Here is a 144,179-nt window from a genome sequence, read left to right as displayed (position 1 = left end):
TATGGTAAATTGCCAGCTTTGGAAAAGACCTCTGCCCTCCACCCTTGCCCTAGAGAATTTAGCTGATGGATTTCAAAACCCTATCACAGGCTCACACAACAAGGATGTCATTCGTGGTCACTGACACCAGAAATTCAGATTCTGATGTGACCGTAGGAGGAGGAGGAGAAGGAGCCATAAGACATTCATGGATACAATTTCCCATCGGCTCATGAAGTGGGATTCTGGGTTCAGCATGCCCTTGATATAAAATAAATGTTAAAATTCTATTTAGTGTATCCCTTAGTTATGAGGAAACCTAACTCATACCTATTAACATACATGAGACAAAATTTCAGAGAGCAGTTTATATTTTATCATTTCAGCTGGATTCTCCCAAAAGCCTGTTGAGTTCATGGCCCTAGCCAGCCTTTACATACATGTATTCTGTGTGTACAACACAATAAAAAAGAAAGAAAATACGGAAGATAATAATCCACTTGCAATTCCTCCCAGAAAATAAATCAAAGTATGCATTTTACTGATGGTGGTAATCACTAGAATCGTTTACAAATCCATAATAAGCATAATAAAAGCTAGAGGCGGTTCCCTTTCATGGACTATGTTCTTGAATCCTCAATCAGCCTCGCAAGGTTGTCTAAGGAGAACGCGCAGAAAATTTTTCAGGCATATAAATAGTTTTATTACAATGTATGGCTTTGACCGCAAAGTTTTCTTTGGTCTTCTGAACAGGTATAAATGGCGAGGAACGCTTTCTATTTTAGCACTTCCCCTGTGGCATTATAGTCGTGGGTCCAGCGTTCAATTCCACCTCTAGACTGTGCTTTCTTGGGTGACCAGCACCATATCCTGTACATATTTGCTTCCCTGGCACTGAGTATAAACATTCCGTGTATGTATAGTAGTTAATTTAATTGCAATTTTATGAAGTTGAAATGCCCCACCTGACTAGCGATAAAGGTACCTGGTTTTCCTCACATCTCTACCAACTAATTAGCCTTGGGCAGAACATTCAAGCTTTCAAATCTAAGGTGAATTGTATAAAGAAGTCTTGGAGGACTGACATTTAAGGCTATTTTGAAGTTTCCTCCAAGAAATTTGTTTTATTTTGTTAACATCTTTTGAGAATTTGAAGACTACTATCATACCTCTTTTAAATTATTTTTCTGCCAGGTTTTCCCCAGTTAGATTGTTGGGTCATTGCTGCTGTTGAGTGCCTTAAGTCTTAGGAAACTAAAGGTTGTTTGAATTAGCATCTCCATATGATTGTATCTCAAGCAACAAATTCTCTGAGGGGAAAAAAATGCCTTGAACTAAAACAGTCTGGCCTCAGAAAGCATATAAGGTTAATTGAAGTTGTCTGTTTGCTTTAGTTATTTGGTTTTCCTTTCCATTTAGTGTACTTAAAAGCTGAGGCCTGGTTCTATTTTGGGTCAGGGTGTCCATTTGTACTTTGGAGTGGATTATACCGCCCTCTAGCTTAAAGGAGGGTCATGACTTTTATCTTTCTGGCCCTGCAGAAAGGTTGGGCATGGGGGGGACGTGGGGGGAGGAGGAGGGACACTGTCTGTCTTAACAAGGCGACAGGGTCCAAAGTGCACCAAAAGTACCAGGAAGTTGCAGCTCACTTGCCTGGAGGGGAAAGAAAAAAGGAGCGTCCTACTGAGGTTTACCAGGGAGAAAAGTTGGAGCCCAGAATATATGTCCCTGTGCCACCCGTGTGATGCTTTCTCTGATGAAGAATCTAACCAGGAAGTGCATTTTAGAGAGAAGGCACTCTTTTCTTTAAAATAAAACCTCAACGAAGAGAAGGGAAAGGAAGATAATGGCAAGCAAAAATGTCTTATTTTCCTTCCTATTTACCATGGACCCAAGAATGTTTTCCCTATTATCTTATTAAAGAACACTCACAACCAAGAGGCCACAGAGCTTACTATTATAATATTTAATGTGTGAATACTATGAAGTTTAGACTTACGTATGATAACCTAAACCGCTTACATTTTGTATTGTTTCTTAATATACAACTGGAAAAAAATGTAGAACCTTAAAAGAAATTGCCGAGTGTGGGATTACATTAATAGAAAATGACCCAAGCCATTTATGTTTTGCATTGTTGTCTTTCAGTTAGACTTTCGGTGTATAATTGGAAAAAAATACTTGTGAAATTTTAATAGAAAATGGCAAGGGGGTGCTTTAAATAAATATCCCCTTACCTGATTTGAAAATACCTTTTCTCTACTTGAGAAGAAAGATGCATAAGATTCATCAGCAATGAAAATGGATACTTTATTGCATGTTTTTCACTACTAACTGAAGCTGCCTATGGATAAAAGAAACTAGCTGATCTGTTACCATTTATAAGTTATTACTATTTTATTTTCTACTGAAAATTGAAGTTTTCATTGTTGCCATGGTTTGGTTTCAAAGGATGAATAATCTAATTTGCAGATGGTAGGTCTATAGATCTAAATTTTATTTTATATTTTAAATAATTACTGGTGAACATGAATATAAAATAAAAGAACAGGTGACACAGATAGCCCTAAATTTATTCCACCTGTGATGGAATACAAGGACACTGTCTACTTTTTCTATGCTGAGAGTGAAGATGAATTGTCATGTTTAGAGTTTTGAAGGATCATATTTCTGACCTTCAATGGTACCTAATCTCAAATGATAATGAATGGTTTCATTCCTATTGAATCCGTTTCCTTAGAGGCCCTTTGCCATTATGTTGGGTTTTGATTTGAAAACAGTATGGCAAAATACTCAACAAATACAGTAATTATAAGGGGAAAAAAATCACTCAAGCGATATAACAACATTCCCCAGACGGTCACACTCTGCTTTGTAGTTGAGATTCTAAAGTTATTATTTTCTCAACTATGAAGTTCCCAGGTGGAATTCAGGAGAGACTAGATAAAGTACTTTATGGATGCTTATAAACTGAGATGATGTAGTGTGTATGTAGTGGAAGATGATGCTGTACTTTTGCTCTTAAATAAAATTAACATATATATATATATATGTATACATATACGTGTATATATATGTGTATATATGTGTAAATATATGTATATATATATATATGTATATATACACATATATAATGTCTTGGTGTTTTCTTCTGTGGGAAAAAGCAAAATAACTATAAATCATTTCAAAGTATTGAACTTTCAGATCTCATTATTCTGTAGATGCTTCCAAGTATCCTGATACTTAGCTCTGTGGATAAGGAAACACCCAGAGTTTAGGTTGCCATAGCAATTCTGCTGTACTCCATGAATCCCAGTGAAAGCCAGAGACCACGAAAAAGAAACAATAAAACAGTCAGATAACTTGGAAGATAAATTGGAAGTTGCTACCTCATGAAAGTTGGAAAAGATTAAGAACTGCATTAAATCTGATGCAAAACAACACATGCAAAGAGTCATTTTGCCAATAACAACAGAATACTATTCTGTGTCAAATAGCTACCATGAGTTGTGCACTATGCTATGCACTAAGTATAATTTCATTAGCTATGACAACAGTTCTCTGAGGTTAGTGTTTATAATCTCTTTTTTATGGAGAATGGAAACAGGCTTCCAGAGATTAAGATTTCTGATGAATGTACAACTAGTAAATGGGAACACTGAGATTCATGTAATAAGTCTGTTAGGCCCCCAGATCTGTGCTCTTTTAACAAAGGAAAACATACAGATTTATTATTCCCACATAAATGCTCCTGGTCTCAGTTTATCACAGACAGCAGTCTCATAGGGCGATTTTTCCCAAGATGGACTCAGGATTCCCATCCCACTCACTTTGAGTGCCCTGCTAACAGCAGACAAGGAAAGACTTCTACCTGTGGACTCTGATAGTTGAGGTCGGTTAAGTTCTTTCTCTTGTTTCTTATGGCATAAAAAGCAAAAAAACTGTGAATTCCCTACATACTTAAACAGATCACAGATTTAGAAAGATGTGTATTTTCCTAGGGTCAGAATAGCTAATAGTGATTAGATAAATAGTAGCATATTTTTCGGTTTTAATGTCTAAAGAAGTTCGTTAAGATTCTTACAGTTCTGGGGTGCCTGGGTAGCTCAGTCGGTTGAGGGTCCAACTTTGGCTCAGGTCATGATCTCACAGCTGCTGTGTTCAAGCCCCAAGCCCCGCATCGGGGGCTCTGTGCTGACAGCTCAGAGCCTGGAGCCTGCTTCAGATTCTGTGTCTCCTTCTCTCTGCCCCTTCCCCCCTCATGCTCTGTCTCTCTCTGTCTCTCAAAGATGAATAAATGTTTTAAAAAAATTTTTTTAAAGACTCTTACAGTTCGTAACAGATCCTGAATGATTTTAAAAATTTCATTAAAAACTAAGGCTAGATTAAAAAATGTCAACAGAAATGAAACCTAATTAATCAAATACTTATATGCTGACATTTCTGTTAGGCTTATTTTAATGTTATATACCCTGCATAAATGTTAATTCGAAAATTGAACAATAAGGGATTTATTAAAGAATTCTATAATTATGTAACACATATGACAAAAAAAAAAAGAAAAGAAGATCTAATTTTGATTTAGTTACCCAAACAAGTCCAGCTTTTAGAATCAAGAAGTTTAAACAAATGTACATCGACAAATGAATGGACAAAGATGTGATATATATTATATGTGTGTGTGTGTGCACAATATATATATAATGGAATATTATTCAGTCATGAAATCTTTCCATTTGCAAGGACATAGATGGAACTAGAGAGTATAAATGCTAAGTGACATAAGTCAGGCAGGGAAAGACAAATACCATATGATTTCATTCATATGTGGAATTTAAGAAACAAAACAAATGAGCAAAAGGAGAAAGAGAGAGAGAAAACAAGAAACAGACTCTTAGCCATAAAGAACAAAGTAGTAGTTACGGGGGTGGATGGGGGATGGTGAAATAGGTGACGGGGATTAAGGAGTATACTTGTGGTGAGCACGGGGTGCTGTTGGAAGTGTTGAATCACTAAATTGTACCCCTGAAACTAGTATCACTGTATACTAACTGGAATTTAAATAAAAATTAAAAAAAAAAAAAGAAGTTTAAACAGTAACACTATTACCTGGGAACAGTTAACTAACTGAACTGTTAACTAGTTAACTGTTAACAGTTAACTAAACTTCAAGTCTAACAATTTAGTTAAAAATGTGTGTATCCTCGGGATACTTGGGTGTCTCAGTTGGTTAAGCATGTGACTCTTGATTTCAGCTCAGGTCATGATCTTACAGTTTGTGAGTTTGAGCCCCGCGTCGGGATCTGTGCTGACTGTGTGGAGCCTGCTGCGAATCCTCTCTATCTCTCCCTCTCTCTACCCCTGCCCTGCTTGTGGGCGTGCATGCGTGCTGTCTCTTGCTCTCTCTCAAAATAAATAAATAAACTTAAAATATAAATGTGTGTATCCTTATGTGGGCCAACCCTGTAAACATAAATCTATATTTGTAAACTGATTTATTGTGTTATTTTGGATTAACTTGACATTAGTGTGATTTCAGAAAAAGAATCTTGATTTTGAAATCTGCAAAGTTAATACAAAATAGGAGAAATAGTTAAATAAAACATTTTTTAGTAGATATTTGGCTTTTTTATTTTTATTTTTTAGTGTTTATTTATTTTGAGAGAGAGAGAGAGAGAGAGAGAATCCCAAGCAGACTGTGCACTGACAGTCCCACGAACCGTGAGATCATGACCTGCGCTGAAATTAAGAATCAGATGCTTAACTGACTGAGCCAACTAGGCACCCCAATATTTAGCTTTTTATTTACTGCGTTTATTGTTTCATCAAATTATTCTTATGTTACAAGTTTCTAAATCCTTACTCCTCAGGATTGTGAATGTAGTGGATGCAAATGTAGCCAGAATAATGGCTAACATTTATCAAATGCTCACATTGTGTCAGGAACCACCTAAAGCACTTTAAGCAGGCTAATTCATTCTTCAAAATACCCCCCAGAAGGTAGGAAAACTCTAGTTTGCAGATAAGAAAACTGAGTCAGGAAAAGAAAAAGTAGCTTGAACAGGACCCCATAGTCACGGGGTAGAGCTGGGATCTGAGAGAGCCTGACTCCACAGACTGGGCTTTTGAAACTACCCTATTTTCAAATAAAACATGGAGAGAGAAACAGAGGTAGAGACAGAGACAGAGGGAGACCAAGGTGGAAGGCCGGAAAGGGAGGCAGAGGACGATGAAGAGGGAAATAGGGAGAGAAACTAGGCTGAGTTTTAAGCGGGATGTTTAGCAAAGGCTCCTGAGGAGGTGACATTGGGTATAACCCTGAAAATCAGCGGCAGAGCTGTGAGAAGATTGGAGACAAGGCTGCTGAAGGTAGAACAGTTGTAGGAGAATATGGTTTTCTGAGCTCCTCAAGAGCAACACCTTCTACCCCCTTATTCCAGAATCCAAGCCTTAGGGATCTAGTATTTTCCCTCATTTTTAACCAGTTCCCCATGTCTTTGCATCATAGAATGAAAAAATTATCAAAAATCAGACTGACTTTTTTTTTTCATGAATATTAATTATCTCTTTATTTCTTAACGTGAAACTATTGGTTTTTATTTCCTGGTGGGTGTGCGTGTGTTTTGCAGGTAATTTTTACCATTAATCTGTCTGCTTTCTCTTTCAACCTTGAGACCACTGGCATAGCTTCCAAATGACCAACACCCCAGAGTTCAATGCCCTTTTAAGTGCCCTTCTCAAAACAGGGGCTTAATTGTGCAAGAAAGTCCCTGAGTGTTTCAGCTAAGAGGTTACCCATACACTGATCAAAGAGAAATTTAGTGCTAATTTTAGATAGCTGAGTACATTCTAAATTTTTAAAATATTTTCAATTTTACTGTTCTTGAATTTTGTATAAATGGAATTTTACAGTATATATTCCTCTGTGTCTGCCCTCTTCCATTCACTATAATTTGGGGGAGGAAATATTTCTTTTTATTGCTACGTAGTTTCTCATTCTATCAATACACCACCGTGTATTCATTTTCGTATGGATGGGAGTTGACTTGGGTGGTATTCTTTTTTCTTCATCTTTCTTAGTAGAAAGCAGCAATATAAAAGATTTTGTTTAATGTTTATTTGTTTTTGAGAGAGAGAACACGAGGAGGGAGGGGCAGAGAGAGAGAGAGAGAGAGACAGAGAGTCCAAAGTGGACTCCATGTTGACAGCAGAGAGCCTAATGAAGGCCTTGAACTAATAAACCCTGAGATTCTGAGCTGAGCTGAAGTCGGATGCTTAACTGACTGAGCCACCCAGGTGCCCCTAAAAGACTTTTTAAACATATTTTTTGAATTTGAATGCTAATTAGTGTTATATATACATATATATATATATATATAATTTTTATAATTTATTGTCAAATTGGTTTTCATACAACACCCAGTGCTCATCCCAACAGGTGCCCTCCACCATGCCCATCACCCGCTTTCCCCTCTCCCCCACCCCCCATCAACCCTCAGTTTGTTCTCAGTATTTAAGAGTCTCTCATGGTAATTTTTAATATGGTTTGGATACATACCTGGGAACAGAATCACTAGATCATAAATTATGTCCCACTTAATAAAAGCCATCACGTTTTGCCAAAGTGAATTTTCACACCCCTCCAGAAATGCGTGAGACCCAGCTGCTCTCACATCTGCTCCATTGCTTCTAATGTTAGCCTTTCCAATTTTAGCCATTCTAGTGAGTGTGTGATAGTAGCTTTTTGTGGTTTTGATTTGCATTTTCCCTAATATGTAAGGGTGTGGAGAATATTTCAAGGTGACTTTTGTCCATTAGCCTATCTGTTTAGTGTCTGTCCCGTCTCTTACCCTTTCTTAATTGTTATATCTTAATTATTGACTTGTAATTTGCAATAAGTCTTTTTTCAGACATATGTGAACATTTGTTTCTCCCTGCCTGTGGCTTTCATTTCATTTTCTAATACTCCTTATTGAAAAAAAATTTTTTTGCTCTTGAGGACTAGCTCATGAAAATTTTGTACACGTAGTTCTTTTTGCTTTGTAAAAAATTCCTGTCTACTTCAAAGAAAGAAACATTTCTTCTAAGGATTTTATGGTTTTAGCTTTCACATAGAAATCTGCAATCTAATTTGAAGTGATTTTGGTATATAATATGGCATATTGGTCAATGTATTTTCTTCTAGGAATTTTATAATTTAAAGTTCAGATTTAGATCTGCAATCCAATGCAAATTAATTCTTATATGGTGTGAGGTAGAGGTCAATGTTCACATTTATTTTTATTTTTTTTCATTTGGATATTCAGTTATTCCAATATGGTGGATGATATTCAAGAACTTTTGATAACAGAAATATTAGAAGAGAAAACTAAAAATTGTTTGTCTGGCTAACTATATTTGTGAGGACCACTCTTGAATTATGCCCAGTTGTGTAATATAGTAGCAATTTACATGTCATTAACTGTGGCATCTTAACATCACTGGAGGTTTTCTTTTATTATAATTTAAAACTCTCCACCACAAATACAATCTTTATTGTGTGCTGTTCTTGCAGTCTCCTTACCCACAACAAATGTCCTGAATGATGGAATTTTAAGGTTTTACAGAGGCTCAAATTTATATTTAAAATTATTGTGTAGTATCATTATCTACAATGTGTTTTCATCTCCCATCAGTCATCACAGATTTCTTTTTTTTTTTAATGTTTATCTTTATTTTTGAGACAGAGAGACAGAGCATGAGTGGGGGAGAGTCAGAGAGAGAGGGAGACACAGAATCCAAAGCAGGCTCTAGACAGACTTCGTGCTGTCAGCCCAGAGCCCGATGCGGGGCTCGAACTCACAAACTGCAAAATCATGACCTGAGCCGAAGTCGGACGCTCAACCGACTGAACCACCCAGGCGCCCTGAAGTCACCACAGATTTCTTGACTACAACTTCATCTCTAAGTCTTCCCTTTTATGACATAAGAATTCTCACTGCTTCTGTCTCCTTCTCTTCGTTTTTGTTCATCCCAATCTGTTGTTCCACACCAAAGATGAAACTACCCCACTTCTTTTCTTCATTTTTTGTTCATTTATTTCAAAAGATCTTTGCATCATTTCTTGGGGTGCCTGGATGGCTTAGTCCATTAAACATCCAACTCTGGATGTCGGCTCAGGTCATGATCACACGGTTTGTGGGTCTAAGCCCCACAAATCTGGGATTCTCTCTATACTTTTTTCTCTTCCCCTTCCCCATGATTGCACTCTTTCTCTCTCTCTTCCTCTCTCCCTCCAAAAATTAATAAATAAATTAAAAAAAAGACCTTTATATCATTTCTTGTTTTCAGGCTATTTAGAAGTATATTCAATCAATTGGTAAATATTCATTATTGAATATGTGTCAGATGTTGACAATTAAATAGTTCAAGATTTTATTAGAATGTAAATGATAAAGAATAAAAATATTTGAAGGTTAAGAACCAATGTCTAAAAACCTAAGACTCAACCAATCTAAATAGTTGTCTGGCTTCCTAATGGTCAAAAAAGTCTAAAGTGGGTGTTGGCTCACACATACAGAATTTTCATATTTTTCAATATTTCAAAATAATCACATTTTCAATCTCTAGATGATACCACATCATGTACAGGACCAAAAGGAATTTTGAAGACAAATGAGGTTTTCACCAAGCAGTGAGCATCCTTTATTGAGTGGAGAACTATTGGAGTTAAGTGCACTTAAAGCACCATGGATTGTAGAGGAACGAAACAAGAGGCACAGGATGTTCAATGGTGATGCTCTAGAAGCAAAAATCATAGAGTCTTCTATAACAAATAGTTGTTAGCCACAATGACCTCAATGACCGTTACCACCACAGGGACAGCCATACACACAGCCATACCAGGAGGTCTATTTCATCTCTCACACACATTCCTGTAGTAATTGAACCAGAAGGCATCAGGAGATGAGGATTCAACTGGGTGACAAAAGAAAATCTCTTGGGTTTCAGCATCATGTCCTACCTCGGAACCTTTCTATATAATCAGAAGTTTACAGAATTCATATCATACCTTGCCTTCTTGTCCCACAACATACATATATATATATATATATATATATATATATAAAAACTTAAATATATATTGTTGCTTTTATTGTATGTCAGAAAAAGCCATCTCATTTTATGGGTTTGTGCTCAGTTCGCCCAAATCAATTATACACTTTCAGAAATAACTTGTGTACCCTATAGACATGTTCCCAGTGAGTCCCAAATATATATTCCTCAAATGTCATGGTGCAGAATAACATGCTGCTTTTCTCTTCACTAATCTACAATTATGTCTTGCACTAAAGCTGGAGCTATGTTAAATTTCTTGATATATCTCCTAATCCAATAGTTGGCCATTTGCCTCTTCATTATTCATTTCCTACTCTCAGTTGATTTCAAGGCAATTTACTTACGAAATAAGAGTCAGACGTTCAACCTGACCCTGTTCCATGTGCACTCCTCACATAATCACGCCTTCCCCCACCGCCCTCTTCCCTTTTTCAAATCAGCATTTCTCAGCACCAGCACATTTTCAACCTGTACCATTCCTCAGTGTGTTTTTTCTTTCATTTTCATAACCCCGTAGGTTCAAAGGCCTTTACATCATTTCTAGTTCGCAGATGCTGTGCTATATCAATTGTCACTGACATCTCTCTGGACTGGAGTCTGCGAACTCACCCACCCACCAATGCCCCCCAAGGAAGTGAATACTATTTTTCCAGAACCCCACGGGGAGAATTTCCACAAGCTGTCCTGGAGGTTTGTCCTTTTGTTCTTACCCCCCATGTGTGTTACACCAAAACAGAACCCTTGAGCCCTAATCTCAGCAACTCTTCACCTACTCCACACAGCTTCCTCCCACAAAATGACCCAACTTTACAACCAATATATACTGTAGTTTTCTTCTTATATCCATGAGACCACCACTTCCATGAATATTTCAACTATTTGATATAAATGGGGCAATCTATCCTCCTAAAAGGACACAAGCTGCATCGTATTTCTTGTCAAAGTTACCAGATGCCAACCTAAGCCATCTGTACCAATCAGATGGGTTTCAGAATGGCAGAGGCAGAGAAAATCAAGAGAGCTCTCAAGGTTTTTTCTTTTTTTTTTTTCTTTTGAAAGAAATATGCCTTCATAGACAATTTAAATATGGAATTGGTGGTCTGGAATTTAATTGCCAAAAAAAAAAAAAAGGTGAATTCATATTGACAAAAAAAAAAGGGAAATAAAAAAAAAAGAATTTCTCCCTTTCTCTATTCTCTTTTCAGCTTCTCTATGTAACCACTACCATATTTAGAGTAGACAGAATTTCTCTTTGACTGCTACAAATAGCTGTTTAACAGAAAATTATGTCTTTCTCTCTCCCTCTCTCTCAGCCCCTCCCCTGCTCTCTCTCTCTTAAAATAAATAAACTTTAAAAAAATTTTGAAGGAGAAAATTATCTCTTAAACCTTATCTGGAATAGGAATGTAAGTAGGGACTTAAGTTTTGAAGGACCCATTTGTAGGTTAAGATTACCAGATAAAATCCAGGGATACCCAATTTGAACTATTTTAGTATAAGGCTGTCCCACGCAGTATTGGGGACATCCTTATATTAAAATAGCATTCTCTGTTTACCTAAAACCGAAATTTAACTGCGTGTCCCATATTTCTTTTTACTAAATCTGACAATCCAACATATGAGTAAATGAACTCATGAGATGTCCTCAGTATTGTCAGCCATATTCTTCCTATATAGAAGCCACATTAAGTGTTCACGCACATGATCTGAAAGAACTAGAATTAAACCATCAGTTGCTATTATTAATAGCTAGTAACAATAAAGGCCACTTTTATAGATTTTATACATTTGATTCTGCGAGAGCCACTGAAAAGAAATGATCTCATCAGTGAGTTCTCCACAAAGAAATGATCTCATCAGTGAGTCCCTCGCATCTTCCCATGGTCTCCATACTGGGACAAGCACTCTCAGGCCACCTCTTAGACTGGAAGCACAAGCTCATGACATTTGTTCGTGTTCTGAAGCTATGGGTTATGGAGCATTTACACGGCATTTACACGGCATTTACAAACCATTTTACAAAGCATCATGCGAGGGAGTAATTTTGACGATTTCATTGGGCCAACATTTGGGTTACTGCTTTATATTCCAGTCCAAATAAAACACTTCAATGTCTAATGGTAGCATGCTATGCTTTTTAAAGTGTCTATTTCAGGCAATGGCAAATACAAATGTGATATTACATGTGCTTTTATTTATTTTTTTTTAATGTTTATTTTCGAGAGAGAGAGAGAGAGAGAGACAGAGCATGAGTGGGGGAGGGTCAGAAAGAGAGGGAGACACAGAATCCGAAGGAGTCTCCAGCCTCTGGGCTGTCAGCACAGAGCCAGATGTGGGGCTCGAACTCACGAACTGTGAGATCATGACCTGAGCCAAAGTCGCATGCTTCACTGACTGAGCTACCCAGGCTCCCCTACATGTGCTATTAAAAGTTAAGTCAAGGGGCGCCTGGGTGGCTCAGTCGGTTGAGCATCCGACTTCCGCTCAGGTCATGATCTCGCGTTCCGTGAGTTGGAGCCCCGCGTCAGGCTCTGGGCTGACAGCTCAGAGCCTGGAGCCTACTTCCGATTCTGTGTCTCCCTCTCTCTCTGACCCTCCCCTGTTCATGCTCTGTCTCTCTCTGTCTCAAAAATAAATAAACGTTAAAAAAACAAAAAAAAAAGTTAAGTCGATTATATTACCACCTTATGTCCATCCTGGCAAATACATGTGAGAAGGACGTATTAGCCTCTTTAGCTCTGTGTGATCCTATGATTTTCAAACAAAGAACTAATGAGAACTATTTTTTTTTTCAGAAAAATTAAGTCAGAAAGAAATATGTGTATACAAATACACAGTTCCTAAAAGGCCTGAAAGCAAAAGTAATAAAATTACAGTAGTAATTTTCTCTGGTTAGTGTAATTATGGTTTAATTTCTCTTTTTAAATTTTCTGAGTTTATAAAGGTAATACAGTGATAAAGCATTACTTTTGTAATCAGAAAAATAAACATCATAACTTTTCTTCATTAAATCAAATAAAAATAATATTAATGGAAGTGATAAACCCCTTTTACGTATTCTCATTATTAACATTTCCGTGCCATTTCTTCACCTTATGGCCATTTTAGGAAAATAATATCAACTGATTAAATAAGAGAAAGAAAAAAAAACCTATTTTGGCTATATATCCAGCATTTTATACTAGGTTTCTGTATTAGCTTGCTAGGGCCACCATAACAAAGTGCCACCAATTGGGTGGCTTAAACCTCAAAAACTGAGTGTCTTACAGTTCCACAAGCTAGAAGTCTGACCTCAAGCTGTCAGCCGGCCTGGCTCTTCTGAAGGCTGTGAAGGAGAATCTGTTCCAAGTCTCCTGGTGGCTTCTGGGAGCCTCAAGTGTTTTCTTGGTTTGTACATTATGTTCCCCCTGTGTCTTCACATCGTCTTCCCTCTGTGAGTGTCTGTGTCTAGGTTTAAGTTTCCCCTTCTTATATGGACACATCTACATTGGGATCAACCCACCCTAAAGACCACATCTTGGCTCGTTATCTACAAAAACCCTACATCCAGATAAGGTCGTACGAACAGGTACTTCGTGTTAGGACTTCAACATCTTGGGCAGGAGACACAATTCAACCCATAACGTTTACATAATGTGCCTTGACTGGAAAAACATTTTGCGATGAGTAATAAAAGACATGTCAAAATGTACTCACAATGGACTAAGGAGGATGTCTCATTTATTGTGCTATGGGAGACTACAGTGTTTGTAGTATGCAGTGTGTCTGCTTTCTCCATCAATTTGCAAATGTCATAGACCCCTATACTCAGAATTATTTGCACGGAGCACTTTGCTTGGGGGGTTTGATGTCCACACAGACTCCATTAAATGTCTATGAAAACTTAGTTGCAGACGTATATGGCTTCCAAATGATGGGTGGTCCCAGTGTTCCCTGGAAGAAATAAGCACTGGACAGTGGTAATGGGAAGGTTCTGCTCATTAATCACAATAGCACATTTAAAGCCGGAAAAAACACACTTGTTAGGAAACCTATTTCTTGATCTTTCTTCGTCATCTAACTACTAAGTTGCCTCTAATTAGAATGTTTGTGCATTGTGGGGGAATGTAAAATGTTGTAGGTGCTGTGGAAAAAAACATGGAGGGTGTGCCTGGGTGACTCAGTCGGTTAAGCCTCTGACTCTTGATCTCAGCTCAGGTCACGATCTCACGGTTCACGAGTTCGAGCCTGGTGTCAGGCTCTGAGCTAACAGCATGAAGGCTGCTTGGCATTCTCTCTCTCTCTCCTGCTCTCTCTGCCCCTCCCCTGTTTGCAATCTTTCCATCAAAATAAATACATAAACATTACAAAAATTTTAAAGCATGAATGTTCTTCAAAAAATTAAAAATAGAATTACCACAGAATCCAGCAATCCCACTTCTGGGTATTTATCCACATGAAATGAAATCAGGATCCTGAAGAGGCACCTGCACACCATGTTCATTGCAGCATTACTCACAACAGCCAAGAGGCAAATCAACCTCCATGTGCATCCATGGATGAATGGATAAAGAAAATGTGGTATGTGCACAAAATGAAATAGTATTCAGCCTTAAAAAAACAGAAAGGAAGTCTGGCTTTTTGACAACATGTGTAAACCTGGAAGACATTATGCTGAGTGAAATAAACCAGTCACAGAAGGACAAGTACTGAATGATTCCACTTAGGTCAAGTATCGAGAGTCATCAAACTCCTAGATATGGAGAGTACAATGGTGGTAGCCAGGGGCTGGACGGAGGAAGAATGGGGAGTTGCTTGTTCAACAGATACAACGCTTCTTCAATAGTACAAGACAAGGAAATTCCAGCCATCTGCTGCACAACAGTGTACCCGTAGTTAACAGTACTGTATTGTTCACTTACAAATTTAAGAGTGTAGACCTTATGTTAAGTGTTCTTACCATAGTAAAAAATGAAATAAAATAAAATGCTACGGGGAAGAAGAACAAAAACAGAAACCTTGGCCCCAAATGGCTTTCTTGTAGTCAGCTACACTGGTCCTCCTTTCTGTCATTAAAATCTGTCAGCTTTGTGGGCCCTACTTGAATCCCAGCTATGCTACTTTTTGAAGCATCTTTCCTTGTCAGTCACATGTTTTAGGGGACATGGAGTCCACGGGTATATAGAGACAGTAAAATAGAGAAAGAAAGACCATGAGGCATGTAAAACCTCCCCAGATGTTCCCTCTGGATCTCACAGGTTTTCTTTACAGATGAATTACAGATACACAGCCATTATGAATCATGAAGATAGGTTGTAGTTGATCTTTCACACTGGACATGTTATGTTCTATGTAAATACAGCAAATCTGACATTGAGTCTAAATTATATCTCAGGAAAATGAATTCCTTCCTTATAGTCGTGTGCATTGTATATACACACGGTATATATACGGTATATTTTTACCAGTCATAAAAAAATCTAGCAGGTTATCATGACAAAGTGAGAGTGATTACTATGGTCAAACAATATTATTATAACATAAATTTGGTACATTTTAGATTCATATGATCTATCATCTGGCCATGCAGTGTTGTGACCACAGTAACATGACCCATGTGTCATTTTGTAGACATTCCTCAAAATGGATGTGCAATGGTAATTAGCATTCGACTAAGTTTAGAAATGATGTCATGAAATGATATGGAAATCAAATATCTTAGTCAGCTCAGGCTGCCATAGCAAAATACCATAGACTGGGTGCCTCAGACAAATTTATTTCCTCACAGCTGTGGAGACTGGGAGTCCAAGATCAAGGTGACAACAGGGTATGTTTCTGGTGATGGCTCTCTCTTGGGTTGTAGATGGATGAGAGATGAGAGTTTAAAGAGAGAGACAGATATGGTGGGAGGGTGTGCCTAGCTCTCTTCTTCCCATTATGAGGGTCCCATCCTCATGACCTAACATTAAGTACCTTCCAAGGGCCCTTGTCCACATGCCATCACATTGAAGGTTAAAACAGGCTCCAACATGTGAATTTGATGGGGGGTGGGGGGGGGGGTGGAGTCAGTAACACCAACTCTAAGCCTATCAGTCTGATTGGAGTTACAAAAAGCACTTAAGTTACAAGCAGTGACAGGAATGGCCATTTATAAAGAACAGCCAGAGGTCAGCTGCCAGAGGTAGCATCACAGCCATATCCATGGGCACAGCCTAGACCAGAGCTGTATGATCAGATCACAAGAGAGCTCCCCAGGGGCCTGCAACGCCAAGTGTCAGCAGGTGTGTGGGGCAGGCCTGCCTCTAACCTGGACAGCTGAGAGTGGGTGGGGCTTACCGCAGGCTCCTCCTTACCACTTCGCTCCTCACAATGCTCCTAGCAAATGTGGCAGATTTTGCTGTGCTGTCCTCCCATCCAGAGAGGATTTTATGTGCAAGACCTTATCTGCTGCTACAAAAGTATTTTGCCTCATCAATCACCCAGGAAACGATTGTTGTCATAGGCCTAATAGATATCCCCTATTCATTGTATTCATGCCATGTTTTGTTTAGTTAAAAGCCTCTACTTATGTGTGTTTGAACATTGTGGGAGATCGGAATCTTGACATGGCAAGTCAATTTCTATTACCACTTATCCAAAAACTAAACAAAATCACAAACAAGAAAACGTGTTTTGAAGATGCACCCTTTTCTCTTTATGTGAGGGCCAAATTTAGAACTAATGGTTCAGCTTTTCCTTCCCCATAAATCCCATCCTATATTTTTCCCTTTATTATTTTTACTATAATATTGTTAGTTTATTGAGGCACATCTACATAAACAGCCCATTCCCAAATCAGCAAACTTGAAAAATATAACTTAGGAAATAAGCATGTCACATCTGATTGTTTACCTGCTTGTTCTAAAGGAACCCCAAAGAAATTGACTGATTTGTACATTCATAAATAGTATTAATATCGGCTCTTCTGATGGTTAAGCAATCTCTTTTCTCAATGGTTGCCTTCCCAGCTGAAATATCTTGGCCTTGGACTGCATATTCTCTAAGGCTGCCTTTTTCAGTTCATGAAAACACTGTGCAAAAAAATGTTTCCCTATTTATGACAGAAAGCATGACTCTATCCTTCAGACTTCCTCTGAGACACAGTTTATAGTTTCCAGACAACATGGCTTCTATACTTTTTTAACTAAACCTCATCCAAACCTAGTTATTCTTCCCAGAGAATTGAAACATAGGGGCAACGGCATCAAGAAGTTTATGATCACAAGTTGGTATCACTCTTCACACTTATTTCTGCAACTTCAAATCTGGCAAGTACAATTACATTCGTCATAATATCTGTAACTGTCTACTCAATGAATATCTTACTCAATATGAAACTAAGAAAGAAAATTTGTATGGAGCCACAAAAGATCCCGAATAGCCAAAGCAATCTTGAAAAAGAGAAGCAAAGCTGGAGGCATTACAATTCCAGACTTTAAGCTATATTACAAAGCTGTAGCCATCAAGACAGTATGGTACTGGCACAAAAACAGACACATAGAACAATCGAACAGAATAGAAAACCCAGAAATGGACCCACAACTATATGGTCAACTAATCTTTGACAAAGCAGGAAAGCATATCCAATGGAAAAAAAGACAGTCTCTTCAACAAATGATGCTGGGAAAACTGGACAGTGACTTGCAGAAGAATGAAACTAGACTACTTTCCTACACCATACACAAAAAGAAATTCAAGAAGGATGAAAGACCTTAATGTGAAACAGGAAACCACCAAAATCCTTTTGCTAAATCTGAACACAACACCAACCTCTTTGACTATGGCCATAGAAATTTCTTACTAGACACGTCTCTGTAGGCAAAGGAAACAAAGCAAAAATGAAGTATTGGGACTTCATCAAGATAAAAAGAAGCTTCTGCACAGCAAAGGAAACATTCAACAAAACTAAAGGCAACCTTTGCAATGGGGGAAGATATTTGTAAACAGCATATCTGATAAAGGTTTAGTATCCAAAATCTATAAAAAGCTTATCAAACTCAATATCCAAAAACAAATAATCCAGTTAAGAAATGGGCAGAAGACATGAATAAACATTCTTCCAAGGAAGACATACAAATGGCTAACAGACACATGAAAAGAAGCACAATTCCACTCATTATCAGGGAAATATCACTCAAAACCACAATGAGATACCATCTCACACCTGTCAGAATGGCTAAAAATGAGAACACAAGAAACAGGTGTTGGTGAGGATGCAGGGAAATGGGAACCCTTTTATGGTGTTGATGGGAATGAAAACTGGTGCAGCTACTCTGGAAAATAGCATGGAGATTCATCAAAAAGTTAAGAATAGAACTATCCTATGGCCCAGCAATTACACTACTAGATATTTATTCAAAGGATACAAAAATATAGCTTCGAAGGGGCACATGCGCCCCGATGTTTATAGCAGCATTATCAACAATAGCCAATTATTAAAAGAGCTTAAATGTCCATTGACTGATGAATGGATAAAGAAGATATGGTATATATACACAATGGAATATTACTCAGCCATAAAAAAGAATGGAATCTTGCCATCTACAACAATGTGGATGGAGCTAGAATGTATTATGCTAAGTGAAATAAGTCAGTCGGAGAAAGACAAATACCATATGATTCCACTTATATGTGGAATTTAAGAAACAAAATAGATAAACATTCAGGAAGGAAAAAAGAGAGAGGGAAGCAAACCATAAGAGACTTTCTATAGAGAACAAACAGGTTTACTGGAGGGGAGGTGGGCAGGGGATGAGATAAATACATGACAGGTAATAAAGGAGGGCATTTGCTGTGATGAGCACTGGGTATTATATGTAAGTAATGAACCACTAAATTCTACTCCTGAAACCATTATTACACTATATGTTAACTAACTAGAATTTAAATAAAAACTTGAAATAAAAAAAAAGAGTAGGAAATTTATTGTACTTTATATAAAGCGAAGTTTACTACTACTATTTATCAGGGCAATTGTACCATCCTATAGTCATTTCAATTTACATCCATCTCAACAGCTATAAAACACACTTATATTGCTCAGTACATTCTCGCCTGTTTTATAGGGAATGGGTGGGAATTCTTGACATACATTCTGGAGTCATTAACTAGTAGGTATGAAATGGGAGATATTTAGAACAACCGTGTTATAATCAAAGAGCATTCCAGGAGAGGTCAACATTTGGTTGCTAAGCTATGCGTCACTCAACAGAAGATGGTGACGATGGTAGAAAAACTATCTTATTGTTCTTGCCCATTTCTGATACTCACAGAAAAGCCAATTTGACAATATAGGGTTTTCCAAAAATAAGCAACTCTGGCAAAAACAACTTTTTTTTTTAATTTTTTTTTCAACGTTTATTTATTTTTGGGACAGAGAGAGACAGAGCATGAACGGGGGAGGGGCAGAGAGAGAGGGAGACACAGAATCGGAAACAGGCTCCAGGCTCTGAGCCATAAGCCCAGAGCCTGACGCGGGGCTCGAACTCCCGGACCGCGAGATCGTGACCTGGCTGAAGTCGGACGCTTAACCGACTGCGCCACCCAGGCGCCCCAAAAACAACTTTTTTTAATTGCTGTACTGAGAGGGAAAAATATACAGTAGAACCTTGGTTTATGAGTATAATTCATTCCAAAAAACATGCTTGTGATCCAAAGCACTTGTATATCAAGGTGAATTTCACCATAAGAAATGATGGAAACTCAGATGATTCATTCCACAACCCCAAAATACTCATATAAAAATGATTACACTACTGTAATAGAATGTACAATAATAAAGAATATACAAAACATAAAGAAAAATAATCAAGTTAACCTGCACTTACTTATGAAAACCTTCGTGACTGGTATGAGGGAGACAAGAGAGAGGAGGAGGGTTATTGTGTAGGATGACTTTCATTATCACTAACAGAATCACTGCTATCTATTGGCTCAACGGAATCTTTTTCTTTTCAGGCAACTTTTCGACATCTTCCAGAACATGTGGCTGTTGCTTTGATACTCTTTTGGCTCCTTTTGCTGCTTCTGACTCCCTTATTTCTCCCTCCTTCTTTAACATTGTGCAAATGATCAGTGTGAACTTATAAAATCTTGCAATTTCGGACACTTGCATATCTAGTTCATACTTCTTGGTGATTTCCTTCTTAACTTCCACCATAATCATCTCCTTCTTCTTATCATCTTTCTTTTCAACCTTTTTCTGCATGGGATCCATTGTATATACTCACATAGATGTTGGCTACAGGACAGTATTAACAAACTCTTGCCATATACTGTGTTTAATGTAACTGGCAATAAGCCAGCAGAGGAAAGGGTCTCTATCTGCAGGCAGCCTGACCTAGAATGAAGCAAAACATTCCTAGGCTTACTCTTGTCTGGAAAAGCAAAAGACTGTCCATGTGCTTTGAAGTGACAAAAAAAATACTAGTGCCAGTTGTGGGCACCTTCCAACGTCCTGAAAAATCACTGATTTCTGCCCAATACTGCAGCCTGAGACCGAGCATCCAAGCACAGGAAATGATCACCCACAATCCCACAATGAGAGAGAGAGAAGAACCACTGACTCACTTGTGATCCTGTGACATGTGGCATCACGTACTACTCCTCTTGCAAGACATCACTCATTTATGAAGTTAAAATTTATCAGAAATGTTTGCTCATCTCATGAAACACTCACAGGATAAGTTACTCACAATCCAAGGTTTTACTGTATATAATCTCTGAACATTTTTTTGCTTTGCACATACTAAGTATTGAAAGGGAAAAAAAAGCCTTTAGACTCTTACCTTTTCCATTTTATAACAGCTCATGGAAATAAACCAATGTAAACTAAATCGAGCCTCTGTGTCTCCTTCAACTAAAACCCACGTCTTTTGGTTCAACGCCAACTGCATTCTTGAGACATCATGATGAAGATTAGGGTAAACAGAGTTGATTGTACCGGGTACCTTGTGACCAGGGTTGTATTCAACTCTGGTGATGTGACTGTTATAGCCACAAATAACTCTTTCATTAACCCCAACAAGAATGATTCAACCAATGCAAATTCAATGGTTCTATCAAGGCTGAGATTGCAAAACTCATAGTGAATGGGAAGCCTAACCCTTCTTCTAGGAGAGAGACACAAGCAATATTAAACAGGCTGATGCCAATGCTGGATATGTGGTGGAGTGCACTGTATCTTTCTTTTTGACAGTCTGAGATAAAATTGATATACAAAGAACTGCACATATTTCATGTGTATAATTTGATCAGGTTGGACCCAAACAAACATCACCATGCCAAGGTAATAAACATACCCAACACCCTGCAAAGTGTTCTTGTCTTAACCACCTTAAAAAATGTTGGGCCTCATTTTAAGAGTGAAGCCAAGGGATGCCTGGGTGGCTCAGTTGGTTGGACCTCCAACTTTGGCTCAGATCATGATCTCACGGTTCATGGGTTCGAGCCCTGCGTCTGGCTCTGTGCTGACAGCTCGGAGCCTGAAGCCTGCTTCAGATTCTGTGTCTCCTTCCCTCTATGCCCCTTGCCCACTCACTCTCTCTCTCTCTCTCTCTCTGAAAAATAAACATTAAAAAATAAATAAATTTTAAAAATAAAGAAAAAGTTTAAAAAAAGAGTGAAGCCAAAAAGTCATGCTCCTCTTTCTGCTAATGCCTGTTTTTAAAATGAGACTAACTCATGACAAGTGACAAGTCTCTCAAGACTGTGACAAAAAGTGACAGCCCCTAAAGTCTTGTACTGCACCAAGTGCTTGGCTCCTGTAACCAAGGTCATCCCTGACAAGTCTGGCATTGTGAAGAGAATAACAAAAGTCTAATGATCACCATCCATGACATCACTGTTACTCAGAAGACCAAAGATAGTCCTCTGGCTGTGGTACCATGGCCATGGTGCTGCCTGGACCATTGTCCATGCATTCACTGGCATAGCCCACACTGTGGGCAGAGTCATTCCAGAGCTGGCTGGGAGGCTGGCTAGAATGTCTTCCACATCCCCACACTCAACCTGTCCATGTTGAATCTGACCTACTGCCTAGAGAAAACTCCTGAATTATTTTCTTAGGGTTTCTCAATAAGTTACCACAAATTGACTAAAGACAACAGGAATGTATTCTTCACAGTTCAAGATACCAGAAGTCCAAAATCAAGGTGTTAGCAGGGTTTGTTGCTTCTTGGAGTTTCAGAGGGAGAATCTGCTCCATGCCTCTCTCCTTGCTTCTGATGGTTCCTGGCTTCTACACACATTTTCCAATCTCTGCCTGTCTTCACATGGTTTTCTTCCTGTGTATCTTCTCATCATTTCCCTATATCATATCTCTGTCCAGATTTCCCTTTTCTTTTAAATAAGGATACCAATCATTGGATTAGGGCCCCACCTTAATGTATTATTACCTCATTTTAACTTGATTATATCTGCAAGCACCTCATTTCCAAATAAGATCACATTCTGAGGTTCTGGTTTGACATGAATTTGTGAGGCCAGGGGAGGAGAGAACCATTTAACTCCATAGAGCTACCAATATGATGTCAAGAGGGCTATGAAGCAGACATTGAGGGACCTCTAAAGATTATCCTGGGCTGGATGAAAGATCTTTCATGTTGAGACTGGGTTGCCCTTAATGAATATTTTGTGAAGCTCATCTCCTGGTGTGAGAATTAATATGACTATAGCAACCATGTGTGTGACCTCATGGTCTACACAGCCTCCAAACAGTACAAGTCCTTGCCAACCCAACAGGAACATGAGAAAGAAAATCCCTCAGCTGCAGGAAAATAACTCCCTGTCACCCAAAACATTGAGAATCTCTCATCCTCTATAGAATTCCATCTTAGATTCCTTGAGAAAGCTCAGAGCTGTGGGAATCCCTACCTTGTCAGGGGCCATCAGTAATATCATAGTCTACAACTATACTCAGGAAGGAATGGGTGGGGGAAAGGTAAATTGAAAAATATGCATTCAATTCAATTAGTGTCTATTTAGAGCTTCTGGAAGAAGAAAAAAAAAACAGAACATGACACTAGACACTGCTGAATATAAAAAGATGAGTAAGACCCAGGCTTTCAATGAACCCCCAGCTTAGTAAGGGTGGAAAGCACATATACAATCAAATTGCAAGCTGATTGGGTGAGCTACTGGATATAGGAAGGGACACAGGAGTAGAGAAAAAAGGAGAAATCACATGACCCAGGTCTCAAAACACTCCAACCATAGGCCCATTCAGAGCTCTCATCTTTGCTGTCATTCTGCCTGAAACTTTTATTTCATATATCTATGCAACTTAGACCCTCATCACCCCCAGGTCTTATTCAAGTTCACCGTCCTGTAGAGGCCTTCGCCAAACTTCCTTATTTATTACTTCTACCTTCCACATATCTGCCTCCCCTACTTAATATTTCTTCCTAGCCTTTATCACCATATAATCACTTATATTGTCCTTGCTTCTTTTGTTTATTGTCTGTTCTTCTCACTAAAACACAGACTCTGCAAGGACAGTGATTTATTTTTCTCTTTTCTTCCCCTTGAGGGAGATAAAAACAGAAAAAAAGAGTCTGATATACTGAGCTCAAATAATACAGCTATTTGAATATCAAGGGTTTGGGCGCCTGGGTGGCTCAGTCAGTTAAGCATCCGACTTCAGCTCAGGTCATGATCTCGTGGTTCGTGAGTTTGAGCCCCATGTTGGGCTCTGTGCTGACAGTTTGGAGCCTGGAGCCTGCTTTGGAATCTGTGACTCCCCCTCTCTCTTTGTCCCCTCCCCAGCTCATGCTCTGTCTCTGTCTCTCAAAAAATAAATAAACGTTAAAAAAAATTTTGTTTGAATATCAAGGGAAGAGGATTGGAATTTCTTCCACAGGTAATGGCGAACAAGAGAAAGTTTTGAGCAAATGAATGACATAATCAGATCGGTATTTCGAGATACAGCAATTATTACTCTTTGTCCGGGTCATTTAGCCATGTCCTATTTCTTTGAAACCATTATTTGCTAAATCACTCTTGAGCAAAAACCTTTCTTTGAGTATTAGCCCTGATCATAATGGATTCATGGCAGTTTACGTAAGCAGTACCCTCCAGCTCTGTTTCCAGGAGCACTGGGTCTGGCAGGTATTAAAAGGTGTTCCAAGAACCAGAGTTTCCAGCATGAAAAATACACTGTCAAATGCTATAAAATCAAGTCCTTTTCACAATATTCCCAATTTCCAGTTATTCTTTAAATTTTACTTGAGCACCTCCTACGTGCCAGGGACTGATAGGAATACCAAGTGAAATACAGCTGGGAACAGTTTTGGGTCCTCCAGAGAACCACTGTGTAAAGAGAACCAGTCTGACATTGTTCAGCAAACAAACATATCTGTGCCATAAAAACAACTACTAAGCTGAGAATAACTTGCTAAGGTCTTTTGAAAGGTGCTATCTTAGGATACGTTAGAATACGAGAATCTGAAGACAGTACAACTTCCTCAAGGGAAGTATCCGCATTTCTACATGGCACCTGGGAACAGGTCACATTAAATCATAAAGGTTACTTTTTTAAATACATAACATAACAACATAATGCAAGCTGACATAACATAACATAATAATGTAACGTAACGGTTAACATAACATAACATAACATAAGGGGCACTTTTTCCTGGATTAAACTGAATGTTTCCAAAATAAACTTTTGATTGGGCCAAATCAACTTTTTACCAAATTAGTATCAATTTAACCTCAATATGGTATTTATTTGACCATGAGAGTTGAAACCCTTGTTTCAGATGAGGAATGAGGAGGGCTGAGTTTTAGTCAGACGATCTGAAGAAAGTTGAAATTTGCTACTTTACTTTTTTTAAAGATTTATTTATTGTTGAAAGAGAGCAAGCAGGAAAGGGGCAGAAAGAGACATCTGAAGCAGGCTCTGCACTGACAGCAGTGAGCCCCACACGGGGCCCGAACCCATGCGCCATGAGATCATGACCTGAGTTGAAGTCAGGTGCTCAACCGACTGAGCCACCCAGGTGCCCCTGGTACTTTATTTGAACCACTTTTTGCTGCAAAAAAATCTGTATAACATATTATGTGTTTGTTTCTTTGTTTGGATAACTGTCTTATGTTACTGATTGTAACGTGCGTAAGGCTTTTAAAATCGAGAGCCTCACTCTTATTTCTAGCTTTTGTTTGACTTTGTTCTGTGCATTCTACACTCTAGCAACCATCTTGCCTTGTGCAATGCCTTAAGAACGCTAGGACCGCAGTATATGTTTGTTTTGTGGATTTATTCTGTTCTTTGGTTTTATTCACTTGGTACGTGTTCCTTTTCAGATTTTGGACTTTCCTGTAGCTGTAAGGAATTGTGGCTGTTATTTTTCCCCAACCCAAAATGCTCAGTTGTCCTGGAAAGTATTTCCTTACCATGTGAAAATTCATCTTAGTCTTCTGGAAATTTCTTGCTACTTAATCTCCCAATTATTGATAATATATTATTATGCCATTACCTTGAATTCTTTATTATTTATGTGAAACATTTACTACAACGTAGTTTATCTTTCTCAAAGTCTCCTTTTCATTTTTGTACAGTGCTCTTATGTTACTTACAATTACTGTAAATAAATTTTCACACTTGCAAACTTTCATTTGTAAAACACACCCGTTTCTTTTACCACAGCAGCCCTCTCCATAAAACCTCTAACGAATTCCCAAAATGTGCGATGGTAAAACTAAGCTTTATAGTCGTCCTCGAGCTATTTTCCGCTTCTTACCAAATATACTATTGATCCTTCAAACCAATTTTTCTTTCTTGAGTTCATGCTTTTGTTCTTCACCTGGAACATCATCAAATCTGGAACTCTCCATTTGTTTCCCCTTCTGAAAATTGCTTAACTCCCACGTTCTCTAATCTCCAATGAAAATTTCTCCAACGTGGGGGAAACAAAGTGTGAATATTAACTTTCATCCATTCACAAACAAAAAAAATTAAATGGAAAATGGAAAATGAGCAATTTATTATCCCACTAGATACTTGGTAATTTATATTTATTAGATTGAATGTATCCAGTTCTATCGAACAGCCACATAAAAATCCAATGCCATCGTAATATTAATGGAAATTCCTTTAGTTCAAAGTCAGCGTTCATTAAATGTGTACTTTAAAATGCACATATAATTATAGTAGATTACATCACGGGCAAGAAATATTTAATAATTATAGATTTATGTAAATAAATACATTTAATTTTAAAAGAGGATGATTGCATTGAAAATAAATCATATCTCCTTTGCATTTCTCTTCCATCTCAGGATGAGCTCGTTTTTTCTCCCCTATAGTCCTTACCCATCCATCAGTGTAGCATCCTACTTCGCTTCTACTTTTATTTCCTTCTGGCTCTTTGTCTGTCTCTTCAATTCCACCCTCTGCTGATTACTCCTCTCTCAGAGATTTTTAGTGCTTGTGTGTTGTTCTGTTTTGTTTTGTTGACAAGCCAGTGACCTGTTCCCATTGTGATATTTCTAACCCTCAGCTGTATTCCCCACCATTTATCACCTTTTTCAAACCCTTTTCAATACCATCCTCATTCTCTTCCTACTACTCTCCCTCTCAAAGCTTTTCTTCATTCACAACTCTGCCTTCATGCTAACTGCTAACTCAACTGCGGGGAATCTTCCAAGATGCAATTCCTTGACCTTACTCCCTCCTTCTCTTCCTCTGAATTCTCTCATTAAATACCATTTTGCACTCCTAACACAGTCCTGACTCACAGAAGGTGTTCAATTAAAACTTAAAGGATAAATATGCATTTGAATAAATATTTTCCCCCAGGTGGACAGCTTTCAACAACAAACTCATACTAGTCACTTCCAAATTGGTAAGTCATGTACTCTCTCCTCAAATCTACAAATCTCAGCTAGAAAATTCCCTTCTTGGATGTTATCATAACCTCAGATCTGTGTTTCTAAAACCAGACACTTCTTTGCAACAACACTGACTTCTGAAAATATTTCTACCTGTTAGTAGCCCTACCTCTCCTGATGATTACCCAGGTGCAATATAAAATGCCATCTTCATATTTGTGTCACTAAACCTAATCCTCTCCCACTGGGCATGTCACTCTCTTATTGCAACCAGTCCCAGTCTCCTCACTCATGGATCTCCCAGTGGAACTTGTGGCTCCAGGCACTGAGGCCATCTTGCATTTCCCCACTCCCTTCTATCCTATGCATTGTTACTAATTAATATTTCCTATCACTGATTTCTTCTGCTTAAGGCTCTGGATTTCATACTGTGCTAATTCCAAATCTTCTGCCTAGATTACAGATCTTTCATAATATACCTCTTCAGCAACCATTCTAAACCTGTTCACCTCTCCAGGTCATGGTACTCATTGAATTATTTATTATATCCATACATACACAAGACACCAGTCATTTTCCAGCCCAGACAACTAATTTAATGCCCATTTTCATCTCTGCCTGGGTCCCCAGGTGGTTGCCCCATCTTGCATGTTTCCTTCTTCTCTAATATATCAGACCAGTTATTCAAGACCAGTGCAAGTTTCCCCTTCTACAGAATCTTCCCGTGATTACCAGAAGCCTCTGAACACCTGCCAACCTTCTTGTGTGTGTCACATAGCTGTGCCACTAATGCACTTGTTTGATTGCATTTGTTTGAGAGCCTGAGTTTCTGAAAATGTGGTTCATGGACCAGCAGCATCAACATCACTGGAGAACTTGTTAAAAATAAAAATTTCCAAACTCTACCCCAGACCTACTAAATTAGAAACTCTTATGGGTGGGTCTCAAAAATCTATGTTTCTCAAGCCCTCTGAGTGATTACGATACACGCTGTCATTTGAGAACTAGTGCTGTGGATCAATCATCGAGTTGCCAGAGCAACATTTCTAGATAAAATAGCAGTGAGTGACACAAATGATTAATTTACCAAGCTTTTATTTTTGAGAACATTCTGACCTGCTTAAAACAAGGCAAACGGTGATTAGCAATGTACTTTTTATGATTCACAAAGCTCTAAATGATAATGGAAACAGTGCAATCATTCTTCTAAATCTAAAAGGTTTTGCAGTGAAGGTTAGTATTCCATGTTTCTTTTAACTTTTGCCTTGTTCTCCCCCAAAACTAGCTTTATCATGAAGCTCAAATTGGAACCTAAAGTATGAAAGTTATTGTTGAAAACTCAGTCTGGCTTCCACATACTTCAGAATATTTGGAAAGGTTTTAAGACCTGAACACTACATTTCAGTTAGCCCATCCACCACCCCTTAAGGATAACCTCATCTTTGGGGCTCTGAATAGGGGTGAGATCCAGAACAGAGACTGCAGATACTGAAGCCAAAGACACCAGAGAGGCCATTACATGCTCAGAAGGTTTTATGGGTAATTTAGGGAACTCAGTGTTGATCGGGAATCTGCCCAAGGGTCAAAATTGTACAAAGGGAAGCCATGAATCCCAGAGACTAAGCAGTTAATTTCATTTACACTTACTTGATGGTATATTGGTCCTGGTTCTTCAGAGAAATAGAAACAATAGGAGATAGATAGGTAAGTAAGTAGGTAGGTAGGTAGATGATGTATATAGGCTATAATAGGGGGTATAAATGATATATACACAATAGAAGAGATATACAGATGTATATATGAGATATAATAGGAGATATATACAGTATACGTAGGATACAGTAGGAGGTCTAAGAGACAGATTTGTTTTAAGTAATTGATCACATGATTTGGGGGCTGTCAAGAGCTTTGATGAAATCATCAAAGCAGACTGGAGACACAGGGAAGAGTTCATGCTGAAGTTTGAGTCCAAAGACAGTCTAGAAAATCGTCTCTTCCTGTGGTGGACTTCAGTCTCTTATGGCCTTCAACTGATTGGATGAGGCCCATTCACATTATGGAAGGTAATCAGCTTTACTCAAAGTCTAGTAATTTAAATGTTAATCTCATCTAAAAAATACATTCCCAGAAATGTCTAGACTGGTGTTTAACTGAACATCTGGGCTCCATAGCCTAGCCAAAGGGACCCATAAAATTAACCAGTGTAGATGGTAAAATGCCTGAGTCCTCAGCAGTTGTTGTAGGGTAATTCAGGTTCTCTACATACATTTAACAACAGAGGGACTCTTTTGAATTTAACCTCAATCAAATGGAAAACATGTATTTCCAGGTGGCAATAAGAAAAAAAAAAAAAAAGATCTGGCTTTTTGGGGGGAAGTTCTCAATTCCTGGTCTGAGGCACAATTTTTCTCCAGCAGGCTTTGAGGTAATAGGGAAGCTTTTTTCAATTATGAAGGTGGACTAAATTTCCTGGGGAAGCTTTTATAACATGCCAACAGTCTCACTTCAGACCAATTAAATAAAAATCTCAGGGATGGGGTCCAGACATTTGCGTTTAACAAAAGCTCTCTAGGTAAGCATGATGTGCATTCAGATTTGAGAATCATTTACCTAAACAAAAACTTCCTATGCCTGTCCTATGTAAGCAATCATCAGGTGAATCTGATATCTTAATACTTGAGAAAAATGCCCAGTAAATAAAGGGTACAGGGGAGTGTGGTCGGAGCACGGAGTGGGAGGCCTAGGATAATATTATGAATTCATATGATCAGTTTAAAGGAGATAAAATGAAATTATATTAATTGATCTGAGAAAGATACTTGATAAAATTCAACACCCATTCATAATGAGAAAGTTATTGATAAAACTGGTGAAGAATATCTTTTTCAAAACAGGTTTTAGTTGGAGAGTATTTATCTTTCTTTAAACAAATTTTGACATCAAATCTGTTGTTGAAGCCCTAAAAAATTCCCACAAATGAGTAAACAAGACATTGGTGTCCAAAATCACCACTGTTTCTTTTAGCATTACTAGGTAATAAAGGGAAATAATGAATGAGAACTAATACAATCTACAGATGAGTTGGCTATTGAGTCAGAAGCCACTCAAAAATATTGTAAATAAATATGAGCTTATCAAAAGAGTCCATTATAAATAAATAAATCCAAATAAATACCAATGAAATCTGGTAGAAAATATACTAAAAATAGGGTGAAGTAAGGAGACCGAGGGTCACCCACTTCCTTTATGCCAGGAGTTCCCAAACTTTAGTCTGTATAATGATCTCCTGGAGAGCTTGCTACAAGGTTGCTGGACCCCAACTGCAGGAAGGCTGATTCAATAGATCTGGGTGGGGCTTGAAAATTGCGTTTCTAACAATTTCCCAGGTGATTCGAACACTACTGCTTTCATTTTATCTCCTTTAAACTAATCATATGAATTCATAATATTATCCTAGCAATCCAAGAAAGAATACCACTTAGTCAAGGGGCTTATAAAATGCAGTTGTAATTGTATTTGTTAATATTCTACATTTTTGCCTCAATAGTGAAAATACTATTTTTGTATTCTAGTTGACAAATTTTGAAACTTTCCTACCTTTTTCTATGATCTATAGATTATTCTAACTCTCAAAATTGTCTCTTCCTGAAAATCTTGTGTGGCTGTCTTTGCTGTCTGGTAACTCTAAGGAGTGGATGTTGCACAATTTCCTCAAGAATTCCATAGATATTAAACTACAAAGCTCCTATTTTAGCAATATTCAGAAATTCTAATAAGAAAATAATAGATTGTCTTCCAGATCTATTTTTTTCAATGTTTATTTATTTTGAGAGAGAGAGAGCATGAGCAGGGAAGGGGCAGAGAGAAAGCAGGAGAGAAAGAATCCTAAGCAGGCTCTGCACTGTCGGCACAGAGCCCGACCCGAGGCTCAATCTTACGAACCATGCGATCGTGACCTGAGCTGATATCAAGAGTCTGATGCTTAACCAACTGAGCTACCCAGGTGCCCCACATATCATTTTTTATTCAGTCCTCAGTTGACTGATCTACATCTTAAAGTAATTTTATTTTGTTTTGCTTTGCTTCTATCAAAGATACATTAATGATCTCCTTTCTGAATCTTTGTATATTTGAAAATCACTTCCTAATATCTTGATGCATGGGACAATATTGGAGGAGGGAGTAAATTCTTGGCTTAGCAACTCTTTTCCTCAACATATTGTAATCAGTGTTCTACTTCCTTCTGGTATCCCAGCTGTGGAAGAGACATTGAAGAACAGAAATTGTTTTTGTTCTCTTCAGACAACATTTCTTCCGCCCAGTCCCATGTAGAAATCTAGGTTTATACTTGAAGTTTATTAATTCCCACCAGTTATGCCTTGTTACTACCACATTTCCTTCATTTTGATGGGCACCTGCAGTGCTTTTTATCAATAGATTTTATTTCTTTGGCTTACTGAAGTTTCATTTACTTTGGATACTTTTCTTTCTTATTTTGAATTGTTTTGTTTAGAAATACCACTTCAGGGGCGCCTGGGTGGCTCAGTCGGTAGAGCGTCCGACTTCGGCTCAGGTCACAATCTCACGGTCTGTGGGTTCGAGCCCCGCGTGGGGCTCTGTGCTGACAGCTCCTGGAGCCTGCTTCAAATCCTGTGTCTTCCTCTCTCTCTGCCCCTCCCCCACTCTCACTTTGTCTCACTCTGTCTCTCAAAAATAAATAAATGTAAAAAAAAAAGAAAAAAAAGAAAAGAAAGGAAAAGAAAAGAAAAGAAAAGAAAAGAAAAGAAAAGAAAAGAAATACCGCTTCAGTTGATCTTGGAAAGCATCATCTCCTGGATAACATTTAATTGGACAGGTATCATCTTCTGATCACTTTCCTCCCCATGGTTTTTATTTTGGATTCCATATATTTTTCCATGGCTGGCCTCTGTCACTGACATGGTTTTACTCCATATTAGTTATGTTTTTTACTTCGTTCATAGTTCTTTTAAAGATCTTTATTGATATTATTTCTTCCCTCTCTTTCCTATCTCTGCCAATATCTTTCCTTATCTCAATATAGTAACAGTTAATCTTTTATTGAGTTAGTGTTCCTAAGATTTTTTAAAGTGTTAAGCAGTACACTTTGTTTTCTAGTATAAATCTTCAGAAATATTACTTCATGTACCTTTCCAGTAAGACATTCATCACCTGTGTTTTCACAAAATATTGACCCCAGTCCCATGCTGCTGTGTGCTTTTTAATCTCTTCAGAGAAAATTCATTCAAGGCTGTTATCTTTCATTAAGTCTCTGTTGTTTACCTGACGATATTCAAATACTTTCACCTTCCTGTTTGGTTTGAAGTCTGCAATTCCACCACCATCTTGCACTGAATACTTTTCCTTTCTTTCAGCGCTTTGAAGTATTTCCAAATACACTAAAGACATATGTGGAAAAGTCTAGTGGTATTATGTGCAAAAGTTGAATTTTTAAATTAATGGAGAAACTCAGGAACCTTGTCAGAAACCACAAGCATATAAATATCTGGTCGAGGCAATTTGGTAGACCTCTGAGGGCAAATAACTCAAGTGATATCGCCACTGCAATCCTGCTCCCTCACCATACCAAATGTGTATGAGCTATTATCTCTTATCACAAAGGCTGCCAACATAAAATTCACAGCACAACAAATGAAAAGATCCACTGTTTCCCCTTGCAAAACCTACTGCGCATAGAGGTGCATGCATGCTGATTTTTAAGTGTCAAGAATTAAACAAAACTTGGGTTTGAAATGTTCGAAAATCAAAGTTTACTTTGACATAAACCAAATAAGCAATACCACAGTAGCTTGGTTTATAAAAAAGAACACAAAGATTATAGCAAATAACTTAGATCTGATGCAGATTTTAAAATAATTTCCTGGGGCACCTCGGTGGCTCCATCTGTTAAGCATCCAACTTCAGCTCAGGTCACCATCTCACAGTTTGTAAGTTCGAGCCCCGTGTCAGATTGTGCTGACAGCTCAGAGCCTGGAGCCTGCTTCAGATTTGGTGTGTGTCTCTCTCTCTCTGCCCCTCGTTCTCTCTCTCTCAAAAATAAATAAACATTTTTTAAAAATTTTAAAAATAAAACAAATAAAACAGACTTCCTATGGCAAAGAAAGCTGGTTTAAGAAACTCATGCTAAGCTTCTGTTCCTAGAATATACTCGAGATCACAATGACACAGCAGAATCAACAAATATGAGAATTTTTTTCCTGAATGTATGAATTTTTATGTCTTCTAAAAATGAAATATGGACTCTAAGAACTGAAATCTTTTTGTTGATAAGCAAGTACTTAACATCAAAATATTTAGAAGTGACTTGCAAACTTGTATTGAGAGGAAAAGCATTTAAATACGAGGCCAAGGAAAGAAAGTGTATCTTAGAAGATCATGTCAACATATACAAAGTGTATTGCAAGTCACAATATAGGAGAAAGATAAATGGCACCTTTGGTCACTGGTTGGTCTGTAGTCATAGCAACCAGACCTGTAGACACAGCAAGAGCAGGCTCCTTCCCACAGTCTTAACAGGAGCCCAGGGGTGAAAGCATGAATGCATTCATTCCCCACCCCACCCCCTTCCAGCAACAGGTGTAGAAACTTTATTTGTATTCCTCAAGGGCAGTGGGTAAATGGGAAATCTCTGTCCCTTTCCATCAATTTTATTATGGATTCTACAACTTTCCTTAAAAAATTTAAGTCTTAATTAAAATAAATACATTTTGTTACCTACCTGATAAAAATAATATTTTGGTATTCTGATTTTTAAATCTTCCGGCTATGATGGAATTTGAATACCTGTTAATACATTTAGACATTTATATTTCCCCTACATGCAATGTCTACTCATTTCCTCTGCCTAATTTTCTACTGGGTTTGTAGGCTTTTTGAATAATATTAAGACATTAACATTCATCTGTTATCTTCCGTTTTGCTCATCTATCTTTTTGTTCATAGCTTCTAGCTGTCTGCTCTTGGCAAAGGTATCCATTTTCTAAAAATGATATATGTATTCTCTTTGATTTTCTATTTTGCAGGGCTTTGTTGTGTTTTCTTATTTTTGTGTTTAGTCTTTAGTCCTTGCAGAATATTTTTTAGGTAGTGTAACTGTAATTGAAGATGCACATTTATTGTTTTCTAGATGGATAGCCTGTTATATGGGCTCTACTGTTAAATAATTTTTTACTGTTTTGTACTATAAACTTTATCACATATTACATATTAAAATGTACTTTTTATTTCTAAATTCCTTATTATAACTCTTTCTTCATTTCCTATTCTTAAACCAAAATCATATTCTTTTTAATTTTTTTCTTGTTAAGTATTAAGGATATATTTTATGTACATTTAGAATAATCGTATTCAATGCAGAATCCACTAGACATCTTCACTTAAATATTAATTTGGAAGATTTACATTTTATGATGTCTTCCCATTGAAGTTGAAATCTACATTTACATTTTTTCAGACTCTTTTCTTTAATAAGATATTCTATTATAGTGTCCTTCAGATAGGATTTTTCATCTTTCTTTTTCCTGAGAATTTTATAGTTATGCTATATTATAAAAATTATTTTCACCGTTTTATAAATCTAGTCAATTAGAAAATTGTTTTCAGTGTATTTTTCAGTGTCCATATATCTCACAAAATTCAGATTAATTTTCATACTTTTTGACTTTAGTATCTTGTATTTAATCTGTACACAAGAATATAATCATCAAAAAGATCATCTTTCCCCAATGTTTTGCCTGTTATTTTCTTCTTTTTCTATACCTGATGAGGATCATGATAGCTGCCAACTCTGTCTACTCCCTCATTTTAACTGAAATTGTTTTATTATTTGGCTGCTGTAGATAAAATACTTTTCATTGCTGTTGTTAAATTGCCTTACGATATTTAAATGGTTTTCCTAGTTGGCATTTTATTTCAAGTATTTTCTGGTAAGAATTATTTGATTATTTCAAAGACTTTATCTTGTTTAAGTATACAACCAGCACCAATACCCATAGCTTCTATGTCATTTGAACTATCTGGCTCTTGAGAAAGGGTGGGATATGAAAATTTCCAGAAAACAGCCCCATGCTCTTAAAAACCTCTGTGCTTTGATCAAGGGTATCTGCACTTTGCCACATAATACTAATTGCAAAAAAAATTCTGCATTTCCACCGCAGAAATATACTCATCTCACAGCATGTCCTCAATGACAACTTTTCATGATAAAATATGCAATTGTGTTTTAATGTCTAATTACATTGTTTTAAATCCCTGTTGCATTTCATCTCTTAGAGTGAATTTAACTTTCTGACTACTAGTGCTCATTCTCATGTCTTCAAAAGACCCCAAGTAGTAATTTTCTGACATTTTCAAATCCTTGTTTGTCAGCCTTTGCCACAATGTTTAAATTGCCAATATTTAAGAAACATGTGTTTTTCTATTTTAGAGCCCTTTTTCCCCTTAGTTATGATCACTTCCCTTTCCCCCATCGCAAGATTGCAAAAAAAGAAAAAAAAATCATTTTCCAAAAATTTGTTGTTCTGTTTTCAGAACTTGTCTTCCTAGAAAATTTTAATTCAAAATTGAAGCTAAATATGTTAAAGTGTAACATTTTTTATTAATACAAAATCTTTACGGGTGCTTTATATTCCCCTTATGTATGGTCATGTCACCTACAGAAACAGTCACTAAGTATCATCCTATCTTCTCATTATGGAATACATGCTACTTCCTATACCTGAGATGGAATCAAGTTTTGATGGCCACCAGCTTTTGCCTCTTTTAAGAACTGGATTATATTACTCATATCCAGGTTAATTCACAAATCTATATAATGTGGAAAACCTTTTGAAATCAGGGAGACCCAGATCGGAATCCTGGCTCCACCATTTATAACCTTAAGAAATGTCTTTTTTGTTTGTTGTTTGTTTTTTCTTAAGAAAGAGAGAGCATGAGCAAGGATGAGGGCAAAGGGAGAGAAAGAGAGAATTTTAAGCAGGCTCCACACTCAGCCTGAAGCCCTACATGGGGCTTGATCCCATGACCCTGGGATCATGACCTGAGCCAAAATCAAGAGTCAGACGTTCAAACAACTGAGCCACTCAAGCACCCCAGAAATGTTCTTAAGCTAATTGATCGTCAAGTGAATACATGTCTGATAGTATGTACCCCATGTATTTGTTCAATCTCTATTAATTGAACTTTAATGAAGAAAACACATACAACCAAATCCTGAGAAAATTGATTATCCTAATGCAAAACCAACTATACTGTGATTGAAGCATTATACAACAAATTGTTTCTCAGAATACTATATTAATTCAATAAACATGGGTAACATATATTCAGTTCAGTAATTATGAAAGCCAACACTTATACCTATAAAACTTCTGGCTTGAAAACATTTTATGGTTTCAATATGTAAAACAATTGAGATCCTTATTTCAATTTTGGTATCACCAAAAACATTAACATCATGGGAAAACAGGTTATGTTGAGACTGTGACTGTTTTTTAATATATTCAGAATTTAAAATCTTGCAACTGCAGAGTTAAGTGAATAAAAATGTTAATTATAAAATATCTATCACTAATTATGGAATATGTCTCAGAGGGTTGTGTGAATAAATGTATCAATTAATCTTTTAAAGATTTGATTACTGCTTTCTCTTTGCAACTTCCCATAGAGCAAAGAAATTCATTCTAACAAGTTTTTTATAATGGTTTATGTTGCGTGAATTGCCTTTGAAAATATTAAGTCTGAATCACCCCACAATATTGGGAACATATTTTATCCACATTTTCATACAAAGAAATTGATTTTTAAGGAGAAATTACATTACTAGACCAAAGTAACAAAGCTAATAAGTAACAAAGTGCTATGTCATTCTGCATACTTACTGCTCACAGATGATCAGTTCATCTGTCTTTGAATAGTTACAGTAATGATGTCTGTTTCTCAAGGCAACTGAACTGTTGTGACCCACATCATATCTCATAATCTCTCAGCAATCCACAATGAGTAGATCTCGATATCCCTTCAAGAACTAGACTATTCATCATCATATTAATCCCTGACCACCGTCATGAATTCTTTTGCAAATGCTTTACTGAATCTGGTCTCTCTCTTATCCCTGCTCTGGGGATCATCTGTACAAATTCACAGAAATCTGGAAATACTGACTCAAAGTGAAGGCTTCAAAGTGTACCTCAAATCAAAACTCTTCTTCCTGTTTCTGCTACAGAGTGGGGCATTATTTTTTTCTGGCTTTCCTGACCATATCATCCTCATTCAGGCTGCCTGAACCTCACTTTAATTTATTCTTTACTTATAGAATCACTAAATTTCAAAGTAGAAGTGAATGGAATGAATCAATTAATTAATCTCATGTTCTGAATGCACAGCTTTGCTCACTTCTGCAATAAGAGGAGATCCAAACTCTTGAACAACTTCTGGGTAGGGATGCCTATAAGTCTACCAATTACAGGGTACCTAGGTGGCTCAGTTGGTTGAGTGTGCGACTCTTGGTTTTGGCTGGGGTCATGAGTTCAAGCCCCACATTGGGCTCTATGCTGACAGTGTGGAGCCTGCTTGGGATTTTCTCTCTCTCTCTCTCTCTCTCTCCCCCTCTTCCTCCACCCTCTCAAAATAAATAAATAAACTTAAAAAAAACATTCCTCTAACCATTAAAAACATTTCTTGGGGAGCCTGGGTGGTGCAGTCGGTTAAGCGTCTGACTTCAGCCAGGTCACAATCTCGCAGTCCGTGAGTTCCAGCCCCGCGTCAGGCTCTGGGCTGATGGCTCAGAGCCTGGAGCCTATTTCCGATTCTGTGTCTTCCTCTCTCTCTGCCCCTCCCCCATTCATCCCATTCATGCTCTGTCTCTCTCTGTCCCAAAAATAAATAAACGTTGGGAAAAAAAAAATTAAAAAAAAAAACATTTCTTGTGAGGTCTATTTGTCTTTAAATTCTACCCATTGGCTCTACTTCTCTTTAGTAGAAACATGTACAATAAACCTAATTTTTGCCATTACGATAAAAAGGCTTCTGAAATATACAGAGAGATATAAGTGATAGAGAATCACAGACAGACTCTTACACATAAAAACAATATACAATAAAGATGTACCACCAATCGTTGACAAAGGATGGACTGTTTAACAGGAGATACTGGAGAAAATGGCTCAACACAGTGAAAAATAAAGCTGAAGCACAACATATAAAGATAGACTCCATGTGAATTAATTATCTAAAAGGAAAATGCAAAACTTGAAAGTAATAAAATGTGGAACATCTTTGACATAAAGGTAAAATAGGTCTTCTTAAAGCTTCAAAATCACAAACCATAGAGTTAAAAATTTGTGTTCAGTTATGCACACTATGAACAAAGACAAATGACACTTTAGAATAGGCAACGAACTCCAACAAATCAATAAGAAAAAGACAGAAACCCCATTGAAAAAAATGGGCAAAGGATATGGAAGAAACAAACAAAGTTTGACACATATTTGAAGTAATACAAAATATTCAAAGTTTTTAGTAATCAAAGAAATATAAATTAAAACAAGATGATATCACTTTCATTTATCAAATAAGTAAACATTAGAAGGTTAGATAATACCAAGTTTTAGCATAGATTTGAAAACATAAAAACTATAATTTTAGGGTTTTGAACTGGTGTGGACATTCTAAAAAGTAACCTGGTTTTTTCACTGCAAAGGCAACTGTCCACAAAACAAAGGCAACCCTCTGAATGGAAGAAGATACCTGCAAATAATATACCCAGTAAGGGGTTGATACCCAAAATACATAAAGAACACTACAACTCAACAAAAACAACAACAAAAAAGTCTGATTAAAAAGTGTGTAGCACTGGATGTTGTATGAAAACCAATGTGACGTTTCATATTTAAAAAATAAAAATAAAATAAAACTAGGCAAACGCCAAAAAAATAAAAATAAAAGAAATTAAAAAAAAAGAAAAGAGTAGAAGACCCAAATAGACATTTTTCCAAAGAAAATGCACAGATGGCCAACAGACACATGAAAAGATGCTCGATATCACTAATTATCAGGGAAATGCAAATGAAAACTACAATGAGCTATCACCTCACACCTGTTAGAATGGCTAAAATCAAAAAGATCAGAAATGACAGATGTCGGCAAGGATATGCAGAAAAAGGAACCCTCACGTACCAGTGGTGGAAATGTAAATTGGTACAGCCACTGCGGAAAATGACATGGAGGTTCCTCAAAAAAGTAAAAATAGAAGTACCATATGACCAATCACTCCACTATTGGGTATTTACCCCCAAAATGAAAACACTAACTAGTAAAGATATATGCACCCCTTGCTTATTGTAGCATTATTTATAATGGCCAAGACATAGAAGTATCCACCAATAGACAAATGGATAAGGAAAATGTGGAGTCCATTTTAGATAGATAGATGATAGATAGAGGTAGATAGAAATAGATAAATGGATATTTGTGTTTATAGCCATTTGAGTTTGGACAGGGCACAACAAAAGTTTGTCTTCTAGTTATAGAGGGTTAAGTTTAGACTCCTCTGTTTATAACATGTTATTTGTCCACACTGGGCTCTTTTCTTTCTTTCTTTTTTTTAAACCTGTTTATTCTCTGTTATTTTTCTTTTATTTTCGTTCTCACTCTCATCCCTCATTTGCTGCCAGCCTGTATTTTATGTGCAACCATTTCATTTTATATAATACATTTTAAATTTATACAAATGACATATCTTTTTCTTTGTCCTTTCTTTTCCTTTTGCCTTTCCTTTTTCCTTTCCTTTCTTTTGCTTTCCTCAGATTGTGCCATTTGAGACAACACGGGTGGATCTCGAGGGTATGGCGCTCGGTGAAATAAGTCAGACTGAGAAAGACAAATACGTGATTCCACTCATAAATGGAATCTCAAAAACGAATAAACAAAAAGAAGAAGGATCAGAGCTATCAATATGGAGAACAAACTGATGGTTGCCAGAGGGGTTGGGCAAAATGGGTGAAGACGAAAGAGAGATATTGGCCTCCAGTTACGGAATGAGTAAGTCCTAGGAATAAAAGGCACAGCATAAGGAACACAGTCAATCATATTGTGATAGCAATGTAATGGGACAGATGGTAGCTACATTTGTGGTGAACAAAGCATAATGTTTAAACGTGTCAAATCACTAAGCTGTACCCCTGAAAGTAATAAACATTGTGTGCCGACTCTACTCAAATTTTTAAAAAAGTAACCTAGCCATACACATACCTGCCCCAGCAATTCAGATCCTGGGTTGATTCTCATAAAATCCCACAAAGGAACACGTGTTTACTGAAGCAATGTTATGATAAAGGGGACCTGAGGGCAGGTGTGTGAATCACCGAGATATTGAATGAGAAAAATCTTGTACATGCACTACGTAGATCTTGTATATACATGGTACGCAGAGTACCATGCAGCAATAGAAATAACATTCTAAATGTACACACAATAGTATAGATGGATCTGTCAACACAAATCATGCTGAGTGAAGGAAAAGGAAAGGAAAGGAAAGGGAAAAGGAAAGGAAAAAGATATGTCATTTATATAAATTTAAAATATATAATATAAAATGAAATGGTTGCATATAAAATACAAGCTGGCAGCAAATAAGGGATGAGATTGAGAGTGAAAATAAAAGAAAAATAACAGAGAATAAATAGGTTTAAAAAAAAACAAGAAGGAAAGAAAAGAGCCCGGTGTGGACAAATAACATGATATAAACAGAGGAGTATAAACTTAACCCGTTATAACTCGAAGACAAGCTTTCATTGTGCCCCTGCGGAAACTCAAATCACTATAAACACAAATATCTATTTATCTGACTTTTTGCTTTCCCCGTCTTTTGTCCTTTTCCACTGATATTCAAGACCTATGGGGTTTTGGCACACACTGTTGGCTGACAGGCAGAACCTCTGTCAACAATTTCTTTTTCCTTACCCACCTTCAGCTGAGAGTGGCCACATGACACAGTAATGGTCCGTGGAGGTGTAAGCAAACGTCTTTTTATCTGGGAAGTGTTCCTCTTCCCCCCCCAAAAAAATTCTTTTTTTTAATTTTTTTAATTTTTTTTTTTTTATTTTTGAAAGAGTGAGAGACAGAGCACAAGCTGGGGAGGGGCAGAGAGAGAAAGGAGACACAGAATCCGAAGCAGGCTCCAGGCTCTGAGCTGTCAGCACAGAGCCAAATGCAGGCTCGAACACACAAGCCATGAGATCATGACCTGAACTAAAGTTGGACAGTTAACCGAGTGAGCCACACAGGCACCTCAAAGACAACATTTCTTTAAAAAGTCAATGCTGCTCACCTTTTGTCCTTCCTGCCTTTTCCTGAATGGAATACGAACATGACACTGGGCATTTACAGAATCCACTTATGGTTTTGTTTTGTTTTGTTTTAATTTTTTTTAATGTTTTTATTTATTTTTGTGACAGAGAGAGACAGAGCATGAGCAGGGGAGGGGCAGAGAGAGAGGGAGACACAGAATCAGAAGCAGGCTCCAGGCTCTGAGCTGTCAGCACAGAGCCCGATGTGGGGCTCGAACCCACAGACTGTGACATCATGACCTGAGCTGAAGTCGGACGCTTAACTGACTCAGCCACCCAGGAGCCCCTTGGGGGATTTTTTAAAGTTTATTTATTTTGAGAGGAAGAGATTGCAAGCAGGGGAGGGGTAGAGAAAGCGGGAGAGAGGAAATACCATGCAGGCTCCATGCTGTCAGTGCAGAGCCTGACTCAGGGCTCCATCCAATGAATCATGAGATCACGACCTGAGCCGAAATCAAAAGTTGGGTACTCAACCCACTGAGCCACCCAGGTGCTCCAATCAGTAAACACACTTATCCAAAGTTGTGGTCACCCATATTTCTAGGAGGACACAAACCTTGAAACCAATGATGGCTGTGATATAAAGAAAACCAGACTTCTCAGTAAATAAGATATTTTATTAAGAAATTGCTATTTTTGCTCCATTTTAGTATACTCCAGTTGGATAATCCTCCTGTGCTTGTACAAATAGCCACGGTACAGAGACAAATATATAAGAATTTACAATTGAAAAGTGATCAGAATAAGATCTTCTCTCTTCAGTGATGTGATGAAACTACTTGGTCCCCATCAACTACAAAGAGCTTCTTTGACGTGTAGGCAGGTTCTTGACAGACAATAATAATTCTTTACTTTGCGATGAAGTTCATGGATGGGGAGATTGCAATTGGACTTGGACTTGTAGCGATCGTTTCAAAGGGGCAGTACAAGGAATATCATCTTCTGTAGGCAAAATGGTTAGTAGCCACAGCCATAGCCGCAGCCATAGCGGGAGCTGAACCCACAGCCATATCCGCCTTTGGAGCCATATCCATGGCCAGAGCCATAGCCACAGCCATAGCCACATCCAGAGCCACAGCCAGAGCCACAGCCAGAGCCACAGCCAGAGCCAGAGCCACAGCCATATCCGCAGCCATAGCGGGAGCTAAACCCACAGCCATATCCGCCTTTGGAGCCATATCCACAGCCAGAGCCATAGCCACAGCCATAGCCACATCCAGAGCCACAGCCAGAGCCACAGCCAGAGCCAGAGCCGCAGCCATAGCGGGAGCCATAGCCACATCCATATCCACAGCCACAGCCACAGCCAGAGCCACAGCCGCCACAGGAGTTTCCGTAGTAGTTACAACACATGGTGTTGGGAGGTGAGTTTTCAGTTGAGGTGTAGGAGGATATTCTGAAGTCTGGATACCATCTCCTCTTCCAGGACCTTTATATAGTCCCAGGGATGTATGGCTCATACCTCACATGGGCTCTGTTCTCTCATTTTACAACTATTTGCCTAATATTAGCTCACCCTGTGTACAACAAGTTTATTTAAACGCCCTAATTTACTTGCTAAACTAGGAATTTTCTAAGGCTTTAAAACCAGATAAAGATACATTTCCTAAGCACCCAAACATATAAGACCATAATTTTCACTTCCATAATTGCATTTCATGACCATGACATATCACATCACCAAAATATGTTTGACCTATAAATATAAGTTTGGTTGGGGTTTTTTTGTTGTTGTTCTTTCAATACCTCAGAAATCATCCACAAAACACAAAGTTCTACTCACTACTATTAATATCCTCTGTACCATCATCATCATCATCTTCATCACCATAATCATCATCCGTAGCATCTTGATGTCTTTTTTACCCTTTCTTAGTGTTTTGTTTTTTCCATCATAATCACTCTGAAGCACTTCTCATGATTTTGCACAAGCAATTAAATATTTCAACACATTATAGCCTCGCCTGGAAACATTCTTATTCTCTCTGGAGGAGTGCGAGTCTATCCCAACCTTTTCCAGTCAGTTTATTACATTCTCTTCCTTTTTTTTTTTTTTTGTATTTTGTTGTTGTTGTTTGTTCTTTTGTTGTTGTGGTGGTGGTGGTGGTTAAAATCCAGATGAGTACATTATTTAATATTTATTATTTAAACAGAGAGCAAACTTTCCCAAGGGTTTCAATTTAGAGCAAGAAAAATGCCTTGGTTCAACAACTTCTTTGTTAAAGTCCATTTCTTTAAAAAAAAAAGTGTTTATTTATTTTGAGAGAAAGAGACAGACAGCAGGGGAGGGGCAAAGAGAGAGGGAGAGAGAGAATCTCAAGCAGGCTCTGCACTATTAGTGAGGAGCCCAACACAGGGCTTGATCTCACAAACTGTGAGATCATGACCTGAGCTAAAATCAAGAGTCAGACACAACCGTCTGAGCCACCCAGACACCCCTAAAGTCCAGTTCTTAAACATAAGTCTATTCATAAATTTTCTCCCACTGCTCCCATCTTTGTACTATCTATCCAAACTTCCCACTAAAATGTAGCCACTCAATAATTAATTCTTCCAGGCTCTGCAATATTTTTTGATTTTATTCTCACCTGTCTTCTCTGACAAACAATATTTTAATAATGATATTTACCTGTACTGCTTTTGTTGGATGCCATGCGTCATGACATTAATAATAGTGACCTTTCCATGGTATTTATTATTCATCCTTACTTTTAATTTGATATCCTCTTTTACCACCATTTCCCTTATGCATGGGCTTCTGGTCCAGGACATCTCTCTCATTAACAATCTTTCCTTGCTTTTCCCTAAGTTTTGGGCTTCTTGTGGTTACTTTATCCTACATCTTTGCTTTTCACCTTATACACTATTAAATCTTATCTGCTGCCACTGATTTGACCACTGTAAACACACAGATGACTCCTAAAACTAAAGACCTCTATATCAGTCTGATTCTAATCAGGAGACAGAAACCACATAGTAGGATAAACAGAAATTTTAATGTGAAACAAAATTATTAAACCATGATAAAAGAGTAGCTATACGATATGAGGAAATTCTATATGGTACCCTAAGAATGTGACAGACTACTCAAAAAATTAAAAAAAAAAAAACTTGAAAAGATTAGTTCAGCCCACTAGAAAGCAGAGAAGTTCACCGGTTTGGCCAGACCAGGGTAGTTCCGCAGTCATTGACCAAGTAGGAGACAACTCTTTCTGGAACGCAGATGAAAAACAAGCAACCGATGGTGTGGGCGTGTAGAGGGCCTGGGAAGCTCTGGGATACAGGCAGACAGAGGATGGGGAATTCCTGTAGAGGGAATCTGGGTGTCTTTGAGGGCAAGAGGTCAACAGGGATTCGTGGATGAGAAGTCTTCAAGGTACAGGTTTCCATACGGAGGGGAGCCAATAAAGATTCTTGTCAGTCTGAGGCTCCGGCATCACTGAGGATCCCTCACATCCTCAACTCTTGACTGAGTAGAGCTTCCCCAGATGTCTTCACATCCACACTACTGAACACCCTCCCCTTCCCTCCAGTGCTGCACCCAAAAAATTCAGAACCACTTCCTCTTGCAATGTCCCAACACCCCCCGCTAGTGAGAAAGCTTCATACCATGCTCACAGCAAAGAAAAAAATGCCTAAAGGAATCCCATGTGTTATCACAGAGCATCTACTGAAGAGGCAGTAAATTGATGACTGATACATGTCTCCCCCAAGTTTCAGAGGCTCTGTAATAGAAATAGCTTTCCATGGCAAACAGATCGATTCCCTTTCCGGCTGAGCCACTTGCTAACAATTTGACCAAGGAAAATGTCCTCAGATTTGTGAGCCTCAGTTTTTATAACCTCTAAGTTGGAACAAAAATAACTACATGTATTTAAAATTTTGTCAAAATGTCTGTAGAAAATATATAGGAGATACAAAGGGTATAGCACAGATCCTGATGTATAGTGGAGACTCAATACATTCTATTTTTCCTTTCCCCCTTTCTTTGATCCACATACAAGGAATCCCAAATAACAGCAGCTTTTCAAATACCTACATTTACTTATACCGATATATTTATTGTACTAAAATTTTAAGATGTTGTGTAATGTCGCTCTGGTTTCAAGTGCGTCTGTGTTAATTAATGTTTTTCATAATAAGTTTTCAAAAGTGACCCAACTCCCTCAGAAAACAAACTACCATGCAATTGGCCTCAGTGCACCTTGTTGGGTGCATTTTAAATCATATTTTTATAAACATGTAGTATCAAACCATACATCACAGGGCTTAGCTTCATAGCATATTTTGAAGATCAGTGATCATAAACATCTATTGAGGTTACAGTCCCCTCCCTTGGGAATAGGCCTATGTATTTAATAGGGAGAAAGTAAATTTCTGCATTCCCAGAGTTCCACAGTTTACTATGGAAGAGTAAAGTCAGTTGCTGCTTGGCGGTGTGACCATACTGCAGCTGAATGTTTCAAGAGTGATGAGTAATGTGTCGTTGTACGGGGGCTCCTGCTGATTCACGAGATTATACATTAAAAGTTCTATGAGAATCACACTGACAGCAAATATACTTTTTCCCTCTTTTCCCTCTTCCTGCTTAGATGTCAATTGAATCTGAGTCAAAATGTGATTTGGTCCAGCTCCTCCCACACGACTAGGCAGTATTCGCTACTGTAAAATGCTTTATTGGCTGAAAATATTCCTTTTCCAGTTGTCTGTATGTGAGCCGTGAAACCATTTGGTGAAACTATCAAATTGTGAATTAAAAATGTCATTTAACAGAGACTGACACTCAGAAGGGTTCAGTGCCAAATTAAAATTGCATTTCCAAGTTTGCTTGATGTGACATATAATCTGTACTATTGTATTACATAATAATATAATAGGGAGATACAAGTAACCTCTCTTTTAATAGTTTCAGTTTTCAGGAACTGAGTTTTCAGGAACTCTCAACTTATTGTTTCAAACAATCTCATTTTATTGTGAAATCTCTTTTTGTTAGTAGTTTCTATATGATTCAAATCTCTCAGAATCCTCCATGGAAAATTCCTAGTGTAACTTAAGATCCTTGCAAATGCCATATTCCTTTTCCCGACTCCTCCCTAGTATTTTCCCCCATGAAGTCTGTAGTGCAGCCTTTGGTTAATATGGAATATTTCTATCTTACTTTGTCTAGGTTTTTTTCATGTTTATTTTTTTTCTTTTTATTTTATGTATTTTTTTTAATTTTAAATTCCAGTATAGTTAACATATAGTGTTATGTTAGTTTCAGGTTTGCAAAATAGGGATTCAACAATATCAGACATCCTCCAGTGCTCATCACAAGTGTACTCCTAAACCCCCATCACCTATCTAACCCACCCCACGACCCACCTCCCATCTGGTAACCATCAGTGTATTCTCTATAGTTAAGAGTTTGTGTCTTGGTTTCTCTCTCTCTCTCTCTCTCTCTCTCTCTCTCTCTCTTTTCCTTTTCTAATTTGTTTTGTTTCTTAACTGTCTCTGCACAGTCAAGGAAACCATTGACAAAACTAAGAGGCAACCTACTAAATGGGAGAAGATATTTGCAAATGACATAGCCATTAAAGTGTTAGTACCCAAAGTATATAACGAATCTATGCAACTCAACACCCAAAAAGTAAACAATCCAATTAGAAATGGGCAGAAGACATGAACAAACATTTCTCCAAAGAAGGCATCCAAATGGCCAACAGTCACATGAAAAGATGTTCGACACTCAACACCAAGGAAATGCAAATCAAAACCACAATGAGATATCACCTCACACCTGTCAAAATGGATAAAATCAAAAACACAAGAAACAAGGGTTGGCAAGAATGTGGAGGAAAAGGAACCCTCTTGCATTGTTGGTGGGAATGCAAACCGGTGCAGACTTGACTAGGTTTAAGCTTCTGCTGATACTACAGCCTTACTTTGCTAATATGGTTACTATTGCCATATTACCTCAGCCTCATGCCTTGTCTTCTTCCTATAGGATAAGGTAATAAAATATATTCATTATCTCTGGTCATCTTCCAAATCTATAAAAAGTTTTTCATTTCACTTCTTTCCTATCATTGTTAAGAACATTACCACTTTTTTCAGTGACTCTGATTCTATGCCTTGCAGGCATTGTTTACATTATAGGATCAACACTTCTTAAAAATTAGAATAGGATGAGGTGTTAAGAGTCAGACAGATCTAACTGGCTCCTATGTGTTTTAATTTCTCTGTAACAACCAGAGTAAATAGTAACGTAGCCCATACCCAGACACCCTAAGAGCTGAATAACCTCTCTGACACCAAAATCCATTTTTGCCTGTTATGTTTTAAAACTGTCACATATTAAGATGTTAGCCTCCTTTTAATTCCATACATGTTCATCTAATTCTGGTCCCCAGAACCAGGAAACCAATATTGATCTCTCTTCCATGTAACAAATATTTTAAAATATGGGAAGAAAATGGTGGTGTCAACACAAAGTGCTATGAGGTACACACTTGTAAGTACCCCCTCTCATAGCCTCTTCCTCCCTTCCCCCCGTCTCCGAGCTGCCCTTACAAATTTCCAAGTCCAGGCCAGACACTATACCCCCTTCAATTACTCCAACATGCTCCAAACAAGATACCTTTCTTCCAATCTTCCATAGTCCAATCCACACACGTGGAAACACGTAAATGGTGTGAATTTGTGTTTAGTATTGATATGAAAGATGGGAAAAAGATGGAAAAAAGACAGAAAGGAAAGAAGTTGCAAAGACAAGAACAAATGGCTGGATAAGCCAATAAGTATCTTAAAACAAAATCCAAGCAAATCTTAACACCTTATAACACAAGGCTTTGCGTGACCTGGCCTCTACTCACCTCTCCAGTCTAGATGGTTTCTGCTCTCCTGTCCCCAGACCTCCTTACAGTCCCTAAGCATACTAACCTCCCATCTGCTGAGAGCTTTGCACCTGTTCTCCCTCCTGCCTCCAACATTCTTCCCCTTATTCTAGCATCTATCCATTTGCCAAATATCAGCCTACTTGTTACTTCTTCAGACTTTTAACCTGATCTTCCTATCTGAAACAGCACCATATTCTTTTTTTAATTGGACTTTACATTTTATTTTATATTTTTCTAAGGTGGCTCCATGCCCAGCGTGGGGCTGGAACTCACCACCCCAAGGTCAAGAGTCACATGCCTACCAACTGAGCCAGCCAGACACCCCTGGACTTTACATTTTAGAGCAATTTTATGTTAACAGCAAAATCAAACAGAAGGTTCAGCTTACACAGTGGTTACCCAACCTTCCAGGGAAGCCACAAATACTAACGTCGGTGACGAATCTGGCCCAAAGGACTCAATAACTTTCAGGAACAAGTGAAATTTATGTATTGAAAAAATATACTTTTATCCCACATATGGAGTTTTTATGCTCATGGACAATACAAAACCATAGAACAGGATAACCAAGAATTTACATTTTGAACATAACCAGAATCAAATCTTCTGTTTTCATGTAACATAATGGAAACATTCATAATTCCTCACTAACAGGTTCTCTGAAGTAAACACAGGTGGTATCCAATTCTTACTTGCATGTAGAGATAATAAAATGAAGCATCTTTTAGGGGGAAATGTTAATCTTGAAATATTTCTTCAGAGGCATACAATATTCTAGGAGCAAGAAGAACAGCATTTTCTGTAGCAAAATGGTTGGCAGGTACAGCAGCCACTTCCATAGCCACAGCCGTATCTGCAACCATAGCCACAGCCACAGCCAGAGCCATATCCACAACCATATCCACAGCCATAGCCACAGCCACAGCCAGAGCCATATCCACAACCATATCCACAGCCATAGCCACAGCCATATCTGGAACCATATCCACAGCCAGAGCCATATCCATAGCCACAACCAGAGCCATATCCACAGCCATAGCCAGAGCCATATCCACAGCCACAGCCAGAGCCATATCCACAGCCCCAGTAAGAGTTTCCATAATAGTTGTAACACATGGTGGCAGAGGGTGAGGTTTCCGTTGAGGGAAAGAGTTCTTCCAAAGTTTGAACGTCACCTACTACCCTGGAACCTTTATATACTGACAAGGAAGGGCCAGGGCATGTAATGAATTTTGTGATTCATGCAATAAATATTTATTTAATATCTAGCATGTATAAGTCACTCCTGTCAGTTGATAATGAGAGGACTTGATCTTTTCACAGCTATAGCATCTATCTTAAATGAAACAATTATTATAGACTCCAGTTTTATTGGGAAACCATGTTTGTTTTTTGTCACCCAGGAATTGTCTTGAGCCAATTACAAATCTGTCGAGAAAGTTTCCATCAATTATCCAATCATCTGAGCACATGATTCCAACGATATATGTAACAAGGCTCTGTGGAGGGTATCAAAGTTTAGGTTTGGAAATATGACTATTAAAATAAGCTTGACTAATTACATTGACTAGCTTACTAAATACTACATAGGGGATTTCATTGGAACTTAATGCTGCCCAATTCAGAACCTCAACATTCTATGTTGTAGAGTTCCTATGAATCCAAATACCCATGCATATGATATTCTGATAATTTTACCCCAAGAGCCATTCCTCAATAAATTTTTATCAACTCCAGGTATTCATTTAGTTCAAACAGAACAACACACACACATACAAATACCCTTTAAAGACTGTTGAGGCGTGCCTGGGTAGCTCAGTTGGTTAAGCATCCAATTTCAGCAACTTCAGCTCAGGTCATGATCTCATGGCTTGTGAGCTCATGCCCCATGTCAGGCTCTGTGCTAACAGCTCAGAGCCTGCAACCTGCTTCAGATTCTGTGTCTCCTTCTCTCTCTGTCCCTTCCCCACTCATGTTCTGTCTCTCTCTCTCTCTCTCTCTCCCTCCCTCCCTCTCAAAAATAAGTAAACTTTAAAAAAATGTTAAAAAAGACTTGAAATTTTTGCAAATCACAAATTTCCTTCAGACATTTTAATCTATGTGACCCCAATAAAATTGTGAAAGAGGTAGATAACTTGTAATATGGAAATTGGAGTACAAAGAGGTTTAGGAACCTTACCGAAAGCTCCACAGTTAATACATTACAAAGATCAAGTGTCTGTTCTTCGTTTCATTACATCAAGTGTCCCTTTCTACTCATTAGAGGCTTAAACACTTATTGTTTCTTATGGTGACCCATTTCGCTGTGAAATTACTCTGTTATAAAATCGCCACACACTTTCAAGTCTCATTATTCCCAGTGTCACTTTGGGTCCTAGGTAAAATTTATTTCAATGTTGTGTTCACAAGCCAGTCTCCTCAAGTATGTCTGAGAGTGCCTCTCGACCTTTCTTTCACTTTCTCTCTATAGCGGTCAACTCTTAATACCTACTGGTATGACTGTCTCCTAATCTCTGTTGATATACAGAAATGATATAGGGGTCACCCAAGTCAACCACACCTCTTACCAGATAATTTAGAGAACAGTAGAGAAAGCCTGTTGTAAACTATCACACACACACACACACACACACACACACATACACACACGCGCGCACACAAATAGCACCTCAGGACAATATACGCTTATTCTTTCCAGTCTAAGTGGATCAGAAGTCTAAGCACAGCCTACCTAGGATCTCTGTTCGGGCTTCATGATATTACACTCAAAGTATCAGCCAGGACATCTGAAAAATCTCTTTCTGTGAAACTTGAGTTTCCAGATTTAGCCAGTATGCCCCAAATATTGCATGAAACATACTAAAAAGTTATCTGGTTTTCATCTAAAATTCAGATTTATTCATCTTGAGTTTCATCTTCTAACCCCAAACATAACATAATCACAGGAATGCTATCCCATCATCTTTGCAAAGGTAAAAGGCAAGTTACAAGACCTGCTCACACTGAAGAGGAGGGAAGCATACAAGGATGCATGTCATTAGAGGTCACCTTTGAATTCAGCCTACCGACACCTGTGAATTTATTCCTTAAGTCCAACTAGTGATTACATTTCCTCCAGCTTTGATGATATCTATTGCAATAAGGCTCTAGGCTATAGACCTTTCCTGAAACGTATTACATCTTTTTCCCCTGTTCAGAGGCTATTTCCCTTTATGATGGACCAACTTCTATTCATCTTTCATATTTCAGCTAGAAGTTTCTCTCTCTTTCAGAAATATGCCTGACTCTTCTTTGTTTATTCTTTGTCTTGGCCTCTCTTCTGTTTTTTCCTTCTGTATTTTTCAAACACCTTTGTTATAATTATATTATAGCAATATTCTGATCTTTGTAGCTTGTAGGGTTTTGTGTATGTGTCTTTTCCACACTTTTAGAAAGTAGGGCTAAAATATTTTAATTCTCTGTCCATAGAACATAATGAAATGTCCCTTATTAGGTACTCAACAAATGCGTGATGATTAAGACTACTCATTCTGGGGCGCCTGGGTGGCACAGTCGGTTAAGCGTCTGACTTCAGCCAGGTCACGATCTCGCGGTCCGTGAGTTCGAGCCCCGCGTCGGGCTCTGGGCTGATGGCTCAGAGCCTGGAGCCTGTTTCTGATTCTGTGTCTCCCTCTCTCTCTGCCCCTCCCCCGTTCATGCTCTGTCTCTCTCTGTCCCAAAAATAAATAAACGTTGAAAAAAAAATTAAAAAAAAAAAAAGGACTACTCATTCCTCTAATTTATAAGAAGTGATTCTATTTCTTCCAAGGAGAATAATCTATCATCATCCTCTTGTGTCCTTCCTTTTCCTAAGCCTGCAATTTCTTTCAAGATTCAAGGAATACTGGGACGCCTGGGTGGCTCAATCAGTTGAGCATCTGACTCTTGGATTTGGCTCAAGTCATGATCTCATGGTTCCGTGAGTTCAAGCCCTGCATTAGGCTCTGCATGGACAGCGTGGAGTCTACTGGGGATCCTCTCTCTCTCTCCCTGTCTCTCTTACCTCCCCCACTCCCATTGTCTCTGTCTCTCTCAAAATAAATAAACTTTAAAAAAAAGATTCAAGGAATATTAAGAACACTGAATTTATTTAACCATGGGTGGTTGAATTTTGACTCCAGTTCTAACAGTCTTTCTGCCTCCCAAATGAAGATAGGATCTCTCAATCCAAAACATATTACATCTGGCTTCTCCCCCTAGATTTGGCAACATAAAAGTTTGTGGTCCTGTATTTTCCTGGTATTAGCATCACCATTATCACAATCAGGTCTCAAAGCTCAAATCCATTTCTAACCTATAGCATCCTACAATAGAATAGGAAATGGATATGTAACACTGGTTAATTCTACCTCTCCCCCAAAATAACCCTAGTAATAGGGTTTTAGATCTATCCCGTGATAGAGCATCTAATGAGGGAATCACTCTTGTTTCAGATGGTGTCACATTGAAAGATCTCTTGTGTTGAGAAATTTGTATGTTATGATCACCCATTCACCCCACCCTGATTAGTGTCTCTGGAAAGACACAGAACACATCTGTAATGCTAGTCTTACTGATTTTGCTATACCAGCCTTTCAGATATATAACTGCATATACTACCCTGAATTCCTTACCATTCTATGTGCAAAGAAAAAATACGTACTTTTTAGATATTACCTTCTCTAGGATTTTCTCCCATCTTCTTTACTGATGATGTTTAAGATCTTATAGGTTCTACCTTCACAAAGTCCCTGATGCTCATCTGTTCCCTTTCATTATCTAGCCTACCATCTAAACTCAGGTTCATTTAACCAGTCCCCAGGTCATTTCTGTACCTCATTATTGAGCCTTCTTTCCCTCCCCTTACAGCCCATTTTTTTCACGAGCATCATTTTCCCAAAGCAGATTTTCGAGGCGTGTGTGTGTGTGTGTGTGTGTTGAATACATGAGTGTGGTTAACATGGAAAGAGTGAAATGGATAGCTCCAGGATCATGAGACACAAATGCTTAAAAACAAACCTTTGAGTAAAATGAAGTAAGAACACATGACTCAGCCAAGAAGGTTCAATATTTTAGGGATGAAATACAAGATATGTAATATTCAGTATGTCATGGATACTGACCAGTCATAATGGAAGCCAGACATACATAACCAGAACGAAGAGTTTAGCATGAGCTCTGTCAATCTCTGAGGAGGTCACAGAAATAATACACAAAAATATGTCAATGACATGTATGACAGAAAAGATACACAAACTTGGGAGGAGCAGTAAAACGTGTTTTATTTGGAAATCATCACAATAGAGAAGCATAGAATAAGAAGATAACAAGTTTAACCTTGGACAATGGCAAAAATGAGGTCTTCCTTCCAAAAACATAGGATAACTCAGACCCCCTCAATTACAATGAAGACTTTCAAGAAGACAGGCAGTTTACCGCAGACTCTGACTACTCACTTCATTCAGATCTGGTGTGATTATGGGACACTGAAACAAAAATGGCTTGGAATAATCATCTTAGAGAAAAAGATGTATTTCAGTTATGTTCTAGCAGCAAGATGAATAACATCTTCTGTAGGAAAATGGTCTGCATCCACAGCAGGCAGAGCCATAGCCAGACTTGTATCCACAGCCGTATCCACAGCCACTGCCCGAGCCGTATCCACAGCCATAGCCACAGCCATATCCAGAACCACAGCCACAGCCATAGCCACAGCCATAGCCACAGCTACCACATGAGTTTCTATAGTAGTTGCAACACATGGTGGCAAGAAATGGAGCTTCAGTAGTTCTTTAGAAGAGCAGATGGAGGTTTCTGGAGTCTGAATGTCATGTCTTCCCCTGAGACCTTTATATACTACCAGAAAAGGGCAGAGCACACAACACAGACTTTGTAGCCGCATTACCACAGCAATTTCATTTTTAAAAAGCTCATCATTTTAAGGACAACAACTTTTTTCAGGTAGTTATGGCCAGGATTTGGCCCTAACTAGTCACGAGAATTACAGGAAAACAGATGTAACCCTCGTATTATAGGTCTGTGGAATGTTAACAAACCTAATTTAGATTTTCACTCGAGGGGGCACTAGCCCTCCTGCAATTCCAGATAAACATACATGGGCACTGAGACGCTCCAGCATCTCCTCTCAGGTTCAACAGGAAAGCATCGTGGCTGGAAGTGAGAGGCAAACAGCAGGTGTATTAGGTGACACATTCTCCGGTTATATCTACAAGAAAGTGGAGGGAACCCAGGTAGAATGGCTACTGCAGTGTGGCTGGAGCAAGAGACAGGTGAGGAGAAGATCTAAGTTAGTATAAATCAGGGATCTGATGCAAAATATCAAAATAAAAACAACCATTATTTTATCCAATATAATATAATCCACTCTAAGACATTTTTCAGTATGACATATATTTTTAAATGTTTATTACTTATTTTTGAGAGAGAGAGAGACAGAGTGTGAGCAAGGGAGGGGCAAAGAGAGAGGGAGACACAGAATCCAAAGCAGGCTCCAGGCTCCAAGCTATCAGCACAGAGACCAATATGGGGCTTAAACTCATGGACCACTAGATCATGACCTGAGCCGAAGTCAGGCATTTAACCAACTGAGCCACCCAGGTGCCCCAGTATGACATACTGTTTTGAAATATCTGCCACTTGCATTGCCAAAATTTTATCTTCCCCACATTCTACTGATTCATTAAAACACAGCTTAGACTATACCCTGTATAGGAAGCATTCCTGGAGTACATGTATTAAGCATAATTCCTCTGTTCTTCCATAGTTTACCTTTATTGTGGTACTGAATATGTTGTATTAGCATGCTGTGCTTTAATGATCTGATTCCCTTCATCGATTGTGTGTTATTTAAGGCCAATAACTGTCTTTATTTTCTGTGAATCTAAAGAACTAGGTAACTCACTAACTGTTGAATGAGAGTCTATGAGATTCCTTCCACCTGTAAAATTATTGTTATTTTAATGGATAGGATGTTATATAAGAAAAATAAATTTGAAGAACAACAATAATTATTATTAACATTTATATTTCTTTCTATAGCTTTTGAGTTACACTCAGATTTATCACTTCATCTGAATCTGACAAAAACAACATAAAGTAGGAAATTGTGGTGTGCATTTTTACACACGTTCCAGATGAGAAAAAGGAGGCTGAGGATACTTAAGTCTTGCCCAAGGATGATAAGTTATTTAGGGGTAGAGTTGAATTCTCTCAATCCTCCCTATAACATAAAAGCTAGGACAGGACCCATGAATTTTTTTTTTCATGAATTATTATTTCCTTCAGTGTTTCAAAAGCGAAATATTCACTTTGTCTGACTGAGATTGCCAGTATTTTGCAACTTTTCTCTTACACTTCGGTCATCTGGATTTTGTTTCTTTACGATCTTCACCTCACAGCCAAAGCAGACAACTCAGCCCCCTCTCAGACCTGCTCCAGGACTCCTCTTAAGCACCACATGGTGGTACTAGGACTGTCCCTCTGCATCTGCAATCTCTGTCTACTGAGAGTACCGTCTTCATAACATTTTGTAAGTCAGCATTTAAGTAGAAATGACGGTAACTTTTCTAGACATCTCAAATTTTAGTCAATATAGATTAAAGCATCTGGATCCACAAGTACAATGTCAAAATTAAAACCTGAAACATTCTAGATTGCCTTCTAATTATGACTGTCCCAATTTTCATAATTCTTTCCACTAAAACATATTCAACATTGGCTCCATTCCTGAAAACTCCATGACCCCTTGACATTTCACATCACCTGCTTTCTAAACCATCTTTGGTATCATCGTATTTACCCTCATCGTTCCGTTGATTCTTTTTCCAGACAGTGACTAAACAATTAATGTTACAAGAATTTTTGAAGACCTGCATCATGCAAGTGCTATTCTAGGGCATAGGATATTGAACAAAAAGTATGTATCTAGAGCTCAAGGATGAGTTCTGTGCTTTAGAAACTCTAGGGAGAGTGAATCATCATTTCCATTAGACCATTCTTTATGTTTCCACCTCGTGCTACATGAAATATTAGATTGTATTCAATGTTTGCTCTTCCTTCCCCGTTAGCTCTTCAATATGCTGCAACCAATACCTATGGTTATCACCACCCCCTTAATAAAAACTTTTTTTATTATAGATCTCACCCCTTCTGCCAAATCGAATGGAAACTTCTCTACTAATTAATAGAACTTGATACAAAAAAAAAAAAAAAACAGGACCCAATCATCAGAAAATAAACTACTTTACTAATACCCATTAATTTGTTATGAAAAGTACATTGACAAACACAATGTCAATTTACTTGGCATCAAAACATATGTCAGAGTTCATAACTATGGAATACATGTATGATAGATGTACAGAACATCTACCTTGGGAGTCTAACCTATGTATCTGACATGAGAATATTGGGATTATGGATTAAAATTCTGGAATTATCAAAATACTGCCAATATTAACAGATATAATATATAAGGTTGAGCCATATACAAAGTTTTAGGTTAAAATGGTTAAATGTCAGCCACTTCACTATGAGCAACCTAATAATAAATATAATAACAAAAATGTACTGCATTCTCACAGTGGTAGAGTTTTGCATATTTTATTTATTTTGTACTTCCAACAATCCTGATTTAGCACTCTTTTAGCATTTTACCTCTGAATATACTGAGGCTCAGAGGTGTTAAATAATATCAGCTCATAACTGATGGAGCTAAAGCACAAGTAGTGTGACTCTGGATCCTGGACCCTTAATCACTATCCACACAATTTTCTCCTTGGAAGTGTAATCATTGGGATGGCCTTGAGGAAATGATATTTTGCAGAAGGAGAATGTGGTTAAATCCAACGTTTCATGCAAGGGGAACGTAGATACCAACTTAAGATAAGCTCTAAAGATTTCTGGACATAAAGAAATATTGTAACCCCTCTTACTGATTTCTGTGGAGTTTTATTTTTCTTTTTCAGGTTTATAAATAATACGTCCACATTTTTAAACTTTCAAAAAAGTAAGTTTATTCTCAATAACAAGAGGCATGTGGGCAGTGGCCTGCCATTTAATTGTTTAATGACCTCTGCTGAAGGTAGGGGGTCTGATTTGCCAATTTCCGTGATGTAAATATCCTTAGCATGACTAGTTTCAGATTAAATGGCTTACAAAATTCCTGAAAGTCTATATCATCTTTTGATACTCTAATAAATTAACTTTCATGTTTACAACTTAAATCAATATGCCACTTCTTTTGTGTTTGGGGTAAGGCAGGTATCCATCTTTTCTTTATCTTAAACAGTAAATTGATTAATCCCATTTACTGAACAAACTATCTCAAATGAAAACCTTGTTACTAAGCACCCCTGAAGTCTTTAGCACTGGCTATTGTGGTCTTACTTCCCCAGAATGATCTACTCCCTATACCTTGATAACAGGTGGACAAACATGGCTTCTCTTCTAGGCCGAAGTCCTCACTGGCCAGCTTGTTGTGACTTTATAAAGCCAAACTGTACAATAGGAATGTATTATTAAACACATACATTTTAGAAGTTTCCAGTAGCCACATTTTAAAAAAATTAAAAGAAACAGATGAATTGATTTTATAGCATATTTTACTTAACCTAATATATTCAAAATATTATAACAATATTTAACCAATATTTTTTAATTATTTGATATATAGTTTTAATTATTTTTTATACCAAATCTTTAAAATCTAGTGTGTACTTTATACTTCAATGCATTTCATTTTGGACTAGCCATATTTCAAGTGCTCAATGGTCATATCCCTCTAGTGGCTACCATCTTGGACAACGTAACTTAAGAGAATCTCAGAATTCCTATATGGGTGTAATACTGATTATAAGCTTTCCAACAGAGGTTACTACTTAAGCAGTAAGCTGTCAACTTATTCATTTCTTTTTAAAATTCCTCTTCCTTGAATTTTATTTTCCTTCACATGTAGCAGATCAATTTCAACTCATCCTTCATGGCTTTGCTCATATGTCATTCTCCTTTAGAAGCAATATCTTGTCTAGTACTCCTTTTCTACATTATGACTCATTTTGGCTTCTCCTTTGAATTCTTCCTCAGCATCCCTATAACACCTATAAACATGCATGCTATAATGTGAATGTATGATTTATTATTTTGTATCCAAATGAATATCTTTAATTATTGGAAGAAGGAACTGTGTGTTCTTTGTGCCTCTGTCCCCAACATCAATCATAACATGTAGCTGGATCATGGATGTTAAAATTTGTTAAATTAAAAAAAAATAATAAAAAAAATAAAAAAATAAATAAAAAAAAAAAAAATTTGTTAAATTACCAAAAGAACAAATGCCTGATTTTATAATTTAGTACATCAACAATATGCAATAGCTCATCAAAGAAAAAGATCTTGAGTTTCTTCATGAAGAAGCTTTAATGCTTAAATAATTTCCTGATTATAAAAAGTAATCACTTTTATCAATGGTATCCATTTCCTCCATTATGTGACCCAATGTCTGAAGCCATATCTTCATTTTTCCCAGCCTTCCCTGATGAATGGTACACACACACACACACACACACACACGAACTATCTCTGATTTTATCAACCTATCTCTCTTTTACAATTTTAATTTCCTCATTTACTCAAGATGAGAGTCATAATTATTTTGGTTTTTTTTATTTTATATAAAAGAGTATTTTAATTCTTATCCTTAGGAACTATAAAGAATATACATGATTTGGAAATGAAACTGTACCAAACAATGGCCAAAGAAAAATCATCCACTCTATGCCTTTTCTTTGGTCTGGTCACTCAGAAATACGTTATCAGCTATGATTGCTGTTGCTTGTCACCTCACATTAATTTTATCCGTGTATTTGCCATAATCTACTGTCCCTTACATGTAAATTCCGGACCCTTTTTTCACATACTGGTATACCATATCTCTGAGGCCTGGTTGGAATACTGATATTCTGCACCATGTTGTCTTTTGACTGACATCACCCATTTGGTATATTCCAGTCTCCCCTGACCACCACATCTCATTCATCGCTAGAGAAAATATTGTGACCAGGTTTTTCCCCTCCACCTGTCTCATGATGGGGTCCTGACCCACCCACCCACTTTTCCTACGATTTAGTCTTTGGTCTTCCCACCTAGCAAAGAACTTGTGGTTCCCTCCCTCTCTCACTAACTGTGACATTCTACACAATTGTTTATTGACTAAGAGAGTCACAATATTTGTGATTTGAACATATATTTAATGTTACTTCATGAAGACTGTTGTTTGGATATGTAAATGACCTTATAATACTTAAAAAAATCGTATCCCCACATTTTTAAAAATTTCTGTGATGACAAAGGCCATATGAAACAATGAGTAGATTTTCAACCACAAGCAATCATTAGAAGTAGCTTCTCTTCTTTGTAAGACTAAATGTATATTATGCAAAGCAGTCAGTCCTCAGCTCTGACTAACAAATGTTCCATCACTGAAAACTGTCCAACTCTTGAAAGCACCCCGGTTTCCTCACCAGTAAGACACATTATATGCTGGGCATAGCCTCACTCCAGGGCTGACCTTGATGGCAGAACCATCTTCCTTGGAATTGGCCATGTTGTGGAGTCTCCAAACTCCAGGAACCTCAGATTCACAGTTTGTGAAGTGACCTTTGTCATGGGGATGAGTCAGTGAGTCATTTTTCACTGCTGGTTGAAATTGACTCTGAAAAGACATTTTTTATTGTAAGATCTACATGTTAGTGTTCTGGAAAGGCATATGAGGAAAAACCCTGAAGTCAGACCCCAACAAACTCGTAGACTCTCAAACTCAGAAAGGACTGGGCTTTTCATCCCATTCTTATCTGCACCGAGTAGGGCACTCAAAGACACCTTTAAAGCACTAGTCCTTGTACTTTCAAACTGGTAGTTATGGCACCACTGATAATACCCAAAACTTAATGAATTTCTCTTTCCTTTTACACTTCCTACTGTCCTTTCTAGACTTTCTTACAACTGCCAAAATTTCAGATGACACAAAACTTCAAAATACTGCCCAGAACTGTATCCAATACTTCAAACTGCACTGTCTTCCCCAGGAGGCTGTTTTATTTCCACCATAACAATCATCCATTTAAATTTATTTTAATTATGGGCACCTGGGTGGCTCAGTCGGTTGAGCATCTGACTTTGGCTCAGGTCATGATCTCACGGTTCGTGAGTTCAAGCCCCGTGTCAGGCTGTGTGCTGACAGCTCAGAGCCTGGAGCCTGCTTCAAATTCTGTGTCTCCCTCTCTCTCTGCTCCTCCCCCGCTCAGCCTCTCTCTCTCTCTCTCTCTCTCCCTCTTCTTCAAAAACAAATTTTAAAAAAACATTAAATTTATTTTAATTCTTACTTTTCTTTTTATTATTACCTACTAGAATGTAAACACTCTGACAGCAGGAAACCCGTCTACAATGTTGGACCTGTATCTTCAGTGTGTAAGACAGTTCCCTTTCGAAACTATTCAAAACTATTTGCCAGTTAAGTGACTAATATCAATTTCACAAACTCAATATATGCAAACAAATGTGTTTGCACTTGCATCAAAATGCAGATGACATGATACCACATTTTTATTCTACTTATCCTTTCCTTAGTTATTCATCCATCACCTGAGTCTGCTTCCAATTTCTCATTAATCCTGGGAACTCTCTTCCATTCCATTTATCCTTTAAGTGCTCAAGCCACACCTCCGCTCCTTTGGGCTTCTGTCACAGCCTCCTGAAGAGGTGACATCCCACCTCATCTTTCCCCTTCACCTCCATTCTAGATACAGTGTGATTTTCAGGACTCAGTTCTGAAATACTGTGTGAGGGCTGAGTATGAAGGATGCAAGAAGAATAGGTGGAGAAGACATTATCTCTGATGTACACAAGAGAAGAAATGCTTGTATTGTATCAAGGAGAAAAGTCAAGGGTTCATGAAATATATTGTCAGCTGGATTTCAAGAGACACCATAACACCTCAAAAAAAGGAGTAATTCACAGGCAAGAACACAGAGATGTGTTAGAAGCAAAGAACCATTTTTATTGAGAATAAGGGATTTGCCTAGCTGTGGAATGTTAGGATCATTGCCACAGTCACAAAACAGAATCCAGATTAAGGGAGTAAAGCCCAACATATGGAAAACAGTAAGATGATACTACACAGCCACAAGATGCCATCCTACAAATGTTAATGGTGGTCAAATCTTCTACAAAGCATGCAATTTCTTAGATATAGAAGTCTTGGGGTATGGATTCTTGAATCAGCCTTCTCTTAAGGCATGTCATTTCAGAAACAAGTGGGGTTTGAACAGTGATGTTCTAGCAGCAAGAAGAATAACATCTTCTATAGAAAAATGGCCGGTAGGCACAGCAGCTGGAGCCATAGCCATAGCCACAGCCATATCCGGTGCCATAGCCACAGCAGGAGCCATATCCACAGCCAGAGCCACAGCCATACTGTGAGCCATATCCACAGCCACATCCAGTACCATAGCCACAGCCATAGCCTGTTCCATAACCACAGCCATAATAGGGGCCACATCCACAGCCATAGCCATATCCGCAGCCATAGCCACAGGAGTTGCCATAGTTGCAACACATCTTGTCAAGAGAAGAGAATTCACGCTGATGGCGAGAGGATGTGGTGAAGTGCATGTCTTCTACTAGCCTTGGACCTTTATATACTGCCAGTAATTGACAGAGCATGCCATTCATCCCCTGACTTACCCAACAAATATGTAAGCAACTATGCTGTGCCAGTAACTGTCAACAATCAGTAATGTCTTGGGTAAAATAAACTGTTTATTTGGGGGTGACTCTCATTTTATTTAAAGAGCAACAATTTTTTTAACTTTATTTATTTTGAGAAATAGAGCATGAGCAGAAGGGAGGCAGAGAGACAGAGGGAGAATCCCAAGCAGGCTCCACACTGTCAGCACAGAGTCCAATCTCATCAACTCAAGAACCATGAGATCATGACTTGAGCTGAAATCAAGAGTCAGATGCTTACCAGACTGAGCCACCCAGGTGACCCTATTTAGAGGCAGCATTTTAATTTACTCTGCCAAAGAATTATCTCAGTAGCATCATGTGCTCTACATAGAACAGATACCAAACTTCACAACCTCCTATCTTTTAATATATTTCATATAACAAGTTTAGGGGGAATTTAGGAAAATTTTGTCCCTCTTGATCTCTCCTCCTTCTCAAAACATCTACCTCTGCCCTTGGGGAAGGAAATAACTCCCAACTCCTTTCTGGAATCATCACAACTTCTTGGCAGGCTTCTTGCACCCAGATACCTACTGTATATGACTACTGTCTCTTTGTGGGAGAAACCAGGGATGATGATAATATCAGGGCACAGAACAACCCCCAACAACATTGAAAGGTCTAAAGTCAGATGTCAATAGTGCTGAGATTCTGAAACCTTGGTTTATAACATCGCATCTATAAACTACGTTCTTTATTTTTTTTCATTTTTTTAATGTTTATTTATTTTTGAGAAAGAGACAGAGCACGAGCAGGGGAGGAGCAGAGAGAGAGGGAGACACAAAATCTGAAGCAGGCTGCAGGCTGCGAGCTGTCATCACAGAGCCTGACGCGGGGTTCAAACTCACAAACCGCAAGATCATGACCTGAGCTAAAGTCGGACGCCCAATGGACTGAGCCACCCAGGTGCCCTAGGTTCTTTCTTTATTGCTGTCTAAGTCCAAATACTCCTTTCTTCTCAACTAAACCAAGCATCTGACCTTTCCATCAGCAGATGTGTAGTTTAAAAAAAAGTTGTTTACTTTTTGTTTGTGATGTTTTTGGTTATTTTTGTTGTCTAAGTCACTATTTTCAGATTCAGGCACAATCCAAAATTTAACTTTTTACTATAACAGCTATGAAATCCGTGTTGGAAGTACAAACTCAGGAAGATTATTCCTTCTACTCCACTTTCAAATTTCAACAACAAAGTAATGAGTGCCAACAAGTCCTTTATCAAGTGCTTTCAACAGAGATTTTTCATAAAGCTGCTGATTTCCTTTTCTGAGAACTTTAATTATTAGACATTTTTCCTTCAGTTAAGAATACTTCCAACTGATTTTTCTTATACTGGTCACTGGTCTGTTTGATTGCTATGTGTCATCACTAACAAGAAGCTTAAAGAAAACATATCCCACGCAATTGTTCTTTACCTTTTATTTTCTCTCCTTTTCTGTCAGTCTTGAAATTCGACATGACAAATTCTAATGCAAAGGTTATCTAGAATAGACATGTTAATTTTCAAAAACCCACTTTCTGGTCACAATATGCCTGATCTATTGAAAATCATTCCTATATTTATTGCATTATTTCTAGTACATTTCCATTCAGATCTCTAGATACTGATCCATAACAGCAGAAAAAAATCTATATTTTGTACATCTCTGAGTCACAAGTTCTAAGTAGACTGCCTGGCATGTAATTTGAAATCAATCAATATTTCCACCGATAAAAACAGATGCATTAAAACAAAATATGTTCTAACATTGGAGTGTTCCCATTTTACTCAAGCTGAAACTTTCAAATGTTCTGTGACTAAGAGAGTCACAAATTTCACATTTTGAATATATGTGTTAGCTTACAAAGACATATTTCCAGAGGTATTAGTTATCTTAAATGTTTCATAAATGATCGGCACTTCACTACACATGTAAATTTTGATATACATGACTAATTAATGATATTCTGCCCTCCTCCAGAAAGTATTCAATGACAAGGACATAAATGAAACCATAAGTTAAATGTTCAGTGAACTTCATTATTAGAATTCCCTACCCATCTTTGTAGGGTTTCCCCACTCATATTGACCCAAAGGACAGTCAGTCCCCATATCTGACTTAAAGATGTTCCATCTGTGAAAAATGCCCAACTCTTGAAAGAAACCATGTCTCTTCATCAGCAGAACATGTTATATCCTGGGCATAGCCTCACTCCAGGGCTGACCTTGATGGCAGCACTATCTTCCTTGGAATTGGCCATGTTGTGGAGTCTCCAAGCTCCAGGTACCTCAGACTCAGACTTTATAATGACCCTTGTCATGGAGATGAGTTAGTGAGTCGCTTTTCACTGCTGGCTGAATTTGACCCTGAAAAATATTTTCTACTGTAGGATCTAAAGGTTAGAGTTCTGGAATGGCACATGAGGAAAGGACATTGAAAACAGACCCCAACAAACTAGTAGGTTCTCAAACTCAGAAAGAACTGGGCTTTACATCCCATTCTTATATCTGTACCAAGTAATGCTGTAAATGCTACCATTAAAGCACAGGTCCTTGCTTTTTTCAACTGAAAATTGTGGCAGCACTGATCATACCCAAAACTTAATGAATTTCTTTTCCACCCTTTTTATTTAGTGTTGTCCTTTCTAGTCATTCTGTCAACTTGGATCAGTTCATTTGACACAAAACATCAAAATACCTCCCTGAACTATCTCTCTAATATTTCAACCTTCATTGTCTTCCCCAAGAAGCTGTTTTATTCCCCCCAAGCAAATTATGTGTCTAAATTTGTCACAATTAATTTGTAACATATTTATTAAAACCAACAAGATGTATACACTCTGAGGGTAGGAAATTCATCTACAATTTTTCTACTGTGTATTCAGTGTGTTGGATGGTTCTCTTTCAAACACATTCAAAAGTATTTGTCAATTAAGTAACTTAAATCAATTTCCTCAAACTCAATTTATGCCAACAAATATATTAGCAAATCCATCCAATTCAGATGATATGATACCATGCTTTTCTTCTAACTTACCCTTTCCTTGGTTCTTTACACTTCAGCTGAGGCAGCTTCCAATTTCGCAGAAATACCAGAAACTCTCTTTTCCATCACATTCATCCTTTAAGTGATCAGGCCACACCTCCTTTCCCTCGGGCTTCTGTCACAACCTCCCAAGAGGTTCCATCCCTCCTCGTCCTCATCTTTTCCCTCCACATCCATTCTATCTACAGTGTGATTTCCAGGGCACAGTTCTGCAGTACTGTGCTAGAGATATGAGACTTAGGTGGAGAAGACATTATATCGATGCATGTAAGAGAAGAAATGCTTGTATGATATCCAGAGAGACCCGGGTACATGAAATATATTGTCAGCCCAATTTTCAAGAGAGGCCATAACACCTCAAGATATGAGGCTTTCTCAAAAAAGACTAGAGACATTTGATAGAAGGAATGAAACATTTTTTATTGAGAATAAGGGATTTGCCCAAATGTGGGATGTTCGAATCCTTGCCACAGTCACAACACAGAATGCATACTAAGGGAGTAAGAACAACACTTTTTGGAAAACTGTTAGATGATACTCGATAGCCTCAAGCCACAAGATGCCATGCTACAAATGTTACTGGAGGTCACATCTTCTATGACACATGAAATGTTCTCGATATATAAATCTCTATATATAAATATAGATCCTTGAATGAGCATTCTCTTAAGGCATGTCATTTCAGAAGCAAGTGGGGCTTGGACAGTGATGTTCTAACAGCAAGAGGAATAACAACTTCTATAGCAAAATGGCTGGTAGCCACAGCAGCTGGAGCCATAGCCATAGCCACAGCCATATCTGGTGCCATAGCCACAGCCATACCCTGAGCCATAACCACAGCCATAACGGAGGCCATAACCACAGCCATAATAGGGACCACATCCACAGCCATAGCCATTGCCACAGCCATAACCACAGGAGTTGCCGTAGTTGCAACACATCTTGTCAAGAGAAGAGAATTCACGTGGGTTGTGAGAGGATGTGGTGAACTGTGTGTCTTCTATTAGCCTTGGACCTTTATATACTGTCAGTAATTGGCAGAACATATCATTCATCCCCTGACATACCCAACAAATATGTAAGCACTTCTGGTATGCCACTCACTGTCAACAATCAATAAATGTCTTGGGAAATGTGACTTCATTCTTTGGAGTCTCCAGTTATATTTAAAGAACAGCATTTTAATTTGTTCTGCCAAAGAATCTCTCACTAGAATCATGGGCCATACGTAAAACTGGTACCCACCTTCACAACTTACTGTCATTTAACTTACCTTATATATCATCGTTGAGGGACATTTAGGAAAATTTGGTCCTCTTGATCTCTCCTCTTTCCTAAACTATCTACCTGTCCCCATAGGGAAGGAAATAACTCCCATCCTCTTTCTGGAATCATTGCAAATTTTTGCCTGCCTGCTCACACCCAGATACCTACTGCAGATATCTACTAGCTCCAAGTGTGATAAACAAGGGTGATGCTAATTCCAGCCAACAGGATAAAGCCCAACAACACTGGAATATCTGCTGCACAATGCCAATAGTGTTGAGATCTAGAAACCTTGGTTTGTAACCTCACATCTATATATTCTCTCTTTATTGGTGTCTAATTCCAAATACTTCCTTTTTTCTCAACTAAACCCTTTATCCAATCATCCCATTACCAGACATGAAGTCAGAAAGAAAGGAAGAAAGAATTAAAGGAAAGAAGGAAGGAAGGAAGGAAGGAAGGAAGGAAGGAAGGAAGGTGTCCCTGTTTTTTGTTGGTATGGTTGTTTCTTGGGATGTTTCTGCTCATCTTGGGTGTCCTGGCTTTACATCAATCACCTTTCCATGAATCTGGCAGAACCCAAATTTGTATTACTTTTTACTGTGACAACTATAAAATCCAAGCTGGAAGGGAGAACAAACTCAGGAAGATCATTCCTTCTACTCCACGCTAAAATTTCCCATCAACGAAATGTGTGACATCCAGTCTTTTACTCAATGCTTTCAGCTGGGAATTTCATAAAACTGCTGATTTCCTTTCCTGTGATCATTCCTTGGTTGACAGTATTTCCTACTACATTTAGACTGGTCTATCTGATCACTCTGCTGTAATTCATCCCTTACCAGAAGTTTAAGAAAATATACCCACTACAATTGTTCTTTAGATTAATTTTTTCTACTTCTCTACCATTCTTGAAATTCACAACTATAAGCTCTAATGCACAAAATCCCTAGAATACACACTTTGCTTTTCCAGCATGCTCTTTCTTGTCACAATACTCCTGAACTATTGGAAAAGATGTCTAGCTTTCTTGCAGTATTTCTAGTAACTTTCCGTTCAGGTTTCTGAATACAGATCCATAATGGCAGAAAAATAATTTCTTATTCTGTGCACCCCTCTTTCCCGATGAAGTAGAGCCGGGCACATAATTTGAATTCAGTCAATATTTCCCCGGTAAAGAAACGCATTAAAACAAAAAGGTGTTCAAGTGTTGGTGTGACATTAGAAGTTATAAGATAATTCAATATATTATCACCATGTTCTCATTCCAATCTACTCTTTCTATCCTGAAAGTGTCAAAAGTTTTTAACTAGTGAGACTGAAATATCACATTTTGAGGATACTTGTCAGTTTATGAACACCTTGTCACAGAGGTGCAAGTTATCTTATATATCTAATAAATATTCGACCCTTTATGGATATGTAAATTGTGATATAAAAGCCTAACTGATGATGTTCTTCCCTCCTTCAGAAAGCCTTCAAAGACAAGGAACAATATGGAACAATGAATAGACTTTAACAAACTGTAATTATTGGAATTCCTTCCCCTGTCTGTAGGATTTACCCACCCTTGACTAACCCAGAGCACAGGCAGTCCTCAGAACAGACTTAGGATGTTCCATACTGAAAACTTCAAACCCTTGACAGAAGCCCTGTTTCTTCCACAGCAGGACACTTAATATCCTGGGCATAGCCTCATGCCAGAGCTGACCTTGATGGCAGGGTTATCTTCCTTGGAATTGGCCATGTTGTGGATGGAGTCTTTTAGCTCCAGTGTCCTCAGACTCAGACTTTCTGCAGTGACTTTTGTCATGGAGATGAGACAGTGAGTCATTTATTCTGCTGGTAGAAATTGAGTCTGAAGAGACTTTTTTCTGATGTATGCTCTAACATACATGTTAGAGCTCTGGAAGGCACAAGAGGAAAAGGCACATGAGGAAAAGACACTTTGGTAAGAACCCAACACAATTGTAAGCTCGCAAACTCCCAAACTATCCCTTGCTTTTTTCCACTACAAATTGTGGCACCACCAATCAAACCCCAACCTTCATGAATTTCTCTTTCCCTTTATATTACAAGTGTTCTTTCTAGTATTTCTTTCAAATAGCATCAGTTCATTTGACACAAAATGTCAAAATACCTCCTTGAACTATCTCCTCAATCCTTCAGCCTGCAATCTCTTCCCAAGTAAGATGTTTTATTGCCTCCATAAGGATGATCTCTCCAAATTAACTTCAACTAATTCCTACTTATTTTTAAATATCGCCATTAGAATGTCAACACTCTGAGAGCAAGAAAGTACTCCACACTTTTCCCCCTGTATCTTCAGTGTGTAAGATAGTTCCCTTTCAAAAGCATTCTAAACTATTTGTGAGTTAAGTGACTGAAATCAATTTCCCCACTCTCAATATATGCCAACAAATACATCTGGACTTCCATTAAATTACAGATGATACAATACCACAACTTTTTTCTAAATTATTCTTTCCTTAGTTCATTAGACAACTGAGTCCATTTCTAATTTCTCATTAATCTGGAAAGTCTCTCTTCCATTCCATTCATCCTTGAAGTACTCACCCACACCTCCTCTCCCTGGAGCTTGTCTCACAACCTCCAAAAGAGGGAACATCCCTCGTTGCCTTTCCCCTCCACCTCCATTCTACCTACATAGAGTGTGATTTCCAGATGAAAGTTCTGAAATATCTGTGATTTGTGTTGAGGTGTGAGGGCCTGGGCATGAGGGGTGCAAGGCACAGGTAGAAAAGGCATTTTCTCTGATGCACATAAGATAAGAAACGCTTGCATTATATGAAGGAAGAGCCCTCATGTGCATGAAAAATATTGTCACGTAGATTTTAAAGAGAAGTCATAATACCTCAAGAAAAGGAGTAATTCACAAGCAAGAACACAGAGATATATTAGAAGCAAAGAATCATTTTTATTGAGAATAAGGAATTTGCCCAACTGTGGGGTGTTAGGCTTGTTGCCACAGTCAGATGACAGAATCCAGAGTAAAGGAATAAACACCAACATTTAGAAAACAGTCAGATGATACCACACAGCCTTGAGGTACAAGATGCCATGCTAGAAATGTTGCTTGGAGGTGAGAGTCTCTGTGAAGCATGAAATTTTGTGGATATAGAAAATGTGAGGTATGAATCCTTGATTCAGCCCTCTCATTAGATGTGTCTTATTTAGAGGACAATGGGGTGATGTTCTAGCAGCAGGAAGAATAACATCTTCTATAGCAAAATGGCCAGTAACCATTGCAGCTGGAGCCATAGCAGCCGGAGCCATAGCCACAACCACAGCCATATCTGGGGCGGTAGCCACAGCAGGAGCCATATCCACAACCAGAGCCACAGCCATACCAGGAGCCATATCCACAGCCATAGCCAGGACCATAACTCCAGCTGTAATAGGGGCCATAGCCACAGCCGTAGCCATAGCCACAGCCATAGCCACAGCCATAGCCACAAGAGTTGCCGTAGTTGCAACACATCTTGTCAAGAGAAGAGATTTCACGTGGGTTGTGAGAGGATGTGGTGAACTGTGTGTCTTCTACTAGCCTTGGACCTTTATATACTGTCAGTAATTGGCAGAACATACCATTCATCCCCTGACATACCCAACAAATATGTAAGCACTTCTGGTATGCCACTCACTGTCAACAATCAATAAAAGTCTTGGGAAATGTGACTTCATTCTGTTGGAGTCTCCAGTTATATTTAAAGAACAGCACTTTAATTTGCTCTGACAAAGAATTCTCTCACTAGAATCATGAGCCATACATAAAACTGGTACCCAGCTTCACAACTTGTTGTCATTTAATTTACCTTATGTTCATGGTTGAGGGACATTTAGGAAAATTTTGTCCTCTTGATCTTTCCTCTTTCCTAAACTATCTACCTGTCCCCATAGGGAAGGAAATAACTCCCATCTTCTTTCTGGAATCATTGCAAATTTTTGCCTGCCTTCTCACACCCAGATACATACTGCAGATACCTACTAGCTCCAAGTGTGATAAACAAGGGAAGATGGTAATTCCAGTCATCAGAACAAAGCCCAACAACACTGGAACTTCTGCTGTACAATACCAATAGTGTTGAGATCTAGAAACCTTGGTTTGAATCTCACATCTCTATATTCTCTCTTTATTGGTGTCTAATTCCAAATACTTCCTTTTTTTCTTAACTAAAGTCTTTATCCAATCATTCCATTACCAGACATGAAGTCAAAAAGAAAGGAAGGAAGGAAGGAAGGAAGGAAGGTAGGAAGGAAGGAAAGAAGAAATGAGAAAGAAAGAAAGAAAGAAAGAAAGAAAGAAAGAAAGAAAGAAGAAAGATACGAAGGAAGGAAGGGAGGAAGGAAGGAAAGAAGGAAGGGAGAAATGGAGGTGTCTCTGCTTTTTGTTTGTATGGTTGTTTCTTGGAATATTTCTGCTCATCTTGGTTGTCTATGCTTTACATCAATCACCATTTTAAGAATCTGGCAATCCAAAATTTGCATTACTTTTTACTGTGACAACTAAAAAATGCAAGTTGCAAGGGAGTACAAACCCAGGAGGATCATTCCTTCTACTCCTCGCTAAAATTTCCCATCAAAGAAATGTGGGACATCCAGTCTTTTCCTGAAAGCTTTCACCTGGGAATTTCATAAAACTGCTGATTTCCTTTCCTGTGATCTTTCCTTAGTAGACATTTTTCCTTCAGTTGACAGTATTTCCTACTACTTTTAGACTGGGGTATGTGATCCCTCTGCTGTGATTCATCCCTTACAACAAATTTAAGGAAAATATACCCACTACAATTGTTCTGTAGCTTAATTTTTGCTACTTGTCTACCATTCTTGAAATTTACAACTATAAGCACTAATGCACAAAATCCCTAGAATACACACTTTGCTTTTCTAACACCCTCTTTCTTGTCACAATTCTCCTGACCTATTGAAAAAGGTTTCTAGCTCTATTGCATTTTTTCTAGTACGTTTCCATTCAGGTTTCTGAATACAGATGTATAATGGCAGAAAAAAAAAAGTCTCTTATTCTGTGCACACTTCCTTCCAGATGAAGTACAGCACTGCCCACAATTTGAATTTCGTCAGTATTTGTCCAACTAAAAAATGCATTAGAACAAAACCGTGTTCAAATATTGGTGTGCCATTTAGAAGTTATAAAATAATTCAATATATTATCGCAATATTCTCATTCCTTTCAACCCAAAAATCTCCAATATTCTTGGACTAAGAGAGTCTCAAATTTCACACCTTAAAGATAGATGTCTGGGGGTTGCTGGATGGCTAGTTGATTAACTGTCCAACCTCAGCTCAGGTGATGAAATTACGGTTTGTGAGTTCGAGCCCCGTGTAGTGCTCTGTGCTGACAGCCTGGAGACTGAAGCCTGATTCAGATTCTGTGTCTCTTTCTCACTCTGCCCCTCCCACACTGACACTCTGTCTCTCAAAAAAAAAAAAATAAATAAAATAACTATATGAAAAAAATCCAAATAAATAAATAAATAAATAAATAAATAAATAAATAAAGTTTTCTGTTAGGGAACACATAGTTCCATATGTTCTTCTATGCCTTATAAATAACCAGAACTTTACTAGATATGTAAATTATAATATACGTGCCTAATTGATGACATTCTTCCCTCCTTTAGAAGCCTTCAAAGACAAGGAACATAATGGAACAACGAATAGATTTTCATCAAACTGTAATTTATAGAATTCTTTTTCTTGTTCGTAGGATGTACCCATCCTAGACTAACTCAGAGCACACTCAGTCATCACATCAGATTTAGACTATCCCATGTGTTCCAGATTTAGACTATCGCATATATTCCATCCATTGAGAGAAGGCTTAATTCTTCATCAGCAGGAAACTTATTATACTGGGCATAGCCTCCATCCGGGGCTGACCTCGATGGCAAGGCCATCCTCCTTGGAATTTGACATGGTTTAGAGTCTCCTGGCTCTAGGATCCTCACACTCAGACTTTGTGCACTCACCTTTGCCATGCATATGAGTCAGTGATTGGTTTTTCACCGCTGGTTGAATTTGAGTCTGAAATACATTTTCTATTGTAGGATATAAAGGAGAAAGCTCTGCAATGGCACCTGAGGAAAGGACACTGAAGTCAGACCCCAACAAACAGAAGGTTCTCAAACTCAGAAAGGACTGGGCTTCTCATCCCATTCTTGTATACACACCAGGGAAGACACTAAAGGACACCATTAAAGCCCTACTCCTTCCTCTTTTCACTGAAAATTGTGGCACCATTGATCATACCCAACACATAATGAATTTCTCTTCCCCTTTCTGCTTGGTACTGCCCTTTCTGGCCATTCTTTCAACTTGATCAGTTCGTTTGACACCAAACATCAAAGTACCACCCCAAACTATCTCTCCAATATTTAATGAACCTTCTTTCTCTTCCCCAGGAAGCTGTTTTATTCTCTCCAAGAAAATTATGTGTCTAAATTTGTCATAATTAATTTGTAACATATTTATTAACACCAACAAAATGTAAACACTCTGAGAGTAGGAAATTCATCTGCCATTTTTCTTCTATGTATTCAGTGTGTCGGATGGTTCTCTTTCAAACACATTCAGAAGTATTTGTCAGTTAAGTGACTTAAATCAATTTCTTCAAACTCATTTTATGCCAACATATATATTAGCAAATCCGTCCATCTCAGATGATATGATACCATGCTTTGCTTCTAACGTACCCTTTCCTTGCTTCTTTACACTTCAGCTGAGGCAGCTTTCAATTTCTCATGAATGCCAGAAACTCTCTTTTCCATCACATTCATCCTTTAAGTGATCAGGCCACACCCCCTTCCCTTGGGCTTCTGTCACAACCTCCCAGGAGGTGCCATCCCTCCTAGTCCTCACCTTTTCCCTCCACATCCTTCTACCTACAGTGTGATTTCCAGGGCACAGTTCTGCAGTACTGTGCTAGAGATATGAGACTTAGGTGGAGAAGACATTATATCGATGCATGTAAGAGAAGAAATGCTTGTATGATATCCAGAAAGAGACCCGGGTACATGAAATATATTGCCAGCCCAATTTTCAAGAGTGGCCATAACATCTCAAGAAATGAGGCTTTCTCAAGAGAGACTAGAGAGATTTGATAGATGGAATGAAACATTTTTATTGAGTTAAGGGATTTGCTCAAATGTGGGATGTTTGGATCCTTGCACAGTCACAACACAGATTCCATACTAAGGGAGTAAGACCAACACTTTGTGAAAAACTGTTAGATGATACTCCATAGCCTCAAGCCACAAGATGCCATGCTACAAATGTTACTGGAGGTCATATCTTCTATGACACATGCAATGTTCTCAATATATAAATCTTGGGGTATAGATCCTTGAATGAGCCTTCTCTTAAGGCGTGTCATTTCCGAAGCAAGTGGGATTTGGACAGTGATCTTCTAGCAGCAAGAAGAATAACATCTCCTATGGTAAAGTGGCTGGTAGCCACAGCAGCTGGAGCCATATCCACAGCCAGAGCCACAGCAGGAACCATATCCACAGCCGTATCCTGAGCCATAGCCACAGCCATAACGCAGGCCATAACCACAGCCATAATAGGGACCACAACCACAGCCATAGCCATATCCACAGCCATAACCACAGGAGTTGCCATAGTTGCAACACATCTTGTCAAGAGAAGAGAATTCACGTGGGTTGTGAGAGGATGTGGTGAATTTTGTGTCTTCTACTAGCCTTAGACCTTTATATACTGTCAGTAATTGGCAGAACATACCATTCATCCCCTGACATACCCAACAAATATGTAAGCACTTCTGGTATGCCACTCACTGTCAACAATCAATAAAAGTCTTGGGAAATGTGACTTCATTCTGTTGGAGTCTCCAGTTCCATTTGAAGAACAGCATTTAATTTGCTCTGCCAAAGAATTCTCTCACTAGAATCATGGGCCATATATAAAACTGGTATGCATCTTCACAACTTGTTGTCATTTAATTTACCTTATGTATCATTGTTGAGGGACATTTAGGGAAATTTTGTCCTCTTGATCTTTCCTCTTTCCTAAACTATCTACCTGTCCCCATAGAGAAGGAAATAACTCCCATCTCCTTTCTGGAATCATTGCAAATTTTTGCCTGCCTTCTCACACCCAGATACCTACTGCAGATATCTACTAGCTCCAAGTGTGATAAACGAGGGTGATGCTAATTCCAGTCATCAGAACAAAGCCCAACAACACTGGAACTTCTGCTGTACCAGAAGTGCCAATAGTGTTGAGATCTAGAAACCTTGGTTTGAATCTCACATCTCTATATTCTCTCTTTATTGGTGTCTAATTCCAAATAATTCCTTTTTTTCTTAACTAAAGCCTTTATCCAATTATTCCATTACCAGACATGAAGTCAGAAAGAAAGGAAGAAAGGATGAAAGAATTAAAGGAAGGAAGGAAGGAAGGAAGGAAGGAAGGAAGGAAGGAAGGAAGGAATTAGAAAGAAAGAAATAAATAATGAGAAAGAAAGAAAAAGAAAGAAAGAAAGAAAGGGAGAGAGACTTAGAGAGGAAAGAAGCAAGGAAGGAAGGAAGGAAGGGAGGGAGGGAGGGAGGAAGGGAGGAAAGAAAGAAGGAAAGTGTCTTTGTTTTTTGTTTGTATGGTTGTTTCTTGGGATATTTCTGCTTATCTTCGTTTTCTAGGTTTTACATGAATCACCATTTTATGAATCTGGCAGACTCCAAAATTTGCATTATTTTTACAGTGACCACTATAAAATCCAAGCTGGAAGGGAGTACAAACTCAGGAATATCATTCCTTCTACACCACGATAAAATTTCCCATCAAAGAAATGAGTGACATCCATTTTTTCCTGAATGCTTTCAACTGGGAATTTCATAAAACTGCTGATTTCTCTTCTTGTGATCTTTCCTTGGTAGACATCTTGCCTTCAGTTAAGTGTATGTCCTACAACTTTTAGACTGGTGTATCTAATCACTCTGATGTGATTCAACCATTACAAAAATTTTAAGGAAAATATAGCCACTACAATTGTTCTTTAGCTTAACTTTCTCTACTTTTCTACCATTCTTGAAATTCACAACTCTAAACTCTAATGCACAAAATCCCTAGATTACACACGTTGCTTTTCTAACACCCTGTTTTGTGACACAATACTCCTGAACTATTGGAAAGGTTTCTTACCTTTCTTGCATTGTTTCTAGTACCTTTCCAGTCAGTTTTCTGAATACAGATCCATAATGGCAGAAAAATAATCTCTTCTTCTGTGCACCCATCTTTCCCTATGAGGTAGAGCCTCGTACATAATTTGAATTCCGTCAATATTTCCCCAGTAAAGAAATGCATTAAAACAAAAAGGTGTTCAAGTGTTTTATGCCAGTACAAGTTATCAGATAATTCTATATATTATCACAATGATCTCATTCCATTCAACCTTGAGTCTCAAATGTTTTTAAGTAGTGAGTCTTAAATCTCACATTTTGAGTATAGTTGTCAGTTTATGAACACCTTGTTCCAGATCTATAAGTTATCTTATATACCTGATAAATTATCGACCCTTTATGGATATGTAAATTGTGATATAAACGCCTAACTGATGATGTTCTTCCCTCCTTCAGAAAGCCTTCAAAGACAAGGAACAATATGGAACAATGAGTAGATTTTTAACAAACTGTAATTATTGGAATTCCTTCTCCTGTCTGTAACATTTACCCACCCCTTGACTAACCCAGAGCACAGGCAGTCCTCAGAATAGACTTAGGATGTTCCATATTGAAAACTTCCAACCCGTGACAGAAGCCTTGATCCTTCCACAGCAGGACACTTAATATCCTGCGCATAGCCTCATGCCAGGGCTGACCTTGATGGCATGGTTATCTTCCTTGGAATTGGCCATGTTGTGGATGGAGACCTTTAGCTCCAGTGTCCTCAGACTCAGACTTTCTGCAGTGACTTTTGTCATGGAGATGAGACAGTGAGTCATTCTTTCTGCTGGTAGAAATTGACTCTGAAGACACTTTTTTCTGATGTATGCTCTAACTGTTAGAGTTCTGGAAGGCATATGAGGAAAAGACACTTTGGTAAGAACCCAACACAATAGCAAGCTCGCAACTCCCAAAATATCCCTTGCTTTTTTCCACTACAAATTGTGCCCCACCAATCATACCCCAACCTTCATGAATTTCTCTTTCCCTTTATATTACAAGTATTCTTTCTAGTATTTCATTCAAATGGCATCAGTTCATTTGACACAAAATGTCAAACTACCTCCATGAACTATCTCCTCAATCCTTCAGCCTGCAATCTCTTCCCCAGTAAGATGTTTTATTGCCTCCATAGGGATGATCTCTCCAAATTAATTTCAACTAATTATTACTTGCTTTAAATATACCCATCAGAATGTCAACACTCTGAGAGCAAGAAAGTACTCCACAATTTTCCCCCTGTATCTTCAGAGTGTAGGATAGTTCTCTTTCAAAAACATTCTAAACTATTTGTGAGTTAAGTGACTGAAATCAATTTCCTCACTAGCAATATATGCCAACAAATACATCCGGACTTCCATTAAATTACAGATGATACAATACCACAACTTTCTTCTAAATTATTCTTTCCTTGGTTCATTAGACACCCGAGTCCATTTCTAATTTCTCATTAATCTGGAAACTCTCTCTTCCATCCCATTCATCCTTGAAGTACTCAGGCCACACCTCCTCTCCCTGGAGCTTGTCTCACAACCTCCAAAAGAGGGAACATCCCTCCTTGCCTTTCCCCTCCACCTCCATTCTACCTACATAGGGTGTGATTTCCAGATGAAAGTTCTGAAATATCTGTGATTTGTGTTGAGGTGTGAGGGCCTGGGCATGAGGGGTGCAAGGCACAGGTAGAAAAGGCATTTTCTCTGATGCACATAAGAGAAGAAATGCTTGCATTATATGAAGAAAGAGCCCTCATGTGCATGAAACATATTGTCACCTAGATTTTTAAGAGAAGTCATAATACCACAAAAAAGGAGTAATTCATAAGCAAAATCACAGAGATATATTAGAAACAAAGAATCATTTTTATTGGGAATAAGGAATTTGCCCAACTGTGGGGTGTTAGGCTTGTTGCCACAGTCAGATGACAGAATCCAGAGTAAGGGAACAAAGACCAACATTTAGAAAACAGTCAGATGATACCACACAGCCTTGAGGCACAAGATGCCATTCTAGAAATGTTGCTTGGAGGTGAGAGTCTCTGTGAAGCATGCAATTTTGTGGATATAGAAAATGTGAGGTATGAATCCTTGATTCAGCCCTCTCATTAGATGTGTCATATTTAGAGGACAATGGGGAGATGTTCTAGCAGCAAGAAGAATAACATCTTCTATAACAAAATGGCCGGTAACCAATGCAGCCGGAGCCATAGCCACAACCACAGCCATATCTGGGGCCGTAGCCACAGCCAGAGCCACAGCCATACCAGGAGCCATATCCACAGCCATAGCCAGGACCATAACTCCAGCTGTAATAGGGGCCATAGCCACAGCCGTAGCCATAGCCACAGCCATAGCCACAGCCATAGCCACAAGAGTTGCCGTAGTTGCAACACATCTTGTCAAGAGAAGAGATTTCACGTGGGTTGTGAGAGGATGTGGTGAACTGTGTGTCTTCTACTAGCCTTGGACCTTTATATACTGTCAGTAATTGGCAGAACATACCATTCATCCCCTGACATACCCAACAAATATGTAAGCACTTCTGGTATGCCACTCACTGTCAACAATCAATAAAAGTCTTGGGAAATGTGACTTCATTCTGTTGGAGTCTCCAGTTATATTTAAAGAACAGCACTTTAATTTGCTCTGACAAAGAATTCTCTCACTAGAATCATGAGCCATACATAAAACTGGTACCCAGCTTCACAACTTGTTGTCATTTAATTTACCTTATGTTCATGGTTGAGGGACATTTAGGAAAATTTTGTCCTCTTGATCTTTCCTCTTTCCTAAACTATCTACCTGTCCCCATAGGGAAGGAAATAACTCCCATCTTCTTTCTGGAATCATTGCAAATTTTTGCCTGCCTTCTCACACCCAGATACATACTGCAGATACCTACTAGCTCCAAGTGTGATAAACAAGGGAAGATGGTAATTCCAGTCATCAGAACAAAGCCCAACAACACTGGAACTTCTGCTGTACAATACCAATAGTGTTGAGATCTAGAAACCTTGGTTTGAATCTCACATCTCTATATTCTCTCTTTATTGGTGTCTAATTCCAAATACTTCCTTTTTTTCTTAACTAAAGTCTTTATCCAATCATTCCATTACCAGACATGAAGTCAAAAAGAAAGGAAGGAAGGAAGGAAGGAAGGAAGGAGAAAAAGGAAAGAAAGAAAGAAAGAAAGAAAGAAAGAAAGAAAGAAAGAGGGAAAGAAAGAAAGAGGGAAAGAAAGAAAGAAGAAAGATACAAAGGAAGGAAGGAAGGAAGGAAGGGAGGGAGAAGTGGAGGTGTCTCTGCTTTTTGTTTGTATGGTTGTTTCTTGGAATATTTCTGCTCATCTTGGTTGTCTATGCTTTACATCAATCACCATTTTATGAATCTGGCAATCCAAAATTGGATTACTTTTTACTGTGACAACTAAAAAATCCAAGCTGAAAGGGAGTACAAACCCAGGAGGATCATTCCTTCTACTCCTCGCTAAAATTTCCCATCAAAGAAATGTGGGACATCCAGTCTTTTCCTGAATGCTTTCACCTGGGAATTTCATAAAACTGCTGATTTCCTTTCCTGTGATCTTTCCTTAGTAGACATTTTTCCTTCAGTTGACAGTATTTCCTACGACTTTTAGACTGGGATATGTGATCCCTCTGCTGTGATTCATCCCTTACAAGGATTTGAAGGAAAATATGTCCACTACAATTGTTCTGTAGCTTAATTTTTGCTACTTGTCTACCATTCTTGAAATTTACAACTATAAGCACTAATGCACAAAATCCCTAGAATACACACTTTGCTTTTCTAACACCCCCTTTCTTGTCACAATACTCCTGACCTATTGAAAAAGTTTTCTAGCTCTATTTCATTATTTGTAGTACCTTTCCATTCAGGTTTCTGAATACAGATGCATAATGGCAGAAAAAAAAGTCTTTTATTCTGTGCACCCCTCTTTCCAAATGAAGTAGATCCTGGCACATAATTTGAATTCCGTCAATATTTCCCCAGTAAAGAATTGCATTAAACAAAATCGTGTTCAAATGTTGGTGTGCCATCAGAAGTTATAAGATAATTCAATATATTATCACCATGTTCTCATTCCATTCAACCTTGAGTCTCAAATGATTTTAAGTAGTGACTCTTAAACTCACATTTTGAGTATCGTTGTCAGTTTATGAACACCTTGTTCCAGATCTACAAGTTTTCTTATATACCTGATAAATTATCGACCCTTTATGGATATGTAAATTGTGATATAAACGCCTAACTGATGATGTTTTCCCTCCTTCAGAAAGCCTTCAAAGACAGGGAACATAATGGAGCAATGAGTAGATTTTAAAAAACTGTAACTATTAGAATTGCTTTTCCTTGTCTGTAGGATTTACCCACCCTTGACTAACCCAGAGCACAGGCACCCCCAGAACAGACTTAGGATGTTCCATATTGAAAACTTCCAACCCGTGACAGAAGCCCTGATCCTTCCACAGCAGGACACTTAATATCCTGTGCATAGCCTCATGCCAGGGATGACTTTGATGGCACGGTTAACTTCCTTGGAATTGGCCATGTTGTGGATGGAGACCTTTAGATTCAGTGTCCTCAGACTCAGACTTTCTGCAGTGACTTTTGTCATGGAGATGAGACAGTGAGTCATTCTTTCTGCTGGTAGAAATTGACTCTGAAGACACTTTTTTCTGATGTACGCTCTAACTGTTAGAGTTCTGGAAGGCACATGAGAAAAAGACACTTTGGTAAGAACCCAACACAATAGCAAGCTCGCAACTCCCAAACTCCCTTGCTTTTTTCCACTACAAATAGTAGCACCACCCATCAAACCCCAACCTTCATGAATTTCTCTTTCCCCTTTATACTCACAACTGTTCTTTCTAGTATTTCTTTCAAATGGCATCAGTTCATTTGACACAAAATGTCAAAATACCTCCTTGAACTATCTCCTCAATCCTTCAGCCTGCAATCTCTTCCCAAGTAAGATGTTTTATTGCCTTCCTAGGGATGATCTCTCCAAATTAACTTCAACTAATTCTTACTTACTTTTAAATATCGCCATGAGAATGTCAACACTCTGAGACAAAGAAACTACTCAAAATTTTCCTCCTGTATCTTCAGAGTGTAGGATAGTTCCCTTTCAAAAACATTCTAAACTATTTGTGACTAAGTGACTGAAATCAATTTCCTCACTCTCAATATATGCCAACAAATACATCTGGACTTCCATTAAATTACAGATGATACAATACCACAACTTTCTTCTAAATTATCCTTTCCTTGGTTCATTAGACATCCGAGTCCATTTCTAATTTCTCATTAATCTAGAAACTCTCTCTTCCATTCCATTCATCCTTGAAGTACTCAGGCCACACCTCCTCTCCCTGGAGCTTGTCTCACAACCTCCAAAAGAGGGAACATCCCTCCTTGCCTTTCCCCTCCACCTCCATTCTACCTACATAGGGTGTGATTTCCAGATGAAAGTTCTGAAATATCTGTGATTTGTGTTGAGGTGTGAGGGCCTGGGCATGAGGGGTGCAAGGCACAGGTAGAAAAGGCATTTTCTCTGATGCACATAAGAGAAGAAACGCTTGCATTATATGAAGGAAGAGCCCTCATGTGCATGAAAAATATTGTCACCTAGATTTTTAAGAGAAGTCATAATACCACAAAAAAGGAGTAATTCACAAGCAAGAACATAGAGATACATTAGAAGTAAAGAATCATTTTTATTGAGAATAAGTAATTTGCCCAACTGTGGGGTATTAGGCTTGTTGCCACAGTCAGATGACAGAATCCAGAGTAAAGGAATAAACACCAACATTTAGAAAACAGTCAGATGATATCACACAGCCTTGAAGCACAGGATGCCATTCTAGAAATGTTGCTTGGAGGTGTGAGCCTCTGTGTAGCATTCAATTTCTTGGATATAGAAAATGTGAGGTATGAATCCTTGATTCAGCCCTCTCATTAGATGTGTCTTATTTAGAGGACAATGGGGTGATGTTCTAGCAGCAAGAAGAATAACATCTTCTATAGCATAATGGACGGTAACCATAGCAGCCGGAGCCATAGCCACAGTAGGAACCATATCCACAGCCATACCGGGAGCCATATCCACAGCCATAGCCCATACCACAGCCACAGCCATAACCAGGTACATAACTACAGCCATAATAGGGGCGATAGCCACAGCCGTAGCCATAGCCACAACCATAGCCATAGCGATAGCCAGGTCCATAACTATAGCCATAATAGGGGCGATAGCCACAGCCGTAGCCATAGCCACAGCCATAGCCACAGCCATAGCCACAAGAGTTGCCGTAGTTGCAACACATCTTGTCAAGAGAAGAGAATTCACGTGGGTTGTGAGAGGATGTGGTGAACTGTGTGTCTTCTACTAGCCTTGGACCTTTATATACTGTCAGTAATTGGCAGAACATACCATTCATCCCCTGACATACCCAACAAATATGTAAGCACTTCTGGTATGCCACTCATTGTCAACAATCAATAAAAGTCTTGGGAAATGTGACTTCATTCTGTTGAGGTTTCCAGTTATATTTAAAGAACAGCATTTTAATTTGCTCTGCCAAAGAATTTTCTCACTAGAATCATGGGCCATACATAAAACTGGTACGTACCTTCACAACTTGTTGTCATTTAATTCACCTTATGTTCATCGTTGAGGGACATTTAGGAAATCTTGTCCTCTTAATCTCTCCTCTTTCCTAAACTATCTACCTGTCCCCATAGGGAAGGAAATAACTCCCATCTTCTTTCTGGAATCATTGCAAATTTTTACCTGCCTTCTCACACCAGATACCAACTGCAGATACCTACAAGCTCCATGTGTGATAAACGAGGGAGGATGCTAATTCCAGCCATCAGAACAAAGCCCAACAACACTGGAACTTCTGCTGTACAATGCCAATAGTGTTGAGATCTAGAAACCTTGGTTTGAATCTCACATCTCTATATTCTCTCTTTATTGGTGTCTAATTGCAAATACTTCCTTTTTTTCTTAACTAAAGCCTTTATCCAATCATTCCATTACCAGACATGAAGTCAAAAAGAAAACAAGAAAAGAAGGAAGGAAGGAAGGAAGGAAGCAAGGAAGGAAGGAAGAAAGAAAGAAAGAAAGAAAGAAGACAGATAGGAAGGAAGGAAGGAAGGAAGGAAAGAAGGAAGGAAGGAAAGAAGGAAGGGAGAAATGGAGGTGTCTCTGCTTTTTGTTTGTATGGTTGTTTCTTGGGATATTTCTGCTCTTCTTGGTTGTCTATGCTTTACATCAATCACCATTTTATGAATCTGGCAGAATCCAAAATTTGCACTACTTTTTACTGTGACAACTAAAAAATGCAAGTTTTAAGGGAGTACAAACCCAGGAGAATCATTCCTTCTACTCCTCGCTAAAATTTCCCATCAAAGAAATGTGGGATATCCAGTCTTTTCCTGAATGCTTTCAACCGGGAATTTCACAAAACTGCTGATTTCCTTTCCTGTGATCTTTCCTTAGTAGACATTTTTCCTTCAGTTGACAGTATTTCCTACTACTTTTAGACTGGGGTATGTGATCCCTCTGCTGTGATTCATCCCTTACAAGGAGTTTAAGGAAAATATGCCCACTACAACTGTTCTTTACCTTAATTTTCGCTACTTGTCTATCATTCTTGAAATTCACGACTATAAGCTCTAATGCACAAAATCCCTAGAATACACACTTTGCTTTTCTAACACCCTCTTTCTTGTCACAATACTCCTGACCTATTGAAAAAGTTTTCTAGCTCTACTGCATTATTTCTAGTACCTTTCCATTCAGGTTTCTGAATACAGGTGCATAATGGCAGGGAAAAAAAGTCTCTTATTCTGTGCACTCTTCTTTCCAGAGAAAGTACAGCACTGCACATAATTTCAATTCTGTCAGTATTTGTCCAATTAAAAAATGCATTAGACAAAATCGTGTTCAAATGTTGGTGTGCCATTTAGAAGTTATAAAATAATTCAATATATTATCGCAATATTCTCATTCGTTTCAACCCGAAAATCTCCTATATTCTTGGACTAAGAGAGTCTCAAATTTCACACCTTAAAGATAGTTGTCTGAGGGTGCCTGGGTGGCTAGTTGGTTAAGTGTCCAACCTCAGCTCAGGTGATGATCTTACGGTTTGTGAGTTCGAGCCCCGTGTAGTGCTCTGTGCTGACAGCCTGGAGACTGAAGCCTGATTCAGATTCTGTGTCTCTTTCTCACTCTGCCCCTCCCACGCTGACATCTGTCTCTCAAAAAAATAAATAAATAAATGAAAAAAATTGAAATATATGAATAAATAAATAAATAAAGGTGTCTGTTCGTATACACATTGTTCCATATGTTCTCTATGCCTTATAAATAACCAGAACTTCACTAGATATGTAAATTATAATATACATGCCTAAGTGATGATATTCTTCCCTCCTTCAGAAAGCCTTCAAAGACAAGGAACATAATGGAACAATGAATAGATTTTCAACAAACTGTAATTATTAGAATTCTTTTCCCTGTTGTAGGATGTACCCATCCTAGACTAACTCAGAGCACACTCAGTCATCACATCAGATTTAGACTATCCCATGTGTGATAATTCCATCCCTTGAGAGAAGGCTTAATTCTTCATCAGCAGGACACTTACTATACCGGCATTGCCTCCATCCAGGGCTGACCTCGATGGCAAGGCCTTCCTCCTTGGAATTTGACATGGTTTAGAGTCTCCTGGCTCTAGGATCCTCACACTCAGACTTTGTGCACTCACCTTTGCCATGCATATGAGTCAGTGATTGGTTTTTCACCGCTGGTTGAATTTGAGTCTGAAATACATTTTCTATTGTGGGATCTAAAGGTGAGAGCTCTGGAATGGCACCTGAGGAAAGGACACTGAAGTCAGACCCCAACAAACGGAAGGTTCTCAAATTCAGAAAGGACTGGGCTTCTCACCCCATTCTTGTATACGCACCAGGGAAGACACTAAAGGACACCATTAAAGCCCTACTCCTTCCTCTTTTCAACTGAAAATTGTGGCACCACTGATCATACCCAACACATAATGAATTCCTCTTCCCCTTTCTGCTTGGTACTGCCCTTTCTGGCCATTCTTTCAACTTGATCAGTTCGTTTGACACCAAACATCAAAGTACCACCCCAAACTATCTCTCCAATATTTAATGAACCTTCATTCTCTTCCCCAGGAAGCTGTTTTATTCTCTCCAAGAAAATTATGTGTCTAAATTTGTCATAATTAATTTGTAACATATTTATTAACACCAACAAAATGTAAACACTCTGAGAGTAGGAAATTCATCTGCCATTTTTCTTCTATGTATTCAGTGTGTCGGATGGTTCTCTTTCAAACACATTCAGAAGTATTTGTCAGTTAAGTGACTTAAATCAATTTCTTCAAACTCATTTTATGCCAACATATATATTAGCAAATCCGTCCCATTCAGATGATATGATACCACACTTTGCTTCTAATGTACCCTTTCCTTGCTTCTTTACACTTCAGCTGAGGCAGCTTTCAATTTCTCATAAATGCCAGAAACTCTCTCTTCCATCACATTCATCCTTTAAGTGATCAGGCCACACCCCCTTCCCTTGGGCTTCTGTCACAACCTCCCAGGAGATGCCATCCCTCCTAGTCCTCATCTTTTCCCTCCACATCCTTCTACCTACAGTGTGATTTCCAGGGCACAGTTCTCCAATACTGTGTGATTTATGTTGGAGTGTTAGGGATGTGAAATTTAGGTGGAGAAGACATTATATCGATGCATGTAAGAGAAGGAATACTTGTATGATATCAAGAAAGAGACCCGGGTACATGGAATATATTGTCAGTCCAATTTTCAAGAGAGGCCATAACACCTCAAGAAATGAGGCTTTCTCAAGAGAGAACACAGACATTTGATAGATGGAATGAAACATTTTTATTGAGAATAAGGGATTTGCCCAAATGTGGGATGATCGGATCCTTGTCACAGTCACAACACAGAATCCATATTAAGGGAATAAGACCAACACTTTGTGGAACACTGTTAGATGATATTCCATAGCCTCAAGCCACAAGCTGCCATCTTACAAATGTTACTGGAGGTCAAATCTTCTATGACACATACAATGTTTTCGATATATAAATCTTGGGGTATAGATCCTTGGATGAGTCTTCTCTTAAGGCGTGTCTTTTCAGAAGCAAGTGGGGCTTGGACAGTGATGTTCTACCAGCAAGAGGAATAACATCTTCTATAGAAAAATGGCCGGTAGCCACAGAAGTTGGAGCCATAGCCATAGCCACAGCCATATCCACAGCCATATCCACAGCGGGAGCCGTAGCCACAGCCATACCCTGAGCCATAGCCACAGCCATAACGCAGGCCATAACCACAGCCATAATAGGGACCGCATCCACAGCCATAGCCATATCCGCAGCCATAGCCACAGGAGTTGCTGTAGTTGCAACACATCTTGTGAAGAGAAGAGAATTCACGTGGGTTGTGAGAGGATGTGATGAAGTGCGTGTCTTCTACTTGCTTTGGACCCTTATATACTGTCAGTAATTAGAAGAGCATGTCACTCATCCCCTGACTTACCCAACAAATATGTAAGCAACTGTGCTGTGCCAGTCACTGTCAACAATCAACAATGTCTTGGGCAACGTGAGCTCATTATTAAGGAGAAACCAGTTCTATTAAAAACAGCATTTTATTTCATTCTGCCAAAAAAACATTTCTCAGTAGAATCATGGACTCTAAGTAAAACCAAAATCCATGTTCACAATCTCCAATCATTTAACAAGAAGGCTGAGGGATTTTTAGGAAATATTTCTCCTTCTTGATCTCTCCACACTCGTAAAACATCTACCTCTGTCCAAAAGGAAAGAAAAATTCATCTCCTTTCTGGAATCATTGCAATATCTTACCAGGCTTCTTACACCCAGATACCTGCTACAGATACCTACTGGCTCTGTGTGGTAAAAGCTAGGGATGATGCCCATTTCACGACACAGAAAGGTCCTCAACGCCATTGAAATGCCTCATGTCAAATGACAAAGGTGCTGAGATCAAGAAACCTACCTTTGTAGCCTCACATCTATAAATTAGATTCTCTCTTTACTCGTGTCTATTTCCAAAGTTTCCCCTTCTTCTCAACTAAATTGAAAATCCAACCCATTCATCACCAGACATACAGTGGGGGGGGGGGGGGAGATGTTGTTTATTTGTTTGTGATGTTTTTCTTTTTCTTCATTGTCCAGGTCACTATGTTCATATCCAGGCAGAATCCAAATTTAAACTACTTTTCACTGTAACAACTATGAAATCCTAGTTGGAAATGAGTACAAATTCAGGTATCATTTCTTCTACTCCACACTCAAATTTCAACACCAAGAAATGAGTGTCATCCAGTCCTTTATTGAATGACTTCCACAGGGATTTTAATAAAACTACTGATTTCCTTTTCGGAGAAGTTTCATTATTAGATATGTTTCCTTTGGTTGAGAATATTTCTAATGTTTTTTTTTTTTTCTAATATTGCTCATGGGTTTTCTGATCACTCCACTATGTGTCATCCCTAACAACAAATACAACACATATATCCCCTTACAAATGTTCTTTACCTTTAATTTTCCTACTTTTCCATCATTATTGAAATTCAAAACCATAAATTCCAATGCACGAGTTCCCTGAAATAGACATGATACTTTTTAAACACCCACTGTCTGCTCACAATACCCACGAACTAATGAAAAACACTTCCTATCTTTATTGCTTTATTTCTATACACTTCCATTAAGAGCTCGGGACACTGATGTTTAATGGCAGAAAATATCTTTTCTTCTGTGTGTCCTTGAATCATCAGTTAATTCTAGTGCCTGGCACATAATCTCAACTCAATATTTCTGCCAATAACAAACAGACACATTAAAACAAAACCATGTTCAAACATTGGTATCACTTAGAATCTATAAGAATGTGAATATATGTCATAATGTTCTCAATTCATTCAAGCCAAAAGTCCCAAATGTTCATGGCTAAAACAGTCACAAATTTCACCTTGTGAAGATATCTGTTAGTGTTCAAAGTTATTTCTCCAGATATACAAGTTATCTCATACGCCTAATAAATGATAAACTCTTTACTAGAAATAGAAAGTATGAGATACGTGCCTAATAAATACTACTTTGCCTTCTTTCAGGTAGTGTTCAATGAAAATGAACGTCCTGAAACCATAAGTTCTATGTTCAACAAACTGTAATGATTGGAATTGACTCTCCCTGTGTATACAATTTTCTCACCTCTGATTTATCCAGAGCACAGTCAGTTCCCAGAAATGACTTACAGATGTTCCTTCTGTGAGAATTGTCCAGCTCTTGAAAGAACATCTCTTTCCTCGTCAGTAAGACACATTATATCCTGGGCATAGTTTCCCTCCAGGACAACCTTGATGGCAGAACCATCTTCCTTGAAACTGGCCAAGTTGTGGAGTCTCCAGGACCAAGGGTACTCAGACCCAGAATTTGTGCAGTGACCCTTGCCATGGAGACGAGACAGGGAGTCTTTTATTCTTCTGATTGAAATTGTGTCTCAAAGACAATTTTTGTTGTAGGATCTAAATGTTAGAGGTCTAGAAAGTCACATGAGAGAAACACACTGAAATCAGTATCCAACAAAGTAGTACGCACTCAAACTCAGAAAATCAACTGGAACTACTAATCTCATTTTATATCTGCCCCATTAGGGGGCCCATTTAAGACACTAGCCATTGTTCTTTTGCACTAAAACTCGTGGCACCACTGATCATACCCAAAACCTTATGTATTTCTCTTTCTACTTTACATTTACAACTGTCCTTTCTAGTATTTCTGGAAACTGACATGAGTTCATGTGACAGAACATGTCAAAACACATCCTTGAACTAACTCTTCAATACTTCAGTCTTCTCAAGGATGCTGTTTTATTCACACCATAGGAATTATCTCTCTAAATTTATCTGAATTAATTCTTCTCTTTGTTTTATTAACCTACTAGAATGAAACCACTCTGAAAGCAAGAAATTCACCTATAATTTTTCTACTGAGCCTTCAGGGTGTGGGACAGTTGCCTTTCAAAAACATTCAAAACTATTTAGCAATTAATGGACTTAAATCAATTTACTGAAACTCAGTATATGCCAAAAAATGTATTTGCACTTCCATCAAAATGCAGATAATACAATATCACGTTTTTCTTTTGCTTCTCATTTCCTTAGTTTCTTACATCTCAACAGAGGCGGCTCCCAATTTCTCATTAATCCCAAAAATTCTCTCTCCAACTCCATTCATCCTTGAAGCACTCAGGCCATACTTCCTCCCCCTTGAGCTTGTGTCACAACTTCCCCAAGAGGTGTCCTAACTCTTCCTCTACCCTTCCAGCCTTCAGCTCCATTTGGATACGGTGTTACCTCAAGGACATAGTTCTTACGCAGTGTATTTTATGTTGCGGTGTTATGGATACAAGAAATAGGAGAAGACATTATCTCCGATGCACATAAGAGAAGAAATGTTTATATTATATCTAGGAAGGGACCCAGGTTCATGGAATATATTGTTGCCCGAGTTTCAAAAGACGCCATACACCTCAAAAAGGAGTCATTCATTAGCCAGAACACAGAGATTACTTAGAAAAAAATGAAACATTTTTATTGAGAATAAGGGATTTGCCTCACTGTGGGATTTTAGATATGTTGCCACAGTCTCAACACAGAACCCAGAATAGAAGTAAAGACTAACATTTGGAAAATAGTCAGAGGATACCACATAGCCTTCAGCCACAGGAAGCCTTCATACAAACGCTAACTAGAGGTCACAATTACCGAAAGCATGCAATTCATTGGATATAGAAATCTTGGGGTATAAATCAATGAATGAGCCCTCCCTTAAAGGGTGCCATTTCAGAAGCAAATGTGTCTTGGACAGTGATGTTCTAGCAGCAAGAAGAATAACATCTTCTATACCAAAATGGCTGGTAGCCACAGCAACCAGAGCCATAGCCACAGCCACAGCCATATCTGGTGCCATAGCCACAGCAGGAGCCGTATCCACAGCCATATCCACAGCCATAGCCAGGTCCATAACTATAGCCGTAATAGGGCCCATAGCCACAGCCATAGCCATAGCCACAGCCATAGCCACAGGAGTTGCCGTAGTTGCAACACATCTTGGAAGAGATTTCACGTGGGTTGCGAGAGAATGTGGTGAACTGTGTGTCTTCTACTAGCCTTGGACCTTTATATACTGTCAGTAATTGGCAGAACATACCATTCATCCCCTGACATACCCAACAAATATGTAAGCACTTCTGGTATGCCACTCATTGTCAACAATCAATAAATGTCTTGGGAAATGTGACTTCATTCTGTTGGAGTCTCCAGTTATATTTAAAGAACAGCATTTTAATTTGCTCTGCCAAAGAATCTCTCACTAGAATCATGTGCCATATGTAAAACTGGTACCCAACTTCACAACTTGTTGTCATTTAATTTACCTTATGTGTCATCGTTGAGGGACATTTAAGAAAATTTTGTCCTCTTGCTATCACCTGTTTCCTAAGCTACCTACCCCACAGGGAAGGAAATAACTCCCATCTTCTTTCTGGAATCATTGCAAATTTTAACCTGCCTTCTCACACCCAGATACCTACTGCAGATACCTACAAGCTCCATGTGTGATAAACGAGGGAAGATGCTAATTCCAACCAACAGAACAAAGCCCAACAACACTGAAACTTCTGCTGTACAATGCCAATAGTGTTGAGATCTAGAAACTTTGGTTTGTAACCTCACATCTATATATTCTCTCTTTATTGGTGTCTAATTCCAAATTCTTCCTTTTTTTCTCAACTAAACCCATTATTCAATCATTCCATTGCCAGACATAAAGTCAAAAAGAAAACAAGGAAGCAAAGAAGGAAGGAAGCATTTAGAAATAATGAAAGAAAGAAAGAGAGAGAGTAGAGAGAAAGAAGAAAGAAAGAAAGAAAGAAAGAAAGAAAGAAAGAAAGAAAGAAAGAAAGGAGAAAGAAAGGAAGGAAGAAAGGAAGGTGTCTCTGTTTTTTGTTTGTATGATTGTTTCTTGGGATGTTTCTGCTCATCATTGTTGTCTACTCTTTACATCAATCACCATTTTATGAATCTGGCAGAATCCAAAATTTGTATTACTTTTTACTGTGACAACTCTAAAATCCAAGCTGGAAGGGAGGACAAACTCAGGAAGATCATTCCTTCTACTCCACGCTAAAATTTCCCATCAAAGAAATGAGTGACATCCAGTCTTTTACTCAATGCTTTCACCTGGGAATTTCATAAAACCGCTGATTTCCTTTCCTGTGATCTTTCCTTTCTAGACATTTTTCTTTCAGTTGACAGTATTTCCTATGACTTTTAGACTGCTCTATCTGATCACTCTGCTCTAATTCATCCCCTACCAGAAGTTTAAGGAAAATATACCCACTACAATTGTTCTTTGGCTTAATTTTCTCTACTTTTTTACCATTCTTGAAATTCACAGCTATAAACTCTAATGCACTAAATCCCTAGAATACACACTTTGCTTTTCTAACAACCCCTTTCTTGTCACAATACTCCTGAACGATTGGAAAAGTTTTCCAGCTTTCTTGCAGTATTTCTAGTAACTTTCCATTCAGGTTTCTGAATACAGATCCATAATGGCAGAAAAATAATCTCCTCTTCTGTGCACCCCTCTTTCCAGATGAAGTGGAGCCGGGCACATAATTTGAATTCAGTCAATATTTCCCCAGTAAAGAAATGCATTAAACAAAATCGTGTTCAAATGTTGGTGTGCCATTAGAAGTTAGAAGATAATTCAATATATTATCACTATGTTCTCATTCCATTCTACTCTTTCCATTCTGAAAGTCTCAAAAGTTTTTAACTAGTGAGACTCAAATATCACATTTTGAGGATACTTGTCAGTCTATGAACACCTTGTCACAGAGGTGCAAGTTATCTTATATACCTAATAAATATTCGACCCTTTATGGATATGTAAATTGTGATATACATGCCTATCTGATGATGTTCTTCCCTATTTCAGAAAGCCTTCAAAGACAAGGAACATAATAGAACAATGAGTAGATTTTTAACAAACTGTAATTATTGGAATTCCTTCCCCTGTCTGTAGGATTTACCCACCCTTGATTAACCCAGAGCACAGGCAGTCCTCAGAACAGACTTAGGATGTTCCATATTGAAAACTTCCAACCCGTGACAGAAGCCCTGTTTCTTCCACAGCAGGACACTTAATATCCTGGTCATAGCCTCATGCCAGGGCTGACCTTGATGGCAGGGTTATTTTCCTTAGAGTTGGCCATGTTGTGGATAGAGTCTTTTAGCTCCAGTGTCCTCAGACTCAGACTTTCTGCAGTGACTTTTGTCATGGAGATGAGACAGTGAGTCATTCTTTCTGCTGGTAGAAATTGACTCTGAAGACACTTTTTTCTGATGTATGCTCTAACTGTTAGAGTTCTGGAAGGCACATGAGGAAAAGACACTTTGGTAAGAACCCAACACAATTGTAAGCTCGCAAACTCCCAAACTATCCCTTGCTTTTTTCCACTACAAATTGTGGCACCACCAATCAAACCCCGACCTTCATGAATTTCTCTTTCTCCTTTATGCTTACAACTGTTCTTTCTAGTATTTCTTTCAAATGGCATCAGTTCATTTGACACAAAATGTCAAACTACCTCCATGAACTCTCTCCTCAATCCTTCAGCCTGCAATCTCTTCCCCAGTAAGATGTTTTATTGCCTCCATAGGGATGATCTCTCCAAATTAATTTCAAATAATTCCTACCTATTTTTAAATATCGCCATTAGAATGTCAACACTCTGAGAGCAAGAAAGTACTCCACAATTTTCCTCCTGTATCTTCAGAGTGTAGGATAGTTCCCTTTCAAAAACATTCTAAACTATTTGTGAGTTAAGTGACTGAAATCAATTTCCTCACTCGCAATATATGCCAACAAATACATCCGGACTTCCATTAAATTACAGATGATACAATACCACATCTTTCTTCTAAATTTTCCTTTCCTTAGTTCATTAGACACCCGAGTCCATTTCTAATTTCTCATTAATCTGGAAACTCTCTCTTCCATTCCATTCATCCTTGAAGTACTCAGGCCACACCTCCTCTCCCTGGAGCTTGTCTCACAACCTCCAAAAGAGGGAACATCCCTCCTTGCCTTTCCCCTCCACCTCCATTATACAGAGTGTGATTTCCAGATGAAAGTTCTGAAATATCTGTGATTTGTGTTGAGGTGTGAGGGCCTGGGCATGAGGGGTGCAAGGCACAGGTAGAAAAGGCATTTTCTCTGATGCACATAAGAGAAGAAATGCTTGCATTATATGAAGGAAGAGCCCTCATGTGCATGAAAAATATTGTCACGTAGATTTTAAAGAGAAGTCATAATACCTCAAGAAAAGGAGTAATTCACAAGCAAGAACACAGAGATATATTAGAATCAAAGAATCATTTTTATTGAGAATAAGGAATTTGCCCAACTGTGGGGTGTTAGGCTTGTTGCCACAGTCAGATGACAGAATCCAGACTAAAGGAATAAACACCAACATTTAGAAAAGAGTCAGATGATACCACACAGCCTTGAGGCACAAGATGCCATTCTAGAAATGTTGCTTGGAGGTGTGAGCCTCTGAGAAGCATGCAATTTCGTGGATATAGAAAATGTGAGGTATGAATCCTTGATTCAGCCCTCTCATTAGATGTGTCTTATTTAGAGGACAATGGGGTGATGTTCTAACAGCAAGAAGAATAACATCTTCTATAGCAAAATGGCCGGTAACCATAGCAGCCGGAGCCATAGCAGCCGGAGCCATAGCCACAACCACAGCCATATCTGGGGCCGTAGCCACAGCAGGAGCCATATCCACAGCCATATCCACAACCAGAGCCACAGCCATACCAGGAGCCATATCCACATCCATAGCCAGGTCCATAACTCCAGCTGTAATAGGGGCCATAGCCACAGCCATAGCCATAGCCACAGCCATAGCCACAAGAGTTGCCGTAGTTGCAACACATCTTGTCAAGAGAAGAGATTTCACGTGGGTTGCGAGAGGATATGGTGAACTGTTTGTCTTCTACTAGCCTTGGACCTTTATATACTGTCAGTAATTGGCAGAACATACCATTCATCCCCTGACATACCCAACAAATATGTAAGCACTTCTGGTATGCCACTCACTGTCAACAATCAATAAAAGTCTTGGGAAATGTGACTTCATTCTGTTGGAGTCTCCAGTTATATTTAAAGAACAGCATTTTAATTTGTTCTGCCAAAGAATCTCTCACTAGAATCATGGGCCATACGTGAAACTGGTACCTACCTTCACAACTTGTTGTCATTTAATTTACCTTATGTATCATCATTGAGGGACATTTAGGAAAATCTTGTCCTCTTGATCTCTCCTCTTTCCTAAACTATCTACCTGTCCCCATAGGGAAGGAAATAACTCCCATCTCCTTTCTGGAATCATTGCAAATTTTTGTCTGTCTGCTCACACCCAGATACCTACTGCAGATACCTACAAGCTCCATGTGTGATAAACGAGGGAGGATGCTAATTCCAGCCATCAGAACAAAGCCCAACAACACTGAACTTCTGCTGTACAATGACAATAGTGTTGAGATCTAGAAACTTTGGTTTGAATCTAACATCTACATATTCTCACTTTATTGGTGTCTAATTCCAAATTCTTCCTTTTTTTCTCAACTTAACCCTTTATCCAACCATTCTATTGCCAGACATAAAGTCAAAAAGAAAAGAAGGAAGGAAGGAAGGAAGGAAGGAAGGAAGGAAGGAAGGAAGGAGTCAGAAAGAAAGAAAGAAAGAAAGAAGGAAAGAAAGAAAGAAGGAAAGAAAGAAAGAAAGAAAGAAAGAAAGAAAGAAAGGTGGTCGGAAGGAAGGAAGGAAGGAAGGAAGGAAGGAAAGAAGGAAAGAGGGAAGGAAGGAAGGAAGGAAGGAAGGAAGGAAGGAAGGAAGGAAGAAATGAAGGTGTCTCTGCTTTTTGTTTGTATGGTTGTTTCTTGGGATGTTTCTGCTTGTCTTCGTTGTCTACGCTTTACATCAATCACCATTTTACCAATCTGGCAGAATCCAAAATTTGTATTACTTTTTACTGTGAACTTTAAAATCCAACCTGGAAGGGAGTGCAAACTCAGGAAGATCATTCCTTCTACTCCATGCTAAAATTTCCCATCAAAAAATGAGTGACATCCAGTCTTTGACTGAATAATTTCACCTAGGAATTTCATAAAACTGCTGATTTCCTTTCCTGTGATCTTTCCTTAGTAGACATTTTTCCTTCACTTGACAGTATTTTCTACGACTCTTAGACTGGGGTATGTGGTCCCTCTGCTGTGATTCATCCCTTACAAGAAGTTTAAGGAAAATATACCCACTACAATTGTTCTTTACCTTAAATTTCCCTACTTTTCTACCATTCTTGAAATTCACAACCATAATCTCTAATGCACAAAATACCTGAATACACACTTTGCTTTTCTAACACCCCCTTTCCTGTCACAATACTCCTGAACTATTGGAAAAGTTTTCTAGCTCTATAACATTATTTCCAGTACCTTTCCATTCAGGTTTCTGAATATAGATGCATAATGGCAGAAAAAAAAGTCTTTTATTCTGTGCAACCCTGTTTCCTGATGAAGTACAGCCTGGCACATAATTTGAATTCCTTCAATATTTCTCCAATTAAAAAATGCATTTAACAAACCGTATTCAAATGTTGGTGTGCCATTTAGAAGTTATAAAATAATTCAATATATTATCGCAATAATCTCATTCCATTCAACCTGAAAATCCCCAATATTCTTGGACTAAGAGAGTCTCAAATTTCACACTTTGAAGATAGTTGTCTGGGGGTTCCCGGGTGGCTCCTTGGTTAAGTGTCCAACCTCAGCTCAGGTGATGTCTAAAGGTTTGTGAGTTAGAGCCCCGTGTAGAGCTCTGTGCTGACAGCCTGGAGACTGAAGCCTGATTCAGATTCTGTGTCTCTTTCTCACTCTGCCCTTCCCACCCTGACATTCTGTCTGTCAAAAAAAAGAAAAAAGAAAAAAATTCTAATGAATAAAAAGATAAATATAGTAGTCTGTTTGTGAACGCATTGTTCCTTATGTTCTTCTATGCCTTATAAATAACCAGACCATTACTAGATATGTAAGTTATGATATACATGCCTAATTGATGATATTCTTCCCTCCTTCAGAAGCCTTCAAAGACAAGGAACATAATGAAACAATGAATAGATTTTCAAAAAACTGTAAATATTAGAATTCTTTTCCCTGTTTGTACGATGTACCCATCCTAGACTAACTCACAGCACACTCAGTCATCACATCAGATTTAGACTATCCCATGTGTTCCAGATTTAGACTATCCCATATATTCCATCTCTTGAGAGAAGGCTTAATTCTTCATCAGCAGGACACTTACTATACTGGGCATAGCCTCCATCCGGGGCTGACCTCGATGGCAAGGCCATCCTCCTTGGAATTTGACATGGTTTAGAGTCCTGGCTTAGGATCCTCACACTCAGACTTTGTGCACTCACCTTTGCCATGCATATGAGTCAGTGATTGGTTATTCACTGCTGGTTGAATTTGAGTCTGAAATACATTTTCTATTGTAGGATCTAAAGGTGAGAGCTCTGCAATGGCACCTGAGGAAAGGACACTGAAGTCAGACCCCAACAAACGGAAGGTTCTCAAACTCAAAAAGGACTGGGCTTCTCATCCCATTCTTGTATACGCACCAGGGAAGACACTAAAGGACACCATTAAAGCCCTACTCCTTCCTCTTTTCAACTGAAAATTGTGGCACCATTGATCATACCCAACACATAATGAATTCCTCTTCCCCTTTCTGCTTGGTACTGCCCTTTCTGGCCATTCTTTCAACTTGATCAGTTCGTTTGACACCAAACATCAAAGTACCACCCCAAACTATCTCTTCAATATTTAATGAACCTTCATTCTCTTCCCCAGGAAGCTGTTTTATTCTCTCCAAGCAAATTATGTGTCTAAATTTGTCATAATTAATTTGTAACATATTTATTAACACCAACAAAATGTAAACACTCTGAGAGTAGGAAATTCATCTGCCATTTTTCTTCTATGTATTCATTGTGTCGGATGGTTCTCTTTCAAACACATTCAAAAGTATTTGTCGGACCAGCAGAAGATGGCAGCGTAGGAGGATGCTGGGCTCACCGCGCATCCTGCTGATCACTTAGATTCCACCTACACCTGCCTAAATAACCCAGAAAACCACCAGAAGGCTAGCAGAACGGGGTCTCCGGACCCAAGCGCAGATGAGAGGCCCACAGAAGAGGGGCCCCTCCTGAAGTGGATCACCTAAGGAGAAGCGAGCTAAGCCTGCCCCTCCTGCCCCCGTGCACCTTGCCTACCCACCCCAGCTAATACGCCATATCCCCAGCACCACAAGCCTGACATTGTGCAAGTAGTCCAGATGGACCACGCCACCCCACAGTGAATCCCGCCCCTAGGAGAGGGGAAGAGAAGGCACTCACCAGTCTGACTATGGCCCCAGCGATGGGCTGGGGTCAGAAATCAGTTCTGACTGCAGCCCCTCCCGCCAACTCCAGTTATACACCACAGCACAGGGGAAGTGCCCTGCAGGTCCCCGCCACTCCAGGGACTATCCAAAATGAACAAAGGGTAGAATTCCCCTCAAAAGAATCTCCAGGAAATAACAACAGCTAATGAACTGATCAAAAACGATTTAAATAATATAACAGAAAGTGAATTTAGAATAATAGTCATAAAATTAATTGCTGGGCTTGAAAACAGAATAGAGGACAGCAGAGACTCTATTGCTACAGAGATCAAGGGACTAAGGAATAGTCAGGAGGAGCTGAAAAACGCTTTATATTTTTTTTTCAACGTTTATTTATTTTGGGGGACAAAGAGAGACAGAGCATGAACGGGGGAGGGGCAGAGAGAGAGGGAGACACAAAATCGGAAACAGGCTCCAGGCTCTGAGCCATCAGCCCAGAGCCTGACGCGGGGCTCAAACTCACGGACCGCGAGATCGTGACCTGGCTGAAGTCGGACGCTTAACCGACTGCGCCACCCAGGCGCCCTGAAAAACGCTTTAAATGAGATGCAAAATAAAATGGAAACGTCCACGGCTCAGACTGAAGACACAGAGGAGAGAATAGGTGAACTAGAAGATAAAATTATGGAAAAAGAGGAAGCTGATAAAAAGAGATTAAAACAATCCAGGAGTATGAGGGGAAAATTAGGGAACTAAGTGATACACTAAAAAGAAATAATATACGCATAATTGGTATCCCAGAGGAGGAAGAGAGAGGGAAAGGTGCTGAAGGGGTACTTGAAGAAATCATAGCTGAGAACTTCCCTGAACTGGGGAAGGAAAAAGGCATTGAAATCCAAGAGGCACAGAGAACTCCCTTCAGATGTAACTTGAATCGATCTTCTGCACAACATATCATAGTGAAACTGGCAAAATACAAGGATAAAGAGAAAATTCTGAAAGCAGCAAGGGATAAACTTGCCCTAACATATAAAGGGAGAGCTATAAGACTCGTGACTGATCTCTCTTTTGAAACTTGGCAGGCCAGAAAGGATTGGCATCAGATCTTCAATGTGTTGAACAGAAAAAATATGCAGCCGAGAATCCTTTATCCAGCAAGTCTGTCATTTAGAATAGAAGGAGAGATAAAGGTCTTCCCAAAAAAACAAAAACTGAAGGAATTCATCACCACTAAACCAGCCCTACAAGAGATCCTAAGGGGGATCCTGTGAGAAAAAGTACCAGAGACATTGCTACATACAGACATCACAATGACTCTAAACCCGTATCTTTCTATAATAACACTGAATGTAAATGGATTAAATGTGCCAACCAAAAGACATAGGGTATCAGAATGGATAAAAAAACAAGACCCATCTATTTGCTGTCTACAAGAGACTCATTTTAGACCTGAGGACACCTTTAGATTGAGAGTGAGGGGATGGAGAACTATTTATCATGCTAGTGAAAGTCAAAAGAAAGCTGGAGTAGCCATACTTATATCAGACAAACTAGACTTTAAATTAAAGGCTGTAACAAGAGATGAAGAAGGGCATTATATAATAATTACAGGGTCTATCCATCAGGAAGAGCTAACAATTATAAATGTCTATGCGCCCAATATGGAAGCCCCCAAATATATAAAATAATTACTCATAAACATAAGCAACCTTATTGATAAGAATGTGGTAATTGCAGGGGACTTTAACACTCCACATACTGAAATGGATAGATCATCTAGACACAGGATCAATAAAGAAACAAGGGCCCTGAATGATACATTGGATCAGATGGACTTGACAGATATATTTAGAACTCTGCATCCCAAAGCAACAGAATATACTTTCTTCTCGAGTGCACATGGAACATTCTCCAAGATAGATCATATACTGGGTCACAAAACAGCCCTTCATAAGTATACAAGAATTGAAATTATACCATGCATACTTTCAGACCACAATGCTATGAAGCTTGAAATCAACCACAGGAAAAAGTCTGGAAAACCTCCAAAAGCATGGAGGTTAAAGAACACCCTACTAAAGAATGAATGGGTCAACCAGGCAATTAGAGAAGAAATTAAAAAATATATGGAAACAAACAAAAATGAAAATACAACAATCCAAACGCTTTGGGATGCAGCAAAGGCAGTCCTGAGAGGAAAATACATTGCAATCCAGGCCTATCTCAAGAAACAAGAAAAATCCCAAATACAAAATCTAACAGCACACCTAAAGGAAATAGAAGCAGAACAGCAAAGGCAGCCTAAACCCAGCAGAAGAAGAGAAATAATAAAGATCAGAGCAGAAATAAACAATATAGAATCTAAAAAAACTGTAGAGCAGATCAACAAAACCAAGAGTTGGTTTTTTGAAAAAATAAACAAAATTGACAAACCTCTAGCCAGGCTTCTCAAAAAGAAAAGGGAGATGACCCAAATAGATAAAATCATGAATGAAAATGGAATTATTACAACCAATCCCTCAGAGATACAAACAATTATCAGGGAATACTATGAAAAATTATATGCCAACAAATTGGACAACCTGGAAGAAATGGACAAATTCCTAAACACCCACACTCTTCCAAAACTCAATCAGGAGGAAATAGAAAGCTTGAACAGACCCATAACCACCGAAGAAATTGAATCAGTTATCAAAAATCTCCCAACAAATAAGAGTCCAGGACCAGATGGCTTCCCAGGGGAGTTCTACCAGACGTTTAAAGCAGAGATAATAGCTATCCTTCCAAGCTATTCCAAGAAATAGAAAGGGAAGGAAAACTTCCAGACTCATTCTATGAAGCCAGTATTACTTTGATTCCTAAACCAGACAGAGACCCAGTAAAAAAAGAGAACTACAGGCCAATATCCCTGATGAATATGGATGCAAAAATTCTCAATAAGATACTAGCAAATCGAATTCAACAGCATATAAAAAATTATTCACCATGATCAAGTGGGATTCATTCCTGGGCTGCAGGGCTGGTTCAACATTCGCAAATCAATCAATCAATGATACATCACATTAATAAAAGAAAAGAAAGAACCATATGATCCTGTCAATCGATGCAGAAAAAGCATTTGACAAAATAAAGCATCCCTTCTTAATAAAAACCCTCGAGAAAGTTGGGATAGAAGGAACATACTTAAACATCATAAAAGCCATTTATGAAAACCCAGAGCTAATATCATCCTCAGTGGGGAAAAACTGAGAGCTTTCTCCCTGAGATCAGGAACATGACAGGGATGTCCACTCTCACTGCTGTTGTTTAACATAGTGTTGGAAGTTCTAGCATCAGCAATCAGACAACAAAAGGAAATCAAAGGCATCAAAATTGGCAAAGATGAAGTTAAGCTTTCACTTTTTGCAGATGACATGATATTATGCATGGAAAATCCAATAGACTCCACCAAAAGTCTGCTAGAACTGATACAGGAATTCAGCAAAGTCGCAGGATACAAAATCAATGTACAGAAATCAGTTGCATTCTTATACACTAATAATGAAGCAACAAAAAGGCAAATAAAGAAACTGATCCCATTCACAATTGCACCAAGAAGCATAAAATACCTAGGAATAAACCTAACCAAAGATGTAACAGATCTGTATGCTGAAAACTATAGAAAGCTTATGAAGGAAATTGAAGAAGATATAAAGAAATGGAAAAACATTCCATGCTCATGGATTGGAAGAATAAATATTGTTAAAATGTCAATACTACCCAAAGCTATCTACACATTCAATGCAATCCCAATCAAAATTGCACCAGCATTCTTCTCAAAGCTAGAACAAGCAATCCTAAAATTTGTATGGAACCACAAAAGGCCCCAAATAGCCAAAGTAATTTTGAAGAAGAAGACCAAAGCACGAGGCATCACAATCCCAGACTTTAGCCTCTACTACAAAGCTGTCATCATCAAGACAGCATGGTATTGGCACAAAAACAGACACATAGACCAATGGAATAGAATAGAAACCCCAGAACTAGACCCACAAAAGTATGGCCAACTAATCTTTGACAAAGCAGGAAAGAATATCCAGTGGAAAAAAGATAGTCTCTTTAACAAATGGTGCTGGGAGAACTGGACAGCAACATGCAGAAGGATGAAACTAGACCACTTTCTTACACCATTCACAAAAACAAACTCAAAATGGATAAAGGACCTGAATGTGAGACAGGAAACCATCAAAACCATAGAGGAGAAAGCAGGAAAAGACCTCTCTGACCTCAGCCGCAGCAATTTCTTACTTGATACATCTCCAAAGGCAAGGGAATTAAAAGCAAAAATGAACTATTGGGACCTCATGAAGATAAAAAGCTTCTGCACTGCAAGGAAACACTCAACAAAACTAAAAGGCAACCAATGGAATGGGAAAAGATATTTGCAAATGACATATCAGACAAAGGGCTAGGATCCAAAATCTATAAAGAGCTCACCAAACTCCACACCCGAAAAACAAATAACCCAGTGAAGAAATGGGCAGAAAACATGAACAGACACTTCTCTAAAGAAGACATCCAGATGGCCAACAGGCACATGAAAAGATGTTCAACGTCGCTCCTCATCAGGGAAATACAAATCAAAACCACACTCAGCTATCACATCACGCCAGTCAGAGTGGCTAAAATTAACAAATCAGGAGACTATAGATGCTGGAGAAGATGTGGAGAAATGGGAACCCTCTTGCACCATTGGTGGGAATGCAAACTGCTTCAGCTGCTCTGGAAATAAGTGAAATAAGTCATAAAGAGAAAGACAGATAGCATATGTTTTCACTCTTATGTGGATCCTGAGAAACTTAACAGAAGTCCATGGAGGAGGGAAAGAGACAAAAAAAAGGTTAGAAAGGGAGAGAGCCAGAGCATAAGAGACTCTTAAAAATTGAAAAAAACTGAGGGTTGGTGGGGGGTAGGAGGGAGGGGAGGGTGGGTGATGGGTATTGAGGAAGGCAACTTTTGGGATGAACACTGGGTGTTGTATGGAAAACCAATTTGACAATAAATTTCCAATTTAAAAAAATGGTGGATGGGAAAAAAGAGAATAAATGCTTGTATTATATCAAGAAAGAGACCCGTGTACACAGAATATATTGTCAGCCCAATGTTCAAGAGAGGCCATAACACCTCATGAAAGGAGGCTTTCACAAGAAAGAACAGAGACATTTGATGGAAGAAATGAAACATTTTTATTGAGAATAAGGGATTTGCCCAAATGTGGGATGTTCAGATCCTCACCACAGTCACATCACAGAATCCATATTAAGGGAGTAAGGCCAACACTTTTTGGAAAACTGTTAGATGATACGCCATAGCCTCAATTCGCAAGATAACATGCCACAAATGTTACTGGAGGTCAAATCTTCTATGACACATGAAGTGTTCCCGATATATAAATCTTGGGGTATAGATCCTTGAATGAGTCTTCTCTTAAGACGTGTCATTTCAGAAGCAAGTGGGGTTTGGAGAGTGATGTTCTAGCAGCAAGAGGAATAACATCTTCTATAGAAAAATGGCCGGTAGCCACAGAAGTTGGAGCCATAGCCATAGCCACAGCCATATCCGGTGCCATAGCCACAGCAGGAGCCATAGCCACAGCCATAATAGGGACCGCATCCACAGCCATAGCCATATCCACAGCCATAGCCACAGGAGTTGCCGTAGTTGCAACACATCTTGCCAAGAGAAGAGAATTCACGTGGGTTGTGAGAGGATGTGGTGAAGTGCATGTCTTCTACTTGCTTTGGACCCTTATATACTGTCAGTAATTAGAAGAGCATGTCACTCATCCCCTGACTTACCCAACAAATATGTAAGCAACTGTGCTGTGCCAGTCACTGTCAACAATGAACAATGTCTTGGGCAACGTGAGCTCATTATTAAGGAGACTCCAGGTTTATTAAAAACAGCATTTTATTTCATTCTGCTAAAAAACATTTCTCGGTAGAATCATGGACTCTAAGTAAAACCAAAATCCATGTTCACACTCTTCAATCATTTAATAAGAAGGCTGAGGGGTTTTTAGGAACTATTTCTCCTTCTTGATCTCTCCACACTTGTAAAACATCTACCTCTGTCCATAAGGAAAGAAAAATTCATCTCCTTTCTGGAATCATTGCAATATCTTACCAGGCTTCTTGCACCCACATACCTGCTGCAGATACCTACTGGCTCTGTGTGGTAAAACCTAGGATGATGCCCATTTCAGGACACAGAATAGCCCTCAACATCATTGAAATTCCTCATGTCAAATGTCAAAAGTGCTGAGATCAAGAAACCTACCTAACCTACTTTTGTAGCCTCACATCTATAAATGAGATTCTCTCTTTACTAGTGTCTAAGTCCAAATATTCCCTTTCTTCTCAACTAAACTGAAACTCCAACCTTTCACTCACCAGACACACAGTGGTGGGGAGGGGGGATACTGTTTGTTTGTTTGTTTGTTTGTGATGTTTTTGCTTATCTTCATTGTTTATGTCACTATGTTCATATCCAGGCAGAATCCAAAATTTAAATTACTTTTCACTGTGACAACTATGAAATCCTAGTTGGAAATGAGTACAAATTCAGGTATCATTTCTTCTACTCCACACTCAAATTTCAACACCAAGAAATGAGAGTCATCCAGTCCTTTATTGAATGACTTCTACAGGGATTTTAATAAAACTGCTGATTTCCTTTTCGGAGAAGTTTCATTATTAGATATTTTTCCTCCAGTTGAGAATATTTCCTACTGTTTTTTTTCTAACATTGCTTATGGGTTATCTGAATACTCCACTATGCTTCGTCCCTAACAACAAATATAAAACATATATATCCCCTTACAAATGTTCTTTACCTTTAATTTTCCTACTTTTCCATCATTAGTGAAATTCAAAACCATAAATTCCAATGCACGAGACATGATACTTTTTAAACAGCCACTCTCTGGTCACAATGCCCAAGAACTATTGAAAAACACTTCCTATCTTTATTGCCTTATTTCTATACACTTCCATTAAGAGCTCAGAACACTGATGTTTAATGGCAGAAAAAGATCTTTTCTTCTGTGTGTCCTTGAATCATCGGTTAGTTCTAAGCATAGTGCCTGGCACATAATCTCAACTCAATATTTCTGCCAATAACAAACAGACACATTAAAACAAAACCATGTTCAAACGTTGGTATCACTTAGAATCTATAAGAATGTGGATATAGGTCATAATGTTCTCAATTCATTCAAGCCGAAAGTTCCAAATGTTCATGGCTAAAACAGTCACAAATTTCACCTTTTGAAGATATCTGTTAGTTTTCAAAGTCATTTCTACAGATACAAGTTGTCTCATATGCCTAATAAATGGTAAACCCTTTACTAGAAATAGAACGTATGAGATAGGTGCCTAATGAATACTATTCTGCCTTCTTTCAGGTAGTGTTCAATGAAAACGAACCTAATGAAACCATAAGTTAGATGTTCAACAAACTGTAATGATTGGAATTGACTGTCCCTGTGTATACAATTTTCTCACCTCTGATTTATCCAGAGCACAGTCTCCAGAAGTGACTTACAGATGTTCCATCTCTGAGAATTGTCCAGCTCTTGAAAGAACATCTCTTTCCTCGTCAGTAAGACACATTATATCCTGGGTGTAGTTTCCCTCCAGGACTGACCTTGATGGCAGAGCCATCTTCCCTGGAATTGGCCATGTGGTGGAGTCTCCAGGACCAAGGGTTCTCAGACCCAGACTTTGTGCAGTGACCCTTGTCATGGAGATGAGACATTGAGTCTTTTATTCTGCTGGTTGAAATTGTGTCTGAAAGACTTTTTTTGTTGTAGGATCTAAATGTTAGAGGTCTGGAAAGGCATAAGTGAGAAGCACACTGAAATCAGAATCCAACAAAAGTAGTAAGCTATCAAACTTAGAAAATCAATCTGGAACTATTAATCTCATTCTATTTCTGCCCCACACAAAGACAGCCCATTTAAAGCACTAGCCATTGTTCTTTTGCACTAAAAATTGGGGCACCACTGATCATACCCAAAACTTCATGATTTTCTCTTTCCCCTTTACAACTGTATTTCTAGTATTTTCTTGAAAGTAACATCAGTTCATTTGACACAAAATGTCAAAAAACCTCCTTCAATTAATTCTCCAGAGCTTAAACCTGCACTCTCTTCCCAAGAATGCTATGTTATTCGCACCATAGGAATTATCTCTCTAAATTTATCTGATTAATCCTTCTTCTTTTTTTTTTTATTAACCTACAAGAATGGAACCACTCTGAGAGCAAGAAATTCACCTATAACTTTTCTACTGTGCCTTCAGGGTGTAAGACAGTTCCCTTTCAAAAACATTCAAATCGATTTGGAAATTAATTGACTTAAATCAATTTACTCAAACTCATATGCCAACAAATGTATTTGCACTTCCATAAAAATGCAGATGTTACAATAACACATTATTCTCTTGCTTTTCATTTCCTTACTATTTTATATCTCAGCAGAGGCAGCTCCCAATTTCTCATTAATCCCAAAATTCTCTCTTCAATTCCTTTCATCCTTGAAGCACTCATGCCATACTTCCTCCCTCTTGAGCTTGTGTCACAACTTCCCAAAGAGGTGTCCTAACTCCTCCTCTTACCCCTCCAGCCTTCAGCTCCAATCTAGATACAGTGTTATCTCAAGGACATACTCCTTACACAGTGTGATTTATGTTGAGGAGTTATGGATACAAGAAATAGGTGAAGATATTATCTCTGATGCACATAAGAGAAGAAATGCTTATATTATATCTAGGAAGAGACCCAGGTTCATGAAATATATTGTTGCCCAAGATTCAAAAGATAACATAAGACCTCAGAAAGGATTCATTCACAAGCAAGAACACAAAGATTTGTTAGAAAAAAATGAAACATTTTTATTGAGAATAAGGGATTTGCCTCACTGTGGGATTTTAGATATGTTGCCACAGTCTCAACAAAGAACCCAGATTAGGGAAGTAAAGACTAACATTTGGAAAATAGTCAGAGGATACCACATAGCCTTCAGCCACAGGATGCCTTCATACAAATGCTAACTTGAGGTCACAAATTCCCGAAAGCATGCAATATTTTGGATATAGAAATCTTGGGGTATAACTCAATGAATCAGCCCTCCCTTAAGCCGGGCCGTTCAGAAGCAAATGTGTCTTGGACAGTGATGTTCTAGCAGCAAGAAGAATAACATCTTCTATACCAAAATGGCCGGTAGCCACAGCAACCAGAGCCATAGCCACAGCCACAGCCATATCTGGGGCCATAGCCACAGCAGGAGCCGTATCCACAGCCATATCCACAGCCATAGCCAGGTCCATAACTACAGCCATAATAGGGCCTATAGCCACAGCCATAGCCATAGCCACAGCCATAGCCACAGGAGTTGCCGTAGTTGCAACACATCTTGTCAAGAGAAGAGATTTCACGTGGGTTGCGAGAGGATGTGGTGAACTGTGTGTCTTCTACTAGCCTTGGACCTTTATATACTGTCAGTAATTGGCAGAACATACCATTCATCCCCTGACATACCCAACAAATATGTAAGCACTTCTGGTATGCCACTCACTGTCAACAATCAATAAATGTCTTGGGAAATGTGACTTCATTCTTTGGAGTCTCCAGTTATATTTAAAGAACAGCATTTTAATTTGTTCTGCCAAAGAATCTCTCACTAGAATCATGGGCCATACGTAAAACTGGTACCCACCTTCACAACTTACTGTCATTTAATTTACCTTATGTATCATCATTGAGGGACATTTAGGAAAATTTGGTCCTCTTGATCTCTCCTCTTTCCTAAACTATCTACCTGTCCCCATAGGGAAGGAAATAACTCCCATCTCCCTTCTGGAATCATTGCAAATTTTTGCCTGCCGGCTTACACCCAGATACCTACTGCAGATACCTACTAGCTCCATGTGTGATAAACAAGGGAAGATGCTAATTCCAGCCATCAGAACAAAGCCCAACAACACTGGAACTTCTGCTGTACAATGCCAATAGTGTTGAGATCTAGAAACCTTGGTTTGAATCTCACATCTATATATTCTCTCTTTATTGGTATCTAATTCCAAATACTTCCTTTTTTTCTAAACTAAACACTTTATCCAATCATTCCATTACCAGACATGAAGTCAAAAAGGAAGGAAGGAAGGAAGGAAGGAAGGAAGGAAGGAAGGAAGGAAGGAAGGAATAAGAAAGAAAGAAAGAAAGAAAGAAAGAAAGAAAGAAAGAAAGAAAGAAAGAAGAAAGAAGGAAGGAAGGAAGGAAGGAAGGAAGGAAGGAAGGAAGGAAGGGAGAAATAAAGGTGTTTCTGCCTTTTGTTTGCATGGTTGTTTCTTGGGATATTCTGCTCTTCTTGGTTGTCTATGCTTTACATCAATCACCATTTTATGAATCCAAAATTTGCATTACTTTTTACTATGACAACTATAAAATCCAAGCTGGAAGGGTGTATAAACTCAGGAAAATCATTCCTTCTACTCCTCGCTAAAATTTCCCATCAAAGAAATGTGGGACATCCAGTCTTTTCCTGAATGCTTTCAACCGGGAATTTCATAAAACTGCTGATTTCCTTTCCTGTGATCTTTCCTTAGTAGACATTTTTCCTTCAGTTGACAGTATTTCCTACTACTTTTAGACTGGGGTATGTGATCCCTCTGCTGTGATTCATCCCTTAAAACAAATTTAAGGAAAATTTAAGGAAAATTAAAAGAAATTAAGGAAAATACCCACTACAATTGTTCTTTAGCTTAATTTTCGCTATTTTTCTACCATTGTTGAAATTCACAACTATAAGCTCTAATGCACAAAATCCCTAGAATACACACTTTGCTTTTCTAACACCCTCTTTCTTGTCACAATACTCCTGACCTATTGAAAAAGTTTTCTAGCTCTATTGCATTATTTCTAGTACCTTTCCATTCAGGTTTCTGAATACAGATGCATAATGGCAGGGAAAAAAAGTCTCTTATTCTGTGCACCCTTCTTTCCAGAGAAAGTATAGCCTCGCACATAATTTCAATTCTGTCAGTATTTGTCCAATTAAAAAATGCATTAGACAAAACCGTGTTCCAATGTTGTTGTGACATTTAGAAGTTATAAAATAATCCAATATATTATCTCAATATTCTCATTCCATTCAACCCGAAAATCTCCAATATTCTTGGACTAAGAGAGTCTCAAATTTCACACCTTAAAGATAGTTGTCTGAGGGTGCCTGGGTGGCTAGTTGGTTAAGTGTCCAACCTCAGCTCAGGTGATGATCTTACGGTTTGTGAGTTCGAGCCCCGTGTAGTGCTCTGTGCTGACAGCCTGGAGACTGAAGCCTGATTCAGATTCTGTGTCTCTTTCTCACTCTGCCCCTCCCACGCTGACACTCTGTCTCTCAAAAAAATAAATAAATAAATGAAAAAAAATCCAAATAAATAAATGAATAAATGAATAAATGAATAAATAAATAAATAAATAAATAAATAAATAAATAAAGTTGTCATTTGTGAACACATTGTTCCATATGTTCTTCTATGCCATATAAATAACCAGAACTTTACTAGATATATAAATTATAATATACGTGCCTAATTGATGATATTCTTCCCTCCTTCAGAAGCCTTCAAAGACAAGGAACATAATGGAACAATGAATAGATTTTCAACAAACTGTAATTATTAGAATTCTTTTCCCTGTTTGTACGATGTACCCATCCTAGACTAACTCACAGCACACTCAGTCATCACATCAGATTTAGAATATCTCATGTGTGATAATTCCATCCCTTGAAAGAAGGCTTAATTCTTCATCAGCAGGACACTTACTATACGGGGCATAGCCTCCATCCAGGGCTGACCTCGATGGCAAGGCCATCCTCCTTGGAATTTGACATGGTTTAGAGTCTCCTGGCTCTAGGATCCTCACACTCAGACTTTGTGCACTCACCTTTGCCATGCATATGAGTCAGTGATTGGTTATTCACCGCTGGTTGAATTTGAGTCTGAAACACATTTTCTTTTTTTTTTTAATTTTTTTTCAACGTTTATTTTTATTTTTGGGACAGAGAGAGACAGAGCATGAACGGGGGACGGGCAGAGAGAGAGGGAGACACAGAATCGGAAACAGGCTCCAGGCTCTCAGCCCAGAGCCCGACGTGGGGCTCGAACTCCCAGACCGCGAGATCGTGACCTGGCTGAAGTCCGACACTTAACCGACTGCGCCACCCAGGCGCCCAGAAATACATTTTCTATTATAGGATCTAAAGGTGAGAGTTCTGGAATGGCACCTAAGAAAGGACACTGAAGTCAGACCCCAACAAACGGAAGGTTCTCAAACTCAAAAAGGACTGGGCTTCTCATCCCATTCTTGTATACGCACCAGGGAAGACACTGAAGGACACCATTAAAGCCCTACTCCTTCCTCTTTTTAACTGAAAATTGTGGCACCACTGATCATACCCAACACATAATGAATTTCTCTTCCCCTTTCTCCTTAGTACTGCCCTTTCTAGCCATTCTTTCAACTTGATCAGTTCGTTTGACACCAAACATCAAAGTACCACCCCGAATTATCTCTCCAATATTTAATGAACCTTCATTCTCTTCCCCAGGAAGCTGTTTTATTCTCTCCAAGCAAATTATGTGTCTAAATTTGTCATAATTAATTTGTAACATATTTATTAACACCAACAAAATGTAAACTCTCTGAGAGTAGGAAATACATCTGCAATTTTTCTACTATGTATTCATTGTGTTGGATGGTTCTCTTTCAAACACATTCAAAAGGATTTGTCAATTGAGTGATTTAAATCAACTTCTTCAAACTCAATTTATGCCAACAAATATATTAGCAAATCCATCCAATTCAGATGATATGATACCACGCTATGCTTCTAACGTACCCTTTCCTTGGTTCTTTACACTTCAGCTGAGGCTGAATTTCTCATGAATACCAGAAACTCTCTCTTCCATCACATTCATTCTTTAAGTGATCAGGCCACACCCCCTTCCCCTTTGGCTTCTGTCACAACCTCCCAGGAGATGCCATCCCTTCTCATCCTTGTCTTTTCCCTCCACATCCATTCTACCTACAGTGTGATTTCCAGGGCACAGTTCTGCAGTACTGTGCTAGAGATATGAAACATAGGTGGAGAATACATTATATCGATGCATGTAAGAGAAGAAATGCTTGTATGATATCAAGAAAGAGACCCGGTACATGAAATATATTGTCAGTCCAATTTTCAAGAGAGACCATAACACCTAGAGAAAGGAGGCTTTCTCAAGAGAGACTAGAGACATTTGATAGAAGGAATGAAACATTTTTATTGAGAATAAGGGATTTGCCCAAATGTGGGATGTTCAAATCCTTACCACAGTCACAACACAGAATCCATATTAAGGGAGTAAGCCAACACTTTTTGGAAAACTGTTAGATGATATTCCATAGCCTCAAGCCACAAGATGCCATATTACAAATGTTACTGGAGGTCAAATCTTCTATGACACATGCAATGTTCCCGATATATAAATCTTGGAGTATAGATCCTTGAAGGAGCCTTCTCTAAAGGCGTGTCATTTCAGAAGCAAGTGGGGTTTGGACAGTGATGTTCTAGCAGGAAGAGGAATAACATCTTCTATAGAAAAATGGCCGGTAGCCACAGAAGTTGGAGCCATAACCATAGCCACAGCCATATCCGGTGCCATAGCCACAGCCATAACGGAGGCCATAGCCACAGCCATAATAGGGACCGCATCCACAGCCATAGCCATATCCGCAGCCATAGCCACAGGAGTTGCCGTAGTTGCAACACATCTTGCCAAGAGAAGAGAATTCACGTGGGTTGTGAATGGAAGTGGTGAAGTGTGTGTCTTCTATTTGCTATGGACCCTTATATACTGTCAGTAATTAGCAGAGCATGTCACTCATCCCCTGACTTACCCAACAAATATGTAAGCAACTGTGCTGTGCCAGTCACTGTCAACAATCAACAATGTCTTGGGCAGTGTGAGCTCATTATTAAGGAGACACCAGTTTTATTAAAACAGCATTTTATTTCATTCTGCCAAAAAACACTTCTCAGTAGAATCATGGACTCTAAGTAAAACCAAACTCCATGTTCACAATCTCCGAAAATTTAACAAGAAGGCTGAGGGGTTTTTAGGAACTATTTCTCCTTCTTGATCTCTCCACACTTGTAAAACATCTACCTCTGTCCATAAGGAAAGAAAAATTCATCTCCTTTCTGGAATCATTGCAAGATTTTACCAGGCTTCTTGCACCCACATACCTGCTGCAGATATCTACTGGCTCTGTGTGGTAAAACCTAGGACGATGCCCATTTCATGACACAGAAAATCCCTCAACACCACTGAAGTGCCTCATGTCAATGTCAAAAGTGCTGAGATCGAGAAACCTAGCTTTATACCCTCACATCTATAAATTAGATTCTCTCTTTACTCGTGTCTATGTCCAAAGATTCCCCTCCTTCTCAAATAAACAGAAAGTCCAACCCTTTCATCACCGATATACAGTGGGGGGGGGGGGGGGAGGATGTTGTTTATTTGTTTGTGATGTTTTTGCTTATCTTCAATGTCCAGGTCACTATGTTCATATCCAGGCAGATTCCAAAATTAAACTATTTTTCACTGTGACAACAGTGAAATCCTAGTTGGAAACGAGTACAAATTCAGGTATCATTTCTTCTACTCCACACTCAAATTTCAACCTCAAGAAATGAGAGTCATCCAGTCCTTTATTGAATGACTTCTACAGGGATTTTAATAAAACTGCTGATTTCCTTTTCGGAGAAGTTTCATTTTTAGATATTTTTCCTTCGGTTGAGAATATTTCTTACTGTTTTTTTTTTCTAATATTGCTTATGGGTTATCTGATCACTCCACTATGCTTCATCCCTAACAACAAATATAACACATATATATCCCCTTACAAATGTTCTTTACCTTTAATTTTCCTACTTTTCCATCATTATTGAAATTCAAAACCATAAATTCCAATGCACGAGACATGATACTTTTTAAATAGCCCCTCTCTGGTCACAATGCCCAAGAACTATTGAAAAACACTTCCTATCTTTATTGCCTTATTTCTATACACTTCCATTAAGAGCTCGGGACACTGATGTTTAATGGCAAAAAAAATATTTTCTTCTGTGTGTCCTTGAATCATTGGTTAGTTCTAAGCATAGTGCCTGGCACATAATCTCAACTCAATATTTCTGCCAATAACAAACAGACACATTAAAACAAAACCATGTTCAAACGTTGGTATCACTTAGAATCTATAAGAATGTGGATATAGGTCATAATGTTCTCAATTCATTCAAGCCGAAAGTTCCAAATGTTCATGGCTAAAACAGTCAAAAATTTCACCTTTTGAAGATATCTGTTAGTTTTCAAAGTCATTTCTACAGATATACAAGTTATGTCATATACCTAATAAATGGTAAACCCTTTACTAGAAATAGAAAGTATGAGATACGTGCCTAATAAATACTACTTTGCCTTCTTTCAGGTAGTGTTCAATGAAAATGAACGTCCTGAAACCATAAGTTCTATGTTCAACAAACTGTAATGATTGGAATTGACTCTCCCTGTGTATACAATTTTCTCACCTCTGATTTATCCAGAACACAGTCAGTCCCCAGAAATGACTTACAGATGTTCCATCTGTGAGAATTGTCCAGCTCTTGAAAGAACATCTCTTTCCTCGTCAGTAAGACACATTATATCCTGGGCGTAGTTTCCCTCCAGGACTGACCTTGATGGCAGAGCCATCTTCCTTGGAACTGGCCAAGTTGTGGAGTCTCCAGAACCAAGGTTCTCAGACCCAGAATTTGTGCAGTGACCCTTGCCATGGAGATGAGACAGGGAGTCTTTTATTCTGCGGGTTGAAATTGTGTCTGAAAGACAATTTTGTTGTAGGATCTAAATGTTAGAGGTCTGGAAAGTCACATGAGAGAAACTCACTGAAATCAGAATCCATCAAAGTAGTACGTATTCAAACTCAGAAGATCAACTGGAACTATTTATTACATTTTATATCTGCTCCATTAGAGAGCCCATTTAAGGCACTAGCCATTGTTCTTTTGCACTAAAACTCGTGGCACCACTATTCATACCAAAACCTTATGTATTTCTCTTTCTACTTTACATTTACAACTGTCCTTTCTAGTATTTCTGGAAACTGACATGAGTTCATGTGACAGAACATGTCAAAATACATCCTTGAACTAATTCTGCAATACTTCAATCTTCTCAAGGATGCTGTTTTATTCACACCATAGGAATTATCTCTCTAAATTTATCTGAATTAATTCTTTTTTTTTTTAACCTACTAGAATGAGACCATCTGACAGCAAGAAATTCACTTATAATTTTTCTACTGTGCCTTCAGAGTGTATGACAGTTCCCTTTCAAAAACATTCAAAACGATTTGGAAATTAATGGACTTAAATCAATTTACTGAAACTCAGTATATGCCAAAAAATGTATTTGCACTTCCATCAAAATGCAGATAATACAATATCACGTTTTTCTTTTGCTTCTCATTTCCTTAGTTTCTTACATCTCAACAGAGGCGGCTCCCAATTTCTCATTAATCCCAAAATTTCTCTCTTCAACCACATTCATCCTCGAAGCACTCAGGCCATACTTCCTCCCCCTTGGGCTTGTGTCATAACTTCCCAAAGAGGTGTCCTAACTCTTCCTCTTACCCCTCCAGCCTTCAGCTCCATTCTAGATACAGTGTTACCTCAAGGAAATAGTTCTTACACAGTGTGATTTATGTTGCAGTGTTATGGATACAAGAAATAGGAGAAGACATTATCTCCGATGCACATAAGAGAAGAAATGTTTATATTATATCTAGGAAGAGACCCAGGTCCATGAAATATATTGTTGCCCGAGTTTCAAAAGATGCCATACACCTCAAAGTGGAGTCATTCATTAGCCAGAACACAGAGATTACTTAGAAAAAAATGAAATATTTTTATTGAGAATAAGGGATTTGCCTCACTGTGGGATTTTAGATATGTTGCCACAGTCTCAACAAAGAACCCAGATTAGGGAAGTGAAGACTAACATTTGGAAAATAGTCAGAGGATACCACATAGCCTTCAGCCACAGGATGCCTTCATACAAATGCTAACTAGAGGTCACAATACCGAAAGCATGCAATTCATTGGATATAGAAATCTTGGGGTATAAATCAATGAATCAGCCCTCCCTTAAGCCATGCCACTTCAGAAGCAAATGTGTCTTGGACAGTGATGTTCTAGCAGCAAGAAGAATAACATCTTCTATACCAAAATGGCCGGTAGCCACAGCAACCAGAGCCATAGCCACAGCCACAGCCATATCTGGTGCCATAGCCACAGCAGGAGCCGTATCCACAGCCATATCCACAGCCATAGCCAGGTCCATAACTATAGCCGTAATAGGGCCCATAGCCACAGCCATAGCCATATCCGCAGCCATAGCCACAGGAGTTGCCGTAGTTGCAACACATCTTGTCAAGAGAAGAGATTTCACGTGGGTTGCGAGAGGATGTGGTGAACTGTGTGTCTTCTACTAGCCTTGGACCTTTATATACTGTCAGTAATTGGCAGAACATACCATTCATCCCCTGACATACCCAACAAATATGTAAGCACTTCTGGTATGCCACTCACTGTCAACAATCAATAAATGTCTTGGGAAATGTGACTTCATTCTTTGGAGTCTCCAGTTATATTTAAAGAACAGCATTTTAATTTGTTCTGCCAAAGAATCTCTCACTAGAATCATGGGCCATACGTAAAACTGGTACCCACCTTCACAACTTACTGTCATTTAATTTACTTATGTATCATCATTGAGGGACATTTAGGAAAATTTGGTCCTCTTGATCTCTCCTCTTTCCTAAACTATCTACCTGTCCCCATAGGGAAGGAAATAACTCCCATCTCCTTTCTGGAATCATTGCAAATTTTTGCCTGCCTGCTCACACCCAGATACCTACTGCAGATACCTACAAGCTCCATGTGTGATAAACGAGGGAAGATGCTAATTCCAACCAACAGAACAAAGCCCAACAACACTGAAACTTCTGCTGTACAATGCCAATAGTGTTGAGATCTAGAAACCTTGGTTTGTAACCTCACATCTATATATTCTCTCTTTATTGGTGTCCAATTCCAAATTCTTCCTTTTTTTCTCAACTAAACCCATTATTCAATCATTCCATTGCCAGACATAAAGTCAAAAAGAAAACAAGAAGCAAAGAAGGAAGGAAGGAAGGAAGGAAGGAAGGAAGGAAGGAAGGAAGGAATTAGAAAGAATGAAAGAAAGAAAGAAAGAGACAAAGAAAAAGAGAAAGAAAGAAAGAAAGAAAGAAAGAAAGAAAGAAAGAAAGAAAGAAGGAAGGAAGGTGTCTCTGTTTTTTGTTTGTATGGTTGTTTCTTGGGATGTTTCTGCTCATATTCATTGTCTACTCTTTACATCAATCACCATTTTATGGTCTGGCAGAATCCAAAATGTGTATTACTTTTTACTGTGACAACTCTAAAATCCAAGCTGGAAGGGAGTACAAACTCAGGAAGATCATTCCTCTACTCCACGCTAAAATTTCCCATCAAAGAAATGAGTGACATCCAGTCTTTTACTCAATGCTTTCACCTGGGAATTTCATAAAACTGCTGATTTCCTTTCCTGTGATCTTTCCTTTCTAGACATTTTTCCTTCAGTTGACAGTATTTCCTACGACTTTTAGACTACTCTATCTGATCACGCTGCTCTAATTCATCCCTTACCAGAAGTTTAAGGAAAATTTACCCACTACAATTGTTCTTTGGCTTAATTTTCTCTACTTTTTTACCATTCTTGAAATTCACAGCTATAAACTCTAATGCACAAAATCCCTAGAATACACGCTTTGCTTTTCTAACAACCCCTTTCTTGTCACAATACCCTGAACTATTGGAAAAGTTTTCCAGCTTTCTTGAAGTATTTCTAACCTGAACTTTCCATTCAGGTTTCTGAATACAGATCCATAATGGCAGAAAAATAATCTCCTCTTCTGTGCACCCCTCTTTCCAGATGAAGTAGAGCCTGGCACATAATTTGAATTCCATCAATATTTCCCCAGTAAAGAAATGCATTAAACAAAATCGTGTTCAAATGTTGGTGTGCCATTAGAAGTTATAAGATAATTAAATATATTATCACCATGTTCTCATTCCAATCTACTCTTTCCATCCTGAAAGTCTCAAAAGTTTTTAACTAGTGAGACTCAAATATCACATTTTGAGGATACTTGTCCATTTATGAACACCTTGTCACATATGTGCAAGTTATCTTATATACCTAAAAAAATTTTCGACCCTTTATGGATATGTAAATTGTGATATACACGCCTAACTAATGATGTTCTTCCCTACTTCAGAAAGCCTTCAAAGACAAGGAACATAATGGAACAATGAGTAGATTTTTTTTTTAATTTTTTTTTCAACATTTATTTATTTTTGGGACAGAGAGAAACAGAGCATGAACGGGGGAGGGGCAGAGAGAGAGGGAGACACAGAATCGGAAACAGGCTCCAGGCTCTGAGCAGTTAGCCCAGGGCCCGACGCGGGGCTCGAACTCACGGACCGCGAGATCGTGACCTGGCTGATGTCGGACGCTTAACCGACTGCGCCATCCAGGCGCCCCACAATGAGTAGATTTTTAACAAACTGTAATTATTGGAATTCCTTCCCCTGTCTGTAGGATTTACCCACCCTTGACTAACCCAGAGCACAGGCAGTCCTCAGAACAGACTTAGGATGTTCCATATTGAAAACTTCAAACCCTTGACAGAAGCTCTGTTTCTTCCACAGCAGGACACTTAATATCCTGGGCATAGCCTCATGCCAGGGCTGACCTTGATGGCACGGTCATCTTCCTTAGAATTGGCCATGTTGTGGATGGAGACCTTTAGCTCCAGTGTCCTCAGACTCAGAATTCTGCAGTGACTTTTGTCATGGAGATGAGACAGTGAGTCATTTTTTCTGCTGGCAGAAATTGAGTCTGAAGAGACTTTTTTCTGATGTACGCTCTGTTAGAGATCTGGAAGGCATATGAGGAAAAGACACTTTGGTAAGATCCAACACAATAGTAAGCTCGCAACTCCCAAAATATCCCTTGCTTTTTTCCACTACAATATGTGGCACCAACAATCAAAACCCAACCTTCATGAATTTCTCTTTCCCCTTGATACTTACAACTGTTCTTTCTAGCATTTATTTCAAATGGCATCAGTTCATTTGACACAAAATGTCAAAATACCTCCTTGAACTATCTCCGCAATACTTCAGCCTGCAATCTCTTCCCCAGTAAGATGTTTTATTGCCTCCATAGGGATGATCTCTCCAAATTAATTTCAAATAATTCCTACTTATTTTTAAATATCACCATTAGAATGTCAACACTCTGAGAGCAAGAAAGTACTCTAAATTTTCCTCCTGTATCTTCAGAGTATAGGATAGTTCCTTTTCAAAAACATTCTAAACTATTTGTGAGTTAAGTGACTCACAAATCAATTTCCTCACTCTCAATATACGCCAACAAATACATCCGGACTTCCATTCAATTACAGATGATACAATACCACATCTTTCTTCTAAATGTTCCTTTCCTTAGTTCATTAGACACCTGAGTCCATTTCTAATTTCTCGTTAATGCGGAAACTCCCGCTTCCTTTCCATTCATCCTTGAAGTACTCAGGCCACACCTCCTCTCCCTGGAGCATGTGTCACAACCTCCTAAAAAGGTAGCATCTCTCCTTGTCTTTCCTCTCCACCTCCATCCTACACTAAGTGTGATTTCCAGATGAAAGTTCTGAAATATCTGTGATTTGTGTTGAGGTGTGAGGGCCTGGGCATAAGGGGTGGAAGACACAAGTAGAAAAGGCATTTTCTCTGATGCACATAGAGAAGAAACTTTTGCATTATATGAAGGAAGAGCCCTCATGTTCATGAAACATATTGTCACCTAGATTTTCAAGAGAAGTCATAATACTCCAAAAAAAGGAGTAATTCACAAGCAAGAACCCAGAGATATATTAGAAGCAAAGAATCATTTTTATTGAGAATAAGGAATTTGCCCAACTGTGCGGTGTTAGGCTAGTTGCCACAGTCAGATGACAGAATCCAGAATAGGGGAATAAACACCAACATTTATAAAAGAGTCGGATGAAACCATACAGCCTTGAGACACAAGATGCCATTCTAGAAATGTTGCTTGGAGGTGAGAGCCTCTGTGAAGCATGCAATTTCGTGGATATAGAAAATGTGAGGTATGAATCCTTGATTCAGCCCTCTCATTAGATGTGTCTTATTTAGAGGACAATGGGGTGATGTTCTAGCAGCAAGAAGAATAACATCTTCTATAGCAAAATGGCCGGTAACCATAGTAGCCGGAGCCATAGCAGCCGGAGCCATAGCCACAGCCAGAGCCATAGCCACAACCACAGCCATATCTGGGGCCATAGCCACAGCAGGAGCCATATCCACAGCCAGAGCCACAGCCATACCAGGAGCCATATCCACAGCCATAGCCAGGTCCATAACTCCAGTTGTAATAGGGGCCATAGCCACAGCCGTAGCCATAGCCACAGCCATAGCCACAGGAGTTGCCGTAGTTGCAACACATCTTGTCAAGAGAAGAGATTTCACGTGGGTTGCAAGAGGATGTGGTGAACTGTGTGTCTTCTACTAGCCTTGGACCTTTATATACTGTCAGTAATTGGCAGAACATACCATTCATCCCCTGACATACCCAACAAATATGTAAGCACTTCTGGTATGCCACTCACTGTCAACAATCAATAAAAGTCTTGGGAAATGTGACTTCATTCTGTTGGAGTCTCCAGTTATATTTAAAGAACAGCATTTTAATTTGCTCTGCCAAAGAATTCTCTCACTAGAATCATGGGCCATATGTAAAACTGGTATCCACCTTCACAACTTACCGTCACTTAATTTACTTAATATATCACCGTTGAGGGACATTTAGGAAAATTTTGTCCTCTTGCTATATCTTCTTTCCTAGGCTATCTACCTGTCCCCATAGGGAAGGAAATAACTCCCATCTCCATTCTGGAATCATTGCAAATTTTTGCCTGCCTTCTCACACCCAGATACCTACTGCAGATACCTACTAGCTCCAAGTGTGATAAATGAGGGAAGATGCAAATTCCAGTCATCAGAACAAAGCCCAACAACACTGGAACTTCTGCTGTACAATGCCAATAGTGTTGAGATCAAAAACCTTGGTTTGAATCTTACATCTATATATTCTCACTTTATTGGTGTCTAATTGCAAATACTTCCTTTTTTCTTAACTAAACCCTTTATCCAATCATTCCATTACCAGACATGAAGTCAAAAAGAAAACAAGAAAAGAAGGAAGGAAGGAAGGAAGGAAGGAAGGAAAGGAAGGAAGGAAGGTGTCTCTGTTTTTTGTTTGTATGGTGTTTCTTGGGATGTTTTTGCTTATCGTGGTTGTCTAGGCTTTACATAAATCACCATTGTATGAATCTGGCAGAATCCAAAATTTGCATTACTTTTTACTATGACAACTAAAAAATCCAAGCTGGAAGGGAGTACAAACTCAGGAAAATCATTCCTTCTACTCCTCGCTAAAATTTCCCATCAAAGAAATGTGTGACAACCAGTCTTTTACTGAATGCTTTTACCTGGGAATTTCATAAAACTGCTGATTTCCTTTCCTGTGATCTTTCCTTAGTAGACATTTTTCCTTCAGTTGACAGTATTTCCTACTACTTTTAGAATGGGGTATGTGATCCCTCTGCTGTGATTCATCCCTTACAACAAGTTTAAGGAAAATATACCCACTACAATTGTTCTGTAGCTTAATTTTCGCTACTTGTCTACCATTCTTGAAATTCACAACTATAAGCTCCAATGCACAAAATCCCTAGAATACACACTTTGCTTTTCTAACACCCTCTTTCTTGTCACAATACTCCTGACCTATTGAAAAAGTTTTCTAGCTCTATTGCATTTTTTCTAGTACCTTTCCATTTGGTTTCTGAATACAGATGCACAATGGCAGAAAAAAAAATCTTTTATTCTGTGTACCCCTCTTTCCAGATGAAGTACAGCCTTGCACATAATTTGAATTCTGTCAATATTTCTCCAATTAAAAAATGCATTAAGACAAAAATGTGTTCAAATGTTGGTGTGCCATTTAGAAGTTATAAAATAATTCAATATATTATCGCAATATTCTCATTCCATTCAACCTGAAAATCTCCTATATTCTTGGACTAAGAGAGTTTCAAATTTCACACTTTAAAGATAGTTGTCTGGGGATTCCCGGGTGGCTCAGTTGGTTAAGAGCCCAACCTCAGCTCAGGTGATGATCTTACAGTTTGTGATTTCGAGCCCCATGTAGGGCTCTATGCTGACAGCCTGGAGCCTGAAACCTGGTTCACATTCTCTGTCTCCGTCTCACTCTGCCCTTCCCACGTTGACACTATCTCTCAAAAAATAAATAAATAAATGAAAAATTTTCAAATTAATTAATTAATTAATTAATTAATATTGTTGTCTGTTTCTGAACACATTGTTCCATATGTTCTTCTATGCCTTATAAATAACCAGAACTTTACTAGATATGTAAATTATAATATACGTGCCTAATTGATGATATCCTTCCCTCCTTCAGAAGCTTTCAAAGACACGGAACATAATGGAACAATGAATAGATTTTCATCAAACTGTAATTATTAGAATTCTTTTCCCTGTTTGTAGGATGTACCCATCCTAGACTAACTCAGAGCACACTCAGTCATCACATCAGATTTAGACTATCCCATGTGTTCCAGATTTAGACTATCCCATATATTCCATCTCTTGAGAGAAGGCTTAATTCTTCATCAGCAGGACACTTAATATACGGGGCATAGCCTCCATCCAGGGCTGTCCTCGGTGGCAAGGCCATCCTCCTTGGAATTTGACATGGTTTAGAGTCCTGGCTTAGGATCCTCACACTCAGACTTTGTGCACTCACCTTTGCCATGCATATGAGTCAGTGACTGGTTTTTCACTGCTGGTTGAATTTGAGTCTGAAATACATTTTCTATTGTAGGATCTAAAGGTGAGAGTTCTGGAATGGCACCTAAGAAAGGACACTGAAGTCAGACCCCAACAAACGGAAGGTTCTCAAACTCAAAAAGGACTGGGCCTCTCATCCCATTCTTGTATATGCACCAGGGAAGACACTAAAGGACACCATTAATCCCTACTCCTTCCTCTTTTCAACTGAAAATTGTGGCACCATTGATCATACCTAACACATAATGAATTTCTCTTCCCCTTTCTGCTTGGTTCTGCCCTTTCTGGCCATTCTTTCAACTTGATCAGTTCGTTTGACACCAAACATCAAAGTACCACCCCAAACTATCTCTTCAATATTTAATGAACCTTCATTCTCTTCCCCAGGAAGCTGTTTTATTCTCTCCAAGCAAATTATGTGTCTAAATTTGTCATAATTAATTTGTAAAATATTTATTAAAACCAACAAAATATATATACTCTGAGGGTAGGAAATTCATCTACAATTTTTCTACTGTGTATTCAGTGTGTAGGATGGTTCTCTTTCAAACACATTCAAAAGTGTTTGTCAATTAAATGACTTAAATCAATTTCTTCAAACTCATTTTATGCCAACAAATATACTAGCAAATCCATCCAATTCAGATGATATGATACCACGCTTTGCTTCTAACGTACCCTTTCCTTGGTTCTTTACACTTCAGCTGAGGCAGCTTCCAATTTCTCATGAATACCAGAAACTCTCTCTTCCATCACATTCATTCTTTAAGTGATCAGGCCACACCCCCTTCCCCTTGGCTTCTGTCACAATCTCCTAGGAGATGCCATCCCTCCTCATCCTCGTCTTTTCCCTGCACATGCATTATACCTACAGTGTGATTTCCAGGGCACAGTTCTGGAATACTGTGTGATTTGTGTTGGAGTGCTAGGGATATGAGATTTAGGTGGAGAAGACATTATATCGATGCATGTAAGAGAAGAAATGCTGGTATGATATCCAGAAAGAGACCCGGGTACATGAAATATATTGTCAGCCCAATTTTCAAGAGAGGCCATAACACCTCAAGAAAGGAGGCTTTCTCAAGAAAGAACAGAGACATTTGATAGAAGGAATGAAATATTTTTATTGAGAATAAGGGGTTTGCCCAAATGTGGGATGTTCGAATCCTTGCCACAGCCACAACACAGAATCCATATTAAGGGAGTAAGACCAACACTTTTTGGAAAACTGTTAGATGATACTCCATAGCCTCAACCACAAGATGCCATGCTACAAATGTTACTGGAGGTCAAATCTTCTATGACACATGCAATGTTCCCGATATATAAATCTTGGGGTATAGATCCTTGAATGAGCCTTCTCTTAAGGTGTGTCATTTCAGAAGCAAGTGGGGTTTGGACAGTGATGTTCTAGCAGCAAGAGGAATAACATCTTCTATAGAAAAATGGCCGGTAGCCACAGAAGTTGGAGCCATAGCCATAGCCACAGCCATATCCGGTGCCATAACCACAGCAGGAGCCATAGCCACAGCCGTATCCTGAGCCATAGCCACAGCCATAACGGAGGCCATAACCACAGCCATAATAGGGACCGCATCCGCAGCCATAGCCATATCCACAGCCATAGCCACAGGAGTTGCCATAGTTGCAACACATCTTGCCAAGAGAAGAGAATTCACGTGGGTTGTGGGAGGATGTGGTGAAGTGCGTGTCTTCTACTTGCTTTGGACCCTTATATACTGTCAGTAATAGCAGAGCATGTCACTCATCCCCTGACTTACCCAACAAATATGTAAGCAACTGTGCTGTGCCAGTCACTGTCAACAATCAACAATGTCTTGGGCAATGTAAGCTCATTATTAAGGAGACTCCAGGTTTATTAAAAACAGCATTTTATTTCATTCTTCCATAAAACATTTCTCGGTAGAATCATGTGCTCTAAGTAAAAGTAAAATCCATGTTCACAATCTCCGATCATTTAACAAGAAGGCTGAGGGATTTTTAGGAAATATTTCTCCTTCTTGATCTCTCCACACTTGTAAAACATCTACCTCTGTCCATAAGGAAAGAAAAATTCATCTCCTTTCTGGAATCATTGCAACATTTTACCAGGCTTCTTGCACCCACATACCTGCCGCAGATACCTACTGGCTCTGTGTGGTAAAACCTAGGATGATGCCCATTTCAGGACACAGAATAGCCCTCAACATCATTGAAATTCCTCATGTCAAATGGCAAAAGTGCTGAGATCAAGAAACCTAGCTTTGTAGCCTCACATCTATAAATGAGATTCTCTCTTTACTAGTGTCTATATCCAAATATTCCCTTTCTTCTCAACTAAACTGAAGTCCAACCTTTTATTCACCAGACATACAGTGGGGGGGGGGGGGGGATGTTGTTTGTTTGGTTGGTTGTGATGTTTTTGCTTATCTTCATTGTCTAGGTTACTATGTTCAGATTCAGGCAGAATCCAAAATTTAAATTACTTTTCACTGTAATAACTATGAAATCCTAGTTGGAAATGAGTACAAATCGGGTATCATTTCTTCTACTTCACACTCAAATTTCAACATCAAGAAATGAGTGTCATTCAGTCCTTTATTGAATGATTTCCACAGAGATTTTAATAAAACTGCTGATTTCCTTTTCGGAGAAGTTTCATTATTAGATATTTTTCCTCCGGTTGAGAATATTTCCTACTGTTTTTTCTTTCTAATATTGCTCATGGGTTATCTGATCACTCCACTATGTTTCATCCCTAACAACAAATATAACACATATATATCCCCTTACAAATGTTCTTTACCTTTAATTTTCCTACTTTTCCATCATTATTGAAATTCAAAACCATAAATTCCAATGCATGAGTTCCCTGGAATAGACATGATACTTTTTAAATAGCCACTCTCTGGTCACAATGCCCACAAACTATTGAAAAACACTTCCTATCTTTATTGCCTTATTTCTATACACTTCCATTAAGAGCTCAGGACACTGATGTTTAATGGCAGAAAAAGATCTTTTCTTCTGTGTGTCCTTGAATCATCGGTTAGTTCTAAGCATAGTGCCTGGCACATAATCTCAACTCAATATTTCTGCCAATAACAAACAGACACATTAAAACAAAACCATGTTCAAACGTTGGTATCACTTAGAATCTATAAGAATGTGGATATAGGTCATAATGTTCTCAATTCATTGAAGCCGAAAGTTCCAAATGTTCATGGCTAAAACAGTCACAAATTTCACCTTTTGAAGATATCTGTTAGTTTTCAAAGTTATTTCTCCAGATATACCAGTTATGTCATATGCCTAATAAATGATAAACCCTGTACTAGAAATAGAAAGTATGAGATACGTGCCTAATAAATGCTATTCTGCCCTCTTTCAGGTAGTGTTCAATGAAAATGAACCTCCTGAAACCGTAAGTTAGATGTTCAACAAACTGTAATGATTGGAATTGACTGTCCCTGTGTATACAATTTTCTCACCTCTGATTTATCCAGAGCACAGTCTCCAGAAATGACTTACAGATGTTCCATCTGTGAAAATTGTCCAGCTTTTGAAAGAACATCTCTTTCCTCGTCAGTAAGACACATTATATCCTGGGTGTAGTTTCCCTCCAGGACTGACCTTGATGGCAGAGCCATCTTCCTTGGAATTGGCCATGTCGTGGATTCCAGGAGCAAGGGTTCTCAGACCCAGACTTTGAGCAGTGACCCTTGTCATGGAGATGAGACATTGAGTCTTTTATTCTGCTGGTTGAAATTGTGTCTGAAAGACATTTTTTTTTGTAGGACCTAAATTTTGGAGGTCTACAACAAAGTAGTACAACAAAGTAGTACTCCCTCAAACTCATAAAATCAACTGGAACTATTAATCTCATTTTATATCTGCCCCATCAATGAGCCCATTTAAAGCACTAGCCTTTGTTCTTTTGCACTAAAAATTGTGGCACCACTGATCATACCCAAAACTCATGATTTTCTCTTTCCCCTTTACATTTACAACTGTCCTTTGTAGTATTTTCTTGAAAGTGACATCAGTTCATTTGAACAAAATGTCAGAAAACCTCCTTAAATTAATTCTGCAAAACTTAAACGTGCACTCTCTACCCAAGGATGCTGTTTTATTCACACCATAGAAATTATCTCTCTAAATTTATCTGATTAATTCTTCTTCTAATTCTTCTTCTTCTTCTTCTTCTTCTTCTTCTTCTTCTTCTTCTTCCTTTTTTTTTTATTAACCTACTAGAATGGAACCACTCTGAGAGCAAGAAATTCAGCTATAACTTTTCTACTGTGACTTCAGGGTGTAAGACAGTTCCCTTTCAAAAACATTCAAAACGGGGGCGCCTGGGTGGCACAGTCGGTTAAGCGTCCGACTTCAGCCAGGTCACGATCTTGCGGTCTGTGAGTTCGAGCCCCGCGTCAGGCTCTGGGCTGATGGCTCAGAGCCTGGAGCCTGTTTCCGATTCTGTGTCTCCCTCTCTCTCTGCCCCTCCCCCGTTCATGCTCTGTCTCTCTCTGTCCCAAAAAATAAATAAACGTTGAAAAAAAATTAAAAAAAAACAAACATTCCAAACGATTTGTCAATTAATTGACTTAAATCAATTTACTCAAACTCAATATATGCCAACAGATATATTTGGACTTACTTCATAATGCAGATGATTGATACCATATTTTTCATTTACTTTGTATTTCCTTAGTTCTTTTTACCTCAGCTGAGGCTGCTTATAATTTCTCATTAATCCTAGAAACTCTCTCTTCCATTCCATTCATCCTTGAAGCACTCAGGCCACACCTCCTCTCCCTTGGACTTGTGTCACAATCTCCTGAAGAGGTGTTGTAACTCCCCCTTACCTGTTCAACTCCATTCTAAATACAGTGTGATTTCAAGAACACAGTTCTTATATTGTGTGATTTGTGTTGTGGTGTTAGGGATACAAGAAATAGTTGGAGAAGTCATTATCTCTGATGCACATAAGAGAAGAAATGCTTGTATTATGTCAAGGAAGAGCCTTCATATTCATGAAATATGTTGTCAGTCCAATTATCAAGAGAGGATACAACATCTCAAAAAAGGAGTAATTCACAAACAAAAACACAGAGATGTGTTACAAGCAAAGAACCATTTTTATTGAGAATATGGGATTTGTTAAATGTGGGATGAAAGAATCATTGCCACAATCACAACACAGAATCTAGATTAGGGGAGTAAAGACCAACATTTGGAAAATAGTCAGATAATACTACACAGCCTCAAGCCAGAAGATGTCATCCCACAAATGTTCACCTGAGGTCAAAAATCCTATGAAGCATGCAATTACTTGGAAATATAAATCTTGGGAATGGATCCATGAATCAGCCCTCTATTAAGGCGTGTCATTTCAAAAGCAAGTGGGGCTTGGACAGTGATGTTCTAGCAGCAAGAGGAATAACATCTTCTATAGAAAAATGGCCGGTAGCCACAGAAGTTGGAGCCATAGCCATAGCCACAGCCATATCCGGTGCCATAACCACAGCAGGAGCCATAGCCACAGCCATATCCTGAGCCATAGCCACAGCCATAACGGAGGCCATAACCACAGCCATAACAGGGACCGCATCCGCAGCCATAGCCATATCCACAGCCATAGCCACAGGAGTTGCCATAGTTGCAACACATCTTGCCAAGAGAAGAGAATTCACGTGGGTTGTGGGAGGATGTGGTGAAGTGCGTGTCTTCTACTTGCTTTGGACCCTTATATACTGTCAGTAATTAGCAGAGCATGTCACTCATCCCCTGACTTACCCAACAAATATGTAAGCAACTGTGTTGTTCCAGTCACTGTCAACAATCAATAATGTCTTGGGTAACGTGAGCTCATTAATATGGAGACTCCAGTTTTATTTAAAGAACAGCATTTTAATTCACTCTGCCAAAAAAAAAATATTTCAGGAGAATCATGTGCTTTAGGTAAAACTGGAATCATGTTTACAACGTCCTATCTTATAACATACTTTATATAATAAGGCTGAGGGAAATTTTGGAAAGTTTTGTCCTCCTTTATCTTTCCACACTCCCAAAATATCTACCTCTGCCCACAAGGAAAGAAATACTTCATCTCCTTCCTGGAAACATTGCAACATCTTGCCAGGATTCTGACATCCAGATACCTACTGCAGATACCTACTAGCTGCATGTGGGAGAAATGAGGGAAGACTCTAATCCCAAGCCACAGAACAAACCCCAACAACAATGAAATATTTGCTATACTATGCCAATAGTGTTGAGATCTAGAAACCTTGGTTTATAACCTTGCATCTATAGCTTCTCTATTTATTGGTGTCTAATTCCAAATATTTCCTTTCTCTTCAGGTAAACCAAATATAGAAGCATTCCATCACCAGACATGAAGTCAAGAAAAAAACAGGAAGAAAGAAAGAAAGAAAGAAAGAAAGAAAGAAAGAAAGAAAGAAAGAAAAGAAGGAGGGAGGGAGGGAAGGAAGGAGGGAAGGAAGGAGGGAAGGAAGGGGGGAAGGGAGAAATGAAGGTGTCTCTTTTTTGTTTGTATGGTTGTTTCTTGGGATGTTTTTGCTTATCTTCATTGTCTAGGCTTTACATCAATCACCATTTTATGAATATGGCAGAATCCAAAATTTGTATTACTTTTTAATGTGACAACTATAAAATCCAAGCTGGAAGAAGAGTACAAATTCAGGAATATTATTCCCTCTACTCCACACTAAAATTTTCCAACAAAGAAATGTGTGACATCCAGTCTTTTATTAAATGCTTTCAACTGGGAATTTCATAAAACTGCTGATTTCCTTTCCTGTGATCCTTCCTTAGTAGACATTTTTCCTTCACTTGACAGTATTTCCTATTACTTTTTCTAATACTGGTCACTGGTCTATCTGATCACTCTGCTGTGATTCATCCCTTACAGGAAGTTTAAGGAAACTATATCCATTACAATTGTTCTTTGACTTAATTTTCTCTACTTTTCTACCATTCTTGAAATTCACAGCTATAAACTCTAATGCACAAAATCCCTAGAATACACACTTGTTTTTCTAACACCCTCTTTCTTGTCACAATACTCCTGAACTATTGGAAAAGTTTTCTAGCTTTAATTGCATTATTTCTAGTACCTTTCCATTCAGATCTCTGGATACAGATCCATTACGGCAGAAGAAATCATCAGTATCACCAGTAGGTAGAGTTCCTGGCACATAATTTGAAATCAGTCAATATTTCCCCAATTAAAAAATGAATTAAAACAAAAATGTGTTCAAACGTTGGTGTGCATTTAGTAGTTATAAGATAATTCAATGTATTATCACAATGTTCTTAATCCATTCAAGCTGAGAGTCACAAATGTTCTTTGAGTGAGCCTCAAATTTCACATTTGGAGATAGTCGTCGGTTTATGAACACATTTTTCCTGTTGTATAAATTTTCTTATATACCTAATAAATGATTAACCCTTTACTGGATTTGTAAATTATTATACACGTGCCTAATTTGATATTCTTCCCTCTTTCAGAAAGCCTTCAAAGACAAGAACATAATGAAACAATGAGTAAATTTTTAACAAACTGTAATTATTAGCATTCCTTTCTGCTGTTTGTAAGTGGTACCCACCTCAGATTAACCCAGAGCACAGTCAGTCCCCAGAAATGACTTACAAATATCCTATCTATGAAAACTATTCAACCCTTAAAAGAAGCCTTATTTATTCATCAGCAAGACACATTATATCCTGGGCATAACCTCACTTCAGGGCTGTCCTTGATGACAGAGCCATCTTCCTTGGAATTGGCCGTGTTTTAGTCTCCTAGCTCCAAGTTCCTCAGATCCAAACTTTGTGCAGTGACCCTTGTCATGGAGATGAGACAATGACTCATTTTTCCTATTGGTGGAAATTGAGTCTGAAAAGACATTTTCTGATGTAGGGTCAAATGTTAGAGATTTGGAAAGTCACACAGGGATAGAACAGTGAAGTCAGAACCTAACAAAGTAGTCAGCCCTCAAGCTCAGAAAATCAACTGGGACTATTAATCTCATTCTTATATGTGCCCCAAACAAAGAGAGCTCATTTAAATCACTAGATCATTGCTCTTTTCTACCAAAAATTGTGGCACCACTGATCATACCCAAGACTTAATGAATTTCTCTTTCCTCTTTATACCTACAGCTGTTCATTCTAGTATTTCTTTCAATGGGCATTAATTTTACACAAAATGTCAAAATACCTCCTTGAACTAACTCTCCAATACTTCATCCTGCACTCTCTTCCCAAGGATGCTGTTTTATTCCCTCCATAGGAATTATCTCTCTAAATTTATCCAAATTAATTCTTTTTTTTTTAATTTTCACTTACTAGAATGGAAATGCTCTGACAGCAGGAATCCTGTCTACAATTTTGCTCCTGTATCTTCAGCATGTAGGATAGTTCCCTTTAATAAACATTCTAAACTATTTGTGAGTTAAGTGACTGAAATCAATTTCCTCACTCTCAATATATGCCAACAAATACATCCGGACTTCCATTAAAATACAGAGGATACAATACCACATCTTTCTTCTAAATTATCCTTTCCTTAGTTCATCAGACACCTGAGTCCATTTCTAATTTCTCATTAATCCTGGAAACTCTCTCTTCCACTCCATTCATCCTTGAAGTACTCAGGCCACACCTCCTCTCCCTTGAGCTTGTGTCACAACCTCCTGAAGAGATGTCATTCCTCCTTATCTTTCCCCTCCACCTCCATTCTAGATACACTGTGATATCCAGGTGACAGTTCTGAAATACTATGTGATTTGTGTTGGGTTTTGAGGACCTTAGCAAGAGGAATATGAGAAACAGGTGAAGAAGACATTTTCTCTGATTCACCTATGAGTAGTAATGCTTGTATTATATCAAGGAAGAGCCCCAGGTTCATGAAACACTGTCAGCCCAATTTTCAATAGAAGCCATAACACCTGAAAAAAGGAGTAATTCACAAGCAAGAACACAGAGACGTGTTAGAAGCAAAGAACCATTTTATTGAGAATAAAGGATTTGCCCAACTGCAGGGTGTTAGGATTGTTGCCACGGTCACAATGCAGAATCCAGATTAAGGAAGTAAAGACCAATATATGAAAAAAAGTAAGATGATACTATACACCCGCAAGATGCCATCCTACAATAGCTGACCAGTGGTCAAAGCCTCTGTGAAGCATACAATTTCTTGAATACAGAAATCTTGGGGTATGGATCCTTGACTCAGCCCTCTATTAAGGTGTGTCATTTCAGAAGCAAATGTGGCTTGGACAGTGATGTGCTAGCAGCAAGAAGAATAACATCTTCTATAGCAAAATGGCCGGTAGCCACAGAAACCAGAGCCATAGCCACAGCCACAGCCATATCTGGTGCCATAGCCACAGCAGGAGCCATAGCCACAGCCATAACCTGAGCCATATCCACAGCCAGAGCCACAGCCATACCAGGAGCCATATCCACAGCCACATCCCCTACCATAGCCACAGCCATAGCTTGTTCCATAACCACAGCCATAATAGGGGCCATATCCACAGCCATAGCCACAGGAGCTGCCATAGTTGCAACACATGTTGTTGTCAAGAGAAGAGAATTCACGTGGGTTGTGAGAGGATGTGGTGAACTGTGTGTCTGCTACTAGCCGTGGACCTTTATATACTGTCAATGATTGGCAGAGCATGCCATTCATCCCTTGACGTTCCCAACAAACATGTAAGTAGTTGTGGTGTGCCAGGCACCGTGAACAATCAATAATGGCTTGGGATAAATGAGCTCATTATTTTTGGACACTCTTGTTTTATTTAAAGAACAGCATTTTAATGCACTCTGCCAAAGAATCGTCTCACTAGAATCATGTGCTGTCCATAAAACTGATACTCGCCTTCACAACCTCCTATCCTTCAATATATATAACAAGGCTGAGGGGAATAGAAAAATTCTGCCCCTCTTTTTTTTTAAGTTTATTCATTTATTTTTGAGAAAGAATGAGAAAGCAGGAGAAAGCAGAGAGAGGGAGAGAAAGAATGTGAAGTAGCCTCTACACTGTCATCGCAGAGCCCAAAGCTAGAACTCACAAACCTTGAGATTATGACCTGAGCCCAAGTCAGACACTTAACCAACTGAGCCACCCAGGTGCACCTGTAACTCCTGATCTCTTCTCTTTTGTAAAATAGCTGCCTCTGCCAATAGGGAAGAAAATAACTCCTATCTCCTTTCTGGAATCCTTGCTACTTTCTGCCAGGCTTTTCCCACTCACCCTCAACTTCCATTCCTCCACCCCTTTGTTCAATCCTCCTCAAATCCCAAGAAGCAGTTCAACATCTGATAATTCATTCACTTTCACTGGGACACTGACTATTAATAAGTTTGGAGAACTGTGCTATATATGCGTGTATCTTCTTATATGTTCTTCTTCCATATACCAGGCAAACTGAGGTCCTGGGGAGTAGGGCAGCCCTCCTTTTCTGTCTCATTTTCTGTGGCTACGTAAGTGTCTTGCAGTTTATTTGGATGAGAAAACAGAATGCCTCAGTTAAACCAAAAATGAAACTTTTTTTTCCAGTGCAGATCTTATCAGAGTTTCATATCATGAGGTACCAGTGCCTTCCTTCAATTTAATAAACCAGTTTTTCCTTCTCCTACCACTATTGTTCCTTGCACATTTAGTTCAGAAGCAGAAGAGTGAATAACTTTAAGATACCTACAGCAAAAGCCCGCTCTCAATTCCCGACACTGTCATGACACAAAGTAGCACACAAACTTTTACCCCTATTTATATGTACATTTCACTCTACTCATTCAAAGTTCCCAAGATTACCCAGTTGACAGAAGGTCTCAGTCTTTGACAAAAATGCTCATTGTGATTTTGAAATACAATATGTATGTCCCCTTTCTTCCAAATTACTCTATCATACTTGCCTTCTCAACATACAAAAGAGGAAAGTGTGTGTCCTTTCTAATGCCAGTAATATTTTCTGGCTACCCTTAATTCTCAGTTAATAAAACTTTCCTTTACACTCAGGTCTGTAATCACTTCCTACACAAAGCTTTTCCTTGCTGCTACTGTCTGGATTGAATGATCTTCCTCTTTGCTCCTATATGCAGACATATGTCATAGCACTTGCCAAGATTTCTTGAAACTACTTTTTTTTGTTGTTTTTACTAATGATATTCTAGAGGAAGTACTGTCCCTTCAATGTTGGAACCTTTGGGCAGAGCTGGTGTTTGGTCCACATTTTATACAAGAAGATTTAAGGATCAGTGGAAGTTAAAGTATAAACCCAAATTGCAGCCACATCTGAGAGAAAGAAATGTAGCAAGGTGTTTTGATGCCACACTGAATAAATAGTCTTTCTACCGAAGATTAAAAGATGATCAGGATTGGGGCACCTAAATGGCTCAGTCGGTTAAGTGTCTGACTCTTGATTTCGTCTCACGTCATGATCTCATGTTTCATGAGATGAAATCCCTAGTCGGGCTCTGCTCTGTCAGCACGGAGCCTGCTTGGGATTCTCTTTCTCCTCTCTCTCTGCCCCTCCCCGACTCACACTGTCTCTCTCTCTTTCTCTCAAAGTAAATCAATAATTTTTTTTAATGACCAGGATACAGAAAATAGCACTTGCTTGTTTATTTTTAGCCTTCAAATTTCTACCACATTCCAGAAATGTCTACTATGTATGACTTCTTTCCCTATTTTCTCTAATTTTTTGATTGATTTTCATACCCTCAGCTGAACCTCTGTCATTTTTCAAGAAGACACCTATAATTAGCACTTGGATCAGATACATATATACATACATGTAGATGTATAGATACACACACATACATACGTGTGTGTGTGTGTGTGTGTATAACTTCAATACCATCCATACATTACCTCAATCACAAAATTCCATGTGCAACACAACTCAGCACTCCACAGCAAAATATCCTTCTGATATCCTAAAAGTAACTGGGATAAGCAAAGAATTCATGGGAAAAATATACCCTTCAAGGAACCTCAATTCTGCATCCCTATCACCAAAAACTTACAAAATTCATCCCTATCCATAATACAGTAAAGCTAGAGTTGAATACTGATTTTCAGAATTCCTCAGACTCCTTTTTTCCCTCCCTGGCCCCTTCCTCAGACTTGTTATCCTGTATGATTTTCCATACAGTGATCCGGTTAGGTTCGGTTAGTGGCAAGTGATCAGAAGGACACTTGCTCCAAGTTCTTGACATTTCAGAAAAAGATTTAGAACATAGCAGAAAATGAGGTGCTCTGCAGGACTCAGCATCATGTCTTGCCCAGCCTTTCCTTCTCACCTTGTTTCTTCCACGCGGTAATCCACTGTCAATGACACTCTTCATGTAGGTACATCTTGTTGGAATCAAGCAAATGGGAAAATGGGAAAATACCTATTCTATTGCCTCCTTTTGCACTTGCATTCAATTGCCATATCAGAAGGACTCGCATTTAAACTCCATAAACTTCCATTTAAAAGAATATAAACTCTAGGGTCACGTGGGTGGCTCAGTTGGTTAAGCGTCTGATTTCCACTCAAGTCTTGATCTCCTGGTTTGGTTCGTGAGTTCGAGCCCCACTTCAGACTCTGTGCTGACAGTGTGGAGCCTGCTTGGGATTCTCGCTCTCATCTCTCTCTGCCCCTCTCCCACTTACGCTTTATCTCTCTCTCTCTTTCAAAATAAATAAATAAACTTTTAAAATATATATATGTAAATTATAAAGACAACTGGTTATTGAAGCAAACTTAGGAAGACCACACACCCCGCCTGCAGGATGTGGAGGGTTAAAGAAACAATATCAGGACCTCCAGTGCTTTGGTCCTTGCATACATAGTCCCTCCCAGCTTTTTAGTCCCAGAAACTCTGTAGCCCTAAAAATTCTAACACTGTATTTAATCCAAAGAACAGGCCTACACATCTATTTACCTGCATCCCATCTTCCAGGGGAAATACATTAAATTTTCACTTGACCTAACCAGAATCCCATTGTTTTTCTAATTGAGTTTTTCTCATCTCTGCACGTAGTTCTAAAATTACAATAGTTTGTAAATAACTTATACATTTGTGTTGACTGCTTTGCTTGCGAAACATTCCTTCAGCAACTTAGCTGAATTCCACAGACACTAAGTAAGCACATGCCACAGCCAAGGTGCTGTCTTGGGAACTGGGAATTTGCAAAGATGGTCACACATTCTTATCCCAGGATTAAGCATCTGCACATATAAAGAGACTCCTCAAAAGAAGGAGATCTAGTGGTTCTCTCTGGGCCATCCTACATTTTAACTGTCTCTACTGTCTCTACTCATCCACTTTCCACACCACAAGAGAAACAAACTATGAACCTATTAGCACATCCGTATCAGTAGTTGTCAACCTGTGAGTGATTTTGCCTCTTGGAATCTTGGAGACAATTGACAATATCTAGACAGGTGGTCAACTGCCAAGGCTTCGGTGTGGTTGGATGCTACTGGCATGTAGTGGTAGAAACTGGGGATGCTGCAAATTCTTCAGGGCACAGAACAGCCTCAACAACAATGAAATAGCTGGTCCAAAATATCAATAGTACTGGGATCTAGAAACTCTGGTTTATAGTTATGCATCTACACATAAGCTTCTATACCTGTAAGTGTATAAATCCAAATATACCCTTTCTTCTCATTCTATATCAAACATCTGACCTTTCTATAAACAATATGCAATCATAGGGGTGCCTGGATGTCTCAGTCAGTTAAGTGTGTGGCTTCAGCTCAGGTCATGATCTCATGGTTTGTGAGTTCAACCTCGTGTCAGGATCTGTGCTGACAGCACAAAGCCTGTTTGGGATTCTCTTTCTCTCTCTCAATCTCTCTCTCTCTCTGCCCCTTCCCCACTGGCTTTTATGCATGTGCTCACAGTCTCTCTCTCTCTCTCTCTCTCCCTCTGTCTCTCAAAATAAACAAACACACCTTTAAATATATATATATATATATATATATATATATATATAGTCATAAAAAGTGGGGTTTTGTTTGTGGAAGATATTTTGGCTAATCTTACAAAAAAGTGGGATTTTGTTTGTTTGTTTGTTTGTTTGTGGAAGAGTTTTTAGCTTATCTTACTTGTCTAGATTTTACTTAAATCACCATTTTCAGAATCAAACAGAATACAAAATTTAAATTTACTATAACAACTATTAAATCCAAGTTGGAAAGGAGTACAAACTATGAAAGATCATTCATTGTGCTGAATACTCGAACATCAAGGGCAAGGGGAAGAGTGGCAATTCAGAACTTCATTGACAACCTTCAACAGGGATCTTTACAAAACTGTCAATTTCACTTTTTGAGAACTTCTATTAATAAACATTTTTTCTTCAGTCAATAAGCCTTCTTTTTTTTTGAATATTTTCCACTGGTCTAATCTGATCACTCTCTATGTTTCATCTTAATAATAAACTTAAAGAAAATACATTCCATTCCACTTACCTTCAGTTTCTTTCCTTATCTTTCATCCTTGAAATTCAAAATTATAAATTGTGCTTCACAAATTCTTTAGAATAGACCATTTTCTTTTCAGGGTCACTGCCAACACCTTCTTTCATGCAAAAATTCCCCTAGATTATTGAAACATTCTTCCATTTATATTGCATTATTTTCAATACCTTTCCATTCACAATGCTGGATACTGATCCGTGATGAAAAAGACAATCTCTATTCTGTGCATCCCTGAATCACCAGCTCTGAGTACAATGCCTTTCAGTAATTTGTACTTAATATCTCTCCAATAAAAAAAAAATGGATAGATTAATTCAAACATATGTTCAAATATTGGTGTGCCACATATAAGCTTTAAAAGATTTGGATATATGCTTAAATCCTCTGAACACTAGTTTCTTCTTTCTAAAATTGGGTCTGAGCACATTACAGAATTGTTTTCTTTGTTTCATGCCTATTCAGTGCTTTAGGTAGGAATTGTTCTCAATAAATGTTATTCCCTTCATCTTATTTTTCTCACATCATAGTTTTAAGTTCTCATAAAATAATTGTTTTTCAAATATCTATACTTATTTGTGCAGAAATGCTGATTGTGTCTGCACTTAACGTAATAACTTTGTAGTTTGGAATAGGTTCTAATATATATATATATATATGTTATATATATATATGCTGTAATTAAAAACATCTTCATGATGAAACACCAAAACCCCTAGGGACATAAATTACTCTCCTAGGGGCATTTTTACACCCTGAATTAACTATTTTGTATGGTAATTTGTTACTAAAACTACAGTGTCAGCATAATATCATTGGATATGATATCATGCATATTTTCAAGTTCAGCGATTAGAGAATGATTCAATATTGTATTTACAAAGCATATCCTTTGGGAACATGTTTAAGTACATACCATATAAAAAGGTGATGTGGGTTTTTTGAAATTCCAGAAGAGTCAAAAGGTCAGTCGATAGTAGAAATGTACTTAATTTTTTTTTAATGTTTATTTATCTTTGAGAGAGACAGAGTGTGAGCAGGAGAAGGGCAGAGTGAGAGGGAGAAACAGAATCCAAAGCAGGCTCCAGGCTCCAAGCTGTCAGCACAGAGCCTGACACAGGGCTCCAACCCAGGAACTGTGAGATCATCACCTGAACAGAAGTCGACCGCTTAACCGCCTGAGCCACCCAGGCGCCCCAGAAATGTACTTAATTTTTAGGACTATGTCTGTTTAGATAGCTTGATTAAGTATCACCTTATAATAAGAGATTTCAGTCAAGATTAAAGATTTATTAAACAGTGAATCCTCAATATCCATGTGAAACACATTCTAGAGATTCCCATAATCTGTGATGAATATAAATTCCCCCTCATCATACAATTTTTTCTAGCTTCTAATCACAAAAAATCTTCTTCTCTAAACTCTCATTAAACAATGGAAAATCTCTGCTAACCAGTCCATCTACATTGTATTTTGTAAAGTGTCTTTACACGTTATCTCAATGCATTATCATATGCTTATGGAATGAATAGAGCATCTACCTGACATGCAAGTGTTTGCAGAAAAAAGCTGAGGATCAGAGTGATTATGTCACTAGTCTGAAGTCACACAGCAGATGAGTATCAGCCACGTCTTCTTAGTCTTCTGCTGGTAGGCTCATCAGCCTATGCTCTTCCTGGCCCTGCCCTCTCCTGTTCATGTATGTCTGCTGTCTAGATGCTCTTAGGAGAGGAGGGAAAGCCTGGGAAATCCTCTCCAGATCTGCTTCGTGATTACACTTCCCCCAGCCGTGATCATAAATGCATATGAAGATTGCTCATCCTGCTCTCCTTTCTGCCTGGCCAAGTCCTATTTGTGCCTCAGGCCTCAACTCAAGCGTCCCCTCTGCTTGGAACAATCCTGACTCTCACACTACTAAATAACCACATTGTATTGTATATCTCCTATAGCATATAACCATAAAAATAATCACTTCATTCTATTGTCAATCTTACCATATTTCTCCTACATGAGATTATGAATTCACTGAGAAGTGGGTCCATTTAGATGATAAATAGATAGATGATAGAAAGACAGATAGATGATGATGATGGTATAGATACATAGACGATAGATAGATAGATGATAGATAGATAGATGATACATAAATAGATGATAGAAAGACAGATGATAGATGATGATGATGATAGATACATAGATAGATAGATAGATAGATAGATAGATAGATAGATAGATAGATGATAGATTATCCACAATATCTACCATTAATACAAGCTTTTTATCTCTTTCCTTAGTCTCTAAACTAGATAACAACTCCTTTCTACACTGCTGAGTATCCAGAAGACTATATATTTTTTTAATTTTTTTAATGTTTATTTTTGAGAGAGAGAGAGAGAGCACATGCAAGGTGAGTAGGGGCAGAGAGAGAGGGGGAGAGAGAGGATCTCAGGGAGGCTCTGCACTGTCAGCACAGAGCCCAACACTTGGGTCAATCTCATGAACCTTGAGATCATGACCTGAGATGAGATCAAGAGTCAGATGCTCAACCGACTCGTGCCACACAAGTGGCACACGAATCTAGATATTCTTTTTTTTTAATTTTTTTTTCAACGTTTATTTATTTTTGCGACAGAGAGAGACAGAGCATGAATGGGGGAGGGTCAGAGAGAGAGGGAGACACAGAATCGGAAACAGGCTCCAGGCTCTGAGCCATCAGCCCAGAGCCTGACGCGGGGCTCGAACTCCTGGACCGCGAGATCGTGACCTGGCTGAAGTCGGACGCTTAACCGACTGCGCCACCCAGGCGCCCCCGAATCTAGATATTCTAAGCATACATTTCCACTAAGTTTCTCTTCCTTCTATCTTCCCCCTCATTATACCTAGAATTCAGAGATTTGACCTCCAGATGGGTTCAGAAGTCTGTCACTTCTTCCCCTTTACTGGTGTCGATACTCCACTCAGACCTACGTGACATCTACCCTGCATTCGCTCAACTCGTATTTGTCCCTCTTCCAGACAATTCAACAAGACACTACCAGTTTCATTCTCCATAAACACAACTCTGATTTCTGTGCATATGTAGACACAAGTGGGTGAGGTTTTTGTTACTGTAGATGTGATTAATCACTAACAGTAAATTATTGAAGAAAAAGTTTTGAGAACTGTTTGGAAAACCCCATAACATCACAGGAAAGGAAAAAAAAAAAGACAGGGAACTTTCAAAATCTGTACTCACTGATGACTTAAAACTGGTGACAGACTTACTAGATTCAAACAAGCATTTCATTGGGGAACTGATTTGCCCAAATGTGGAGCATTAGTACTTGTGGCCAAGGCTACGGTGTGGAAAGAAACCATGAGATGGAAGAGTTAAATTTCAGAAAACAATTGGAATTTTATCTTCTTTCTTCCATCGACCTTAAAGCCCATCTAGGACAAAAACATTCACAGGAATAAAAGTCATCAATGACTACTCCTTGGAACAGATTTCCTACTGCCACTTTAGCAGCAAAGGATGCTCCGGTAGTGATTTTCTAACAGCAAGGAATAAGCATCTCCTGCAGCAAAATGAATGGGAGCCGTGGCAACTGCAGCCAGAACCAGGGCTTGACCCGTTGGGCCACAGCCATAGCCAGATCCATATTCCATACCCGTGCCCACAGACACGGCCATAGTCACAGCTGCATCCACAGCCTCTACAGGAGTCTCCAGAGCAGTAGCAGTCCCTGGCATTTAGGGGGTGAAAATGTCAATGAGGTGTAAGTATATGAGAGGGGGAGAGCAGGTGCAGGATGGTTCTGCAAGCCTGAATGGTACTCACGGTCTCAGAACTTTACATACAGTCAGAGGTGGATGAGAAACATGAAGTCTGCCTACTCAGTCACATAATAATTTGCTTCAAATGAGCTCAGTTCACTAGGCATTCCAATTCTGTCAGGAAGTCTTAGGTTTGCTCTTAACCGGGGTTTATCTCCGGTTAATAATGAGCCTGGAATAAAATTGACTTCTTTTTCATCACTCCGGTTCTACTAAAAAACCGATCTTTCATGTGACTCGTGACCTTACATAGACCAAAATATGTGTTTCGTCCTCTAATTAAATTCAGTGACTTTTACATTGTATGTGCATGTGTACATATGGGCTTGTATGTTATGTACATGTGTGTGTTAATCCATGTTAGGCAAGACTATTCTTATTATCATTATTCTCATTTTATACAAAACAATATTACTGTGTTCACATTTAAAAAAGTGACCTGGGGGGGGTGCCTGGGTGGCTCAGTCAGTTAAGTGTCCAACTTCAGCTCAGGTCATGATCTCGCGGTTTGTGGGTTCAAGCCCCGCATTGGGCTCTGTGCTGACAGCTCGGAGCCTGGAGCCTGCTTCGGATTCTGTGTCTCCTCCTCTCTCTGCCTCTTCCATGCTCATGCTCTGTCTCTCTCTGTCTCTCAATAATAAATAAACATTAAAAAAAATTTTTTTAAGTGACTTGGCCAGAATCACATACTTGTATAATGATAGAGATATAACTTACTTATTTGACTTCAAATTCTATACTGCTTACGTTTGACCTTGAAAGTCAGAATCCAATAAATTAGATCTCATTAAAAATCAAAATGCCAATATCTGTATTTCATAAATTGTCAACCTCCATAAACTTTCCATTTTGTATTAGTAGGTCATTTCATACATTGTGTTTTGACCCTCACAGATTTGTATACACCAAATGCAAGTCAACTTTAACTATACTTCTGTGACTTCAAACTACTCTGTTTGCACTGAGCCTTCCATCCCTCAATGAACAAAGTACGATTATTACCTATTCCTCAAGGTTTTGCCCCTTGACATCAGAATTGCTTACTATTCTTCTTCCCGAACAAAAGACTTGGATGTAGGAGAGAATGAATATGGCTGTTTATAAGTGTTTTAATTCTGGATTTTAAGCCTATGTAAAAGTATATTAACTTTAATTGTGACCATACAGAATTAAGCCAGAAAGTAAAAGCCATCTTGAAGCTTGGACTTCCAGCATGAGTATCTGTGGCCATTCCAACCCTACCCCCAAAATCTCCCATACACATGTGATCCTTTAAAATTTTATGATCCCATCCCATGGCAAAGTCTGGCCTGCCTTCTCCCCAGACAAGTTTAGAATGATGATGTTTACTGACACAAGTTTAATTGGATTCTTCACGAGATAGTCACTAAACAAATCAATTCAATTTATCCCACATGGACTGAGTACACACTATATATGAAGCACAGTCAGGCCAACCTACACAGGTCCTTACTACTTCTGTCTTTGAATTTGTGGTTTGTAAGTGAACTCTGCTGGAACAATGGGACTAGGGACTTGTGGTGTCTTCTCATATGAAGTCCCACCTCCCACCACCTACTCCCTCCCCAAATGCCTCCTCAGTTTTCTACTGTCCCAGTCCCACCCAGTGGCTGCTGCCACCTTCTGCCCCTCCCTCCATGGGAGCCTGGGCACAGGCATGGGAGAGGTTGGGGTCTAGGCTCTGTGAGAGGTTAGCCTCCCTCAGTAGGTATCCCTGTGCCCAAGAGCACATGACATTAAAGAGTGAACAAAAAGCAACCGCAACATGTCAAAAGAGACCACAGGATACAGGAAAAAGATTTACTTTTCAGCTTTTTAAACAAGGGGTATCACATTTTCAGTTTGCACTGAGCCTTCAAATTCTGTAGCTGGCTCCAGGTACAATGTTAAGAATTGGGAGGACGTATGTAGGAAAAACATGGGTTCACAGACCTTCAAGTTTCCATCAATATTTTAGGCATTAGTCCTTAACCCTGCGGCTGGTCCAGCATTCACTCTACCTCCCTACTTTCCTTCCCAATGAAACTTCTTCAAATGTGGGCTGTGCCCAGAAGGTGGACTTCCTCTTACCTATTAATTTTTTCAATTAATTTCAGTTTGCATTCCATCCCCTATTAGCACTTTAAAGCTAGTACTCTCAGTAAGTCACCAAGGGTGGCTTACTGCCTGGGTACTAAACAGATCTTGGTATTTTTTAACCTCCTCTGGAGCATTTAACAACATAGGTCTCCATCTTCTTATTGAATTTTAATTCCTTACTCAACAATTTTATCCTCAAAACACTTAAGTCCCCCCAAAATACAACTAATCACTATTTGCTGGTGACAACTCTACTGATCTCGCTGTACTATATCCTTATATGTTTTCAAATTGATATACTAAAGTCTGGACATCTTATTACAAAAGGATCTTAATATTTTCCGAATGAATGAAACAAGCAAGACCAAACATTCAGACAATAAACCAGCTATAGAAGCTTTACCACACATTGCCTGGAGCACATTGTACAATAATTTATTGCCAAAAACAAATGCTACGCAGTATGTTACTAGGCTTGGCATCATGACATAATTCAGAGTTCATTAACCTTGATACGAATAGTTGTGGCCTGCTAAATAATGACTTAGGAGCATTATTATGTATAGTACACATGAAGGGAAAAACTGTACTGATACTAAGTATACTTTTTACCTCGTGGCAATTTACCATAAGCCATCAGTGCTAAATCAAGAAACTATTGGGGGAAAAAAAAGAAAGAAAGAAACTAATGAGCCATTCTCCCAAACAAAGAAATATTCTCCAACAGAAATATCTCTATATGCTTACATTGCACAGTGACTTTATAAATAAAAAAAACAAAATTATTTGGTCCCAGTACAAAAATATTGTGAAGGAGACAGCAATTGTTTGAATCCCAGCTTCACATCAAGGAGAAAAATGAAACTGAAGGAGAATGCCCTTTTCCCAAAGTCTCCCCGCTCACAAGTAGTTACCCAATAACTTCCAGATCCAGAGATGATTCTCCTGATCCACATTGTACAAGATGATTTCCCAGTCTCTTACTGAAGACTTGTCATAACAAAGAGATAGCTAGTTCCCAGGAATATTCATTCATTTATTCAGAAATAGTCCCAACCTCTCCAGAGTCCCTCAGCATTCAACAACAAATAGTACCCAAGGTACTTAGGATTCCTGATGGAAATATCGTCTACGCTGGTTTCCTCTCAGAGTCATTTTTGTGGATTTCGATGCAACACTCTTGCCTAACGTGATCTTTCTCTGTTCCCACTTTCGTGTTGACAAGGTAGGTCCTGCTGACTATTGCAGATCAGCTGATATGACATCTTCTAGCCAGGCATTCCAAGACACTCAATCTGTGAGAACATTTGTAAGAGAAACCTGGGACTGTTGCTCCTAAATCTGGCTGTTCCAGAAAAGGCCAAACTCCTGTCAATAAGATGATACCTTATTGATTCCTTTTCCCTTCTTTGGCCTTTACGGTCATTTCCCCAGTCATCTGATAGTCTGCCTCCCATTCATCCTTCAAGAATGAATCACTAAATCCTATACCTGAAACTAATATTGCACTGTATGTTAACCAACTGGAATTTAAATAAAAACTTGGAAGGAAAAAGAAAAAAAAAAAGAATGAATTCAGGTGTCCTGAACTTCTCATTCCCCATCATGTCTGATTTCGATGCCTCTCTTTTAAGTTTTCTTCTCCCCAAACACCCCATGTGTAACTTTCAGAGCAATCATGTCATCTGTACTGTAAGCTGCCATTGGGGGCTGGTAAACGGTTTCACCAGAAAAAAAAATTAATAACTATTTCCATCTTAGCCAACTTTAAACTAGCAACATGATGTCCCCAGTGTGGGCTTGGGAAGAGTCACACATAGTTAACCCCTCACAAGCTGAGGCAGGCTGGCCACACACCTCTTCAAAAGAGGCATCTTGGTATGGCACTCTAAAAACATGGAGCCTAGCTTCAAATTCTCCACTTCCTAGCTCTAGCATCTTGGGCAATTCTCTTTACCTCTCTGTGCCTCAGTTTCCTCATCTATAAAAAGACTATAATGGCAATATCTACTTCTTAACGTTGTTGAGGAGAATTTAAGTTAGTATCTGTAAACCCTTTAGAGTAGCACCTGGCCTCTAGTAAGTGCTATTTAACAAGTTTTATTTTTGATATAAAATGGAATCTGTGATCTTTTTATCTCCCCTGTATACCAGAGTGAGAACTCTTTAGAGTCCAAAACTTTATCTTATACCATTAAATCCACAGCCCCTGGTACAGTTCAACACATATTTCACAAACATCGATAAATAAATATTTATAGCTCAGAATCTAAAATAGTGTTTGGCCCACAGAGGTGAATTTTTAGATTTCCACAAAGTGCACACACACACACACACACACACACACACACACAATCTGCTTCCTACTTTGGATCTCAAAGTTATTCGATGCTAGAAGTTATCTCTCCATAATGGGATGGGGTTCCTAACT

At 38.6% G+C, this 144,179-nt stretch overlaps 18 protein-coding genes across 18 annotated transcripts; all 18 read right to left on the bottom strand.

Annotated features, from left to right (window-relative positions):
* Positions 1-48,692: 48,692 nt before the first annotated feature.
* LOC122492300 (keratin-associated protein 21-1-like) lies at positions 48,693-49,336 on the bottom strand. Its single transcript, XM_043596012.1, has one exon. The coding sequence runs from the start codon at positions 49,304-49,306 to the stop codon at positions 48,965-48,967; it is 342 nt and encodes a 113-aa protein (XP_043451947.1). The 5' UTR covers positions 49,307-49,336; the 3' UTR covers positions 48,693-48,964.
* Positions 49,337-53,714: 4,378 nt separating this feature from the next.
* LOC122492299 (keratin-associated protein 21-2-like) lies at positions 53,715-53,970 on the bottom strand. The gene has a single exon (XM_043596011.1). It carries the CDS (start codon positions 53,968-53,970, stop codon positions 53,755-53,757), a length of 216 nt encoding a protein of 71 aa, XP_043451946.1. The 3' UTR covers positions 53,715-53,754.
* Positions 53,971-61,258: 7,288 nt separating this feature from the next.
* On the bottom strand, positions 61,259-61,880 carry LOC122492297 (keratin-associated protein 6-2-like). The gene has a single exon (XM_043596010.1). It carries the CDS (start codon positions 61,841-61,843, stop codon positions 61,562-61,564), a length of 282 nt encoding a protein of 93 aa, XP_043451945.1. The 5' UTR covers positions 61,844-61,880; the 3' UTR covers positions 61,259-61,561.
* Positions 61,881-65,436: 3,556 nt separating this feature from the next.
* On the bottom strand, positions 65,437-66,016 carry LOC122492296 (keratin-associated protein 21-1-like). The gene has a single exon (XM_043596009.1). It carries the CDS (start codon positions 65,976-65,978, stop codon positions 65,751-65,753), a length of 228 nt encoding a protein of 75 aa, XP_043451944.1. The 5' UTR covers positions 65,979-66,016; the 3' UTR covers positions 65,437-65,750.
* A 3,201-nt stretch (positions 66,017-69,217) lies between these two features.
* On the bottom strand, positions 69,218-69,843 carry LOC122492295 (keratin-associated protein 6-2-like). The gene has a single exon (XM_043596008.1). It carries the CDS (start codon positions 69,803-69,805, stop codon positions 69,521-69,523), a length of 285 nt encoding a protein of 94 aa, XP_043451943.1. The 5' UTR covers positions 69,806-69,843; the 3' UTR covers positions 69,218-69,520.
* A 3,907-nt stretch (positions 69,844-73,750) lies between these two features.
* On the bottom strand, positions 73,751-74,016 carry LOC122492261 (keratin-associated protein 21-2-like). Its single transcript, XM_043595976.1, has one exon. It carries the CDS (start codon positions 73,976-73,978, stop codon positions 73,751-73,753), a length of 228 nt encoding a protein of 75 aa, XP_043451911.1. The 5' UTR covers positions 73,979-74,016.
* A 3,344-nt stretch (positions 74,017-77,360) lies between these two features.
* Positions 77,361-77,953, bottom strand: LOC122492294 (keratin-associated protein 6-2-like). The gene has a single exon (XM_043596007.1). The coding sequence runs from the start codon at positions 77,913-77,915 to the stop codon at positions 77,664-77,666; it is 252 nt and encodes an 83-aa protein (XP_043451942.1). The 5' UTR covers positions 77,916-77,953; the 3' UTR covers positions 77,361-77,663.
* Positions 77,954-81,237: 3,284 nt separating this feature from the next.
* On the bottom strand, positions 81,238-81,903 carry LOC122492293 (keratin-associated protein 21-1-like). Its single transcript, XM_043596006.1, has one exon. It carries the CDS (start codon positions 81,865-81,867, stop codon positions 81,538-81,540), a length of 330 nt encoding a protein of 109 aa, XP_043451941.1. The 5' UTR covers positions 81,868-81,903; the 3' UTR covers positions 81,238-81,537.
* Positions 81,904-85,467: 3,564 nt separating this feature from the next.
* LOC122492292 (keratin-associated protein 6-2-like) lies at positions 85,468-86,058 on the bottom strand. Its single transcript, XM_043596005.1, has one exon. The coding sequence runs from the start codon at positions 86,018-86,020 to the stop codon at positions 85,775-85,777; it is 246 nt and encodes an 81-aa protein (XP_043451940.1). The 5' UTR covers positions 86,021-86,058; the 3' UTR covers positions 85,468-85,774.
* A 3,447-nt stretch (positions 86,059-89,505) lies between these two features.
* Positions 89,506-89,749, bottom strand: LOC122492291 (keratin-associated protein 21-1-like). The gene has a single exon (XM_043596004.1). It carries the CDS (start codon positions 89,747-89,749, stop codon positions 89,516-89,518), a length of 234 nt encoding a protein of 77 aa, XP_043451939.1. The 3' UTR covers positions 89,506-89,515.
* A 3,316-nt stretch (positions 89,750-93,065) lies between these two features.
* LOC122491251 (keratin-associated protein 6-2-like) lies at positions 93,066-93,691 on the bottom strand. The gene has a single exon (XM_043593761.1). It carries the CDS (start codon positions 93,651-93,653, stop codon positions 93,369-93,371), a length of 285 nt encoding a protein of 94 aa, XP_043449696.1. The 5' UTR covers positions 93,654-93,691; the 3' UTR covers positions 93,066-93,368.
* An 8,674-nt stretch (positions 93,692-102,365) lies between these two features.
* On the bottom strand, positions 102,366-102,913 carry LOC122491254 (keratin-associated protein 21-1-like). Its single transcript, XM_043593764.1, has one exon. It carries the CDS (start codon positions 102,873-102,875, stop codon positions 102,678-102,680), a length of 198 nt encoding a protein of 65 aa, XP_043449699.1. The 5' UTR covers positions 102,876-102,913; the 3' UTR covers positions 102,366-102,677.
* Positions 102,914-106,072: 3,159 nt separating this feature from the next.
* LOC122491253 (keratin-associated protein 21-1-like) lies at positions 106,073-106,655 on the bottom strand. Its single transcript, XM_043593763.1, has one exon. The coding sequence runs from the start codon at positions 106,615-106,617 to the stop codon at positions 106,384-106,386; it is 234 nt and encodes a 77-aa protein (XP_043449698.1). The 5' UTR covers positions 106,618-106,655; the 3' UTR covers positions 106,073-106,383.
* A 7,540-nt stretch (positions 106,656-114,195) lies between these two features.
* Positions 114,196-114,772, bottom strand: LOC122491252 (keratin-associated protein 21-1-like). The gene has a single exon (XM_043593762.1). The coding sequence runs from the start codon at positions 114,733-114,735 to the stop codon at positions 114,502-114,504; it is 234 nt and encodes a 77-aa protein (XP_043449697.1). The 5' UTR covers positions 114,736-114,772; the 3' UTR covers positions 114,196-114,501.
* A 3,832-nt stretch (positions 114,773-118,604) lies between these two features.
* On the bottom strand, positions 118,605-118,895 carry LOC122492260 (keratin-associated protein 6-2-like). The gene has a single exon (XM_043595975.1). It carries the CDS (start codon positions 118,893-118,895, stop codon positions 118,605-118,607), a length of 291 nt encoding a protein of 96 aa, XP_043451910.1.
* Positions 118,896-122,428: 3,533 nt separating this feature from the next.
* LOC122492290 (keratin-associated protein 6-2-like) lies at positions 122,429-123,018 on the bottom strand. Its single transcript, XM_043596002.1, has one exon. It carries the CDS (start codon positions 122,978-122,980, stop codon positions 122,735-122,737), a length of 246 nt encoding a protein of 81 aa, XP_043451937.1. The 5' UTR covers positions 122,981-123,018; the 3' UTR covers positions 122,429-122,734.
* Positions 123,019-126,439: 3,421 nt separating this feature from the next.
* LOC122492289 (keratin-associated protein 6-2-like) lies at positions 126,440-127,032 on the bottom strand. Its single transcript, XM_043596001.1, has one exon. It carries the CDS (start codon positions 126,992-126,994, stop codon positions 126,749-126,751), a length of 246 nt encoding a protein of 81 aa, XP_043451936.1. The 5' UTR covers positions 126,995-127,032; the 3' UTR covers positions 126,440-126,748.
* A 3,366-nt stretch (positions 127,033-130,398) lies between these two features.
* Positions 130,399-130,966, bottom strand: LOC122492288 (keratin-associated protein 21-1-like). Its single transcript, XM_043596000.1, has one exon. The coding sequence runs from the start codon at positions 130,923-130,925 to the stop codon at positions 130,638-130,640; it is 288 nt and encodes a 95-aa protein (XP_043451935.1). The 5' UTR covers positions 130,926-130,966; the 3' UTR covers positions 130,399-130,637.
* Positions 130,967-144,179: the final 13,213 nt, after the last annotated feature.

Source organism: Prionailurus bengalensis, chromosome C2, assembly GCF_016509475.1.
Source record: "Prionailurus bengalensis isolate Pbe53 chromosome C2, Fcat_Pben_1.1_paternal_pri, whole genome shotgun sequence".
Lineage (NCBI taxonomy): Eukaryota > Metazoa > Chordata > Mammalia > Carnivora > Felidae > Prionailurus > Prionailurus bengalensis.
The sequence above is the reverse complement of the archived record's forward strand: the minus strand, read 5'-3'. Positions and strand labels throughout refer to the sequence as shown.

What these genes read in the sequence shown, in the direction of transcription:
- LOC122492291 (XM_043596004.1), bottom strand. Translation starts at nt 89,749, where the DNA reads ATGTGTTGCAACTACGGCAACTCCTGTGGCTATGGCTGTGGCTATGGC.
- LOC122492299 (XM_043596011.1), bottom strand. Translation starts at nt 53,970, where the DNA reads ATGTGTTGCAACTACTATAGAAACTCATGTGGTAGCTGTGGCTATGGC.
- LOC122492293 (XM_043596006.1), bottom strand. Translation starts at nt 81,867, where the DNA reads ATGTGTTGCAACTACGGCAACTCTTGTGGCTATGGCTGTGGCTATGGC.
- LOC122492297 (XM_043596010.1), bottom strand. Translation starts at nt 61,843, where the DNA reads ATGTGTTGCAACTATGGCAACTCCTGTGGCTATGGCTGCGGATATGGC.
- LOC122491253 (XM_043593763.1), bottom strand. Translation starts at nt 106,617, where the DNA reads ATGTGTTGCAACTACGGCAACTCCTGTGGCTATGGCTGTGGCTATGGC.
- LOC122491254 (XM_043593764.1), bottom strand. Translation starts at nt 102,875, where the DNA reads ATGTGTTGCAACTACGGCAACTCCTGTGGCTATGGCTGTGGATATGGC.
- LOC122492292 (XM_043596005.1), bottom strand. Translation starts at nt 86,020, where the DNA reads ATGTGTTGCAACTACAGCAACTCCTGTGGCTATGGCTGCGGATATGGC.
- LOC122492289 (XM_043596001.1), bottom strand. Translation starts at nt 126,994, where the DNA reads ATGTGTTGCAACTATGGCAACTCCTGTGGCTATGGCTGTGGATATGGC.
- LOC122492296 (XM_043596009.1), bottom strand. Translation starts at nt 65,978, where the DNA reads ATGTGTTGCAACTACGGCAACTCCTGTGGTTATGGCTGTGGCAATGGC.
- LOC122492260 (XM_043595975.1), bottom strand. Translation starts at nt 118,895, where the DNA reads ATGTGTTGCAACTACGGCAACTCCTGTGGCTATGGCTGTGGCTATGGC.
- LOC122492261 (XM_043595976.1), bottom strand. Translation starts at nt 73,978, where the DNA reads ATGTGTTGCAACTATGGCAACTCCTGTGGTTATGGCTGTGGATATGGC.
- LOC122491252 (XM_043593762.1), bottom strand. Translation starts at nt 114,735, where the DNA reads ATGTGTTGCAACTACGGCAACTCCTGTGGCTATGGCTGCGGATATGGC.
- LOC122492300 (XM_043596012.1), bottom strand. Translation starts at nt 49,306, where the DNA reads ATGTGTTACAACTATTATGGAAACTCTTACTGGGGCTGTGGATATGGC.
- LOC122491251 (XM_043593761.1), bottom strand. Translation starts at nt 93,653, where the DNA reads ATGTGTTGCAACTACGGCAACTCTTGTGGCTATGGCTGTGGCTATGGC.
- LOC122492288 (XM_043596000.1), bottom strand. Translation starts at nt 130,925, where the DNA reads ATGTGTTGCAACTATGGCAGCTCCTGTGGCTATGGCTGTGGATATGGC.
- LOC122492294 (XM_043596007.1), bottom strand. Translation starts at nt 77,915, where the DNA reads ATGTGTTGCAACTACGGCAACTCTTGTGGCTATGGCTGTGGCTATGGC.
- LOC122492290 (XM_043596002.1), bottom strand. Translation starts at nt 122,980, where the DNA reads ATGTGTTGCAACTATGGCAACTCCTGTGGCTATGGCTGTGGATATGGC.
- LOC122492295 (XM_043596008.1), bottom strand. Translation starts at nt 69,805, where the DNA reads ATGTGTTGCAACTACGGCAACTCTTGTGGCTATGGCTGTGGCTATGGC.